Raw genomic sequence first — 142,720 nt, 5'->3', positions numbered from 1 at the left:
TGCCATTATCGTATCCAGCGTGGTCAGAAGGAGGTGTGCAACAATGTCAAATGTGGCCCAGAGGACAGGCAGTGCATCCCCATGTTCACCCAAAGAAGTTTCCAGCATGTGATCAACAATCCCAAAGTAGTCACCTATGACACCAGCTTCTTCTTCGGGTCTTCCGGCTCACCCGTGTTCAATGCAGATGGCCAGCTGGTGGCCATGCACGCTGCTGGTTATAAATATAAAAAGAATAAGCAGCTGCACAGCATCGTTGAGTTTGGCTTTTCCATGGAGGCCATCCTTGCATCAATTAAAAAGAAGTATAAAGCCTGGTATGAGTTTGAGCTCCCCGCCCTTTGGGAAGATGCTGGGTCTTGTCCTGGTGAGCATGAGGATTTCACCAGTGCCTACACCAATGACATAGACATGGAAACCTTGGAATAAAATCTCCATCTTCAAGAGCCTCCCCAACGCACGTAGTGCATTTCACCCTTCATGTTGATCTCCATGCTTTGAAGTCTCCATTGTTCCTGACATGAACTTTCTTTGGTTGGTGATTTCTTACCAACTGCAGTATAAAGAAAAGGAGTACTTGTGGCACCTTATAGACTAACAAATTTATTAGAGCATAAGCTTTCGTGAGCTACAGCTCACTTCATCGGATGCATTCGATGAAGTGAGCTGTAGTTCACGAAAGCGTATGCTCTAATAAATTTGTTAGTCTATAAGGTGCCACAAGTACTCCTTTTCTTTTTGCGAATACAGACTAACACGGCTGCTACTCTGAAAACTGCAGTATAGTTATACACCTCTCTGCTTTCATTATTCTTATTGAAATGCCTGGTGACAAACCTTGAAATAACTTTTTATTTTTAATGAAGGGTAGTTAGTATGATGGGGTCAGTACCTTGCGTGTGGGATTCTTTCATAAGAAATGCATAGTCTTTGGACTTTTAAAGGCTGAGCTAGAGGGAGGAGTGATTCTACAAATAATTAGCAACCATTCTTATAATATAATTATTAATTGTGTTTATGTTTATAACCAAGACAAATAATATAAATATGTAATAAAATATTATACAGTTTTTAAAAAATGCAAAAGCTACTTTAATGCCACATTAAATTAGCACTGTTTGAAAACGGTCAAAGGATTCCACAACATTAACTTGTCCCCCTGCCCCTTGTGCAATATGTGTATTTTATTATGCATTGAACATATAAAGATTACATTAAATAGTGGCCACAGAGGGCCTGCTTCGTTTTGAAGTTAATAGGAATGGGCCTTTGAAGAAAAGAGGAAAAGAAAATACTACATATATGCAGTATGGCAGAGATAACACTATTGTAGAAGCCTTCGTTTTTTGCCTTGTCTGACTGATTTTTAATTTCATTATTGCATTAATGTGGCCTTTTGCATTTATTTTCCTAGTTCTCTCTCTTTCATTAAAAAGTGGAGTTGGGTGGAAGCGAGAGAAACGCTTCTACTGAAACCATTGAGAGTTGTTGTAAGTTCTGCACAGTTGCCACTATTAATTGCACTCTGCTTGAAATATGCAAGTGATCTGGTACCCTTGAAATGTACAGAAAACCAGAAGATCCAGGTTCAATTCCCAGCAATGCCATATACTTCCAAAGTGGCCTTGGGCATGTCACTTCATCTCTCTATGCGTCAGTTCCTGTTGCTAAAACTGGATTCTTTGTCCCACCCTTTGTCTGTCTTGTCATTTTAGACTGTAAGCTCTTTGGGGCCTGCAGGGTCTGTCTTTTACTATGTGTATGTAGAAATTCTGGCCTGTGGGACCTCAGTCCTGGTTGGGGCCTCTAGGCACCACAGTAATAACTTAATAGAAGGATAGTCATAGTAATAGTTAAATTGTAACAACCGTAACTTAAAACTTCCATAGCTATGCATCACTTTGATTGTAACCTATAAAGCCCTAAATGGTATGGGACCAAGTTACCCAAGGGATTGCCACTGCCGCAGCTGAGGTTGATAGATTGACTCTAGCTTGAGCTCCTCTCCCTACTCAGTTTAAAAGGTTTCCATGAAGGTGCCTCGGTTTTGAGAATTCAGTTCTCCATTTGCTCCATCAGAGCTTGGACTTGTTAATTGTTTTGGTCTTGCTGCAAAGTCTGTCTCTTTATATGGGTGTTAGGGATAGAGGGTTCGTGGGTTAGAGATTCAGTGGGCTTGGATCTGGAGTGATGGATATACATTTTTATAAATATTTAGCTTCACCCTTTAAGTAAAGCCAACTACATGCATGGAAAATTAAAAGTACCTAGAATCTGAGAGAGATGCTGGGCAAAATGCATAATATTGACATGAATCCCTTGAAATTAAGTGAATCTTTCTACTGTGCCTGCTTCTCAGAGTTAACAGTCACATATTAGCATGCACTAAAGTTCACACTTGTGACATGTATGTACAACCCATCTCTAAATTTGCCAACTCTGAGTCAATAGCACTTCATGTTGTGCTTGCTGGAGTACAGTGTCCAATTCTGGATGCCACACTTTAATAAAAATGCGATAAATTGAGGTCCAGAGGAGAGCAACAGAAATGATAAAAGGTTTAGAAAACCTGACCTACGAGGAAAGGTTTAAAAAAAAAAAAGTAGGTGTGTTTAATCTTGAGAAAAGGACACTGCGAGGAGACCTGGTAAGTCTTCAAAGATGCTAAGGGCTGTTATAAAGAGGATGGTGACAAATTGTTCTCCATGTCCATTGAAGGTAATGGGCTTAATTTTCAGCAAGGGCAATTGAGGTTTGACATTAAGGAAAACTTTCCAACTATAAGGATAGTTAAGTTCTGGACTAGGTTACCAAGGGAGGTTGTGGAATCTTTCATTGCAGGTTTTTAAGAACAGGGACAAACACCTGTCAGGGATGGTCTAGGTTGACTTGTCCTACCTCGGCGCAGAGGACTGCGCTTAATGATCTCTCAAGAATCTTTCTAGCCTTACATTTCTATGATTCATAGATGTGAAGGCCACAAGGTATGAATGTTGCATATTGATCAGACATGGTACAAATGATCAGTACAGCACCAAACTAATACTCTGGCCTGTGCTATGCAGGAGATCTGACCAGATTATCATAATGGTCCCTTCTGCCTTAACATCTATGAGTCACTTAATTGTTTTTTTCAGATTTAGTCATGGATGTTCATTTCAACAAGGACTATTTATGTGCTAAGAATCAAGCCTATATGCTTTTTTGTGTAGTTAGTCTCGATATCTTTTTTTCCAGTGAGGGAAAGGACCCCTTTACCTTCATATGACTAAAAAACAAAGGTTTTTTCCTTAAACTTTCTCTCATCACTCTCTTTTGAGCAGAGGCAAAGAATGAGGAAATTTGAGACTTTTTGGTAACTTATGAGCAAGTAAAAACAGGGTTGTAATGTTACCTCCTTAACTATAACAAGTTGTGACTGGCAAATGCTAAATGGAATGGCTTGTTCATTTTAAGTGGTTGCAGATGTACCATCTTAGCATTTATCAGCTCTCAGATTCTAAAGAGAGCCAGTTTAGGCTGATACTTAAACATGATTATCCATGTGCAGCTGGTAGTAGGGTGGGTGAGTCTCTAACTTCTGAGCCCATTCACTGCCCTTGAGATAGGGGCTCTCTGCTGTCAGAGGTGCTGTTTTCTGGAAGAAATATGAAATCAAGACCCCAATCAGTTGCACGAGCCTTGGTAAATTGTTCCAATGGCTAATTACCCTCACTTTAAAATCAGTGACTTAGTTTCCATTTGAATTTGTCTAGCTTCAACTTCCAGCCAATGGATCTTCCTAAATGTTTGTCTATTAGATCAAAGAGCTCATTATCAAATACTTGTTCTTTGTGCAATGTACTTACAGATTGTGATCAAATCACCCCTTAACCTTCTCTGTGTTAAGCTAAATACATTGAGCTCCTTGAGTCTCAGTATAAGGCATGTTTCAGAGTAGCAGCCGTGTTAGTCTGTATTCGCAAAAAGAAAAGGAGTACTTATAGCACCTTAGAGATTAACAAATTTATTTGAGCATAAGCTTTCGTGAGCTACAGTTCACTTCATCGGATGCATTTGGTGGAAAATACAGAGGGGAGATTGATATACACACACACAGAGAACATGAAACAATGGATTTTATCATACACACTGTAAGGAGAGTGATCACTTAAGATGAGCCATCACCAGCAGCGGGGGGCGGGAGGGAGGAAAACCTTTCTTGGTGACAAGCAAGGTAGGCTATTTCCAGCAGTTAACAAGAACATCTGAGGAACAGATGGGTGGGGGGGAGAAATAACATGGGGAAATAGTTTTACTTTGTGTAATGACTCATCCATTCCCAGTCTCTATTCAAGCCTAAGTTAATTGTATCCAGTTTGCAAATTAATTCCAATTCCGCAGTTTCTCGTTGGAGTCTGTTTTTGAAATTTTTTTGTTGAAGAATAGCCACCCTCAGGTCTGTAATCGAGTGACCAGAGAGATTGAAGTGTTCTCCAATTGGTTTTTGAATGTTATAATTCTTGACGTCTGATTTGTGTCCATTTATTCTTTTACGTAGAGACTGTCCAGTTTGACCAATGTACATGGCAGAGGGGCATTGCTGGCACATGATGGCATATATCACATTGGTAGATGCGCAGGTGAACGAGCCTCTGATAGTGTGGCTGATGTGATTAGGCCCTATGATGGTGTCCCCTGAATAGATATGTGGGCAGAGTTGGCAACGGGCTTTGTTGCAAGGATAAGTATAAGGCATGTTTTCTAATCCTGATGACTCTTCTCTAAACCCTCTTGCATTAGAAATAGCTGCCTCAGTGGTGCACAAATGATTCCTATTGTGACAGAGCTCTGTCCTTGCCTCTGTGGGTCCTGCATTTCCTGGCAGATTTCGCTAGCCTCAGAGGCTCACTGTGACCCTCCACATAACTCTTCTTTCTCTAGAGACAAGGGTGACAGTCTACTGAGCCATTTTCATCATAAGCCAGCGAGGGAGGTGAGGAGAAGTTATCCTTCCTTGCACAGTCTCTGTTGTCTCCCAGTCTCAGTAATTAATCAGGGGACAAAGATGGGGGGGAGCCCGGGCCCACCCTCTACTCCGGGCTCCAACCCAGGGACCCTAATAGTATCAGCTATGGTAGCTGACCTTTTAGAAACAGGACATGTACAATTCCCTGGGCTACTTCCCCCACAGCAGCCCTCACTTCCTCAAGCTCCACTTCACCCTTACCTCAGGGCCTCCTTCCTTGTGCCTGATACGGTGTGTACTACTCAATCTCTCCAACAGCGCAACTTCCTCCCACATCTCCTGACATGCCCACCCACCTGACTAACTGGGAGGCTTTTAACTAGTTTCAGCCGGCCCCTGATTGGCTTCAGGCGTCCCAATCAACCTAGCCTTCTCCCTGCCTTCTGGAAAATTCTTAATTGGCCCCAGGTGTCTTAATTGACCTGGAGCACCTGCCATTTCACTTATCCTGGTACCAGGGATTTGTTTAGCCAATATATCTATGTCCCACTACTTTTCTATAGCCATCTGGCCTTGCCCCTTCACATATTCCCCCCCTCTGCTCAACACTATAGAGTTGGGCAACTTGGGATGCCAGGCAGTATACTCGTGACAGACCATCAGCGTTGCCCTGGTGGCATCCAACCCTGTGCCATATGCAGAACTGGAATGGCTGGAGGGATAAGAACCACCCGGTGACCCTTGCATTCTTTTCCTTTTTCCGCTGCATCCACTGGAGGGGTGCATGGTCCATCAGAAGGGTAAATCACCGGCCTAAGAGGTAATAATGCAATGTCTCCATAGCCCATTTGACAGCAAGGCATTCTCTCTCGACTACTGCGTATTTCTGTTGTCTTGGGAGAAGCTTTCTGCTTAGAAATTGGGGTAGAGGATTGGGTGTTCCTCTTCTCCCACCATTTGCGACAGAACTGCCCCCAACCCCACCTCGCAAGCGTCTGTTTGTAAAATAAATTCCCTGTTAAAGTCCGGGGCTATGAGTACGGGGTCATTACAGAGGGCCATCCGAAGGTCTGTAAATGCCCCCTCTGCTGCGTCGGTCCACTTTACCATGTCTGGACCTCGGGCCTTCACCAGGTCCATCAGGGGACTTGCCCTAGTGGTGAAGTGGGGAATAAACCGTCGGTACCACACCTAGGAACACACGGACCTGCTTCTTTCGGGTTGGCCGGGGCCAATTTTGAATTGCCTCTAGCTTATTCGTTTGGGGCTTCACTATGCCTCTTCCCACAATATATCCCAGGTACCTAGCCTCTGCTAGCCCTATGGTGCATTTAGCGGGATTAGCAGTGAGGCCAGCCCGCCTTAAGGTGCGCAGTACTGCCTCAACTTTCTCCAAGTGGGTTCCCCAGTCTGGTGTATGGATGATGACATCATCTAGGTATGCGGCTTCATAACCAGCATGGGGATGCAGCAGCTTATCCATGAGGCGCTGGAATGTGGCAGGGGCCTCATGTAGCCCAAAAGGGAGGACAGTGTACTGGAATAGCCCATCCGGGGTGGAGAATGCTGTCTTTTCTTTAGCTTCTTTTGGTCAGAGGAATCTGCCAGTACCCTTTTGTCAGATCCAGTGTAATCAAGAATCAGGCACTACCCAGTCGGTCAACCAGTTCGTTGATGCGTTGTATGGGGTATGCATCAAACTGGGATATTTCATTCAGTCGGCGAAAGTCATTACAGAATCTCATGGTACCGTCAGGTTTAGGCACTAGAACAATTGAACTGGACCACTGACTGTAAGATTCTTCAGTGACCCCTAATTCTAACATTTTCTTTACTTCAGCCTTGATTTCTTCTCTTTTGGCTGCTGGGATTCAATGGGGTCTCAATGTTACCTTGGCTCCAGGGATCGTGCGGATATGGTGATAGGTCTCAGTCGTCTGTCCTGGTTTTGTAGAGAACACATCTCGGTTGTGATTAATCATGTCGGCTGCCTCGATCTTTTGGATCGGAGTCAAATTGGATGATATCCTCACTTGCTCATGTAAGTTATCCTCCTGGGGAAGGGTCTCCTGCATAACTAAGCATGCCTCTCGATTGTGCCAAGGTTTTAGAAGATTGATGTAGTAAATTTGCTCCGATTTCTGGCAGCCTGGCTGCCACACCTTCTAGTTCACCTCTCCCACGGCTTCGATTATTTCGAAGGGTCCCTGCCACTGGGCCAACAGTTTACTTTCTGCTGTGGGCACCAGTACCATCACCCGCTCCCCTGGTTGGAACCGTCGAAGCTTAGCATGGTGGTTATAATGGGTTCGTTGGGTCTCCTGTGCTCTCTCCAAGTGTTCCCGTACAATGGGTGTAACTCGGGCTATCCGATCTCTCATCTGCAGTACATGCTCAACTATGTTCCTTCTGGGATTTGGCTCCTCTTCCCAGGCTTCTCTGGCTATATCCAATATGCCCCGGAGGTGGTGCCCTTATAGTAGTTCGAATGGAGAGAAACCCGTGGAGGCTTGCAGAACCTCCCGGATGGCAAACATGAGGTAAGGCAATAGGGTATCCCAATCTTTCCCATCCCGGCTCACTACTTTCCTGATCATGGCCTTGAGGGTCCTATTGAATCTTTCCACAAGGCCATCTGTTTGCGGGTGGTATACAGCGGTCCATAGGGCTTGTACATGGAGTAATGAACAGAGATCTTTCATCAACTTGGACGTGAAAGGTGTCCCTTGATCAGTCAATATCTCCTTGGGTAGCCCAACCCGGGCAAAGATCTGTACTATGTCCTTAGCTATTGTCTTGGAAGCTGAGTTTCACAGGGGAACAGCTTCCAGGTACCGGGTTGCATAGTCCAGTACAACATGTTGGTGGCTCCGAGCTGTCTTCTCTAGGGGCCCTACCAGATCCACGGCTATCCGTTCGAAAGGAACCTCTATTATTAGAAAAGGTATCAAAGGAGCCCACAAGTGCGGGCGAGGGCTATGTAACTGACACTCCGGACAAGAGGTGTAACTGACTATGTAACTTCGGACCTTCCCATCCACGGGTATCCCATCGATCTCGGCCACCTCTTTCCTGGCGTTATCATATCTGGGGTCCTCCGCCTGGTCCGCCCAAAAGTCTCTCTCCCGGGACTAACCTGCCCAAGCTCCCAGGGGCCGGCTTCTGCTTGTTCCAACAGCTCGCCGCCGTCATGGCTGGGGGCAGCTTCTGGCTCACCTTCTGAGATGGAAGTTTCTCTGTTGGCTGCTCGCGTCCATCTGCCTACTAGGGAGGTCTTCTGGTCCTGGGTCAGGATCCGGGTTCCCAAGGTCTTCGCGGCCTTCCTCTCTTTTTTTGTCTTCCGGGTCTTTCGGGGGGCTGAGAACAGATCCTGAGAAATCTCAGCGAACATCGGGGGTTGACATTCCCGCAATGACGAGTCGCTGTCCTCAGGGTCCCCACCTCCCTCCAGCCTCTCTGGGGGGAGTAAATTATCAAACCCTGGATAGTCCCTCCCAATGACTACAGGATATGGGAGTTTAGGAACTACGCCCACGGTCACCTCAATGGGGTTTCTCTGAACCTCTATCTCCACTGGGATGGTGGAGTAATGGGTCACAGCCCCATGCACGCACTTCACTGCTACGCATTTGGCTTGTAGCAGCTGACTACTTTTTACCAGCTTACCCGATATGAGGGTGATAGCACTCCCAGAGTCCACAAGCGCTGTAGTCTCTGCTCCATTTATCCTCACTGGCCTGGTGTAATTATGCGGGGCTAATGCGACCACCGCGAGGTAGATAAGGGAGCATGGGACCTCCCAATCCCCCAAATTACATTGCATAGGCTTCTCGGTGCTGGGACACTGTCTGCTATGTGTCCCCACTCCCCACATGCATAACATCTATAATTGCTTTTAATCACTCCCCTATCCCGGGGGTTAGGGGGTTTAGTCCCGGGGTTCCCCCCACTCAGGCCAATCCCTTCTTTCTGGGGTCTTTGCTGGTTTTCAGCCCCCCCTTTCTTCCACCTAGGACTCCCCAGGGGTTTGGCTGCCCAACCTTCCAGGGTTGGGGTCAGGTGCTTGCTTTGAAAGGGGCCTTCCTTGGGTAGTTGGGTCAGTTCCCTGGCTGTCATCCGTCTTTCTACCAGTGTGATCATCTCGTCGTACGTGGATGGATCGTTTTGGCCTACCCTTTTGCGGAGATCTGGCGGCAGTCCCCGCACGTAATGGTCTATGACCAGGGTCTCCAAAATCTCCTCCAGCCTGCACACCTCGGGCTGTAACCACTTTCGTGCGAGGTGTATGAGGTCGAATAGCTGGGAACTCGGGGGTTTGTTCTCCTGGTATTTCCACTCATGGAACCTCTGGGCCCTTACCACTGCCGTTACCCCGATCGTGCTAGGATCTCTGCCTTCAGACGGGTATAGTTAGTGGCATCCGTGGCAGGCAAGTCAAAGTAGGCCTTCTGGGCCTCTCCACACAAAAAAGGGGCGAGAATGCTGGCGCCCTGCTCCTGGGACCGCGCTTCATGCTGAACAGTCCTTTTGAATGAGAGGAGATATGCCTCTACGTCATCTCCTGACATCATCTTTGGCAGACAACCAGTGGCCCTCAGGGTTCACGTCCCTTCGGACCCCTGGGCCTGGGTGGTGAGGATCTTCAGTTGGTCCACCACCTCTCTCAAGAGGGCACGATCTTGGATCACCTGGCTCATCAATAATTGACTGGTTTCCTGCTGTAGCCGCATAGACTCCCTGTTGTGCCATTGCCTGAACCTGGGTGGCCTCCTGCTGGGCTGCTGTGGCTTGTACCAGAGCTCTGACCACCTCCTCCATTGTGATACAAAGCAAACAAACAAACCAAAACAAAAAAAAATGCAAAACCCCAGTGCACTTTAAAAAAAAAAAAAAAAAAAACCTCTTTCTTCCACCACGTTGTGAACCAAGTCCCACTCCTGACACCAGTTGTGACAGAGCTCTGTCCTTGCCTCCGTGAGTCCTGCGTTTCCTGGCAGATTTTGCTAGCCTCAGAGGCTCACTGTGACCCTCCACATAACCCTTCTTTCTCTAGAGACAAGGGTGACAGTCTACTGAGCCATTTTCATCATAAGCCAGCGAGAGAGGTGAGGAGAAGTTATCCTTCCTTGCAGTCTCTGTTGTCTCCCAGTCTCAGTGATTAATCATGGGACAAAGGTGGTGGGGGGAGCCTGGGCCCACCCTCTACTCCGGGCTCCAACCTAGGGACCCTAATAGTATCAGCTATGGTAGCTGACCTTTTAGAAACATGACATGTACAATTCCCTGGGCTACTTCCCCCACAGCAGCCCTCACTTCCTCAAGCTCCACTTCACCCTTACCTCAGGGCCTCCTTCCTTGTGCCTGATATGGTGTGTACTACTCAGCCTCTCCAACAGCACAACTTCTTCCCACAGCTCCCGACATGCACTCCCACCTGACTAACTGGGAGGCTTTTAACTAGTTTCAGCCGGCCCCTGATTGGCTTCAGGCGTCCCAATCAACTTATCCTTCTCCCTGCCTTCTGGAAAATTCTTAATTGGCCCCAGGTGTCTTAATTGACCTGGAGCACCTGCCATTTCACTTATCCTGGTACCAGAGATTTGTTTAGCCTGGAGTTAATATATCTATGTCCCACTACTTTTCTATAGCCATCTGGCCTTGCCCTGTCACACTATGTACATTACTTGTAAAGCACTTTGGGACCTTTTAGGAGGAAAGATGTCTATTAACACAGGCCATTATGATTTTATAGGCTAAATTCTGAACCCCTGCTCAGCGAATATCTTTAATAAGAATAATCTATAGTGTTCTGGATCTTCCACCTCCTTTTTTTGCTGTACTGCTCAGGGATCTTGGGAAGTAAAGAGTTTCCAAGTAAAAGGACTTGTTTTCTCTTTTGTTTCTTAGTGTATTATTTGGCTATTGGTTTTTAGCTTTCAGTTTTTATTGAAATATGCCATGTGCTGCTTGATCAGTTCTCAGAAGGGACTGTACTTTTGGTTAACTGTATTAGCACTAGTTCAGTCTGAGTCCGCTCAAGCATCTAGAAACCTCTATCAAGAGATAGCCATGTTAGTCTGTATCCAAAAAAACAACAAGGAGTCCAGTGCTGGACTCCTTGTTGTTTTTGTAGAAACCTCTAATTCCCCATGAGCATGCTCAGAGGCATAGCATAGGCACCAATATAATAGCAATAGTCACTTCTGTACTAGCATTACTTTATCATTAGCATAATTATCCCTATACAAGCAATTTGATACCCACAGGAACATTTAGTGACTGTATATAAAATCCTGTTGTATCCATCCATCTCTTTGCTTCAAGGCATAAGATGAGCATCAATGGCAAGACAGGAATGAATTTCCCCCATTTGTTGCACAATTGAGCAGGTGTATTATGGGAACTTTTCACCTTCCTTTGAAGCATGCAGGGTTGGCCATTGCTGAAGAGGGCATTTTGGACCAGATAGACCAGTGCTATGAGTTTGATATGGGGTCTGTTCCTTATTGCAGTTGTACTCCCATAACATTATGGATTATGTTATATGTAGGGCCCTTCATTTTCAGTTTTTATTTGATTTTATTTTCCCCAGGAATTTATCAGTGTTTATTATCACAACAACAAGAACAGGTGAAAATCAGTGCAAAAATTACTAATTTTTCTGGGTAAATAGCAGGTTTATTTTGGTGGATGGAAAGCCAGGGGGGAAAGTATGCAGTAGATTGATGAACAGAATTCAAAGCATTAATGTGATTTAATGCAGAACTAAAACTGAACTCAAAACACAAGGCCACCTCTGAGTTTAAGAAAACAATATTTCTGCAATCCCCAAATGAAACTTTTCATGTGAATAAACAGTTTATTGATGTAGACTTGGAACTATTAGCCTATAAATATTTACATTTATTATTTGGGCCACACCATTTGCAGCGTATACACTCAGTTTCATCCTTTTCTCCTGTTCTTGTTTTTTTAAAAATTTTTGAACACTTCCTTGTGTTCTGAAACATATTCTGATACAGATTTTTGTTTTCTTCCCATTTTAGTGTCAAATCTTAAACCATGATCTAACAGCTTGAAATGTATATGTGAGATTCATCAGTATGCTCAGATGCGCACGCACTTCACAGCTTTTGTACGTGCCTGTTTGTTGGTGTGTATCTTCCACACTAATACATAGCATTACTTCAACAGGCAGCTTTGTATATACACACAGAACTAATTTATTATCCTAATATGTATATCTCATGCTATGTATTGTATTTTCATAATAATAAAATAAGTTTTTATATATATTTGAATGATACAAAAGTAGGGTGAAAATCAGAAAAAAACCTGAATAATACTTTTTGTAAAACCTGGGACACTTTCGGTAAAAATAGTTTTAAACTGAAAGCGAAGGGGCTTAGTTATATGTAGATGGATTTCCTAAATAACTAACGGATCAGTATTTTGTGTGCCTAGTGAGTTGACTCTGGCTCTCAAACGAGGAGCTGTGTGAAGTGAGAACCAGGACATCAAGCTTTCTACAGAGGATGAAACACGTATGACTAAAATTAGCTTTAAATTGGGCTCAGAAATGACACATTTCTATTAAAGAGACAGTCAGGTTAAGCTTGTCTTAGAACTTGGGCTTGAAGTGAGGAAGGGTAGGGGAGTTTCACTCATTTTGTCTTTAATTTCAGTGTGTTCAGTGCTCTAAGGTGGTAGAATCCCCTTTCTTAGATACCTGGCTGGTGTGTCTTGCCCATGCTCAGGGTCTAACTGATCACCAGACTTGGGGTTGGGAAGGAATTTTTCCCCAGCTCAAATTGGCAGGAGCCTTGGAGGGAGGGGAGTGTTGCCTTCCTCTGCAGTGTGGGATGTGGGTCACCTGCTGGGATCATCTGGCAATATCTCAACTAATCAATTCCCTGTCATTGCAGGGGCCTGGGCATTGGTGGTACCTAGGTCTCTTCTGTTTTCTGCCTGTGGCACAAAACAGCTTTAGTCTCCCGAGTGACTGAAATACTTTGATCAGACTAAAGTCATTGTGCTTAATATAAGGGAATCTGGGTAAAATCTAATGGTCTGTGATATACAAGAGGTTAGACTAAATAATCTAATGACCTTCTGGCTTTGTACTCTGAAATCAGAGAAACTTTTAAAACAAACATTGTCCCCTTTGCAATCCAAACATCGCAGCCTTGGGCTGAGGTATGAGAATTAAATGAAATTGACTAAACTATTTTCATTTCTTAAATTGAGGCAAGCACTAACAATATATCAAGGTCAGAGGTGAATGCTAGCACAACCTTATAAAGCTTTAAAAATCAATCTGAGAAAGGAAAGTTGTGTTTTTAAATATTTTTGAACCTGACCATGTCCATCCAACTTGGGAGAAAATAAACTGGAAATTTTTTCTTGTTTTTTTTGTGTTGATGCCCATGTACTACATATATGTATATATACTGTTGTGTGTACCAAATACCAGCATTTGTACTTACATTTGTATCCTGCCAATTTAAATACATTTTTAAAAAAGTCATACTGATGTCTTTATTATATTGAATATTCTTTACATGAAGGGGAGAAAATAAACAATCCCGTTGTATTTTACAACGGTTTCTGGGTTGGAGAAGGAAGTGGGCAGGAGCAATCTTTAAAGTTGAGAGACAGTGGAGTCCAGTGGATAGGACACTGGGAGGCAGGAAACATGGGTTCTGTTCCTTGGCTTTGCTACTGGCCTAGCTATGAGGTGAGTCACTTCCCTCTCTTCAGAATAGCAGCCGTGTTAGTCTGTATTCGCAAAAAGAAAAGGAGTACTTGTGGCACCTTAGAGACTAACAAATTTATTAGAGCATAAGCTTTCGTGAGTTACAGCTCACGATGCATCCGATGAAGTAACTCATGAAAGCTTATGCTCTAATAAATTTGTTAGTCTCTAAGGTGCCACAAGTACTCCTTTTCTTTTTACTTCCCTCTCTGTGCCCCTTTCCCCTCCCACCTTCTGTCTTACCTATTTAGGGTGTAAGCTTTTTGGGTAGGCACTTTCTTTCATTATGTATGCCCTGGACCTTCCCCTCCATCTGTCAAGGCAAGCTCTGAAGTTAACAAGGGGCCTTTGATAGTACTTTTTACTAGAGAGGGTTCTCCTAGCCCACTGCATCCAAACAGAGCCATGGATGCAAGTGAAACCCACAACTTTTAGAATAGTGGTAAAAAAAAATCCAGGAGATGCAGAACAGCAGTAAAGGGCAATATTAAAGCAATGAGATGAGAGAGAAGTCTTGCAAAGTTTAATTCCCAAATTGGATAGGTCCATTCATTTTCTGCAGGGGGCTGCTCTTTTGCTCTCTAATGCTTACCTCATGTCCTAACTCAGTAACTAACTCTTCTGGTCATGGAACAACAAATTCATCAACGTTGTTAGAGATAACAAAGGGATACAGGAAAATTCCCCTCCCAGGTGAGTCCAAAGAGAGCTGCTTTTACCCTTTCCCCTGTGGTCTCTTCACCTTTATGTTATTCAGATTGCATGGAGCTCCAGCCACCTTTCAGTGGCCCTATCTTTCAGCATCATCATTCTCAGTAGGTGGCTGCGTGACTAGGTGATTTGCTTATCTCTAGAGCTGGCTGGAGATTGTAGCTGTCTTGTCATTGTTGGAGGCAGAGCTGGGCAAAATTTTTCAGATGAATAGTTTATTTGCCAAAATATATAGTTTCAACCTTAGTCCCTTTGGTGCTGTTCTGTAAAGATATCCAGCTGAACCCCCAGAATCTGATTGCATCTTTCCACCATTCCATCAGAAGGAGACCCCTTTGGACGCAGCAGCGCTGACTGCAGTGTTGGCTGTATCTCAGGATAACCCATTGCCAAGAAAGCTCCAGTTTTCATTCACATGGGAATGCTTAAAGACCTGATGTGAAAGGGGGAAAGGAAATTAAGTCACAGGACAATGCAACAAATTCAGTGAGTGTTAATGCCACTTACTGGTACAGATAGGGCAAGGCAAGTGGCTATTGCTAATTTTCATGCCCTTGTAACATTTGTCACCACTATGCTGTACATATGGAGCAAGAACAGAGTTCAGGGAGACAGTGGAGATAGAGCAATGCTCCTCATGCCCTAAAAACTGAGCTTACCCACTCACCTGGACTAAAGGAGAATCTCGAGCAGTACAGGGCATATGACAAGTACAGTACTTCTGATTCCCTCCGTTAAAGGACACTAATAACACATTCACACTGCCAAGTTCATTATAACACCATGGGAGAAAGTAGTAATTTTTCTAATTATTTCAAATCAAGAAGGTCATAAACATGTAATTTTAGGTGGGGCTTAGTGTTGCTTTAAAATTAGTCGCTGGGAAATTATTGGGAAGGGGCTGAGGTGGAGAGGAGCAGAAATTAATTCTCTGCTGCTTTAGAGTGGGGTCATACACATCTGCACAGAGTGAGTGTTAAAATGTCACCGAATTGGCATGGGAACATTATGTACTCACTGTAGAGCTCTAGGACAGAAGCCGTGTCTTCTGGCATGTGGCTTCTGATGGCACACTGATGGTTTTTCATATGTGTATATAGAGACTGCACATATTACATTGTATTAAGCATGGGACTAGTTTGTAACAGTAAGACTAAAATCTTTTATGTATGTGGAACCTTTATACAAGTTACATTGAAACTACTGTATTTCCTGTATGTGATAGCTATTCTACGTAGTCTGTCCTATTTTTGCACCGCTTTATTTATATGATTCTTTAAATGTAATTCTATTGCATTTTACTATGTTCTGTGTATTCTTTCTTGCTTTATTAAATACATTGTAACCACTTATTTCCTTTAAATAAACAGTTCTTTTGTTTTCAAAGAATTATTGCTTGTGTGTCCATCCTTGAGTGGGAGGTTGTCTCCGTGTCCTTTCAGAGGATTAGCAAGATTAGCTTGCTCTGGAGAGCCCTCTGAAGCAGACACAAGCCCCCTGGTAACACCCTGGCAATTCCTTTAAGGTGGACCACAACCTTGTTACCCTTTTGTTAAATTAGACACATTTGTAGGTAATATAAGTTGCATCTAAACTTTAGGGTAACAAAGTAGTCACTCTGTCATGGCAGCATCAACCAGAGATATCAAGTGCATCAAGCCACTATCAAGATGATTAAGTGGGCAGTCCATAACCAGCTGGCATACGGTATGTTCTTAAGCTCCAGGTAGGTAGGATGGCAAGCTTGTAGTATTTGGGAATGTCTGCTTATGAAGTGTGGCTCCTTTTAGAAACCCAGAAGAGGAAGGGGCCCTGTCCCAGTGGGGGTCATGTGGAAGAGAAGCCAAGAAGGGGTGCCAGTAAGTCCCTGTAAAATAAAATTTGTTCTTGTTTACATTGAAACCTGAGTGGTCTTCAAGTTATTGGGATATCACCAAGCTCAAGAAGCCCCCATAATAAAGATGTGCGTTAAACCATTGTGTCCACAATGTATCCTAGTGTAATGCAGAAGAATTTCAGGCCATGTGGTTCTGAGAGTGAGGGAATCGCCCTACAGATACTGGTAGTAGATCACGGGGCAGCTGAAGGGGAAGATATGTGAGTGGGGATCAAAGAGCACAGGGATGGTAAGAGAGTTAAAAAGAGTGAGAGCTGGAGTAAAATATAAAAAGTGACTCTAACTGGCCCATTTCCAGGCCGGCCTCTGCCAGCCCTCTCCTTAGGGCTTCAGCCCCAAGCAGGGCCGGCCCTAAGATTTTTGCTGCCCCAAGCAAAAAGATTTTTGGCAGCCCCCGCTTTTTTTTCGTGCCCCCCACCTCCCACCCCTTCCCTAAATCCCCAGCCCTGCATCCTCCCCGGGCGTGCCAGATTTCCCCCCGCCCCCACCATTGCTTCCTGCGGCTCCCCCCGCCACAACCCCCCCCGTTACTTCCTGCGCCCCCCCACCCTCGCTCACCTCCGCTCCGCCTGCTCCCCTGAACGCGCTGCCTCTCCCTCACTTAAAGAAAAGGAGGTCTTGTGGCACCTTAGAGACTAACAAATTTATTTGAGCATAAGCTTTCGTGAGCTACAGCTCACTTCGTCGGACACATTCGGTGGAAAATACAGTTGGGAGATTTATATACACACACAGAGAACATGAAACAATGGGTTTATCATACACACTGTAAGGAGAGTGATCACTTAAGATGAGCTATTACCAGAAGGATGGAGCGGGAGGAGGAAAACCTTTTATGGTGATAATCAAGGTGGGCCATTTCCGGCAGTTAACAAGAACGTCTGAGGAACAGTGGGGGGTGGGGAGGGAGAAATAACATGGGGAAATAGTTTTACTTTGTGTAATGACCCATCCACTCCCAGTCTCTATTCAAGCCTAAGTTAATTGTATCCAGTTTGCAAATTAATTCCAATTCAGCAGTCTCTCGCTGGAGTCTGTTTTTGAAGTTTTTTTGTGGAAGAATAGCCACCCTCAGGTCTGTAATCGAGTGACCGGAGAGATTGAAGTGTTCTTCGACTGGTTTTTGAATGTTATAATTCTTGACGTCTGATTTGTGTCCATTTATTCTTTTACATAGAGACTGTCCAGTTTGACCAATGTACATGGCAGAGGGGCATTGCTGGCACATGATGGCATATATCACATTGGTAGATGCGCAGGTGAACCAGCCTCTGATAGTGTGGCTGATGTGATTAGGCCCTATGATGGTGTCCCCTGAATAGATATGTGGACAGAGTTGGCAACGGGCTTTGTTGCAAGGATAGGTTCCTGGGTTAGTGGTTCTGTTGTGTGGTGTGTGGTTGCTGGTGAGTATTTGCTTCAGGTTGGGGGATGGTTTGTAGAAAGTTGTGTTGGAGAGCTGCCTAGTAGCCTCTTGTTCATACTCCAACCTATTCATGTTGACGACAGCTCCTCCTTTGTCAGCCTTTCTGATTCTGATGTCAGAGTTGTTTCTGAGGCTATGGATGGCATTGTGTTCTGCATGGCTGAGATTATGGGGCAAGTGATGCTGCTTTTCCACAATTTCAGCCCCTGCACGTCGGTGGAAGCACTCTATGTAGAAGTCCAGTCTGCTGTTTCGACCTTCAGGAGGAGTCCACCCAGAATCCTTCTTTTTGTAGTGTTGGTAGGAAGGTCTCTGTGGGTTAATATGTTGGTCAGAGGTGTGTTGGAAATATTCCTTCAGTCGGAGACATCGAAAATAGGATTCTAGGTCACCACAGAACTGTATCATGTTCGTGGGGGTGGAGGGGCAAAAGGAGAGGCCCCGAGATAGGACAGATTCTTCTGCTGGGCTAAGAGTATAGTTGGATAGATTAACAATATTGCTGGGTGGGGTATAGGAACCACTGTTGTGGCCCCTTGTGGCATGTAGTAGTTTAGATAATTTAGTGTCCTTTTTCTTTGGTAGAGAAGCAAAGTGTGTGTTGTAGATGGCTTATCTAGTTTTTGTAAAGTCCAGCCACGAGGAAGTTTGTGTGGAAGGTTGGTTCTTTATGAGAGTATCTCGTACATTTTGAGAGCTCATTCTTAATCTTTCCCTGTTTGCTGTAGAGGATGTTGATCAGGTGGTTCCGCAGTTTCTTTGAGAGTTTGTGGCACAAGCTGTCAGTGTAGTCTGTGTGGTATGTAGATTGTAATGGATTTTTTACCTTCAGTCCTTTTGGTATCATGTCCATCTGTTTGCATTTGTAGACTATGATGTCTGTCTGTATCTGTACGAGTTTTTTCATGAAGTTGATAGATTTCCACCCTATACGGCTAAATTCAGTGCCTTGCATAATGACAGGTTTCAGAGTAGCAGCCGTGTTAGTCTGTATTCGCAAAAAGAAAAGGAGTACTTGTGGCACCTTAGCGACTAACAAATTTATTTGAGCTACCGCTCACTTCATCGGATGCATTTGGTGGAAAATACAGTGGGGAGATTTATATACACACACAGAGAAGACTGGACTTCTACATAGAGTGCTTCTGCCGACGTGCACAGGCTGAAATTGTGAAAAAGCAGTATCACTTGCCCCATAACCTCAGCCATGCAGAATACAACACCATCCACAGCCTCAGAAACAACTCTGACATCATAATCAAAAAGGCTGACAAAGGAGGTGCTGTCGTCATCATGAATAGGTCGGAATATGAACAAGAGGCTGCTAGGCAGCTCTCCAACACCACTTTCTACAAGCCATTACCCTCTGATCCCACTGAGGGTTACCAAAAGAAACTACAACATTTGCTCAAGAAACTCCCAGAAAAATCACAAGAACAAATCCGCACAGACACCCCCCTGGAACCCCGACCTGGGGTATTCTATCTGCTACCCAAGGTCCATAAACCTGGAAATCCTGGACACCCCATCATCTCAGGCATTGGCACCCTGACAGCAGGACTGTCTGGCTATGAAGACTCCCTCCTCAGGCCCTACATTACCAGCACTCTCAGCTATCTTCAAGACACCACTGACTTCCTGAGGAAACGACAATCCATCAGTGATCTTCCTGAAAACACCATCCTGGCCACTATGGATGTAGAAGCCTCTACACCAACATTCCACACAAAGATGGACTACAAGCCGTCAGGAACAGTATCCCCGATAATGTCACGGCTAACCTGGTGGCTGAATTTTGTGACTTTGTCCTCACCCATAGCTATTTCACATTTGGGGACAATGTATACCTTCAGATCAGCAGCACTGCGATGGGTACCCGCATGGCCCCACAGGATGCCAACATTTTTATGGCTGACTTAGAACAACGCTTCCTCAGCTCTCGTCCCCTAATGCCCCTACTCTACTTGCGCTACATTGATGACATCTTCATCATCTGGACTCATGGAAAAGAAGCCCTTGAGGAATTCCACCATGATTTCAACAATTTCCATCCCACCATCAACCTCAACCTGGACCAGTCCACACAAGAGATCCACTTCCTGGACACTACGGTGCTAATAAGCGATGGTCACATAAACACCACCCTATACTGGAAACCTACTGACTGCTATTCCTTCCTACATGCCTCTAGCTTTCATCCAGATCACACCACATGATCCATTGTCTATAGCCAAGCTCTACGATATAACCACATTTGCTCCAACCCCTCAGACAGAGACAAACACCTACAAGATCTCTATCATGCATTCTTACAACTACAATACCCACCTGCTGAAGTGAAGAAACAGATTGACAGAGCCAGAAGAGTACCCAGAAGTCACCTACTACAGGACAGGCCCAACAAAGAAAATAACAGAACGCCACTAGCCATCACCTTCAGCCCCCAACTAAAACCTCTCCAACACATCATCAAGGATCTACAGCCTATCCTGAAGGACGACCCATCACTCTCACAGATCTTGGGAGACAGACCAGTCCTTGCTTACAGACAGCCCCCCAACCTGAAGCAAATACTCACCAGCAATCATACCCCACACAACAGAACCACTAACCCAGGAACCTATCCTTGCAACAAAGCCCGTTGCCAACTCTGTCCACGTATCTATTCAGGGGACACCATCATAGGGCCTAATCACATCAGCCACACTATCAGAGGCTCGTTCACCTGAGCATCTACCAATGTGATATATGCCATCATGTGCCAGCAATGCCCCTCTGCCATGTACATTGGTCAAGCTGGACAGTCTCTATGTAAAAGAATAAATGGACACAAATCAGATGTCAAGAATTATAACCTTCAAAAACCAGTCGAAGAACACTTCAGTCTCTCCGGTCACTCGATTACAGACCTGAGAGTGGCAATTCTTCAACAAAAAAACTTCAGAAACAGACTCCAATGAGATACTGCTGAATTGGAATTAATTTGCAAACTGGATACAATTAACTTAGGCTTGAATAGAGACTGGGAGTGGATGGGTCATTACACAAAGTAAAACTATTTCCCCATGTTATTTCTCCCCCCCCACCCCACCCCACCCCCCACTGTTCCTCAGACGTTCTTGTTAACTGCTGGAAATGGCCCACTTTGCTTGTCACCATGAAAGGTTTTCCTCCTCCCGCTCCATCCTGCTGGTAATGGCTCATCTTAAGTGATCACTCTCCTTACAGTGTGTATGATAAAACCCATTATTTCATGTTCTCTGTGTGTGTATATAAATCTCCCAACTGTATTTTCCACCGAATGTGTCCGACGAAGTGAGCTGTAGCTCACGAAAGCTTATGCTCAAATAAATTTGTTAGTCTCTAAGGTGCCACAAGACCTCCTTTTCTTTAAGTGAGGGAGAGGCAGCGTGTTCAGGGGAGCAGGCGGAGCGGAGGTGAGCGAGGGTGGGGGGGCGCAGAAAGTAACGGGGGGGGGTAGAGGAACCGCTCTCCGCCCCAGCTCCCTGCCCCACCTCAGCACGCCGCCCCTCGGCTTCTCCTCCCTCTCTCCCAGGCTTGCTGCGCCAAACAGCTGTTTCACGTGTGGCAAGCCTGGGAGGGACGCGGAGAAGCGCAGCGGCGGCTGCGCGCTCAGGGGAGCAGCCGGAGGCGAGCTGGGGCGGCGGGGGCACATTCCTAGGGGCGGCATAGCCAGCACCAGAAAGCCACCCCTGGAAATGTGCCACCCCAAGCACCTGCTTGTTTTGCTGGTGCCTAGAGCCGGGCCTGGCCCCGAGGCGTCGCCCTGCCTGCACCTGTGCAGAGCCTGGGGAAATCCCCAGCCACCTTCCCACCTCGTGGGGGCAGGGCCAGGCACATGAAGGGGTGGTCATGGTGATCGAGCCCCCCTTGGCTGCGCTCCTTGAAGGAAGCCGAACTACCTCCCTGCCCCGTGCTCTCCCCAGCGCAGCAACCGCCGCGAAGCCAGCAGCCAATCAGCTTTCGAGGACGGCCCAATGACGTGGTGGAGTCACCCCATCTTCTCCCCCCCGCACCACGTCCTAGCGGCCAAAGACGTGAATCCCGCCTCTCCCCCATGACGGGAACCGTGTGACTGTCCACCGGCCTCCCGACCTGCGCAGCCGAGACCCAGTGAGAGGCTCGAGCAGCCCCCGGGGGACTGGCCGGGAAGCGGGGTTGATGGGGAGAGGATCCCGTGGGGGCAGTTCCTAGATCAGTGGTTCCTAACTAGGGGCGCCGCTTGTTCAGGGAAATGGGGGCTGCGGGAAGCGGTGGCCAGCATGTCCCTCGGCCCGTGCCGCTTCCTGCAGCTCCCATTGGCCTGGAGCCGTGATCCTTGGCCACTGGGAGCCGCGATCAGCCGAACCTGAGGACGCGGCAGATAAACAAACCGGCCTGGCCCGCCAGGGGCTTTCCCTGAACAAGCGGCACCCCTAATTTGGGAACCACTGTCCTAGATGGAGGCTGTGAGGGGGATGGATCCTGTGGGGACCAGGAGAGAGGGCAGGACTCTGTGGGGGGATGGGAGGGCTGAGCAGGGGAGGGCTGTACGGGGATCAGGAGGGGGGAGGTTGGATCTCATGGGCAGCCAGGAGTCGGGGAGGACCTCTCAGGGAGGGTCAAGTGGGTAAATGAATCAAAAATCTCTTTTGCAGAGAAAACAAAGAATCCCTCCCAGCTAGTCAGCTCCTCCTTCCCTTTCCCCATGGTATCTGCCTGCCCCACCACATTGTTGTGTGGTCAGTACTGAATGTGACCTGTTGCCCCAGCCAGGTGGGACGATCCATGGGGATTTCCAAAGGGGACAGGTTTCAGAGCGGTAGCCGTGTTTCCAAAAACCTGTGTGCAATGGTGCACTGTTTCCATACTCATTCTGCTGAGTGTCACGGATGTAGGGGTGGTGATGAGGTGGGAGGATGAAGGACAAAGCAGATGGGACATGAATAGGGATTGTCCGTACTCTCTCTCAGCTGTCTCCTAACACTGAAATCTCTTGACTCCTTAGTTTATTATTCCCGCTCCTGAGCCAGCATGAGTGCCAGGAAACCCCGCTCTGCCAGGAAGCTACCCATCTGCAGGAGTGCAGCCAGTGCCCCCCAGAAACATACCATCCCATATTACTTTCTCGTAATTCACTCTAAGTCAGATTTCCTCATATGATGTATTATTATTTTATTAGCACTGTGGTAGCACATAGGAGCTCCAATCATGGTCCAGGACCTTACTGTGATAGGTGCTGTCTGCACACATAATGTAAGACAGTTCCTGTCCCAAACCCGTTACAGCAGTGGTTCTCAAACTTTTCCTGTCATGCCCCCATAATGGAATTTGTCTGTACCCCACTCCACCACTGCAGAGTTGGCTCAGCAGAGGAGCTTGGGCTGAAGCGGAGCTGGGGGCAGAACTGGGGAAGAGGGAGGAGCTGGCCTGCGGGGCAGAGAGGGCAGAGCTGGGCTAGGGGCGGAGTGGGGCTGGGTGGCCATACAGCAGGGACCTGGAGAGGAGAGACGTGGGGGGGGGGGAGTGGGAACTGGGGACTGAAGCAAGTTGAGGCTTGCAGGGCTGCTGTGTGCCTCTCCCCAGCCGGAGCTCCTGCTGCCAGCAGGGGGAAGAAAGGGCCTCTTCCCCCGGAGCTCCCGTGCCGCCTGCCGGCAGGGAGAGGGCCGGGGGGAGTCCTCTGGCCATGGGAACATTATGTACTCACTGTAGAGCTCGAGGATAGAGGCTGTTGTCTTCTGGCATATGGCCCCAGCCCCAGGGCAGCCTCCTGCACCTCAAACTTCTCATTCCCAGCCCCACCCCAGAGCCTGCACCCCTAGCCAGAGCCCTCATCCCCTCCTGCATCCCAGTCCTCTGCCCCAGCCCTGAGCCCTCTCCTGCATCCTGAACCCCTCATCCCCGGCCCCACCTGGCAGGCCTCACCCGTGCACCCCACCCTCTGCCCCATCCTGGGTCACCTCCCACACTCTGAACCCTTCAACCCCACCCCGTGTGGCTCTCACATTGAAGTTTTTTGCCAAAGTGGCCCCCACTTCAAAAATAGTGAAGAGCACTGACATAGGGCTACAAAAGGGAAACTGACAGGTTTCAGAGTAGCAGCCGTGTTAGTCTGTATTCGCAAAAAGAAAAGCAGTACTTGTGGCACCTTAGAGACTAACAAATTTATTAGAGCATAAGCTTTCGTGAGCTACAGCTCACAACTGCAGCTGTTGTTCATTCACATTGTTTTTTGTTGTTGTTGTTGCTGTTCAGCAAGAGAATGTGCAGGGTTCAAACCCCCTCTCGCCAAACAGGATGAGATCGAACACTGGTGCCAATGCTCTGAAGGACATTGGCAATTCGCCAACGTCTACTGAAAAACCTGGAACCCGAGACCCTGAATCCGATGACAGTGAGGATAGAAAATTCACTATTAACTTAGGTAAAAATGGAGTGGAGTATGTGGTGAAAGGCAAAGCCAATGACAGTATTTACACGGCCCTGATGGCTCTGAAATGTATCCGGACTCACATCGAGAAGCAGCAGGGCAAGGAGATGTATCTGCAGGGGAAGAGGCAGATTAAGGGGTTTGTGAACTTGGGAATGCCCCTCAAGTGCCTTCCTCAGAAATCCCACTTTGAAATGAAGTTTTATAAAGTGAAGAGAGACCAGAAAGGTGGTGAGAAGGATACCGCCAGCTCAACAGCACAAGGACTGAATGCGTTGTGTTTTATATCGCATCCACTGGAAAGAAAGGGCCTGATGGGGTGCAAATTCAAAAAATAATGTTGTGCCAGGAGCTTACAAAAAAGTGCTGCAAGATATGCGTCTTTGCCCCAAAAGGGGAGACCATCAAGACTGCTCTGTGCAAGGATGGATGGTTTCTGCCCCTCTTGGAGGAAGAGGAGTGGTATCTAGTGGAGAACAGCGAAACATTCCACTATAGTCACTATTTTGTCAATGACTTAGACAATCAGTCATTTGAGGTGCAGGTTATATCTGAGCGTGCCGTTAAGGCAAGGAATGAGCAGCATGGTGGGGCCACTCGGGAGCGACAGGGGGAAGCATTCTATCAATTTAACCTAGCTGTTCTGGTCCAGTATCCTGAATTCAAGAACCAAAGTGAATTGATCAAAGAGTTCTTTAAGGAGGAGGTTAGAGAGTCAGGCAAACACGTCAAAGCTCTGCTGGAACTGCATAGAAAAAATTTTAGTAAGGAGGCGAAGAACTCCACTCCAGTTCAGGTGCATAAACTCCTTGCTGGACTCAGCAACTCAGTAGGGTATGTAGAATGGGACTATAATGGAAACAGGGGCTGTGCCACTTGCTTTGTATTATGTGATGGGTACATCCTCCCCTGTCATCACGTGGTGAGCAGTATAGCAGGATCAGGAGTCAAGGAGCAGCACTGGACAGAAATTAGTCAGTCTGTCAAGGTTGCCTTCTCTTATGAAAATAAACACCCTAAGGAGGATGATTGGTTCTACACAGAGCCTTGCTTGGAAATCTCAGACCAGCCTCTTGATTACGCCATCTTGAAATTGAAGGAAAGGAGCTCTAAATTCCCAAATGGGTTGGCAAAATATATATCTTCACCACCATGTAGTGGCCTGATTTATATTATTGGCCACCCAGATGGAAAGGAGAAGTCCACAGATGGCTGTTCTATAGTAACCCCACTTGAGCGGGGGTGGAGATGCATTGAATGCCTCCAGAAAGGGCAGGTGGAAAGCCCCAGCAGCACCAGTTGTGGTACCATCCCTGAGAGCAGAACCAGCCAGTGCATCCACATGTTCACTCCAAGAAGCTTCCAGGAAGTGACTGCCAATCCTAATGTAGTCACCTATGACACCAGCTTCTTCTGTGGCTCCTCAGGCTCACCTGTGTTTGATGCGTCTGGATGCCTGATCGCCATGCTCACCGCTGGCTACTTGTATAATTACTGTAAACAGGAGCACAGCATTATTGAGTGGGGCCAGTTGATAAAAGCCATTTTGTCTGATATCAAAAAGAAGAATCCAGAGTGGTGTAAGTCTGTGCTCAAAGGCCATCTGAGAGATACTGAGGCTCCCTCTGGCGGCTCTGAGGGCACTGCAGAGGTTCTCCATAATAACCGCGAGGGAGCCCCCAGCGCTGAGACCAATGATATGGTAATAGAAAGTGACAGTGACTTGGAAAATGAGGCCTTAGTGGCAGATTGCATTCCATCTCCGAGACCCAGGGCCTGAATCCTTGCGATGCTTTTCCAATGCCATCTTCCAATGGCCTGTTTGTTGGAGCAATTTTATCGCTGCGTTCCATAACCTTTGTCATTCAACTTATTTTTGCTTGGCAGTTCCCATCAAAATTGACCTGTGCATTTACCCACCCATAAAATCCCCATTCAGCTGACTTGGCTTCACTTAATCTACATGAATGATCACTTACACCTTGGGAGGTGGTGGTGGTAAGAAGAGACACATACCTTCATGGGTCCTGTTCCATCATTTGGCTATGTAACATGCATCTTCACTGCCAAGAGGTGCAACTAATTAGAGGGCTCTTAAAAAGGATTCTGTAACTAAGCAATCTTTTAAAATACCATGTTCTGTCTCCTACAGGAAGAACCTCCATCTGAGGCCTTTGTTTCTGGTAATGAAGCAACAGGGTCAGAGTTTCAAATTAGGGAAATTTTAAACCAGAAGTCTAATCCAAAAATGTACGATTTCTTAAATTTTGTCCAAGTCTTATTTTTTAAACTAAGTCATGAAAATAAGTGTTATAAAATAAAATTTCTAAAGCCTTAACCCAATTACAGTCTATCAGGGAGGGATTGAACCGTACTGCAGGATTTTTTTGCATCATGCTGAGGTTTTGTCTACATGAAAAAGTTGCACCAGTTTAAAGGTGTGAAATTAAACTGATTAGTTCACACAGAGATCTGCGCTAGTTAAACTAAATCACTTTCATTTCACATCTTTATTTTAACTGATGCAACTTTCTCATGGCCTCAAAACCAGCTGAGTCATTACAGAACTGTTCCATCTGGCAAACAAGTTTTATGGAGAGTAGAAACTTTGTGGGGTGAGAGGAAGCAACTAATAAAACAGTTGCTTTACTTGATTAGAATGAAAAGACCCCAGGACAGCAGCATCAGAACTTTACCCTGACGTGGTTAATTTGACTCGCCAAGATTGAAAGGTGAACTGCAAACCACTTTTAAAACTGTGCTTATGCTGTCTAATACCTCCAAGAGGCAAAAAGGTTTGAAAGTTCTTACTTTGTGTGTCTTGATCTCTGCTATCTCTCCTGGAGATTCGTTGTGAGCTCTCAATCCTTGACTAAAAGGGTGAGGGTGTTGAATCTTCCTTTCTGCAAAGGCTTTCTTTATCCAAAATGTTAATCAGTCATTGAAGTTAAATAGGTGTAAAACAAAACCCAAAGCTTTAAGCAGTCTGCACTTTTACAGCACTTTTTTTGGAGCAAAAACAAGGATATTAGCCATGCTATTCTAATTAAAATCTGTCCTTGATAATTAGATTTTTGCAAAAAGAAAGGAAAAAAACTTGTAATTTCAATCAAAGTGCTTCATGTCTCTTCCTGTACATTGTGCTGTGCATTGTCCCTGTTAAATTATGTTTCTCCCTCGCGGTAAAGGTGTTTTAGTGATAGGCAAGTGATCTCTATATATACAATATATAAAGCAGTTTGGACAGGATGAAAGATGCATGTAAACTATAGGCTTTATAGCTCTGGCATTTTAACTCTTTCTCCTTCTGCCTGTAGTACTCACTGGTGATGGATCTCAGAAATAAGAGTGTATTTCTACATTGCTTTCTCTTGTAGTCTATCATTTGGCTAATCATTTTTCGCTTTCTGTCTCTACTGTGAATAAGCACTCAGGAATCAGGCTTGTCAGGAGAGAAGAATCACTGTGCTTTTTATTCGCTGCATTAGCACTTAACTGACTCTGAGTCTGCTCAGGATTCTGGAATCATCTAGTTCACCCTTAGTATGCTCAAAGGCATAACACACAGGTATTAGCAGCATCACTTCCACACTAACACTGCATTATCATCAGCATAACTAGTAATTTATCCCTAGCATTACAAGCTCACTGGCAATATATAAAATCCAGTTGTCCGAGTCCTTGTGCTTCAGGGCATGAAACAATCACTCATGGTGGGGTCTGAGAAGGAATTTCCCTCGTTTGACACTACGCAATTGGCCAGGTGCATTATGGGGGCTTTTTGCCTTCTGTTTAAGCATCTAGCATTGGCCACAGATGGACTAGGATTCTGAACTAGATGGACCAATGCTCTGAGTTTTTATAGGAAATCTGTTCCTCTTTGCTGTTTCTTTTTTCCAAAACCCCAAGTGATGGGTTATAGTTGGATTTAATTTTATATCTAAACAATCAGTGTTTTGTGTGTGTGGCTGAGGAAGAGATTTTTCTGCCTTGTAGACTGGGAGTTGCATGAAATTTGAATTGGTGCAGCAAACTCTACATACAAGGAACGACTTGCACACTTATAACTGAAATATTGTCTTTAAACTGGTCCACAGAATGACACATCCTTCTCAGTTTAACCTGTCAGATTCCTTTTTATCTTAATGCCTGGGGGAGCGGGAGAAGTTTCCTGCTCTTTTTTGTTCTTGTTCCTATGAATCGTTTTAAAGTAAACAGTGTCCTACACTGCTGGCAACCCAGAGGTTGCAGCCTTATGTTACCTCATATGAACCACAAAGTGAAACTGACTCATCAGTTTCATTGAGCAAGTTGAGACTTACACAAAGAGTACATCAAGGTCATAAGTAAATTAGATGAGTGATTTGTTTTTTTAAACTCTAAAATGAAGTTAGTCACTAGATAGAGGAAATAAAGGCTGTTGAATCTGAAAATGTCTCTTAAAAATTCTTAATGGGATAAAATGTGTTCATATCTGTGTATTGATGCTCATGTGCCGATTATAAAAATACTTACTGTGCCATGTATCTTTACTGTTAAGTGCTTATGTATCAAATAGTTATGCAACCCGTCAATCTTTAAATAAATTTAAAAAAAAATCTCTCATGTTGATGTGTTCATTGAGGTTTTTATTAAGCCAGTAAGAAACCTCTACCATTTAGTATGTGTATTGGTAGTGGTCAGGAGTGGAGTTCAGTGGGTTGTCAGAAGTTGCAGAATCCAAAAAGTCTCCAATGGTATCACCTTGTGCTGTGACCACTACAGTCATAAGCACCCAAGTCAGCTCAGCGCATGGATAAGAAGTCTCCAGATAAATTCACTGTGCTGTAGGAAGCAGTGTCATTTCAGTGGGTGGCGCACTTCTCCTCTGTACTCAGCCAGCCTTGAGAGCAACACAGCTGCAGGGAGATGTAAAACAGACCCTTGCTTATTAGAGCCTATGGCACTCTAACCCTGGTGCCCAGGCAAATCCCCCATTGGGTCATAGGTCTGCAAAGCTCTGGATGAAAAGGCTTTGCCAGTGAAAACATGCTTACCAGCGCTGACTCTTCCCTGTTCCTCGCTGGCTGAAGATCTCATGGCTGCACCAAACCCCTTCAGTGTCTGGAAATCATACACAGCGCTGTGCTGGGTGTTACTGTAATGGCCAATGCCAGGAGCTCCCTGGCACAAAGACCAGGACACTGATGGGTCTTCCTTATCCTTGCAATCCCTCCAAACATGGCTCTGCCTGAGTGTCACGGAGCTGAGTGCTGGTCGCTAACTTGCTGCCTTTGTAAATCCCAGCCCATATGCTCAGGACTGTATGAGTTTCATTTGAGGAGTCACTTTAATCTCCAAGCAAGAGCCCAATGATGCCATCTCCTGCTAGGTATCCAAGGAAGGGTCTTGTCTGCAAGCCAGGTCTCTGCTCTCAGCCTCAGGGGCAGCTGCCCTGTCCAGTTAGGGTGACCAGACAGCAAATGTGAAAAATTGGGACGGGGGTGGGGGGGAAATAGAAGCCTATATAAGAAAAGGACCCCAAAATTGGGACTGTCCCGATGGTCACCCTATGTCCAATCACTGTCGCTCCGGGCACCTTGCCGCTGCACCGAAGGTATTGGCTCAGCCCTGAGAGCAGTGCTGAGCCATTTGCCAGGAGTGCATGGAGAGACTGTGACCACAAGGGACAGATCCCAGCTTCGCTCCTGAAACTTCACAGCACTTGGGCATCGATCCCAGACTCATTTGTGTCCTCTTCAACTTGGGCACTGGACCGGATTCTTTGTGGCAAAACTGAAAATAGACCTGATGGCTCATCACAAGTGGTCCCCAGTGCTGTGCTAGGGTAGGGCTGCTAACCTTGTGGTTCTGGCCAAACTCCAGTGGGATTAAACTCCACCCCTGCAGTTTCAGATCACCATGGGATCCCTTCCTGATTCCTGTGCTAAACACCATGCGTTTGCCACACTCTTTCCCCAGAGGTGGCTGCATCTTGGCACTGCGGGAAGCAGCCCCTGCCTGTAGGTTGTATCAGTCTGGGTCATTCAGGGAATGTAAGATCTTTGCTCTGGGTATTAACCCTTGAACCCCAGCTGGTGTGACCCCTGGGAAAAGCCTGTCATCAAAAGGTTACCTTGCTCCTCCTGAGTCTGAGGTAGGTGCTAGTTCTCCTCTCCCTGCTCTGTCCTTGCTCCTGGCCCTGCCTCTGCCTCTTGACTGGTGTTCTGCGGCTTCCCCGCACACAGCTACAGTGTGCAAAACTGTGCTCAGCCGAGAGTGATGGGCCAGGCAGCAGGAGCTTCTTAGGCTCCCCCGGCTTCCGCTTATCTGTGGTGAGGTCTCTGGCCCTCTGCCACTTCACTCCACAGTGTCCCAACTACTCCCCAGCTGCCCTTACCTTGCTGATCTCTGCCAGTTGCTCTGCATTCACACCTCTGCCCAATTATTTTTAAATCAGGAACAGAAGAGAAATGAAGGGATTTTTTTTTTTTTTTAAAAAAGGTCTACCCTTTAATTACTTTTTGCCTGGGCCTGGAAAGCCCTAGCAGCGGCAGGCTAAGCACACGCTCCCTGACAGTTTGCTTGCTGGAAGGGCATAGAGGCACCCTTGCTGTCTCTGTAGGAAACTGCTTTCTAGTGCCTGGCCCAGCCAGAACAAACTGGGGTTTGACTGTATCCATTGGAAGCTCACAGGTTTGAGGAAGTGAAGGATCCTCAGGATCTCTGCTCGTTACCAACCATTTTCCTTTCCTTCCTCATTGCTGGTGCTCCAGGCACAGAGGAGTAAATCTAAGGTTGTTTCGTACTAGAACTTTTAACTGAGTTTGTAGCCAGCCAGTTGGCTCTGAGCGTAGTTTGTGCCCGCCCTTCTCTTGGTGAGCTCAATGGCATGGCACATGGTCAGCTTCTTGCAACCAGGGCCTAATACTGTCTTAGCTGCACAGAGGGGAGAGGAGTCTCCCAGCCGTGCCCCTGTCACCGAACCGGCTGAGCTGTCTGTGCAATAGTGTGTCCCAGAATGCTTTGCCTTGCCAGTGCTACTCCATGTGTACGTCCTGTGCAAACTATCCCCTGGCAAGGCAGGCTGGGAAAATGGCCTAGATTTTCCCCACAATTCAATGGTTCAAAACACAGTGTGGGTGATACCGGTGCACAAATGCGGTTGATGGCAGGGTGTGCCATGGGACAACCCTTGCTGTGCAAGTGCAGCCCGGTTGTGTTGGTAGCCAGGGCAAAGGAGTGCGTCCCAAACAGCTTATAAAAATGGGGGGGGGGCCTTATAAGACCAAAGTTTGAGTGACTAGTGATTTGGGCGGGGGGCCATAATCTTAGGGGTGCCTGGAAAGGGAGACTCCCCACAAAGGCCTGGCTTCCAGTGAGTTAGTATCTCCAGCTGACAAACCCACCTCCCTCCCCGCCCCCTGCCAGAAACTGAAGCCCTCAAAATTGCTAATCGCTTCTGAAAACCATGGCTGTAGTGTAGACGGAGGTGGAACCAGCCAGTGAGCCTATACAATGGTCACTGGCACAAAACCTCTAGGGTATCGCTTGTGCCGTGCGCTCCTTTTCAGCTACCCAAGCTGTTAGCACACACCATCATCTGTATGCATGTGCCTGCCCATTAATTACACACATACGCTGGGCCTGTAACCTTTGGCAGCAGAATGCAGTGCGGAAATATGACCTTGACCTCCAGCTTTCTCCTGGTGCTAACATAAATTCCCAGGTGCTCAGTTACTGCCACAGTAGTTTACTAGAGACACAAGGTGGGGGAGGTAATATCTTTTATTGGCCCAACTTCTGTAGGTGAAAGAGACTAGCTTTCCAGCTCCCCACAGCTCTGCTTCGGGTCTGGGAAGAGCTGTGCGTCGCTCGAACGATTATGCTACGGAGCAGAATAAAGTTGGGTGACAGCTGGGTGACTGTGGCAGCTCATGAAACTGTTCGTGGGCCCTCCAGCCCCGCAGAAACAATTCCACAAATGCATTGTCATGTGGAAACCAGCCACATCCATCCACAAGCCCTGGGCAGCTCAGGAGCTCCACAGCAGAGAGATGCAGCTGCTGGGAAGAGGTTCCCAAGCCATGCAGGGGTCCTGCTCCATCCCATACCTCCCCTGCTCCCTACAAATCAGCACTTCCCCACTAAAAATCCCCACTCTAGAAAGGTGCCCGCAATGGGCTTGTCCCTTATTAGCCATGCTAAGACCTTTGCTCCCTGTTAAGCCTTACTACTTCCCAGCTCCCTTAGCCAATCCCCGCCACACTCCACTGGCTAGCTCCCTCTGCACCTCAGCTCCCCTCCCACGGTCCCCCACCTGGCTTAGCCCATCCCCCAAAGCTTCCTTATCCAATCCTCCCCACCTGGCATGTCCCATCCCCCTTTAGCTCCCCTGCCCCTTTCCTCCTCTCCCCAGTGTCCTCCCTACGTGGCCTGTAGAATCATAGAATCATAGAATATCAGGGTTGGAAGAGACCTCGGGAGGTCATTTAGTCCAACCCCCTGCTCAAAGCAGGACCAAGACCAACTAAATCATCCCAGCCAGGGCTGTGTCAAGCCTGACCTTAAAAACCTTTAAGGATGGAGATTCCACCACCTCCCTAGGGAACCCATCCCAGTGCTTCACCATCCTCCTAGTGAAACAGTGTTTCCTAATATCCAATGCAGACCTCTCCCACTGCAACTTGAGACCATTGCTCCTTGTTCTGTCATCTGCCACCACTGAGAACAGCCGAGCTCCATCCTCTTTGGAACCCCCCTTCAGGTAGTTGAGGGCTGCTATCAAATCCCCCCTCACTCTTCTCTTCTGCAGACTAAATAACCCCAGTTTCCTCAGCTTCTCCTCGTAAGTCATGTGCCCCAGCCCCCTAATCATTTTTGTTGCCCTCCGCTGGACTCTCTCCAATTTGTCCACATCCCTTCTGTAGTGGGGGGGGGGGGCAAAACTGGACGCAATACTCCAGATGTGGCTCACCAGTGCCAAATAGAGGGGAATAATCACTTCCCTCGATCTGCTGGCAATACTCCTACTAATACAGCCCAATGCGCTGTTGGCCTTCTTGGCAACAAAGACACACTGCTGACTCATATCCATCTTCTCATTCACTGTAATCCCCAGGTCCTTTTCTGCAGAACTGCTGCTCAGCCAGTCGATCCCCAGCCTGTATTGATGCATGGGATTCTTCCTTCCTAAGTGCAGGACTCTGCATCGTCCTTGTTGAACCTCATCAGATTTCTTTTGGCCCAGTCCTCCAATTTGTCTAGGTCACTTTGGACCCTATCACTACCCTCCAGCGTATCGACCTCTCCCCGCAGTTTGGAGTCATCCGCGAACTTGCTGAGGGTGCATTTAATCCCATCATCCAGATCATTGATAAAGATGTTGAACAAAACCAGCCCCAGGACCAACCCCTGGGACACTCCGCTTGATACCGGCTGCCAACTAGACATTGAGCAGTTGATTACTACCTGTTGAGACCTGTTGACAATCTAGCTAACTTTCTATCGACGTTATAGTCCAGTCATCCAATCCATACTTCTTTAATTTACTGGCAAGAATACTGTGGGAGACCGTATCAAAAGCTTTGCTAAAGTCAAGATATATCACATCCACCGCTTTCCCCATATCCACAGAGTCCCAAGTCCCATCCCCCCTCAGCTCCCCTCCCAGGCTCACCCCAGGAGGCCTGCCCTCCTGTCCACTCCTCAAGGCAGATGAGTTGTGCATGGATTGCATGGGCTCTCCTCTCCTAACTATTGGACAGGGGTGCTCTTCACACCACATCTGGCCACAAAGGGCTCTTCTGAGCTCCCCCATACAGGGAAGAAGGCTGCCCGATGGGTAGGGTCTTAGCCTGGGACCTGGATTCCACTCCCTGGCTCTGCCACAAACTCCCCGTTTGCCCTTGAGCGAGTCACTCGGGGCCAGCTCTGCAAAGGTATGTGGGCACCTAAAGATGCAAAGGTGTCTAGCAGATTTTCAAAAGTGCCCAATCTGGCCCTTAACCTCTCTGTGCCTCGGTTTCCTGTCTGTAGCAAGGGGGTAGATAGCACTGGCGTATTTGTGGGATGCACAAGGGATTGGGGCATAGATGACCCTTAGCTATGTAGCAGTAGATTGTTTGGTCAGTGAAGAGACATGGGTAGGACTGTTGGTTTACATGGAGTGGATCATCTCATCTCAGCTAATAAAAATACGACATTGAACAGCTACAGCACCTTTTATAGCTGGATCTCAAAGCACTTTCCAAAAAAGGATCAGGTCATAGCTTCATGGCACAGAGATCCATAGATTCTAGGGCCAGAAGGGACCAGTGTGATCATCTAGTTTGACCTTCTGTCTAACTCAGGCCAGAGATCTGCCCCCAAATAATCCCTGTTTGAGCCAGAAAAACATCCCGTCTTGGTTGAAAAATTGTCAGTAATGGAGAATCCACCACAAGGCTTGGCTTGGTAAATTGGTCCAGTGGTTAATTGGCCTCGCTGTTAAAAATGTCCACCTTATTTCCAATGTGAATTTGTCTAGCTTCAACTTCCAGCAATTGGACTTTGTTACAGCTTTGTCTGCTAGACTGAAGAGCCCATTATCAAACATCTGTTCCCCAAGTAGGTACTTACAGGCTGGGATCAAGTCACCCCTTAATCTTCTGTTTGTTAAATTCAACAGATTGAGCCCCTTGTCTCTCTCACTCTATGGCGTGTTTTCCAATCCTTTAATCATCTCGGGAAGGAACTGAGGCCCAGAGAGACAGAGACAGCTCCCGGACAATGGGAGCTGCAGAGTCGGCACTCCGGGTAGAGGCAGTGCGCGGAGACCCCCTGTTCCCCCCTGGGCCGCAGGGATGGTGCTGGCTGCTTCCAGGTGTGGTGCAGAGTGAAAGAAGGTAAGGGGGCCTGCTTTCGCTATGTTGCCGTGCTGGACTGTTAGCGCCCAAAATCTCCTGGTTTGGCTGAGGTAACCTTCGGGAGATAGAGAGTGATTGCAGGAGACTCCCAATGAAAGAGGGAGGGTTGGGAACCCTAATCCTCGGAGAGGTGGATTAACTATACTGATGGAAAAATCCCTTCCGTTGCTGTAGGACACATCTATACTATGGGTTATACTGGCACAGCTGCAGTACTAGCTAGGCCACTGAACAGCTGTAGTGTAGACATGGCCTAAGAAGGCCCTACGCTAGAATGCCAAACTAGGCGGCACCATCTGTAACATCCCTTCCCTGAGCATATACCAGCCATACCTGGCAGTGTATTCATGTCCCTTAAAGGGAACACATCTCTGATAACGCTTTCTCTGATGGATGGTCTGCAGCCAGTCCATATCTGGTACAGGTGCCTGACCTGCTAGGAGCAGCCCTGCAACCGACTGTGCACAAGGTGTACATGACAGGCCCAGCACCTCAGAGGTATTTAGCTGCCTGAGTCACCCAAGGCCTTGGAAAGAGTCCAGAGCAGAGCTGGGAAGTGAACCCAGACACTAAACCCACTGGAAGGATGTTAGGCCTCAGTGCTGCAGCTGTGGCATTCACTCATGTCACATAGCGAGGTGTTTGGGGGCACCAGGGAGCGAGATGTTTTGGGGGCGCCTAGGAGGGTGGTGAAGCACTGGAATGGGTTACCTAGGGAGGTGGTGGAATCTCCATCCTTAGAGGTTTTTAAGGTCAGGCTTGACAAAGCCCTGGCTGGGATGATTTAGTTGGGGATTGGTCCTGCTTTGAGCAGGGGGTTGGACTAGATGACCTCCTGAGGTCTCTTCCCACCCTAATCTTCTATGATTCTATGATCTAGCTGGTTTGTGAAGGAAGGGGGAAGCTGAGATCTCAGCTGGCTCTGACCTACTTTTCAGGGCTCATCACTAGCTCCACAATAATGATTTCCCTTGTTAGGTGAATGATAATGAATCCAAGTAACTTACCAGGTGCCCCTGCTGCAGTTTGTGGAAATTTCCTAGGGATATGAGAGCAGCCCCAGCTGGTTGACTCAGAACATTCTGACTGGGCTGGGGCAGCTCCCGCTACTGCAAAATTATTGGACCCTTGGCTCCTGGCTTGGTGTCTCAGGACTGTGGGTGGCAGTTGTAGTGCTGCTGATTACTCCCATCCAGCTGGCATCTGCTCTCCCAGCTGCACCTACCGTGCTAGGGAGTTCCTGGGCTCCGTGCTTCTGGGGATGGGGGGACCCTGCTCATGCGTAGGAAAGTGGAGGTTCTTGGGCAGGTGAAGAAGAAACTGGGGATGGGTCTCCTCCCCATGGTTACAGGAGATCTTTCTCTGGGCAACCAGCCCTGTTGGTTGGAAGAGATTGGAGACTCGTTCAGCTAAATGGGGAGCAGAAGAGGAGGGGGAATCAGTTGTGGGGGCGGAGTGTAGCAGCCAGGAGTGAGCAGGGTCGCAGTTAGGAAAGGGCTGAGACAGTTAGGGGACAATTTTCCAGGCATGCTATAACCCTAGGATCCCCAGGGAACTGCCTACGTCTTGGGGAGGTATCTTCTTGACCAAGGCAATTCCCCTCTGAGGAGTGTGATTTTTACCTGTTTAACTCAAAAGCTAAGCGAACAGCTGGGAGAAACACTCACTGTGAAAGTGGCATCAAGGTTTCAGGGCAGTCTGGCTGCAGGTGCTGTTGGCAACCAGTCAGAAAAAGCTATTGCAATTCACAGACAAGTGGGGCAGTGAGCTGTATGCATAACCCAGGCTAGCGGCACTCTTTCTTCCTCTAATGGGGACATCACTTATAGAGATTTATGATTTCTACAGCCTCGGGGCTGCAGGAGCCCATCTTTTAGCTCAGGCAATCAAAGCCCCTGCTTCATAGCTGCCCAGAGTCATGGCGACTCACGGGTTCAAACCCTGCAGCGGAGCTATGTAGGGCAGGGGTTCTCAAACTAGGGGTCAGGACCCCTCAGAGGGTCATGAGGTTTATTACATGGGGGGTTCGCAAAAAGAAAAGGAGTACTTGTGGCACCTTAGAGACTAACAAATTTATAAGAGCATAGCTGTCAGCCTCCACCCCAAACTCTGCTTTGCCTCCAGCATTTATAATGGTGTTAAATATATTAAAAAGTGTTTTTAATTTATTAGGGGGGGTCACACTCAGAGGCTTGCTATGTGAAAGGGGTTACCAGTACAAAAGTTTGAGAACCACTGTTCTAGGATGTCACTGCAATGCATGCTATAGGTGAGACATGCTGGCTTTGTGGCTGTTACCAGGTAAGAAGGGCAATGGGAAGAGAAATGGGTGATCGTTGCTGGTGGGTTGAACCTTCCAGGTTCCAACCTCCAGTCACTAAGCAATGGTCACTGTTCCCTTTGGGCCTACGCCCAAGTTTCTAGGAAGCCAGCTCCAACGGAATGACTCAACAACACACAGGGTTGATACTCAGGTCACTTCTCAGTAAAAGCCAATCCAAATGGCTCTGGCTGGGGGATCCTGTTCCTTTGCAAGGATTTGCACCACTGGCATGCTCGGGTCATAAAGACCCAGACACCTGGCTAGGAGTTGCCTATTAATCAGGGTTTGCAGCTGTTCAAACTGGTTCTGGCTGCGCACAGCACTCTATCTGCAAACACCAAGCAGATTGTGTTGACAAATTCTAAGGATGATTAGGAAGGGGAGTGCTGGCTGGGAGGCGGCCAACGAGCCCTGAGAGCTCCTTAAGGGAGATTCTAAAAGGGATCCTGCCAGGCTAAAAAAGCCACAGGTTTGATTTCTGAATTGAGTTAGGCATAGAACTGCAGAGCCATGTGGGGAAGGCCCCGGGCTGGGTTAGCAGGGGGTTGTGAGTCAGGATCAAGGAGCACAAGCAGAGCCTGGGGTGCAGGTTGGGATTGCGGGATTCTGGGGGCAGGGTGGGGATATTTTGGGGGCTGCAGGTTGGGATTGAGGGGTTCTGGGGGTAGGGCTGGGATGGGGGGGCTGCAGGTTGGTGTTGAGGGGCACTGGCAGGCTTTGGGGGGCAGGGTTAAGATAGCAGGGGACTGTGGATTGGGATTGAGGGGCAGCAGCAGAGCCGGGGGCACAGGGCTGGTATAGCATATGCAGGGCTGCAGGTTGAGGGACACAAGGCTGGGATAGTCGGGGGGCTGCAAATTGGGACTGACAGGCAGGAGCAGAGTTGGGGGTGTAGGCCTGGGATAGCAGGGGGCTGTGGGTTGGGATGGGGGGGCACTGGCCCAGCCGTGTGGGGGGGAGTTTCACAGACACCCTCAGGCCCACCCAGGGCCTGGCGCTTCCCTTTCTGGGGGGGGGAATCCCCCCACCCCTCCTCTCTTTACACCAAAGTGCTGATAAATGGTTTAACCCCCAGGTGAAATCCCCCTCTTTTGGGGTGAGATGGTTCGACCCAACCCTGCAGCTGCAGTTCCAGCTACGTGGTCAGCAGGTGGCGCCCTGGCGCCGGGCCGGGCATGAGGTAACGTGGTGAGAGTGGGGAGGGGGCAGCGAGGGCCCTTGAGACGCTACGCTCCTGGAAGCTCGCGCTGCGGCTCACGCTCCCCGGCTCCAAAACCCAAGGAAGTTGTTTGGGGAGGATACAATAGGCAGGAGGGAAGGAAGCAACCGGGCCGTGCAATGGGGCGTCGCTTCCCGGCTTTGGAAAGGGGACGTCGCGCTGGGTGACGGCTTGCATTTCCCTGCCTGCGTCCGGGAAAGCCCGGCCACCCGGATTCCATTAAAACGAGGCAGGAGAGCAACAGGGAGGTGGAGCTGCTGCTCATCCCGTGCAAAGGAGGGAGGAAAAAAACTAGAGCATGAAATTTCGAGAAGGGCTTGTGGCAGAAAGAAGCCGCAGCAGCAGGAGGCGGAGGCGCTGCAACTAGTGTAACTAAACCCCCGCCCCCAAGAAACCCAGAGCGAGCTAATCCCCCTCCCCGGAGCCCCATTGCAGAGCAGCGCCCTGTAGCTGGGTCTTGGCGGATGAGTGCAATGTCTCGGCGCTGCAGGGAAGCTCCGGGGGGGCACGTTGCAGGGAGGGGGGAGTGAGAGCAGGGGGGAGTGAGAGCGAGCTGCATTCCCCCCCCCTCAACAAGCAGCCCGGAGCCGCTCCCCCCCCCCCCCGCCGCCCCGATTCGTTAAGGTCGCGGGCCGATGCGGCGCTGAACCCGGCCGGCGGAGCCATGCTGCTGGCCTCAGCCGTGGTGGTCTGGGAATGGCTGAACGAGCACGGCCGCTGGAGACCCTACAGCCCGGCTGTCAGCCACCACATCGAGGCGGTGATCCGGGCCGGGCCGCGGGCGGGCAGCGTGGTGCTGGGCCAGGCGGACCGGCGGCTGGCGCCCTACCTGCTGGACCTGCACTCGATGCACCAGTTCCGCCAGGATACCGGTGAGTGGGGGCGCCCTGCACTGCTGGGCCTGGCCTGACCCGGATCGCCCTGGGGAAGGGGAGCCCGACCTTACGTTGTCCCGTCCCTGTCTCGGGTCCTTCTGTTTTCTGCCCTGTCGCGCCCTGGTCCGGATTGAGGGGCACTGCCAGAGCCGGGGCGGGGGCGGGATTGAGGGGCACTGGCAGGGCGGGGGGGGGGTCCTGAAGCGTGGCAGTGCCCGTGGTTTTTTTTGTTTTGTTTTTGTTTTGTTTTTTTCCAGTCCCCGAGACTTGGAGGCTGGTGTTCCCAGCCCAGCTGCACCTGGGCTCCCTGCGGGGAGGCAGCCCCCGGTTCGCAATGGGAAGGATGTGGGTGTTTCCGAGAACGGGAATATACCCAGGAAAGGCGGCTTGCCTGGAAATCCCTGGGCGCCTGTGCGCTCACACCGAGCTGGGGAATCCCCAGTGCACCCTGAGAGGAGGGGGAAGAGTATTGCAGGTGGGGCAGCTCCCCCAGCATGTAGGGTGTGGAGTAGCGTGAGCCCAGCCTGGCACCGGGGGGCTGCGGGTGGCCAGTGCACCTGGGTGGGAAGGGGTGGAACTGGGCGGGGTGGGGGGAAGAGTTGGCAGCATGGAGAGTGCCAGGGGCACAGAGGGGTTTGGCGGGGGGAGCGTCGGAACTGGAGAGGACTCCAGCTGGGATGGGGAGACCTCTGACAGTACAGGGGCTCCCAGCTTTATGGTAGCCCCTCCCCGCTTTGTTATAAAGCAGGGAAGTACTGCCTCTTGGCTGAAGCTATACCGCTCGAAAGGGCAGAGCAGAATCTGGTTGTTGGCATGGGGAGGGGTGCTGGCTGGGGCTACTGTGGGGCCACAATGGTTGGTTCCTCGGCTAGCCTCTCTGGGACTCTCGGCTTAGTGCCCCGTGCAGCCCCGTAGCTGCAAGGGTATAAGTTGGCTGTAGGGGCAGAGCTGGAGACATCAGCGGCCCTGCCCAAAAACAAGGGTGCAGTGGTGGCCTGTGCGTGGCCGGACATGATGCTGGGGAAGATGGGCACCATGCCCCTCCCTTAGCCCTGGATGTTCCCAGGCAGGATGGATCATGGACTGGTGCCGCTCCTGCTGTGGATTCCTTTCCCTCATGGGGTGTGGCTCAGCTCCCTCTCCCCATCCTTCCTGCTGGCCCTGTGTCTGCTCAGTCCAGGCCCTCCAAAATCACCCCACTCAGTGGGCTAGTCACCATGGACAGAGAGGCAAGTTCTCTGTCCAGGTTCATTGGGGCCAGATTTGTCTCTAGAGACTATCCAGAATAACCCCTCCACACACATACCACTCCCAGTGATGGAAGGGCCAGGCAATCCATTGCTCAGTCTGCCCAGAAAGGGGACATGGTGAGCCAGCACAGAGGAATGGGAGGGAGATGGTGACCCCCAGGGGATGCCTGGGAGAGGGGCGGTGACCCAGGGTGCGGGCAGCCCTTCTGAATGGAGTGCTGGTTTTGCTCTCGGCGTGATGCCCCTCCAGAAGCTACAGGTGTCCGTGGCTTGGGGCTGTGGCTTAATGGTGATTGCACCCACCCTCGGATCCCTTTTCATTTTCCATGTGGGTGGGGAGGGCGCCACAACCTCCAGATGAACTGTCCCTTGGTGGGCTGGTGCTCCTGGCACAGAGAGTTAAGCCCACCGCACTTCCAGCTCTGAGGTCTCCCCTGGGGTTATAGGGGAGGGGGGTCTCTCCATTTTTGTACAGGCCTGAGATCTGCAGACATCAGGGCCCTCTATCCACTTTGGTGGGATGGGGAGTCAGTTTCCAGTGGGGGTGCACCTACATACATGGGGCTCCCAGTGGCAACCCTCTCTTTCCCCAGGTTCCAGCTGAGAAGAAGGCAGGGAGTAATAGTGAAACAGGGGCTCGATGGAGGGAGGGGGGTGGGGTGGTGGCGGCTAGAGTGGGCCCCCGCCCCACCCCCCCAGCCCTGCTGCTGGGCTGAATGGGGAATTGTTCTGCCTCTGGCTGGCTTGCGCTGAATGTTGTTGTTTTGGGTCATTAAGGGGTTCTGATGTGGGGGGTCACGACCCCAGCTGAGCCTTGAATAGCTATTGTCCCTTTTCTTCCCTTCTTGAATGGGAGGCTGGCCCGCATGTCCCTGGCTATGGGAGGGGAGGGGGGACTTTCCCACAGGATTGCTGCATGGCACTGAACCTGCCAGATGCTGAATGCCAGCACTGGCTCTTCCCCTTCTCATCTGGGATTATAATAAATTACAGATGCTGTTCGGAGCTTGGTTTCTCTCCCCACCCCTCCCCACACACAGCTCCCTTGGCAATTCCCCCTTTGTCCCCCACACATCTCATTCTGTGGCCTTTCTCGATGGGGGAGAGTTAAAATATTTTCTACTGAAAACTCAGGACTAATTGGCTGAGGAATTCTGAAAAGCTCGGAGTTTGAAAAATCATGTGGGAAGCGTTCGAACTCCCTTCCCCTGCCATGTTAATGTGCACAATTAAAAATCCTAGTGTGACCTCCCATGGAGATGTAATGAAGTGTTGGCGCTGACAAAGTATGGGGTTGTACCCCAAAATTTTAGCACTTTAACTATATACCGGTGCTTATGATGTGATAGCTTTTGCCATTTGGGAAGAGGCAGAAGCTATACCAGTATAAACCATGCTAGGGGTTGTACTGATTTAAATGTGAGGTAGAATCTCACCAGAATAATTACAGTGGTACCAAACTGTTGTGTAGACCAGCTCTGAGACTTCCTTGTGCTTTACGGCATGCTTACGTGCATGTTACGAAGCACCATATGTAATTACAGTTAAACTCCAGTTTATTCTTTTTGTTCACACGCTGAGCTGCAAAATTCAGTGTTTTCTATTCTACTTCCACCATTGCAGTGTCTGGATGCCTCACAATCTCTAATATTTATCCACGCACATCTGTGTGTGTGTCTGCTTTACTGATGCAGATCTGAGGCCCGTAGAATCTTAGAATATCAGGTTGGAAGGGACCTCAGGAGGTCATCTAGTCCAACCCCCTGCTCAAAGCAGGGCCAATCCCCAACTAAATCATCCCAGCCAGGGCTTTATCAAGCCTGACCTTAAAAACTTCAAAGGAAGGAGATTCCACCACCTCCCTAGGTAACACATTCCAGTGCTTCACCACCCTCTTAGTGAAAAAGTTTTTCCTAATATCCAACCTAAACCTCCCGCACTGCAACTTGAGACCATTACTCCTTGTTCTGTCATCTGCTACCACTGAGAACAGTCTAGATCCATCCTCTTTGGAATCCCCTTTCAGGTAGTTGAAAGCAGCTATCAAATCCCCCCTCACTCTTCTCTTCCGCAGACTAAACAATCCCAGTTTCCTCAGCCTCTCCTCATAAATCATGTGCTTCAGTCCCTTAATCATTTTTGTTGCCCTCCGCTGGACGTTTTCCAGTTTTTCCACATCCTTCTTGTAGTGTGGGACCCAAAACTGGACACAGTACTCCAGATAAGGCCTCACCAATGTCGAATAGAGGAGAACGATCACGTCCCTCGATCTGCTGGCAATGCCCCTACTTATACATCCCAAAATGCCATTGGCCTTCTTGGCAACAAGGGCACACTGTTGATTCATATCCAGCTTCTCGTGCACTGTAACCCCTAGGTCCTTTTCTGCAGAACTGCTGCCTAGCCATTTGGTCCCTAGTCTGTAGCAGTGCATGGGATTTTTCCGTCCTAAGTGCAGGACTCTGCACTTGTCCTTTTCAGAGTAGCAGCCGTGTTAGTCTGTATTCGCAAAAAGAAGAGGAGTACTTGTGGCACCTTAGAGACTAACAAATTTATTTAAGCATAAGCTTTCGTGAGCTACAGCTCACTTCATCGGATGCATTCAGTGGAAAATACAGTGGGGAGATTTATATACACAGAGAACATGAAACAATAGGTGTTGCCATACGCACTGTAACCAGAGTGATCACGTAAGGTGAGCTATTACCAGCAGGAGAGCGGGGGATGGGGAGAAGAACCTATTGTAGTGATAATCAAGATGGGCCATTTCCAGCAGTTGATGAGAGAGTCTAAGGAACGGGGGGGGGGGGGGGCGGGGGGGGGGAAGATAAACATGGGGAAATAATTTTACTTTGTGTATTGACCCATCCACTCCCAGTCTCTATTCAAGCCTAAGTTAATTGTATCCATTTTGCAAATTAATTCCAATTCAGCAGTCTCTCGTTGGAATCTGTTTTTGAAGTTTTTTTGTGGAAGAATAGCCACTCTCAGGTCTGTAATCGAGTGACCGGAGAGATTGAAGTGTTCTTCGACTGGTTTTTGAATGTTATAATTCTTGACGTCTGATTTGTGTCCGTTTATTCTTTTACATAGAGACTGTCCAGTTTGACCAATGTACATGGCAGAGGGGCATTGCTGGCACATGATGGCATATATCACATTGGTAGATGTGCAGGTGAACGAGCCTCTGATATTGTGTTCTTGTTGAACCTCATCAGATTTCTTTTGGCCCAATCCTCTAAGGGATCCTCTAAGAAACTAAGGGACTTGCCCAAGAACCTGCAAGAAATCTGTGCCAGAGCAGCGAATTGACCATGGGTGTCCTAAATCCCTGGTACCCTAACCTCTGGGCTGTCAATCCTCGATGGGATTTCTAATGGGAATCTGTCATTAGTATTGATTAGTGTGGTTCCATTGCTGTTTGTTTGTTTTTTTTTTTTTTTTTTTAAAGTCTCTAGAAACTTTTTGTTTTTGGGAACGCCCTACTCACAAAGGGCTGGGCCCAGCAGCTGCACGTTTGTTTAGTGCAATAGTGACTGGATGAGGTATAGCGTACAGAGCTAAAGGTTAGGTTTTTCTTGAGAACTTTGATCCTGCAGTGTCGAAGTCAGGGGAAATTGTGCTGCTGACCTTGGTGGTGGCAGGAACGGGCACAAGAGGGGAAACACAACAGAGCAGTTAATGTGCCACAGAAATGTCTCTCTCGGAGATCTCATATTATCAGAATAAGCCCAGTAGGGTTTTAAAACTTAACACTCAGAGTTTGCGAGATTCACCAACTGAGCTGCGCTGGGTCAGAAAGGGTCCAGGCGGAACCCGCGGAGTACTGGATCCGAGTGTTGTCGTCTTGAGTTCCATTGCCTAACATGGTTCGGCTTTGCAGGGACTGTAGTCCCACGTGTATTGCCTTGTGACAATTTTTTTGCATCAGTGTCGTAAAACATTTCCTTTAAAAACTAAGGAAACTCCCAAACGCACAATTGTGTGAAGGCTACAAATGGAGGTTGGTTCTTAAAATGGAAAGAGAAATTTTGTAGTAATTTTAACAACAGAACATCTGAATTTCAGCAATCTCCTGGTTTGTGGAACCTCATTTAACTGGACTCTGCACTTTTACCAATGCCTGTCCTCTACCCATTCCCCACTCCCTTCTACCCCTATCCTTCATCCGCATTCTCAGTATGCACCGCAAACCTTGAATTACCAAAAATACACAGAATGCCATTGCACCGTGCCAGGGATGAAATGAGTTGCTGGGGCTCAGCCCAATTCTGGGGTGCCCACACACAGAGAACTAGAGCTCAGTGGGACTCTCCCAGTACTGGAGTCCCATGAATTTTGGGTTCTGATTCGTGCTGGGAATACTATCAACTACCGTAATGTAGATACACTTCTACTCCTCCATTCTCACCTCTCCATGGAGCAGCAACTCACACACAGACTCTCCTTCCATTCAGCCACCTGTCAACAGAAAGACACATCTCTGCTCTTACCCCTCTGCCTACAGCCCAGAAATAATGCTGCCCTGGATACCTGTGGCTTGGCTCTGCTACAAAATGTAGCCACCTCTGAATATAGTCCTCTACGACTCGCATAGATGGGCTGGCGCTGAGTGCTATAGACAATGTCAAACTGCATTCAGGTCCAATTCAACTAATGTCATTGGTGCAAACAGCATTTGGAGGTGATTATGTTTGGGAGGAAATCAAAACCAAGGGGACAGAAAGCTCAGGCTATCCTTTCTACCCTGTTGATTGCAATACACCTTGTATCTGTAACCTCCACATGAGCAACAGACTCCAAAGAGAGGTGGGTAGGGAGGTGGGGTCTGAGTTAAGGCTGTTTGTGGAACCATGACTGTAAATTTTCTGTCTTTTACAGAGTTAAAACAAAAATCATTATTTGTAGCCCATAAAGGCCCTAGCTCCAATTGGGCTCTATGGTGGTGGGTGCTGCACAGACCCTCAGCTTGTCTTTGCTCCCAAGTTCCATTTGTCTAACTTAAATTGGTTTAGTCAAATGAGTGCAACTTTTGAGTGGACTTGTGTACCAGCTTAGTGCTGGTTATATCTGTTTGTTTAGTTTCTGCTTGTAAATCTACTGATGAGGGACAAACTACTATCAGCTGGATTAAGGCCTGGTCTACACTTAAAATATTTGCTGGCATAGTTATGTTGATTATGAGGGGGGAGGGAGAATCACGCCTCTAGTCAACATAACTGTGCTGGTAAAAGCTCCAGTGTAGACAAAGTTACTCTGGCAAAAAAGGTCCTTTTGCTGGCTTTGCTTGTTTTATTCAGAGAACAGGTATAAACTATACCAGCAGAGGAACACTTGCTGGCATCAGCTGTGTCTCCAGTAGGAGGGGTTGCCAGGTTCGCTATACCTGCAAATGCTTTCCTTTGTAACAGGGAGGCTAATTAACTGTTCGAATGATTTAGCAAGTCTCATGGTGGATATTCCATCACTGGTCATTTTTAAATCCAGATGGGATGATTTTATTAAAAGCTGTGCTCTGTGAATTGTTTTGGAGCAGGTCTCTTGGCTGTGTTAGACAGGAGGTCAGACAAGATGATCGCAATGGTCCCTTTCTGGTCTTGGAATCTATGAATCTAGTGGAGATGAGGCCGGATGGAAGAGAGTCCACACGCACAGTCGTGCTGATAAATAAACTGGTATAAAATCAGCCCTTCCCCTTAAGCTCATGCAACTTTGTTTGTAGTGCAAGAAACACTCTCTGCCCCTAAAAACTTAAGTCCAGATCCCTAAATGGTATTTAGGTGCTTAATTCCCATTGATTTCAATTACAGTCTAAGGCAATGGCTCTCAACCTTTCCAGACTACTTTACCCCTTTCAGGAGTCTGATTTGTCTTGCATATCCCCAAGCTACACCTCACTTAAAAACTACTTGCTTACAAAATCGGACATAAAAATACAAAAGTGTCAGAGCACACTAATTCTGAAAAATTGCTGACTTTCTCATTTTTACCACATAATTATTAAAAAAAAAATCAATTGGAATATAAATATCATACTTACATTTCAGTGTAGAGTATATAGAGCAGTATAAACACGTCATTGTCTGTATAAAAGTTTAGTGTGTACTGACTTTGCTAGTGCTTTTTATGTAGCCTGTTGTAAAACTAGGCAAATATCTAGATAAGCTGATGTACCCCCAGGGGTACACATACCTCTGGTTGAGAACCACTGGTCTAATGATCTAACATCTTGCTTTGGACTGGTTATGTCTTGTATCTCCCAGCTCAGGAGGCTGTGGGTCTCCTATCCCATGGAGGCTGTGGGTCCCCAGCTTGTAACCCTTGTCCCTTCCCAGGGATGCTCTTGGGGAATGGGGTATGGACAATGTATGTAGCCTGGCTACCACAGACTCTTCTCATCTCTCTGTTTCTCCCTGCTCTCCCTAGGCACCATCCGCCCAGTGCGGCGGAGTTACTATGACCCCTCCTCAGCGCCGGGCAAGGGCGTGGTGTGGGAGTGGGAGAACGACAGCGGGTCATGGACGCCCTACGACATGGAGGTGGGCATCACCATCCAGCATGCCTACGAGAAGCAGCACCCCTGGATCGACCTCACCTCCATTGGCTTCTGTTACGTCATTGACTTCAGCACCATGGGCCAGATCAACCGGCAGACCCAACGCAAGCGCCGCATCCGCCGACGCCTCGACCTGGTCTACCCGCTGGTCACCGGCACCCTGCCTAAGTCCCAGTCATGGCCGGCCAGCCCGGGCGTTTCCAGCTCACCCCCCACCCCACCCTGCACCTGCCCCCAGTGCCTTCTGGTCATGAGTGTCAAGGCGGCAGTTGCAGCTGGGGCCAATGGTGGGACTGGCGCCACGGTCCCTCAGCAGCAGCAGCGTAAAGCCTCTGCCCCGTCGGGTGGCCCCAAGCCTCCCATCCCAGCACCTGGGCTCAAGCCCCCGGATGGCACAGCCACCACACGCAGCTCACTGAAGACCCTGGCCTCCCAGGTGAGCCGGAGGCAGGCAGCCAGCACGCCAGCCCTGAGCTCGGCCAGCTCGGCCACCAGCCCGCCTGCCGCCAATGGGAAGACCACACGCGCCAGCCTCAACACCCTCAACCGCACCCACCTGCAGCGCCTGGCCATCGCTCAGTCCCGTGTGCTGATTGCCTCCGGGTGAGTGAGCGAGCAAGCGAGGTTCTCCCTGGGGTTCTTAATAATCAGCCTGGGTCCAGGGGACCCACATCACAGAATGCCAGCCCTCCAATAGCTGGTGCTAATCAGCTTCTTAGCCAAGGGTCAGTGAAGTGGGCTATGGAGGCCGAACTCCCTGGTGGCTGTTGGCAGGACCGTGCATGCGGAAGGGGGGAATTTGCCCTGGGATAACCTGTTCAGTATCCACTCTGGGAATGGGCTCCAAGGGCTGCCCCACTGGCCCTTTCAGCTGCGTTCGGTTAACATCCATTGAAAGGAGAGCCTGCATCAGGGGTCCCGCTGTTTGTTTCCGGTGCCCTGCACCCTCGGCCTTGTCCGTGGACATCTGTGCTGCCACTATAGCATGGGTCCGTCTGTCACGGTTACCCATCTGGGACCGTGCATGTGCTGTTTCAATCTCGCGCTGTGTCTATACTTTCATTTTGGTGCTGCTGCTGTTTTACTTTAAAGGCCTTCGGCAGTTAAGACACCAAGCTGTCATGGGATGGGAGGCCAAGTGTTGTCGTAGATCAAAATCTGGATAGGAGTCGGAAAGCAAAAAGTAGGGTCCAGTGGTCAGTTCTCATCCCGGCAGAAGGTGAACAGAGGGATATAATTTCCATACTAGACCGTGTGGTATTTTATATATTTATTAGTGGTCTGGAAAGGAGGGTGGACAGGAAAATGTGCAGAAGACACAAAGGTATTTAGGTTAGTTAGGACCAGAGAGGGCTCCGAGGAACTTCAGAGAGATCCAAACAAGTCTGGGGAATGGGCAACATGATGATAAATGAAGTTCAGTGTCAACAAATGCAGTGTAATGCATACTGGAGGGGAAAATTTAAACCACTCATGCACCGTACATTAATCGCATCAGCTCTGGAATAAGTTGTCATTGTAGATAGCTCAGTGGAGATCTCTGCTCAGTGTGTAGCTATGGTCAGAAAAGCAGCAAAGCTGTTAGGATGCTCAAGGAATGGGATGGAGAATAACACAGAGACTTGTAGTGCCAATACATCAGTCAGTGGGATGGCTTTGCCTGGATGTCATTGATGGCACAGGTCACCCTGTCTCCAGAAGGAAGTTGTAGAATTAGAGGGGTTCAGAGAAGGGCGGTGTGAATGGCTAGGGCCCTGAAAAAACTTCTGTGAAGAGATAGGTTTCAGAGTAGCAGCCGTGTTAGTCTGTATTCGCAAAAAGAAAAGGAGTACTTGTGGCACCTTAGAGACTAACAAATTTATTAGAGCATAAGCTTTCGTGAGCTACAGCTCACTTCATCGGATGCATTTGGTGGAAAAAACAGAGGAGAGATTTATATACACACACACAGAGTGTGTGTATATAAATCTCTCCTCTGTTTTTTCCACCAAATGCATCCGATGAAGTGAGCTGTAGCTCACGAAAGCTTATGCTCTAATAAATTTGTTAGTCTCTAAGGTGCCACAAGTACTCCTTTTCTTTCTGTGAAGAGAGATTGCAAAAGATTACCTTAAAGAGGAGCTGTGCAAGAGAGGACATGATGGAAATATGTAAAATACTTACTGGTCTAGAGAAGGGAGATCCCTGTCTCATAACATAAGAACAAGGGAGAGTCAACGGAGAGGGGAGGGAATTCAAAATTGATGAAAGGAAATACTTTTCCACACGTTTTGTCATTAGCCAGTGGAACTCACTGCCACAGGATGTCGTTGAGGTCAATGACCTAGTAAGGTTCAAAAAGGAACTGGACATTTTCACTGTTAAGAAGATTACCCAGAGTTATAACAGTTAGTGCTAACAAAAGTAGCAGGGATATTAAACCTCCTGCTGCAGGGGTTAAGCCGGTCTCTACTAGAGACCACAATGAGACCTAATATGGGGAGAGATTATAACATGTCTGCTCCTGTAAGACTCATGTAGCTTTTTCTGCAGCATATGGTGCCAACCACTGTCAGAGAAAGGAGATTGGGCTAGCTGGATCTGGGGTCTGATCCAGACTGGCAGTTTTCTTGCGAGTCCCAGCCCAAGTGTGCAGGGTGCGTTTACGCCAGGTGACTGGGGTCTGGACCACGTCCGCCAGTCCCAGGTTCCAGCCATTAAGACCTGGGAGTTTCATTAACAATTGGCCTGGGGATTCCATAGTGTCTGTGTGTTTTAGCTGCCGTAGGTGGAGGAAACCCCAAGGTCCAGATCCCAGCTGGTGTAAATCAGCTGTAGCTCCAGTGGAGTCAGTGGGCCATTGCTCCCCAGCTGGGCTCAATGGGCCATCGCTCCATTGACTTCATCTTCTGATTTACACCCGCTGAAGATCAGGCCCAGAATCTTTGTGGTGGCTATTTGTCACCTCCAGATCTATACGGCACAAACCTCCAGGGTGGTGGAAAGTCCCTAAGGAAGAAATAAAGCCCCTTGTAACTGTAGCCCACACCCCAGCCCCTCTCTATCTCCCTCGACAAATACCAGAGCCTCTTTAACGATAAAATGGGGGAGGCCCGCAATCCCCTTTTGAATCTTAATGAGGCTATGGGACATTCTTTCACTCGGCCCTGCAGGGGGAGGGGGGCGCTATCAAAAGGCCTATAGAAAGCTTTTCATGCTGCTGCCTGATGAGGAAAACATTTCGCCCCTCTCCCCAGAAATCCCTTTCTTGGCCGTTTAATTAGCGTGGTTCTCGCCCTTTGTCTGTCTCTTCCATCGGCCTTCTGTTGCCATTCGCCTGGGCCTGTGACCCCTCCGGGAAACTTTCCCATGATGGAGAGCAGGAGGAAAGGGCCACAGGAACAAAAGGAGCTGTGAATGGTTCAGAGACTCGGGCAGGGTTTCTAAAGACCGAGAGAAAAGGGACGTGGGGAGGAGGAGCGCGGAGGGGGGGGCATGTCTCTAGATTAGAGGATTCTCTGGCTAGGCCTTGGTCTGTCGCTACGGCAACTGTTGTCCGGCTAGGAAGGTGCCCGGTTCTAGCTCGCCCTCCTCTGTTGCAGTGGTGCCGCCCCCAGGAATGAAATAGATCCCCCTGCTTCCCCCCGCCCTAAGCCATGTCAAAAGTCCAGCCAGGAAATGGCACATTCTGACTCGGCCGGGCGCGCTGGCGCCCTGGCGTTGTGCCACCCGACCCCTGTGTCTCGCCGGGGAGCTGTCTCTCATTCCGCAGCCTCGCGTGGCCATTTGTCCCTTCCAAGACTGCAGAATGGTGCAAAATGTGGGGGCTGTTTTGCCATCATCGCCTCCTAGAAGCCCCACTTCTTCCCCTGACTCTCCAGCACCACTTAGCCCTTCAGGGGCATAAGCATTGATGGAGAAAGTGGGCAAAGTCGGCCTCACTGGGACACCAGCAAGAAGCGCAGGGCATGGAAGAGAGAGAGAAAGAGAGAGGGGCACCAGTTGTGGGCTCAGCTGACTTCACTGGCAATGAGCGCTACATGCCCAGCCAGCAGTCTGCGACGGTGCCTATGTCTGCAATTTCCTGGGCTCAGCATGGTTGGCAGCAAACACTGGACACGAGAGTGGGTGGTGGAGTGGGACCTCTGCCCCCTGGGTTCTGCCTTGTGCCCAGAGCCCTCCCTTGGTGGTGTATTTCCCCGAGTCTTGTTGCAGTGTCGTTTTTTCCTTTCCGTAATTCCATCTCGGGTGGTGCAGTCGTTAGGTTCGGCACCAGCCCAAGGCCTTGTGATACTCAGTCCCGGCGCCTTGTTCCAGGCCAGAACAGCACTGCCACCCCTAAAGCTTGGTTGTGCTTCCAGGTCTGATAGATTTTAGCCCCACCAGCCCTAGAAATGATCTGTTGAATGAGTAGGAGATGTGTGTATAAAAATCCCATTGCCCGGATTATTGTGATGCTCCTGCCGTGTCAGTCCTGGCAGAAGAGCTAGCCCTGGAAAACAGGGCTGTGTACCATCTGGGTATAACTGGAGCTTTCTGCTACTCTCAGGCTGCCACGGACATGTCTGAAGTGCGTGGGTGGGTGGAGCAGTGGCCCGAGGTGATTTTTAGGGCCAGGTACAGAGGTTAGAAATATGCTGGAGTGCAGTTGTCATCAGGACGAGGAAATTTTGTGGGCAAGGCCTTGTGGGGACTAGAGCTCTCTAGCCTCTGCCCCATACTCCCCTCAGCCTGTCATTGTCTCTGGTGGCTGTATTTCCAGATCAGATCATGAGTGTCTCCCCCATCCACGTTCTAGCCCTATGCTTCTACCCAGATTGGGTGCACACCCTGGCTCGGGTGTGCACATGCTGGCCCTTGCCAGACAGGGTTGGCCCACAAGGTGTGTGAACTGCAGGATGTTAGCCGGAGGTAAACCTGCTGGTCTTGTTGTGTCACATGAACAATAACAGCTCCCATGCCCTGCAAGGTGCAGCCTGGAGAGGAGAGGAGAGGAGAGGACAAGTGGCTGTGGGCTGTCTGGTGGGAGCTGGGTGCAAGGCATCCTGGGAAAGGGAATGTGCCACGTGCCCTTGCTTTGCCAGCCCTCTTCTCCAGTGGGGGGTGTCTTGTGAACTTCGGGCTGAGCCACATTCACTCCCTGGTTTGCTGAGCCCCTTGTCCTTGGATCACTCAGCCTGCCCCAGCCCCAGACCATGTCCCCTGCTTTTCGGGCTCTCCGTTGTCCATTGACGTTCCCGCTCCCTCTCTGTTCGGAGGGCTCCTGTTTGCTCCTCACTCGCCCCCCCCCACTCTCTAGCCAGGACTCCCATGGTGGGGGGCAGTGGCCTGAGACAGGGGAGCCTCTGGAAACCGGTGGGTCCATGCATTGCACCAATCAGTGGGCCAGGGGCTTTCTCCAAGGGGATGGACTCACAGTGGATTCTGACCCCCCAATTCCTTCCCCTCAGGGTTCCCACCGTCCCAGTGAAGAATCTCAACGGTTCGAGCCCTGTTAACCCCGCACTGGCAGGTGAGGGAGCCAACCGGTTGGGCCAGCCTAGTGTGACTGAGCAGTAAAGACTTGCGGGGGCAGGGGTGCAGATCCACACTTCTGGGGCTGGTGTGGGGAGTGGGCTTTGAGCAGCACCTATGTAGAAAGGGATGGGGGGTTCTGGGCAAGCTTGTACCCCAGAGGAATGGGGACAGACAGTGATATTGGTCCATTTGTTGTAAGGGGAGGGTCCCTGTTCTAGGAAGGGGCTGGAGAGCACCACTGGAGGGCAGGACAGGGGGGGTTCGTGTGGCAGCAGGACAGGGGGCTCATAGGCTGTGATTTAGGAGCAAGTAGGGTTGGGATGTCCGTTCTATGAGGGTGCGGGGGATTCACAGTGTGGGTCTGGGTCTGTTAGAGGCAGGGTGGGGCTTTGGGTCGCTGGCCCAAAGGGCTTGTAGGGTTGCCTGAGATTCCTTGGAGCTGGCTTCTCAGGGCCTTTCCTCATCTCTCTCCGGCAGGGATCACAGGGATCCTCATGAGCGCGGCAGGGCTGCCTGTCTGCCTCACCCGCCCCCCCAAGCTGGTGCTGCACCCCCCACCTGTCAGCAAGAGCGAGATCAAATCCATCCCGGGCGTGGCCAACACCTGCCGCAAGACCACCAAAAAGCAGGCCAAGAAAGGTGAGTGTGAGCCCTTACCCATAGCCTCTGGGCATCTGCACGCCCCTAGGGGAGCCCCTTTCTGTCCCCATGTCCTGCCAATCTCCCCACCAGGGTGCCATTCACCCCAGCCTTATTACACAGCTTCCCCTCCCCCCAGGGCTCTGTCCCCACTCAACCCTTCCTTCCCCATGGCACCCCTTTTCTAGGGTGCCTCATGTCTCCCCAGACACGTTCAGGGCAGTGTAACTCTTGCTCCCATGTGCCGGTTCTCTTCCTACCTGCCCCAGGTAAAACCCCGGAGGAGGTGCTGAAGAAATACCTGCAGAAGGTGCGTCATCCTCCGGACGAGGTGAGAGCATGGTGTGCCAGGTTGCAGTCTGTTGGGGTGTAAGATCAGTCGTCTGTCTTGGGCTAGGTCTTCACTGCCAAAATCTCTGTAGTTCTGCAGTGCATTAGCGCTCTGGCTGTACAATCCTGGAGAAGGCAAAGCACAGGTATATTTGACCTCAGTGTAGCTGGTCAAAGTCAATGCTCTACCCCCACATCCCTCAGGTGACCTCCGCCAGCTACAGTGAGATCAGAGCCACGTCTACACCAGGATCGTACAGCAAGCTGGAGCTCTCCCTGGTTGGTTATCTTGCCATGCAAACACACCCTTTTGGGTGAGTTGTGAGGAAAGATTGCTCATGCTGTATGTGAGGTGTAAGGGGTTGCATGCTGTGTGCACATTGGGTGGGTGTAAGCACGTGGCAGAGTTGCGCTTGGGGCATTTCATAGCTGCTTGCTTCTGGCTGTTGGTGTGTCCTCGGGAAGGGGATCCTCGCGCCGGCAAACAGGGCTAGACTGAAGCCACTGGAGCTCACATCTGCCTGTCCTTCCACAGAGCAAGGCCAACTCTGGCTTCCCCTGCCAGTGGGCCCTGACCCTACCCTGGTGACGGGGCTCTGATTCCTGGTTAGCCTCGCTGCCCCACTGAACCTGCGTGGCAGTAGTTCTTGGCCAGTGGGACCTGGGCTGAAAAATGCTCCTCTCTTCCCCCCCCACCCACCCCAACGTGGCTCATTCACATTGGCCTGCATGCTCAATCGCTGCGAGCCTGGGCTGGATTCAGACCAGGTCCACCTCTCTGTCTGACTCGACTTTCTCCTCTCACTGCCTCCTCCTCCTCCCCCCCCCGCCCCCCCCAGGACTGCACCATCTGTATGGAGCGCCTCTCCACCCCCTCTGGCTACAAGGGACCCCAGCCAGCTGTCAAGCCCGACCTAGTGGGAAAACTGTCCAAGTGTGGCCACATCTACCACCTCCACTGCCTGGTCGCCATGTACAACAACGGCAACAAGGTACGTGGGGGGGCTCGGCCAGCTGCCACTTGGGGGCCATGGCTAGGACTGGGTCCTAGCATAGAATGTTCCCTGGGGTTGGACACTGAGCCAATCAGATCGCTTGCCTGGGGCTGAATCCTCCCTCCTGATAGGCTGTAAGAGGCCAGTGTTCTCTCTGCCATTTTTCCTGGTGTCTTCCATTGGCTCTGTGGGACAGGAGGGCTTGGCTTAGTCACTTTGCGGTGAACGCCGATTGACCCTTCCTGAATGCTTGGCTGTCTCAGTAAACGTTAGGAAGTCGAGTAGAAACCATTCTCGGCATGGGTCTTCCTCATATCTGGCCATCCCTGCCCCACTCCATTCTCTTCCCTCTTCCATTCTCTTCCCTTAAACCATCAGTGAATTTTACACAGCTTTCCCACGGTTTTATCCTGTTTCGTTAGGACACCTGTCTGTGCTGCAAAGATTATCTGGTTTGCTGCTGGGCGTGAGGCAGTAGTTAGAGATACAGATGGGGAGTCATGAGACCTTCGCTGATGTGCAGATATGGTTGGAAAATGTCCTCTCACCTGCTTGAGAATTTTTGAGTTTTTTCGGCAAAAAAATGTAAAGCTAAAGTATCTTGGCTACAGTCCAAATATTTCCATTTGGAAAGTAAGCTGTGGTGCCTCCTGCGAGTTACTTTGTGGGTGCCTTATGATGTCATTCTCCTCTATTGGCCAGGCTACCTGCTTGGACTGTGTCTCCCCTGTTGCATCATGGCCTCCTTGTCTTGGGTGAGGGGAGGCGGTTGCATCAGGACTGATGTATAGCCACAATGCATCATGGGAGCTGAAGTCCAGCTGAGGAGCCCAGACCATAGAAGATAATGGGAGCATGAGACAGCTGAAACTCGACTCCAATAAGGTCCCTGCTCTATGCCTCATTTTCCCCATCTGTACTACACAAGGTATTGTGAGTAGAGCGGGGTGAATCATTGCATTTTTTTGGTTTGTTGACCATTCTGGAAAATTTAAAAAAAAAAAAAAAATGGTTTGGGTCAAGCTGAATTTGAAAATTTTGAAAAAGTTTGCCACATCGAAAAAGTTTTTGTTTTGGGTCGAATGAAATGTTTTAGCGACCCAAAACATTTTGTGTTAGGCATTTTTAAAGGCCTAGAGCAGTGGTGCTCAACCAGGGGTATGCATACCCCTGGGGGTTTGCAGAGGTACATCAACTCATCTAGATATTTGCCTAGTTTTACAACAGCCTACATAAAAAGCCCTAGCGAAGTCAGTGCAAACTAAAATTTCATACAATGACTTGTTTATACTGCTCCATATACTGTACATTGAATTGTGACTACACTATTTATATCCCAATTGATTTATTTTATAATTAATGGTAAAGATGAAAGTCAGCAATTTGTCAGTAATAGTGTGTTGTGACACTTTTTTGTATTCTTATGTCTGATTTTGTAAGCAAGTGGTTTTTAAGCAAGGTGAAACCTGGGGGTGGTGCACAAGACAAATCATCCTCCGGAAAGGGGTACAGTAGTCTGGAAAGATTGAGAACCACTGATCTAGAGTCACAAAATGGCCAGAGAAGGAAGCATTGGTGCCACCTCCCTTAAAAGCTTTTTCCCAGGAGTTAGGACACTCCCCTGGATTGTGGGAGATGTGAATTCAATGCCCCTCCCTCCCCACCACCTGATCGGAAGAAGAGATTTGAAGTTGGGTCTCTCACATTGCAGAAGAGTTTCCTGTGGGCACTGGGGCAGGTTTCTCTCTTTCTTCTTGAAAACGATTCACGCAGATGACCATTGATCCGTGCGTCTTGGGAAGAAGATGCATTCAATATATTCTAGGGAAGGTTGAAATTTTTCTGATGAAAAATGGCTTTTCAAACCAAACAAATTTTTGTTTGGTTTGAAATTTTCTGGGGAATCAAAAATGTTTTGCATCATTTTGATTTTCATTTTTGGGTTTTGTCCCCCCCGCCAAGAAAAGCAAGGGAAAGGCGTGAGGAAGAAACATTAAACTCAGAACAAAACTTCTCGATTTTAAATTAAATGGGGGAGAAAAGGAAATTGTTTACTCAAAAAACCTGAAAAAAATTCCATAAACGTTTTTGAAAGAAACAAATAATGTTTCATTCTCAATCATTTTATGGGAAAAACCATTTTTGATCATTCATATTATTTCCTAGACAAGGTGCGGGGGGAGTGTGCGTGGTTCAGTAGAGGGGTGTGTGGCGGGATTGGAGGAATGTCAGTCTGACAACAGTGAAAGCAGAGGTGGGGGAGCGCTCCTAATCTGATTTTTCTCTCCTTTCTTCCTTCCTTGCTCTTGTTCTCAGGATGGGAGTTTGCAGTGCCCAACCTGCAAAACCATATATGGGGTGAAGACTGGGACTCAGCCCCCCGGGAAGATGGAATATCACCTCATCCCTCACTCGCTGCCTGGGCACCCTGACTGTAAAACCATTCGGATCATCTACAGCATCGTGCCAGGGGTCCAGGTGAGACCCCAGCTCTACAGGAGGGAGAGGGCATGTGTGACGCTTCCCGAAGTTATCTGGGGTTGGGAGGCACTTCGCTACCACCTGCCCTTAGCGTGAGGAAACCTTGTCTGTGCCTACAGGGGGTCAGCTCCCTGCCTCCACAGGCAACACACACAATCCCCTCTAAGCCTCGCCAGCCCCCCATCACTCAATGGCATAGCAATAGGCACACTCCAACCCTCAAACCCTCTGAGCATCTCCCTGGAGCATCCAGTCCTCGCTCCACTGGACGCTCACAAAATTCACAGATTGGCTGCTCCCAGTTTACCAGTTCCACCTCCAGTCATGGCTCTGTGAAAAACACAGCACTGAGACAAGTGTGTCGTGAAAACAAGCCAAAGTTTATTTAACAAGGCATAAGAACGGCCATACTGGGTCAGACCAAAGGTCCATCTAGCCCCGTATCCTGTCTTCCAATAGTGGCCAATGCCAGGTTCCCCAAAGGGAATGAACAGAACAGCTAACCATCAAGTGATCCATCCCCTGTTGCCCATTCCCAGCTTCTGGCAAACAGAGGCTACAGACACAATCCCTACCAATTCTGGCTAATAGCCATTGATGGATCTATCCATGAATTTATCTAGTTCTTTTTTTAATCCTCTTATAGTCTTGGCCTTCAGAAGATACCCTAGCAAAGAGTTCCACAGGTTGACTCTGCATTGTGTGAAGAAATACTTTTTTGTTTGTTTTAAACCTGCTGCCTATTAATTTCATTGGGTGACCCCCTAGTTCTTGTGTTATGAGAAGGAGTAAATAACACTTCCTTATTTGCTTTCTCCACACCTATCATGATTTTATAGACCTCCATCATATCCTCCCCTTAGTTCTCTTTTCCAAGCTGAAAAGTCTGTCTTGTTAATCTCTCCTCATATGGAAGCTATTTCATGCTCCTAATCATTTTTCTTGCCCTTTTCTGTACCTTTTCCAATTCCAATATATGCACGGAGATTCAAATGAAAGCAAGTAGAAATTTTAGAAACAAAAGGTTACATCTAAAGTAAAATCATAATGTGTGTTCGATAACCTAGACTGAGTCGGCTAAAGCTCCCCCCAAAGCCCTGCCAGTGTTTTTCAGCCAGGCCTGGCTGTGATCCTTTTCCCATGAGGCAAGTCACGCTTGTGTCCTCAGTAAAGAATGCCGGGGGTACCACTGCCCCCCCAGATATCCCCTGACAATCTGTCATCGGTACTTGTAAACAGGATCCCTTGTGTATTTCCTTACTTGATTAGCAGCTTGGCTATGTATGTATTGTGGAGCAGACAACAGATAATGCTCAGACAGGGAGGTAAGCTCAGCCTGGAATGGTCTGAGGCATGTCACCTGTTTACCCGCTGTGATGAGTTCCCCCTGGGGTGCCACTTGAAAGTTTGGTAGCACTGAGCCCTCTGACCCACCAGCCTGGGCGCTCCTTCTCATGCTATTCTGCTGTGACTAGCAGTAGACCCGCTCCCGGTCCTGCACTTTCTCCAGCATTCACACAGGGACACACCAGCTGCAGTTACATGCAGGCTTTCTGACTAGCCACTGCATGAACCAACAATAGAGAGGCTACAGCCAAAATAACCGCCAGCTTCCCAGCCTAGAACCGCCCCCCCACTGGAGTATAAACCCAAAATTATACCATCTTGCACTGTAAGCTCATAGAGTTCACCCCTCCCTAAATGTGGAGAGGAAATGCAACAGCCCCCTGAGCTAAGATTCCCAAGCACTTCACTCCAAACTTACTGGTTTAGATTAAAACATAAAATAAGTTTAACTACAAAAGATAGCAGATCAAAGCAGATTACCTAGTAAATAAACAAAAACGCAAACTAAGCTCAACATACTAGAAAGATAGGATTTGAATTAACAGTCTCTCACCCTGATGGATGATACAAGGAGGCTGCAGATTCTTAAGGCACAAGCTACATTTGCTTTGCAGCTTGGAATCCCCATGTTTTCATACACAGGCTAGAAATCCCTTTAGCCTGGGTCCAGCACTTCCCCCAGTTCAGTCTTTGTTCCTCAGGTGTTTTCAGGAGTCCTCTTGTGTGTTGAGTGAAGAACAACATATGCTGTCACTCCCTGCCTTGTATAGCTTTAGCATATGGCATGAATCTTTTGTCCCAAACTCAGTATGTGGAAAAACACTGACATCCCCAAGATGGAGCCCAGAGTCATGGGGCCTGGTTAAATACCCTTGCATACCTTGCTGAGTTATGGCAGCCATTACTTACAGGCTGTCTGGAATGTTTACAGGGGAAGATTGTTTTTCCATGGTCCATTGTCTTTGCTGATGGGATATCAGCACTGTCTGGCTTCTTCATTGTTGTACCAGAAAGGCTAGTTGTGGGTGTCACCCAGAGTAAGCAGGATGGAAATACAGCTACATAGTCAATATTCCTAGATACTCCTTTAGATACAAAAATGATTCATGCATGCAAATAATCATATTCAGCAAATTATAACTTTTCCAATGATACCTCACATGACCCGTCTTGTATAAAATGCATCATAATTATGTCCTTAGCATGACGTCATATTACTGTGAAGAATATGGGATGCAATGTCACACCTACCTTAACTCACATACCTTGAGAACATAATTTTCAGTATAGATGCATAACCCCTTAAATATTATCTGTACATACATGTAACAGTGATCGTGATGACCAGTGGGCTGCTGGCGCTCTGTAGAGACCTCATGTGCCACCCTTTGGTGAATTATTATGCAGATATCCAACTCGGGGATCCCTATAAAACCCTATGTACCCCCTCTGCCCATTGGCCTCAGGAGATCCCTGGATCACAGCAGATGGGTGTGGAAGGCGCCTCTCGTGAGAGCAGTTGCTGTATTGATGCGTGCAGCCGCCTTGGTGCAGCCATGGAGAGAGATCTGTGATAACTTCATACCCCCAAGGGCTGTCTCTAGTTGTGACCCAGTTCCTGGAGGGAATGATCATGCTGGTACAGCAGCTGTCTTGTGCTTGGTGATGACGAGTACATTAGAAGCAGCCTTGTTTGGAAGTGCTGCCGGACAGGCAGGCTGCATGGGGAGCTCAGGGTAAAGTCTCTCTGCAGGGCCACAGGCCCCTGGCTGTGCACCCTCCTCCCTGGCGGGGGGCTTGTAGCGGATCCAGCAGTGGGTGACGGGGGTTGACCCTGCAGTTGTGTAGCCCTGCAGCTGGTGGTGCTGTGATGACTCGAGATTAAACAGCGCTTATACGCCCTCTCAAAATCCCAAAGGATGCAATTTCTCTCTCTCCCTCTGCACAGGGACCAGAACACCCAAACCCCGGGAAAGGCTTCACAGCCCGCGGATTCCCTCGACACTGTTACCTCCCGGACAGCGAGAAGGGCCGAAAGGTGAGGGGTTTCCTGCCAGTGTTCCCTCTGATTTTTCCCACGCATATGCAGAATGAATTTTGTTATGTGCACCAATATGGAGGCAACGTGTGATACATCACCTTCATGTTGTGCACATTACAAAATTCATGTGGTGGGCGTGGGGCCGAGGGGTTTGGAGTGTGGGAGGGGGCTCAGGGCTGGGGCAGAGGGTTGAGGTGCGGGCTCCGGCTGGGGATGAGGGGCTCAGGGCTGGGGCAGAGGGTTGAGGTGCGGGCTCCGGCTGGGGATGAGGGGCTCAGGACTGGGGCAGAGGGTTGGGGTGGGGAGAGGTGAGGGCTCTGGGGTGGGGCCGGGGATGAAGGGTTTGGGATGCAGGCTGCCCCAGGGCTACAGCGGGGAGAGAGGACTCCCCACCAGCTCTCTCTCTCCGCAATAGCACCTGGGCTGGGGGGGGTGACAGGGGAGAGGTGCCTCTCCCCACAACAAAAGCTCTAGGGCTTGGCTGGGTTGGGGCCAGGGGTGGGGCATCTCTTCCCGCCACAGCCCTGAGCACCTACATGGTGCTTAATAGGCTGCAGCGTGGCCGTGCAGCTTAGAGGGAACTTAGGTCTTGTCCTGTCTCCCAAACCCAGGACATTCTGACTGGGGGGGGATTCTGCCTTCAGTGAATGGTTCATTAGGGTAGGGTGGGGTGGGGTGAGGTGAGCTTTACCCAAGAGAGCAGCTGGTTTGGGGCGGGACAATAGCCAAAGGAAGAATCACACACCCCTAACATCCCAGATGGAAAGTGTTCTCCAGACCTGGAGAGGGGACAGAGCATCCCTGCAGAGTGGGGTTATTGTTCTGTGGAGCTGAGAGAAGGGGCTGTCATAGGACAGGCTGCCCCCTCCTTGCTGGAGAGCCGATGAGGGAGGGAAATCTGTAGGAGATATAGGGTTGCCAGACTAGCCCAGGGGTCTTTGGATGATGATGGGGATTCATACAGGATCATAGCCTGGCGCATGTGTCCCCAACACAAGCTCCTCTTAGGAAATGAGCTTCAGCTCTGGGACGTACCAGCTCCTTTCACTTGGTCTCCTGCAAAAGACCTAAGATGCCAGGAGCCCACCATTTCAGTGACATCTCTAATGGACAATCGAGGCCTTTTCAGAGACTGTGGGTTCATGCCAGAGAAAGCCCCCTTATACTCCACAGTGAGCCAGACCTAAGTCCAGCAGCACTCTGTGCACAAGAGACCAGATACGACGTCAGTTGCAGACCATTTAAAAACCAAAAAACAAACCCCCAAATTGAACCCTGGAGTTTTTTATTGAATTTTGATATGAAAATAAACTCATGTTTGTTTTGTGCTGTTTCTGAATGTGCTGGTCGTAACATGTTGCAGCATTTTGTATGGAAAACTCAGTGCCTTGCTTGTCATGGGAGGCAGCTGGAGATTTTGGTTGGTGGTGGTGGGGAGAAGCACATCAGCTGGATGAACAGCTGTCAAATTAAGTTATCATGTTATCAGTCATCATTATGTTTCAGAGTTAACGACACAATGGGATGAACCGCGCCACTCAAGCTTGGGAGAGGCCGTGTGCAGACTCCAGCCTGTCTTGGGGTGGGCTCTCAGCTGCTTGTGTATTAACCTTTCCCTCCTGCACTCCCCCAGGTGCTGAAGCTGCTGCTGGTGGCCTGGGACCGCCGCCTGATCTTTGCCATCGGTACCTCCAGCACCACCGGTGAGTCGGACACGGTGATCTGGAATGAAATCCACCACAAGACGGAGTTTGGTTCTAACCTCACGGGCCACGGCTACCCAGACGCCAACTACCTGGACAATGTGCTGGCCGAGCTGGCGGTGCAGGGCATCACGGAGGAGAGCACGGCCCAGGAGAAGGACTGAGAACAGGGGGAGGGGAGGAGATGGCATTTCTTTGTGGCGGGAGCAGCGCTTTGCCACATGCCGGTGCCCCACACTCGCCACCGCCTCCTCCCTGCCCCAGTGCCTGGACCCTCCCCCACCTCCTCCCGCTGCTGTGACGCTCAGAGGGCACCAGTCACACCATTGAGACGTGTGGCTTGGGGTTGGAGTGGAGGAGGAGGCCCACGGTGCCCCATCAATGGGCATATCTATGGGGCCGGTCTCCCAACATGGGCGCCGCCCCCACCCAAGGTTACATTAATCTTGTTGCACTTGGCTGGGAAGGGAGGGGGGATTGAACCGCTAAACCCTGTGAAAATAAACTGCCTCTTAGGGCACTACCCTGCGGGAAGTGCTCCTGTCCCATAAGGCAGCTCCGGCACCGCATGGGAGCCGCTGCAAAAGCCTGTGGGAATGCCAAGGATTCAAACCGGTCCTAGTCTTGCCCGGTTAGGAGACTGGTTGCGTGTTGTCATGTCACTGCTGCTTTCATGTTGTGAACTCAGTGTGAGTTGGAAATGTGCTGTTTGCAGGTCTGGTACCCCCATCCCAACCCACCTCACCCTCCCAGGCCTGCCTGCCTGCCTCCCCGAGCCCACCGCACATTGGGTCAGAACCAGGTCTGCTGCCTGCTTGGATCTGAGCCTTGGGGAAATGAGATGGAAATCCCATCTCCTTGATATGTTCCACACTAGGTCAGGACCAGAACTAGCTGGGTACGAGTCTCCTGGTGCCGGTCCATAGTGGGTGGGAGCAGAACTAGTTCCTTAATGATTCATTCCAGCCGCTATGTGAACAGTACTAGAGCAGGGGATGGGAATCTGTGATGGATGGATCAGAACCAGACCCGGTCTTCTCTGGGTCCCTCTTCCCCTCCATTCTCACCTGGGTCAAAACTAGTCCAGATGGCTCAGCTTTGTGCAGTGGAGTGTGCGGAAGAGAAATCCCTCACTCCCTGATCCTTTCTGTACAGCTCAGAACCAGGTCTGGTTCTCCCTATCTCAGTAAGTGTAGATTACTCCAGCCCCATCCAGAACTGTGTGAGCTGATCTCCTTGTACCTGTGAAGGAGCCATACCCCCGGGGTGGCTCTGTCTGGTCAGACCTGGTGGGGGTGAGTTGTTATGTGGGGAGGGGAGGGGAGGTCTGATTTTCCCCCTCACCCCCCCATAAGAGGGGTTCTTTGAACTGTTTGTATGGGGGAGTCCCCCTGGATACTGATCTGAATTTATATACCTCATGTTTTGGGGGTTTGTCGTATATATGTACATATATCTATCACGTCATGCTTGAAGATGACGTTGGCGCTAGAACGCTTAAAGGAAACGGTACTTAAGTTAGACCTGGAGGCCAAGTCCGCTGGCGCTGGCCGTTCACCACGGCATGGGGGCGAGGCAAGCTGGGCGGCTATCTTGAAAGAGAGGCGCCCAGTCAGGCTTGGCCAAATTGCAAAATGGCCACCGCACGCCCCTTAGGAAGGTGGGAAAAGGGCACAAATACACTCCTATTAGTGTGACTCTGTGCTGTTTTGGGGGGGGGGGAATGGGGGCTGATTGGAAACATGCCTGACCTGGGGTTAGTCCCCATGTTGGGGAAACGGGAGCCCAGTAAAATCTATAGTTCAACCATAACCCTGCTCGGCCTCTGTGGTGCTGTGACCTAGTGGCCTCTTTGCAGCTAGTGAGTGAGGTGGGTCCCATGGGCTATGCCCCCGGGTCCCATCCCTGTAGTGAGATGGGGAAGGGGTAGGTGAGGTGGCTCCCTGCTGGGATCCTGACCCTCTCCTGTCTGGTTGCTTAGTTCTTTGGCTTCTTGGGCTTCCCTGGCTTGGGGATTTTCCCCTTGCAGCCCTTGTGAAGTCCCTGTGGGGCAGAGGAGAGGGGGGGCAGGACTGGGGAGGGATAGGAGTTGCGATTGGCTGCAGAGGGGGTTTGCTGGAGTGGTGGCAGGAGCAGGCAGAGGAGGAGGGGAAACCCAGAGGTGCTTCACAAGGCCTGTTCACCCTGCCCTGGAGAGATCACAGCAGCCCCTAAACTGAGATGCCTGAGCAACTGATCCTGTCCCAAACTGCCTGGAAACCACCTTCATTGCCACAACAACCCCTATTAGTGAGGGGCTGAGATCATCCTGTCCTGAGCACCCCTTTTCTCCCCCAGGGGTGTCAGTGCCCCAAGACCCACCCTTTTCTGTATTTCCCACGTACTTGCTAATGATGGGGGAATAATCCTACCCCCAAACAAGAACAGGGGGAAAAAGGAAAAAAAAGAAACACTAAAAAATGGAAATGTTTTGATTTTTTTACAAGGCAAATGATGCTTTTTTGCTTCGAAATTGCTTTCCATTTTTTTTTTTAAATCTTTAAAATGCTCTAAACTTGAAACTCTTTTTTTTTTTTTTTGAGTTGCCAGAATTTTTTGAACTATCAGCAAACTGAAAATGCTGTTAATCACACAGATCTCCCTCCACCCTTGAGATTCCCCACTGTGTATATCTGAGCTCCCTGCCCTAGCCTCCCCCACATCCTCTATCCCCCCCCAAGTATATCTCAGCTCCCTCCCCAGTCCCATCTTCCCCCTCCTAGCCAGTAAGATTGTCACACGTTACCCACCCCCTACTCGTGCACTTCTACCCCTCCCATGCTAGCAAGGAGTGGCCTCCAGTCTGACTTGGTTTCTAGGGTAGGGGAAGAGGCTTGGAAGGGGTCTCCTACAGGCCCCTGTGATTGTTCCTCCCAGGGAGGGGTGGGGTGTTGATTGTCTCTTCCTCCCTCCCCCTGCAGCTGTGCTTTTGTTTAATTTCTAACTGTGATTTTATACTTTCTCTAGAAGGACCTGGGTGGGGCAGGGTGGCTGGGCTGTGGAAAGGGTCATCCCTCCCCTCTCTTTGTGTGTCCTCGTGGTGTTGGATGCGGGGTGTGCAGCTGGGGTGGGGCAGTGTCCTGCTGTATATTGTGTTCTGTTTGTGAACGGTGCGCTGTGCCCATCTCTCTGGTGTGTTGCCACGCAATGGCACTGCCCCCTCATGTGGGGTAGATGTGCCAATTTAATAAACGGAGAGCTCTCCCACCAGGTGGTGGGGGCGTTTGCTGTCTGCGTCACCCGGGCCTGTCCGTGTATCTTTTGTTACCCGTTTGTGGCAAGTGGTCATGTGAGAGCCTCTTCCTTCCAGGGGCATGGTCAACCCAAGGCCAAGAGGGAGTTACAGAGTCTGATTCTCATTCACCAGCAGAAGTTGGTTCCCTTGTCCACCTGCTCTCGCTGGTAATCTGGGACCAGCATGGCTGCCATAACGCTGCCAACAATCGTTTCGTATCAGTGAGTTGAGTTGAAACAGTTCTCTGCTTTGGTCTGTCCGAGCAGGCACTGCCCCCTCACCCTCCAGAGGTGATACCCCCCTCATGAGCTGTGAGTGTTTAATTCCCTCTACCCCAAGGTAAAGGGCTGAGTTCACAAGTGGTAGAACAAGGTGGGTTATACTAGAAGTCACCCCTAAAAACCTGGGACTGTTTCCCTAGGGAAGAGCAAGGCCAGTCTATGAAAAATCCCTCTTGATCTAGGAATCTGTCCATCCAAACACATGCTGGATTTCATAGACTACAACACAGTATATACATATATATATATTTTTTACAATTTTTTTTAAGGCATTGTCCCCTGTGTAACTAACTGCTGGCTGAAATAAAAGAGAAAAGCTGCATCTTTCTAATCTATTCTGGTAACCTGCCAGAGGTTACAGAGAGAAGGTAGTGGCTGACTCAGGATACTGGGATCCTTTTCTATATCCCATTCCTAGGGGCCTGTCTGTCCTTAATGGCATGTGTGCTGACTGTGAGTGCTCAGAAAAGGGTAAGGGGGGGAAGGAATAGGGGTGAGAGGGGGTATTTTCAATAGAACACAACCTAGAACCATTTTAGTTCTTGCTTTTATGGATGACCCCTGGGAGCATGCTGGAAAAACTTCCTATGGATGGACAAAGGCCACGCCGTTCGTTGTGTCTCATGATTGTTGTCCAAAGCAGGGTCTTTGGCTTTCATTGGGGTTTGCTCTGCCTCCCTGGGTGCTAAGGAGGTCTTTCCATCAGTTACCACCCCCCCTCTCCTACAGGGTGAACATCATCCTGCCTTTCCAGCTGGGGAATCTAACATGGGGCAGGGGTGGGGACGCAGAGCTGTGCTCTGCCAATCTGCTGCAATAGCCCAGCAGCCCTGTGGCAGCTATCTCCATGCAGAAGAGGGCTAACAGAGGTCTGGGGCCTGTAGCATGAGAGAAAGGGGAAGGAGAGGTGTGGGTGGGGGAGGTTTCCCTTGTTCAAGGATGACCCTAAAGACACCCCAAACTACACAGCACCCCTGGTGGTGTCATGTAGGCATAGGTGAGACAAGGGGTATTAAGCTGGTGTGGCTGGGCAGGGGGTATCAGGGGTTAGAGAGAGGCAGGCTGCAGACTGAGGGTTCCTGGGAGGGGATGGGGGCTCTGAAATACAGAGTCCATGTATTTCCCCCTCCCTTGGTGTTGGCTCCCTAGCATTGCTGCAGGGGAGGACAGGTGTCTACATGGCTATAGACTGAGATGGCTCTGAACTTCCCCACACCTCGCAGGAGATCGATGACATCCCCTATTCATCGGAATGCATTCGATGAAGTGAGCTGTAGCTCACGAAAGCTTATGCTCTAATAAATTTGTTCGTCTCTAAGGTGCCACAAGTACTCCTTTTCTTTTTGCGAATACAGACTAACACGGCTGCTACTCTGATCCCCTATTCAGACACCTCAGCATTGCAACCCTGCCCTCCGGCTCCTGGCTCCTACCCTGGCTGGTTTTGCTTTTCCCCTCTACACCTGGGCATTGGGAAGGGGCTCATGACTTGCGGGGGCCCAAAAAGTGACACTCCAAAAGAGCTAGGTGCCAGGACAATGAGTCAGGGGCTTCAGGTTGGGCCCTGTGGAAATTGAGGCCCACATCTCATTGGGGAGAATTGGCAAAGGGGATTCAGGGGGGTGGGGTGGAGGTGAAAGGAGCAAAGACGCTCTGGGCTGGCCCCTGAGGGGGGCATTTAGAGTGATCCCTGCATGGTGTAGTGCCTGGATCCCAGACTGTCCCCCCACCCACAACTTGACCTCAACTGTGGCTCATTCCCTACCCCCTGCTGGGTTAATTCCACCCCCACAAGTCAGCCCGGTGGGAAGGCTAAGGAGTTGCCCTTGCTGTCTCTGCATCGAATCACTGGACGGTTCAGAGCCCAGCCACTCCACCATCTCCCTCAGGTGGGCTTAAGCATTACCCCTGCCCTGTGCACTGGTATCTCTAGCTCCAGGGGGCTGGGACACAGCCACAGCCTGGGAGGCGAGGGATTTCGTGTCTTTGCCCAGCAGAGGAGCAGCTTGTGGCCCTGCCATGCAGCATGGCGAGGGAAGGGAAAGAGGCGTTCGGGTTCTGCCCAGCGGGAGCTCACAGCTCTGTGCAGCAGGAAGCTTCTTGCTGTGCCTGGGGCCGGAGGGGGCTTTTCCCCATAGGAGCTAGTGGGAATTAACCTGTCTGGCTCTCCAGGTCTGGCTAGCATCTCTCCCCCAGCTCAGCAGCGGTGCTGTACACAGAGCTGTCTGGGACCAGGCTCTGTACCTCTTCCACCGTGCGGTAACCCCTGGCCTTGTGCCTCCAGGAGCTGTACACAGCCAGGGCGATGAGGATGGCCAGGCCAGTGGCCTTGCCAGACAGGCCCCCTCCACCACCCAGTCCTGCAGCAGGGCACGGCTCAGTGGGATCCCTGAGCCACCACAGCTGGGTCTGGGTGTCTGTGACCCAGCAGCGCTCTCCATTGGCATTGGTCACCAGGACTGTGTCCGTGCCCACCAGGGTCATGGCAAATATAGGGAGGGAGCTGCGCCGGGGGCAGGGCCCCTCCGGTGAAGATCCCAGACTGGACGCAGTACTCCACTTGGCAGCTGTTGCTGATCAGAGCCAGGTGCTGGCTGAATCCCACAAGGCAGCGTTTCAGGTAGGGGTCATCCATGGTCCCCTGGTGGGCCCCCACAAGGGGGTTCCCTGTCTTGCAGTTGAAGAGCCCCCCAAAGGGCACAGAATACCTGTGCCCCATCTTATAGTCCCTGCTGACACACAGCTGGTGCACTCATGCCAATGGGGGGGGCAGGGTGCAGCCCCAGCTTGGGGGGCAGGTGAGGCAGATGGGTAACCATGCTACATTCATGAGGATCCCTGGTGGACTTGCTAGGGAATCCAGAGTGCCAGTAGCCACAGGGTGGCAGTACAGGCCAGGGATCCCAATAGCATATTGACCATCAGCAGATCTCAAAGCGCTTCCCGGAGCAGGTCAGCATCATTCTCCCTGTGCTACACATGAGGAAACCGACACACTAAAGAAGCGAAGTGACGTACCCCAGGCCAGAAAGCCAATGACATAGAACCAGGTCTCTCCAGCCACAATCTAGTGCCCTAGGCCACACAGTAACCCTTTGCAATTCACTGGGAAAGAGCTTCTGGGAAGCAAGATGGCTGAGAAGAGGGGTAGGCACTAACATAGGCTCCCCACAGTGACATAAAATCAGCCCAGAAACTTGCATTGGCTTTTACACTTTGGCACCAGAAAAGGAGTACTTGTGGCACCTTAGAGACTAACAAATTTATTAGAGCATATGCTCTAATAAATTTGTTAGTCTCTAAGGTGCCACAAGTCCTCCTTTTCTTTTTGCGAATACAGACTAACACGGCTGCTACTCTGAAACTTTGGCACCAGGGCTCAGCTAGTTCCATAGTGAGGCTTGAACCCAGGCCCGTCTGTAGGTAAAAAACAGCTGCAACCGGGATTACACTGCAGAGTCAAATACCACAAAAAAAACTCCATTGATCTCCTAAGCAAAGGACACAGCAGCTTCTAGGCCTAGGGATGGATGATATTCTAAGGCCTAGATCTTCAAAGGTATTTTTAGGTACTTAACTCACATTAAAAACAATGGGAATTGGGCACTGAAGTATCTGTGAAGATGTGGGCCTAAGTACCTTGCTACATAGCAATTCAGCTATTAGAGCCTGTAGGTTCCTTGCAGTCCTTGGAGGCATTTTCCAGCCTGATCTTGCATGTAAAGGGCATAGATCCATCTCCACGATTGGCTGTGGAGAGCTGCAGCAGCTGTATTGTGCTTAAACTGGAAGAGAGTGAGAGAGGACATGGACTGGCAAGACAAAGGCAGCAGGAATCACGCCTTGGTTTTTAATCCCCATCCAGAAATGAGGGCACCGACTAAGCTCGCCTCACGAGCCCAGCTGCAGCTTCTTTCTCAGGTCTCCCAAAGTGGAAGACCAGTGCAGGGATGTGTCATTGGTAGCACAAAGCAGGACTATGCTAAATTAGTACAATAGCTCCTTCTAGAGGTGGTTGTGATCCATGGCCTTCTAACTATTCATAAACAGAAAAAACTGCCACAACTCGTGCCAAACAAATTGGCTTCCACCTGCTGTGAATTCCGGTTTTGTTACTGTTGTTTACTAGGACCCACACCCCATTTGGAACTCTATAAAGTGCATATAGACATCTAATGTCCAAATACCACCCTACAGGTACAGATCATTACACTGGTAACAATACAGCTTTACTTATGATTAAGGTCTACTGACATTGTGGAGAAATCACATTTTTCACAAGTTGATTACAGCATAAATAGTAAATTTTGTGGATGTGTTCCTACAGTAGATATGCAAGTATTGTACTGTACAACTGTAGTGTTTGTAAGTCGCCCTGGATAAGGATGTCTGCTAAAATTCAGGTTTCAGAGTAGCAGCCGTGTTAGTCTGTATTCGCAAAAAGAAAAGGAGTACTTGTGGCACCTTAGAGACTAACAAATTTTTAGAGCATAAGCTTTCATGAGCTACAGCTCACTTCATCGGATTTGTTAGTCTCTAAGGTGCCACAAGTACTCCTTTTCTTTTTGCTAAAATTCAGAGTTAGAACCCCAATACCCTACCATGTTACCCTTACTTCAGTGCTGCCTTCAGAGCTGGATGCCTGGCCAGCAGCTGTTGCTCTCCGACCACCCAGCTGAAGGCAGCACAGAAGTAAGGGTGGCAATATCATGACACCCCCCCCCCTCCCTCGCCAATAGCCAGATTTCACAGGGAGACCAGATTTCACAATCTGTGACATGTTTTTCATGGCTGTGAATTTGGTAGGACTCAATTTATGATGTTCTATAATTGTGGAGTCACAAACAATTGAACAATATTAGAAATAGGATAAGGGCAGGGTGTGTAGATAAAGGCACTGAGACCTCTCTTCATTTTTCTGACTGTGGCTGTCACAGCTCAACCCGTGTTGGAAATTAAGGCTGCGAAGCGTGAAGAAATATACAAAGGGAGCCTTGTCTGATCTGGATGACAAGGACAGACCAGAAACAGAACAATATCTGATGAAATCCAAAGCTTTCAGGATACAAGCACCATTTGTTTTACTCATTTCTTGCATCTCCCTAATCCCCAGGGAGCATTCCACAGGATTGGCCTAATGGGGAAATGTATTTTATTTATTCCATTAAAAAAATACTGCATTAAGATTGAGGGCTGACAAGGCAGCAGATGACAAAGCTAATAGACTCTGCACAATTTTAACTCTGATTCCTTGGGTATTTGCATGATTGCATCACAGCCTGTAATTCCACAGTCATCTACAACATCACCTTACCACCTGAGAGCTGGGACCGAGCTCTGTAGTTAAGGCTATAGACCAGATTAGTCATCCCTAGTGTTTCCAGTGCACTTTTCATCAGGAGACTTCAAAGCATTTCACAAACTAATTAGCATCCCCCTTTCACAGATGGGAAACTGAGGCTCAGAGAGGGGATATGAACTGCCCAAGATGTTGCAGCAGAGCCAGGAAGAGAAGCCATATCTCCTGAATGCCAGTCCACAGCACCATCCACTAGGCCACATAATAGAACAGCCCCTTTTTTCTCTTGGCCTTCTTAAAAATACTTATATTTTCCCCACACTTCCGTGTGCTCTTCACTGTGCACAACAGTGGTCAGCTGGAGGCAATTGGTGGGAATGATTCTGAGTAGCCTGACAGCTGGAGGAAGTGCAGAAACTGAAATCAGGTTTGGCTGGAAAATGCTACACCCTCAATGCCCAGAGTTCAGTATTGTTGCTCCTCTCGCTCTCTGGCAGCTCTCCCCTGCTGCTCCTGGGCCTCTCCTTTCCTCCTCAGGCAGCTTCCAGTGGACTGGCCTAGGGCCCAGGTGCCCTCTCAAACCCAATCAGGAGGCAGCTGATCAGTCCCTGTGACAAGGGGGTTTCCCCAGTTGCAAACACAAGGGCTGGGTAATTGGTTTAGAAGACTGTGTGTGCTGGAGACAGAGGAAGCCAGAAGAAGCAGATGTGAGCATGGTCCCGAGAGGAAGGGCCTGCTGGGCTTCTTGGGCAGAGAGCCCGTTGGAGAGGCAGGCATGGGGATTTCTAGCAATGAAGCTGCCTGCTGCTGTCAGGCCTGTGTCCCCATTCTTTGGAGATGCACAAGATGCCACCAAAGAATAAACTTGTTTCTTTCTCCATGGGCAGTCCAGGAGACGAGTCAAGGCCCTAGACATCAGCTAATGGCTCAGGCCAAAGGGCCAACCCTGGTAAAATGAACATCCACAACTGTGGTGCAATTTCTTCCTCCAAAGAGTTTGTGGCCACAGCCTTTAGTGGGGCATTGCCCCTGGCCTGTCACTCTGGGCTGATGCTTTGTGGTGAGTGCCACAGCCCCCGGGGGAATCACTGCCATTCGTTTCCCAGCACCGAGCCAGCCCTGCAAACACTGGGCCACCCAATCCTGCACGGCCAGGAAGGGCCCAAGTCCCAGGTGAGGCTGGCTGGCAGCCTGTCTGAGGCAAACACAGCAGGAGCTAGGCACCCAGAACAGGACAGCAAAGCACAAGGCTACGGGTGTCCAGCACAGCTACCGACACACTAGGGTAGAAGGATGCAAAGCGACAAGCCCTTGGAGGGATGCTGTCTCTGGGATGGGGTGTCACAGGGTGCATCACCAGACTGGCGCCTCCTCCTGGTCATGCTAGGGAGGAGCTCAAAGCCAACCCCCCCCCCCCCATCTGCAGCTTGCACACTGTCACTGCATCTGCCTGCAACCCCCCTCACCACCTCAGGTACCACAGCACCCTCTTTGCAACTCAGCCCTCCAGCCATGTCACCAGCCGTGTTCCCCCTTCTAATGAAGGGGGTTAGTATTCCCACCTAACAGGCCAGTCACTTCCCCAGTGGCAGGGAGGGGAGACCCAGGCCCACCCACCCACTACTCCTGGTCCCAGCCCAGGGACCCTGTAGATAGCAGCCACACACTGCATCCCAACCAACTGCTCAGCACATTTTCCAGAGCCACTTCCCCACAACCCCAGCACCTTCTTCCCCCTAACCTCAGGGCCACAGCACCTCAGTCCTAGCAGCCAGCTGAGAGTCCCCCGGTCCCTGCCAGCACTGCTCTGTCCATGGTGCCAGAGAGCTCTCCACCTGCTAGAGACACACTCCTTACTCCTCAAGCTCCCAGCAGCCACTGACCACCTCTGGCCCAGGGGCTTCTTTTATGTGAGCCTGCTGGACCCTGATTGGTCACTCCCTGCAGCCCTTCCCAGGGTTGCCTGCACCCAATGCAGCCTCTCTAGGCTGATTGGAGGACTCACATCCACTGCTCGCATGCAGGATTAACCCCTTTTACAGTGTGTGTGGTAGACACCCATCACAAACCATCCCCCTCAAGACTGCATCCCTCAGGGGGTTGGGTGTCTCCTACCCTGTAGCTGCCTAAGCTGCATCCATAGCTCATCCCTTTCTCTTTCTGCCTCCCTCAACAGGGGACACATGTCTTCCTGGTCCTGCACATCATCGCTAAACTTTCCCCTCTGGTATGCTAGGTCTCCCTCTGCCCTTTGCATTGGCTAGTTTATCTTTCACTTGCCCCACTGGGTCCCCCAGCAACTTTACATTCAGGGTCTGAGTCCCCCCACTCACCACTGGGGAAGTGACTGAACAGCTGACTGCCGGGCCCTGAGAAGGGGGGAGCACAGATCATGACTCAGAGGATACCCCGGTCCTTCTGCCATGAGATGGACCCGAGAGCAGATGTGATGGCAGGCAAAGCACCATTGGGAGAAGGTGCACCAACCTGCCAGCAAGAGGTGCCACTGTGGTGAGTCACACCTTGTCACAGGGGGCACAAATCACCCCCCACTGGCTTCCTGGAGACTGCTCCAGAGACCGCACTGATTTTCCTGAGGTGCCCCTTGTGGGGTAGATGTTGGTTGAGGTGTCCCTCTGCTGGCTGTCAGGGGCCTGGAGAAGAGCCATAGGAGCCTAAGATCCAGCACAGACCTACCTGGCGAGCCTGAGTGTGCAGTGCCTTGCAGAGACTCATGGAGTTTAAGGCCTAAAGGGACCATTAGATCATGAAGTCTGAACTCCTGTATATCACAGCCCTCAAAGTTCACCCATTTCCCCCTGCCTTGTGCCCAGTAACAAGTGTCTGGCTGAAGCGTTTTCCCCCAAGGCCTCCCGACTGAGTTTGAAGCCCCCGCTCCCTTGGCAGGCTGTGCCCAGGGTTACTGACCCAGCCTGGCAAACATCCATGCCTTGTTTCTAACTCAGGTGTGTCTGGCTTTAACCTTCCAGCTGTTGTTCTTGTGCTGCCTTTCTCCACCAGGTTAGAGACCCCGTCGGTACCTGGGCTGTTCTCCCCTGGGCAGAAGGTAAAGGCTGCCATCAAGTCAGCCTCAGTCTTCCAATGGCCTGATGCAGGTGGGGATCCAGGTGGGCTGAGGGGGATGAACCCCTCATTTTTCTGCCATGGAGTAAACGCTGCCTCCCCGCAGAAGAAGAATCTCCATACGAGGCACCTTGTAACATGAGGCTGTAAGGTTGGGCCTGCAGATTTCACACATCCCTTAGCCAGGCAAATGCCCCAGTGTCACCGGCTGGATAAGGGCCCTGGGGTTCAGTCCATTGTGGTTATGGTCAAGAGTGGACACAGCCCAACGCTTGCCAGAGCAATTCCACCTTGGGGATTCAGCAGAGCCCCGTTGGGTCGTGTTGGTGACTTGAGATGGGAAATTCAGCTGGGGGAGAGGGTAGAAATCGCCCTGTCCCTTGAAATCTCAGAGTCAAGAGGAAATCTGGAAGCCTGGCTTATCCCCAAGCAACGCTGCGAGCAAGTGTTCCACCTGGCAAAGCTGCTGTGGTTTTATAAATCTTTCCCCACTGGTCACTGCCCTTTCCTCCCCGCCACACCACCTCACTTTGGGGGTTAAAAACATCAACCATTCAGGAGCAGAACTGAGCCTTACAGGCTCTACATTGTCACAGGCATTATTATTTATTAGGTGTATTATGGTAGCACCCAAGCGCCCCAGTCATGGACCAGGACCCCATTGTGCCAGGCATTGCACATTATTAGGTGTATTACAGTAGTACCTGGGAGCCCCAGTCAGGGACAGGACCCATTGTGCCAGGTGTGGTACATTATTAGGTGTATGACGAGAGATCACCTGGGAGATCCAGTCCTGGACAGGACCCACTGTGCAGGCGCTGCACATTATTAGATGTATTACGGTAGCATCTGGGCGCCCCACCCATGGACAGGACCTCACTGTGGCAGGCACTATACAATGACTACTACATTCGTTCTCTGGGCGCGCAGCTTTTTTATTGATCATTTTGTTTTGGCCCAGAACGTTTCTATGAATGACCAGGTACATGCATAAAGCAGGAGGAAGGGGAGGGAGAAAGACAAGCAGGGATGGGAGCAGGGAGCTCGCTAAGCTTGTATCGGCAGAATCGCCGAATGATGCCATGCCAGTGAGAGCGCAGTGTACAGCTGGGTGGCTCTGGAGTCCAAAGAGACTGTGACTCTTGTTCCCCCTGCCTCAGGCCTGCTGCGGGTTCCCATTGGAAAGTGGTTCCCAGCAGGAGCCCGCCAGCTGGGACCGAAGGGGAATCCAGTTGGGTGACATTTTTCAGACCAGCCCCTTTTCCGGTGAAAAATGCAGGTTTGGTGAAACCGAACCATTTGGTGAATTGTTTTGACTTCACTAAAGTGTATCTGTCAAAACTAAAAACCAACCCAGAACAAATCTAAACATTTGCATGTTTGGTCTGAAACTACTTTTCCTTTTGAAATGGCCTTTAGTTTGATTACAGACAAACAAACAAACAAAGTTTTTAAATGGTCACAATCAAAACAAAATTTTCATCTGGTGCTAAATGATTCCCCCACTTCTCCATTTGCAGAATATTTTTTTAAACATTTACCCCCCCCCAATTTTTCAGAATTCCCAGCAAACCCCAAAACCTGTTATTTGCCCAGTTCTACCAAGGACACAAAAGACGGGATAAGGACACAGCGGTAATTGGTTCCAGATGTGAAGCTACAGCATAGGAAGGTGATGCAGCCTCCACTGCAGGATACAGGCCGCGTCTTCCACCACGTCCTGTTACCAGGAGAGGTCCTTGAAGCTGTGGGAACAGGCATTGCCCATGCAAAAGAGGAAGAGAAAAAGCTGTTGGTTGTGGTGCTCAGATGTGAATGGGACCTTTCCTCTCTAGGGACGCCAGTTCTGATCTGGCCCCAGGGTGCTGGCTCAGGGGATGGGAAATGGGACATGGGGCCTTTGACCTGTAGGGGGTGCTAGCTCCAACATGGCCCCAGGGCAGTGGTCCTGGCGGGTTTAGGGGGGTCAGGGAAGGGGATACGGGGCCTTTCTCATTTGAGGCTCTAATGCCAGTATGGCCAGTTTCAGGTCAGCAGTAACTAAAGATGCTCCTGTTTGAAGGCTGTTTAGTGGCTCCTGCCTCAGCTGGAGGATCTCAGCCTGGGAGGTTGGTGCCTGTCTCACAGGAGTCACCCACCCATGGGCCAGAGGAGCCCTGGAGACTAAGCTCCCTAGGGATGTCTCTTCCCGAGCAGGCGGTATACAAGCAGGACACTGCCATCACTGTATGTGGAGCTCACTGGGACAGACTGTGTCTTCCTACGTGTTTGTACAGTGGCTGGCACAGTCTGAGCACAACTGCAGTATAAATAACAGGGCCCCGTGGGTGCCCGAACAGTCACCGGGACACCTTCAGCCACTGCTAGAGTTTGCCTGTCTGGAGAATAGCCCGCTCTGATGGGAGCAAAGCTGGATGGTACCTGTTCCGCAGGGTGTATTTGCAAACCAACGGGAAGGACCAGCGGGCGCTATAGTCGTTCAGGTCAGGTGACGAAGCCTGAAAGAGATGAAATCAGAAGGAATAAAACCAGGAACAAACCGCCCGCTGGAAAGTCGTCTGCATGTAAGCGCTAATGTAACCACTCTACCTGTGCAGGCATCTGTTGGGTCATGACTGGGGTGATTAGATATATAGATAGATAGAGGAACTTAGATGAGGCATGAAAAGAAAAGCTGAGAACAACTTTGCCCTGATCCATTGATGCCTTGCATCTTGGGTCGTCAATTTCTCCAGTGCAAATTGGGTGTAAAGCTCTCTTTGCACCCATGTAGCTCTGGTATACCTGTCGGCACATGGGGCAGGCCGGAGCTGATCCCAGCCCGAGGTGATCACACACTGTTCCATTTGTGGAGTTCACTTTGAAAGTGGGTCACAATGCACTGGAGTTGTCAGTCCTCAGGCTTATGTGCATGTGCTGATCACTGGTCGGGGTGTATTGGGGAGGGCTCTCCCCAGGAAACTGGCCAGGCACTAAGGAGGGCTTTTGTTTGGATTGGGGTGGTCTTGGGAGTGGAGAGGCAGGGGTTGTCTTCCTCCCAAGCATTTGGCGTAAGCCCTAGTCAGAGGCAGAGGTCAGTGGACTGAACTGCTCGGGCAGGAGCAGGGGACCAAACCAGACAGCTCAATGATTTGATCGGGTGGTCCAGCCAACCAGCAGGAACTGAATCTGGGCGATGATCTTCTGGTGAGAGTCAGGGGGTTGAGATAATGAGCCAGCCCTGACCAAACAGAGCCACCAAGTATCTGCCCCCGCTTCCCCCCCCCCACCCCACACACACCACCCCAGGACAAAGCTCCCACCATTTTCCAGGATATAGGAGCCCAGGTAGTTTTCTCCCGGGAGGCCATCAGGCTGGTCTGCAGGAAATGTCTTGAAATTGTATTTGGAACCATCCGTCCACATGAAAGACCCCTCCTAGAGAAAGGATGATGGTGTTAGTGACTGAACCGGGAGCCAGGAGTGGAGCAATAGCCACTCAAGAATCAGCATTGTCTCTAGCACCTCAGCTGTCCCTAATATCCCAGCTGTGGAGGTCCCTTCTCTAGGTGTCTCCATGTCTTTCCTCACTGCAGCCCTCTCCAGCACAGCCAGAGTCAGCCTCACACCACCCCGGGGAGTGGGGAAGGGTCCTCCCCATGTTACGGATAGGGGAACTCAGCACAGGGTAGATTAAGTGACTGCACCAAGATCACACAGGGAGACAGTGGCAGACCGAGGAACTGAACCCAGGACTCTCAAGTCCCCTTGCGCTGCCCTAAGCGCTGGGCCATCCTTCTGCCTGTCGGGCTGGCAGAGCGAGCAGCGCCAACCTGGCTTGGAATCAGCTCTGTTATAACCCTCACCAGCAGCCCTAAGCTGGCACTGCGTCCACCATTGCATGCCAGTGTCACCTCCACTTTGGGATCGCACCAGCCTCCACCAGATCCCAACACATCTTCCCCACATGCAGCAGCCATGCCATGCCCAGCCCCAGCTCTCCTGCAAGCTCAGATGGCAGGGTCTGGTTCTTAGAGAGTGAACATCAGCCGGAGTGCGGTGGAGACAAAACAGCTGTAGTGTCCATTGCACCTTTTCTACACCCTGTATCCCAGCATGCTTTGCAACTCAGGAACAGTAACACCTACCTCTTCTCTAGCACTTTTCATTAGCAGAGCTCAAAACACTTTACAGAGCCGGTCAGTAGTGTTATCCTAATTTTACAGATGGGGAAACTGAGGCACAAGGCGAGGCTGTGACTTGCCTAAATCCACCCCAGCGGCAGAGCCAGGAATAGAACTGAGGACTCCTGGGACTTAATCCAGGAAAACCCTCATTGCTCTACTTCAGATTGAAATAACAAGCCCACAACTTTAGACACAGAAAGCCAAATTTTGCCCTCAACCCCACTGATGTCCCCTGGTATAAGTGGAAAGGCCAGTCTGACCCTCCGCCCCTGGCAATTGCTCTGATCGTGGGTTGTGCCAGACGGGTGAGGCAGGAGCTACCTTGAAAGTGTCGTGTGCGCCGATCCAGTAGGCCTGCCCTTTAGTGTAATCCAGCAGCTTGCCCATCAGGTGAAAGTTGAAGTCATTTTCCTCTGCGCTGTGGATGGAGGCCAGATGGGAGTTCCTGCCAAGGCTTTGACACGCCACCTGAAAAGGCACCGCAAGGACAAATCACACAAGGCTGCAACCTGCACACCTGACCCAAAACGCTGAGAAATCAATGAAAAAACGCTCACTGACATCAGTGCGTCAGGGCCCTAGAGAAGGGGGGTGGTCCGGTCATTGAGGCAGTGGGCTAGCCATGAAGAGAGATGGGCTGAATTCCCAGTTCTGCCACAGACTCACCAGGTGGCCTTGGGCAAGTCTCGTAGCTTCTCAGACCTTGGTTTCCGCCACAGGGAGGGGACTTGTCCATATGCTACAGGGACAAAAGCACCCCTCCCGTGGCTGTAGTAAGTGTCTATGCTACAGCAGTACAGCTGAAGTTGTGCCATTATAGCATTTTGAGTGTAGCCTGGGGTGCCAGAATGGGGGGGGGGCAACAGGCCATAGCTCCCCATTTTTAAAAGTGGGGGGAAGAGGCAATGTGGGAGCTGGGCTTTGAGGGAAGAGGCGGCATGTGGACATGACCTGGGGGGAAGGGGCAGGGCCTCTGGGGAAGGGGCAGTCTGGGGGTGGGGCCATGGTTCAGGCGCCTGTGGCCCTCCCAGCATATGCCCTCGAGAGCATTTTGTGTCCCCTACCTCTCTCCCCGCTCAGCAAATAAACCCGGCTGTTAATACTCCCTAGCTCTTGTAAAGTGCTTCTCATCAGCCGATCTGGGCCAGAGTGCTGGGCGACAGCAGCTGCACCAGCCCTCTGACCACGGGAGCACCAATTAACTAGCCCCAGAGTAAACCAGAGGGGCGAAGCTGTGCCTAATTGACAGATCAGAGACGGGCTGCGGACAGACAGGGCTAATGAGTCCATTTGCCCAGGAAGGAAGTGCCAAGGGAGAGTGTCTGCGCTGCAGTCAAAGACCTGCAGTATGGCCCATGGCTGGCCCAGCTCAGCTGACTTAGACTCCTGGGGCTTGGGCTACGGGGCTATAAATTGCAGTATAGACATTCAGGTTCCCAAGGGGGGAAGGTTTCAGAGCTCGGACTCCATTCCAAGTCCCGACAGCTACAAAGCTATTTTTTGTCTTGCGAGCCCGAGTCAGCTGACCTTGGCTCAGACACTGCAGTGGGGTTTTTAATGGTAGTGTAGATGTACCCTTAGCATTAGTCCCAGGTAAGGTCTCTGTGGGAGAGCACTCCTCCCTCTCCAGTCCTTGCTCTAAGGGGCTGAGGATTATGTGCTATTGCAGCTAAGGTGCTGCACTCTGCTGAAAAGGTGAGGAGGGAACACTGTAAATCAGTGGTCTCCAAGCTTTTTACACACAAGATCCCTTTTTGAATTTAAGATCAACCCCGGATTAACTCCACCCCTTCCCCGAGGCTCCATCCTGCTCACTCCATCCCCTCCTCACTTCGTTGCTTGCTCTCCCCAACCCTCACTCACTTTCATCAGGCTGGGGCAGGGGGTTGGGGTGCAGTGCAGGAGGGGGTGCAGACTCTGGACTGCGGCGGAGGGGTTCCGAGTGTGGGAGGGGGCTCTAGGCTGAGCGTGGGGCAGGGGGTTGGGGTGCAGGAATGAGGGGTGCAAGCTCTGGGAGGGAGTTTGGGTGCAGGGGTCATATGGTCACACTACACCTAATCTCATAGAATCCACTGGACATGTTTTACTTTTTATTAGTGTCATTTGTGGTTTATGGATCCAAAATCCTTCAGGGATTGACACAATTCTGTGTAACATTCTCAACTGTGGGGTGTGCATTGGTTGAGCCTGGGGCAGGGGGTTGGGTGCAGGAGTGAGGGGTGCAATCTCTGGGCACGAGATTGAGTGCAGGAGTGGGCTCCAGGCTGGGGCAGAGTGTTGGGGTGAATGAGGGGGTGAGGGGTGCGGGTGGTGGGAGGAAGTTTGGTGCAGGAGGGGGCTCTGGGCTGGTGCAGGGGATTGGGGTGCAGGAGGCAATGAGGGGTGTGGGTTCGGGGAGGGAAGTTGGGTGCAGGAGGTGGCTCCAGCCTGAGCAGTGTGTTGGGGTGTGGGAGACGCTGAGGGGTGCGGGCTCTGGGAGGGAGTTTGGGTGCAGGAGGGGCTCCTGTCTGGGGCAAAGGTTTCGGGTGCAGGAGGGGGTATAGGGTGCAGGCACCATCCAGGAGGCACTTACCACAGGTGGCTCCTGGTAGGTGGCGCAGCAGGGCTGAGGCAGGCTGCCTGCCTGCCATGGCACCACACCACTCCCGGAAGCGGGTGGCTGCTGGCACATCTCTGTGTGCCCCTTGGGGGGAGGAGGGCCGCGGATCTCTGTGCATTGCTGCTGACCACAAGCACCACCCCCGCAGCCACATTGGCCAGTTCTCGGAGCTGCTTTCCCCCACTCCCAGGGGCCATGGACATGTGCCAGCAGCTACTGGAAGCAGTGTGGGGTCACAGAAGACAGGCAGCCTGCCTGAGCCCTGCTGTACCATGGGACTTTTAGCGGCCCAGAGATTGCGATTGACTGGCAGAGGCTCCAGGATCGACCAGTCGATCATAATCGATGGGTTGGTGATCACTGCTGTAAATCAACTACACGTAGTGTTCCCAAGCAAAGCATCTCCAAGTGCTTTGTGCGCTCAGAAAAAGATAGGAGCAGAGGCCGTGCACTGTTAAAAGATCTCAAAGCACTTTACAAAGGAAGTCAGTATCTTTACATTTTATAGATTGGGAAACTGAGGCACAGAGAGGAGAGTGACTTGCCCTAGATCACCCAGTAAATCAGTGCTGGGAATAGAATTCAGCTCTCCTATGTCCCAGGCTGGGGCTCTTTCCACTAGGCCTTGCTGCCTCCCTGCATTCAGACTTGCCTCAGCTTCAGGCCACTTCGTCGGTTCCATCACAGCCTTAAAGCAGGAGTCTTGATACTGCACCCAGCCTTCAGCACAAAAGCCGCGGGCACAGAGACATTTCTCCTGGGAGCAGGCACCTAGTGTCAAGATCAGGAACCACAAGTGCAATAAGCATGCAAGAGAGAATAAAACAGTGCAGCATATTTCACGCATTGGTCCCAAAGGCAGGTAAATACTACACCAATTGCTCATTGCAGGAGAAATCAGTGATACAGAGTCTGAGTAGTTTCTTAGTGCACCTTGTTTATTTACATTTTATGCACCAGCAGTCGTGGAACAGAGGTGGTCACAAACAGCACACATCCAAGCCCCTCTCTCAGGGATCTCAGCCCATCCATCAGTGCCAGATTCCCAGGGAGCAACAAATTCCCTCCTGCCCTTTGCAACAGTTGCCCACCAAAAATAAACTGCATTACAAAACTAAAAAGACTATGTCTGCCAAGATTGTACTCTGGCTCACATGCTAAGATTGTGTGTAACAGCACCATTTGGTGGCACCACTGTAGCAGTATCAATACCCTCAAGCAGGGAGAAGAGTGAGCTAGGGGTTGCTATAATTGTTAATGATTTTCACTGATTGCTTCATTTATCAATAGTAGTTTTTCATACACAATAATTATTAATACAGCAGCAGCATTTTGCTTGGTGCTTTACAGTGAATGAAAAAGAAGGGGTCCCTTACTTAAAAACTACATGGAGCAAACATAAAAGGTGGTGACAGACAAGATTCATAGCTGCCAAGGCCAGAAGAGACCATGGTGATATCTAGTGTTACTGCCTGGATAACACAAGCCAGAGAATTGCCCTGAAATAATTCCTACAGCAGATCTCTCGGGAAGCATCCAATCTTGATTTTGAAATGGCCAGTGTTGGAGAATCCATCATGATGCGAGGAAGAAGGGAACGGAGAAGAGTTTTGGGTGGAAGGAAATTAAAATAATATGAACCACATTATTTAGAGCTAACTTGTGGCAGTGAAGAGCTGGGCTGCTCAGCGAGCAGAGTGGGATCCTGAATCAGTCGGCACACTGCTTCCCCCTTTTGCTCCAGAAGGGGGCGCTGAACCTGTGCCAGCCCTGACTATGTGGCAGATTAATCCCGCTGATGCTTTTATTATTATGATTAATTATATTATATTGATATTATATTACGGGAGGGGCTCGGAACCCACTTCATGGACCAAGACCCCGTTGCACTAGGCACTGTACAAAGAACAAGCAGACAGCCTGCCCCAAAAGCTTACAACCTAGGCCAAGAGCTGGTTGCGGCTATACAGAGGAGGGCAAGGAAATAATGCGACCATATTGGTCAGCAGGTTGGGCAGGGGTCTTAGCATGCCAGGGGCATGACTGATGCCAAGCTTTTGTAGCTGTCATGGCAGGGGAAAATTTTGAAGGAGGACAAGGAGGCAGTTTTGTGGATGTTTAGAGGGAGTTACTCCCAAGCAAGGAGTTAGGATGACTTTGTGGGACAGGGGAAACTCTGGGTGCACAAGAAGAGGGAGGTCATTCCAGGCAGAGGTGCATGGAAAAGGGCACAAGTGGGATGGGGAGACAAACGAAGCTTCAAGGTTAGGGTGAGAGGTGGGAGGAAGAGGAGAAGACAGGGAACCAGATGCCCTCTGCTTTACCTTCCAGCTCTCAAGGCTGGGGTGAGTGAAGTGTTCAGACCCCGTGGACCTCTCAGTCCTTAGACTCTTTGTCAAAATCCAGCAAGGGGAAGCAATTGGTGCTGAGCCGGCAGAAGGGGTGTGTAGTGAAGACATCTCTCTACCAGGACCGGGGCTCCCCATTGACTCCATCAGGCTGTCTCTGTCAGGTAGTGGTGCCTAAAGAACACTGTGATTGGGCTGGGGGTTAGCAGCAGGGAAGGATAACCCAACTCACCCCAGGCAATGAAGATGAGCACGAGGTAGAGGGATGTCCTGGGCTCCATCTCTGCTGAGGATGGGGGTCAGCAGGCAAAACCCAGCAGCCCCGCTGGCTAGCTGAGACTCCCCTCAGGTTGGGCTGTCTCGCTTTGCTCACGGTGGAATAATGAGGACACACATACATGGACGCAGGAACTTTTGAGTCAGTCCCCTACAGAGCAGTGACTCATCACAGGAAATCCCGCTCTTCTGACCTTTCTCTGTGTCCCTGCTGTGTCTCTTCTGGCTCCAGAAGCCTGGTTTAACCCTCTCTCCACATGGAGGCCAGTGGAGTAAGCCCTACAGCTGCTCACTTTATTGTGGTGGGCAAATGTACTAGTTGTCTTCAGGCAGGAAACTGGACAACATGGGAGAGAGAAGGCGCAAGGAAATCTCCCTGGGACCTGAGCAATAGCCTGCCCACATCCCGCAATTCCGTTCTTTGCCACTAGGGGAGGGCAGAGTGGCTGCACCGGTGGAAAGGCGAGAAAGCAGAAGCCCGGCAGTGGGAAATTCAGGTCTTAAAGGGAAGTGTGCAAATGGATCATGCCCACTGGGATGAATTCCCCCTCAGCCTACTTGTAACTAGGGAGAGCAATTTGGATGGGGAGGACAGAAATTGGGTAGACACACTGGTTAAAAAACGCAAAAAGAAAAGGAGTACCCGTGGCACCTTAGAGACTAACAAATTTATTAGAGCATAAGCTTTCGTGAGCTACAGCTCACTTCATCGGATGCATTTGGTGGAAAAAGCAGAGGAGAGATTTATATACACACACACAGAGAACATGAAACAATGGGTTTATCATACACACTGTAAGGAGAGTGATCACTTAAGATAAGCCATCACCAGCAGCAGGGGGGGGAAAGGAGGAAAACCTTTCATGGTGACAAGCAAGGTAGGCTAATTCCAGCAGTTAACAAGAATATCAGAGGAACGCTGGGGGGTGGAGTGGGGGGGAGATATACCATGGGGAAATAAGAAAAGGAGTACCCGTGGCACCTTAGAGACTAACACATTTATTAGAGCATAAGCTTTCGTGAACTACAGCTCACTTCATCGGATGCATTTGATGAAGTGAGCTGTAGCTCACGAAAGCTCACGAAAGCTTATGCTCTAATAAATTTGTTAGTCTCTAAGGTGCCACGGGTACTTCTTTTCTTTTTGCGAATACAGACTAACACGGCTGCTACTCTGAAACATGGGGAAATAGTTTTACTTTGTGTAATGACTCATCCATTCCCAGTCTCTATTCAAGCCTAAGTTAATTGTATCCAGTTTGCAAATTAATTCCAATTCAGCAGTCTCTCGTTGGAGTCTGTTTTTGAAGCTTTTTTGTTGAAGTATAGCCACTCTTAGGTCTGTGATCGAGTGACCAGAGAGATTGAAGTGTTCTCCAACTGGTTTTTGAATGTTATAATTCTTGACATCTGATTTGTGTCCATTCATTCTTTTACGTAGAGACTGTCCAGTTTGGCCAATGTACATGGCAGAGGGGCATTGCTGGCACATGATGGCATATATCACATTGGTAGATGCGCAGGTGAACGAGCCTCTGATAGTGTGGCTGATGTGATTAGGCCCTATGATGGTATCCCCTGAATAGATATGTGGACAGAGTTGGCAACGGGCTTTGTTGCAAGGATAGGTTCCTGGGTTAATGGTTCTGTTGTGTGGTGTGTGGTTGCTGGTGAGTATTTGCTTCAGATACTCATGGTGGAATGATTTTACCTCGTCCCCTAATGCCCCTACTCTATTTGCGCTACATTGATGACATCTTCATCATCTGGACCCATGGAAAAGAAGCTCTTGAGGAATTCCACCATGATTTCAACAATTTCCATCCCACCATCAACCTCAGCCTGGACCAGTCCACACAAGAGATCCACTTCCTGGACACTACGGTGCTAATAAGCGATAGTCACATAAACACCACCCTATATCGGAAACCTACTGACCGCTATTCCTACCTACATGCCTCTAGCTTTCATCCAGATCATACCACTCGATCCATTGTCTACAGCCAAGCGCTACAATATAACCGCATTTGCTCCAACCCCTCAGACAGAGACAAACACCTACAAGATCTCTATCATGCATTCCTACAACTACAATACCCACCTGCTGAAGTGAAGAAACAGATTGACAGAGCCAGAAGAGTACCCAGAAGTCACCTACTACAGGACAGGCCCAACAAAGAAAACAACAGAACGCCACTAGCCATCACCTTCAGCCCCCAACTAAAACCTCTCCAACGCATCATCAAGGATCTACAACCTATCCTGAAGGACGACCCATCACTCTCACAGATCTTGGGAGACAGGCCAGTCCTTGCTTACAGACAGCCCCCCAATCTGAAGCAAATACTCACCAGTAACCACACACCACACAACAGAACCACTAACCCAGGAACCTATCCTTGCAACAAAGCCCGTTGCCAACTCTGTCCACATATCTATTCAGGGGATACCATCATAGGGCCTAATCACATCAGCCACACTATCAGAGGCTCGTTCACCTGCGCATCTACCAATGTGATATATGCCATCATGTGCCAGCAATGCCCCTCTGCCATGTACATTGGCCAAACTGGACAGTCTCTACGTAAAAGAATGAATGGACACAAATCAGACGTCAAGAATTATAACATTCAAAAACCAGTTGGAGAACACTTCAATCTCTCTGGTCACTCGATCACAGACCTAAGAGTGGCTATACCTCAACAAAAAAGCTTCAAAAACAGACTCCAACGAGAGACTGCTGAATTGGAATTAATTTGCAAACTGGATACAATTAACTTAGGCTTGAATAGAGACTGGGAATGGATGAGTCATTACACAAAGTAAAACTATTTCCCCATGGTATTTCTCCCTCCCACCCACCCCCCCCCCCACTGTTCCTCTGATATTCTTGTTAACTGCTGGAATTAGCCTACCTTGCTTGTCACCATGAAAGGTTTTCCTCCTTCCCCCCCCCCCCCCCCCCGCTGCTGGTGATGGCTTATCTTAAGTGATCACTCTCCTTACAGTGTGTATGATAAACCCATTGTTTCATGTTCTCTGTGTGTGTGTATATAAATCTCTCCTCTGCTTTTTCCACCAAATGCATCCGATGAAGTGAGCTGTAGCTCACGAAAGCTTATGCTCTAATAAATTTGTTAGTCTCTAAGGTGCCACGGGTACTCCTTTTCTTTTTGCGAATACAGACTAACACGGCTGCTACTCTGAAACCTGGTTAAAAAACAACACACAACAGCATCTTCAGGTAAAATGTGTTACCTTTTGACCTTAAAATTGTCCCACGTTATTTGCATAGAGCTAAATTGTGATTGGTAAAATCCTGGAGACTGTAGCCATGGCGGGTAGAGGTGGCGAAGGGGAGATTGTTTGGAAGAGAAGCAGTGACATTTGTCTTCCTGCTGCCCCCAAGCAGGTTAAGGAATCCTGTGAAGGCCCAAAGAAAGGCCATTTCTGATGCAACTACATTCAACTGTCCAGGGAAAAGCCATCAAGGTGCTGTACATAAAATCTGCATTAAAAAAATAATCAAGGAGGGGATTGTGGTTTACAATCACAGTGGTGAGTCACTGCAGAGTGAGAGGGAGAATAACTGTGCTGCTAATGCTCCTTTCTGTCTGCAACCCTGAGACTCTGCCTGCACAAATCAGAGAAGTAGCACTTAGCCAACCAATACCTCCTTGCAACAAATACCAACCTCTGCTCTCCAACACAGAGAGCTTTGCTACCATTGTCCTCTCATTCAGTATATTCTAAAGAGCAGTTGAAGATCCAGACTATCTGGCAGAACGGGTTAAATGAGTCAATCACAGCCAGCTGGAAAAGTTCAGCAGAGTTCTCTCTTTCTGGGATTATGTTGAAAAACAAAATAAATTTATCTCAAAGGATATCCTGAAACATTGAAGGGAAACATTGATTTAAAACAATCTGCAGGCCCTTGCGGTCACATGGGTTTGATTTATAAAGAAGTGGAGTACTTGTGGCACCTTAGAGACTAACAAATTTATTTGAGCATAAGTTTTCGTGAGCTACAGCTCACTTCATCAGATGCATCGTCTGAATGCATCCGATGAAATGAGCTGTAGCTCATGAAAGCTTATGCTCAAATAAATTTGTTAGTCTCTAAGGTGCCACAAGTACTCCTTTTCTTTTTGCGAATACAAACTAACACAGCTACTACTCTGAAACTTGTCATAAAGAAGTGGGTAAAAAAAGCTGACAATGTCTGAGAACTTAAAAACTGGATAACAGCTGCAAATCCCAGTGATTATTGAACTTATAAACAAAAGGAGAACTCGCAACCATGTTTATAACTGTTTCCATTGCTTCACACGAACTCCGGCAGTCTAGGCTTCCAAGTGACACGCAGACCGAATGACAATCCTGGGATCTTATTATAGAGATGTTCCTTTGGGCCAAAGTGTTTGTCGGTATTTAGTGGAGTCATGGACTAGAAAGTAACTAAATGTAACAGTGTGTCAGTGTTAGGTTTGGGATATTCAGGGCAGGTCTAATGCTGCATTGGTGCAGATAGCACTTCAGCGAAGATGCTCCTACACTTATGGGAGGGTTTCTCCCATCAGCATAGTTAATCCACCTGCCATGTTGATGGGTAGAGCTCTGCGCGGATACAAATTTATATCCACAGAGGCAGATATCTGCAGATATAATTGGTATCCATGGAACCGCAGGGATCTCCCAAGAACCGCAGCAGTGAAAAGAGCAGAATGTAGAGCCACTGCTCCAGGAGCCAGTGCCCTGCACTGGCAGCTCCTCCTGCGTGGCTGTACTGCCTCCAGTCCCGCCCTCAACCCTGCCCCGTCCCTTCCACGCAGCTATCTGCATCTCCTGTCTGGGAGCATGCATGCTGCTTGAACACAGGAGCACAATGGGTGATAGCTACCTTCTGGGAGTGGTGGCTACATGATCTGCTGATTTCACCACTGCAGTTCCTGGGAGAGCCCTGAGGTCCACAGAGACCAATTTATATCCGCGAATATCTGCGTCCATGGATATAAATTTTTATCCATGCAGGGCTTTCTTGATGGGAGAAGCTCTCCTGCTACCATAGCGTTGTCTACATGGGGGGTTAGGTCGGTATAACTGCATTACCCAGGGGAGTGAAATCAGGGGGGTGAGTGATGTAGTTCATAGAGTCATAGAATCATAGAATATCAGGGTTGGAAGGGGCCCCAGGCGGTCGTCTAGTCCAGCCCCCTGTTCAAAGCAGGACTAATCCCCAACTAAATCAGTTATACCAATATAGGTCTGTAGTGTAGACCTGGACTCAGTTAACCCCTTATCGATCTGCACAAAATGAAAGCTGAGAAGGAGGGAGAAGAAGAGAGACTTGAAGAAGGTGGTGAGATGCAGGAAAGTAAGAAAGCAGATTGAGGGGGAAACAGCTGAGGCCTTACTATTCTGTGAAACACAGACCTGCAATAATGCGATGAGTCAGGTTAAAACCTCATTGAAACTGATGGATGTGAAAGCACCATTCATTTAAGATGGCTGTAAGAGACAGTTATGGAGCCCCACATAAAACAAGGCACAGTGGAGTCCGCCCAGAAACTAGTGCTGTGTGGTCAGGGGTTCCACAGGCTGTTGTTTGAGCTGGGTGTGTGTGGGAGGGTGAGACAAGCTTAGGTGCCTTCAGCATAATAAAGTCCCCAGGCATGGGTGCGGGGAGATGGGAGTTGGCAGGAAAAATTGCCGAAGCAGTGTCCCAAAGTCTTTAAACACTAAGAAAACTATCACTAATGCTAAAAACTGCCACAAAACCAAGTAGATGCTGTCATAAACATACAGCTAAGGGTAGCATAACATCCCTCCTTTAACTGTAAGGGGTTAAGAAGCTCAAATAACCTGGTTGGCACCTGACCAAAAGGACCAATAAGGGAAGAAGATCCTTTCAAATCTGTAGGGGGAGGTTTGTTTGTACGGTCTTTTGTTGTTCTTTCTGGGACAGAGAGGGACCAGGGCAGGAAAAACCATCTCCTAAAACCCTACCTGGAATAAGCATCTAGATTACAAAAATTGTAAGTAAAGCAAGGAAATGCGTTAGATTATCTTTTGTTTTAGCTTGTGAATTTCCCCTATGCTATGAGGGAGGTTTATTCTTGTTTTTTATAACTTTAAAGTTTTGCCTAGAGGGGAATCCTCTGTGTTTTAAATCTTATTACCCTGTAAAATTATCTTCCATCCTGATTTTACTGAGGTGCTTCTTTTACTTTTTCTTTATAATAAAGTTCTGGTTTTAAAAACCTGATTGGTTTTTAGTGTCCTAAAAACCCAAGGGTCCAGACTGTGCTGACCTTGTTTACCTATTTGGTTGGTATATGATTCTCAAGCCTCCCCAGGAAAGGGGGTGAAGGGGCTTGGGGGGATATTTTAGGGAAACAGGAACTCCAAGTGCTCCTTTTCCTGAATCTTTGTCTAACTCACTTGGTGGTGGCAGCAAACTTGTCCAAGGACAAGGAAGAATTTGTGCCTTGGGAAAGTTTTTAACCTAAGCTGGTAGAAATAAGCTTAGGGGGTCTTTCTTGCAGGTCCCCACATCTGTACCCTAGAGTTCAGAGTGGGGAGGAAACCCTGACAGATGCTAACTAGGAGCAAGAATAAAACTGTCTTTTTTGCTATGTTTGGAAAGTGCATCACAAAGGACGAGAGAACGGCAGAAGCTCCGACTTGGACCATGTGGCAGTGAGAAGGAACTGAAGGCGCGGCCAGTTGGCCCCACCTCTCAGTCCAAACCATGAGGCGGTACAAGGGCGAATGCGCAGACCAACGGACACGACTACTTTGAACAGCTCCAGCTTCAGCTCTGGGCACGTGGCGCATACCCCTCCAGTGGACTACAATAGGGACCATCACTCGAAGAAGAAGCAGAGAAAGGAAGCGAAACAGCAGCAGCAAGAACGGGGAGGCCCTGTGTCAGAGACCAGGACATGGGCGGATGTGCCTAGTGGCTGGAGCAGGAGTCAATGGGCAGGAAGAGGAGCCCAAGGTCAGAACTGGAGTCAGAGGCCAGATGTCAGAGCTGGAGTCAGAAATTGGAGCCAACGGTCAGGACCAGGTTACCTGCAAAGCAGAGCTGGGTGTGAGGCAGGGGCGGGGCTGGGAGCAAACAGGCACAGGAGCTAGCACCAGCAGTGGGCAAACGCTAGCGTGAGCAGCTGCTGGGTTTAAGAGCACAGCCTGCTAGCTTCCTCCGCCAGTCAGATGGGGCCCGCTGTCAGGCGGTCTAGCGGATGCAGCTCATTAGGCTGTCAGGAGACTGAGCCATCCCAGCTGCGGGGCCTTATTCCTGACATCCTGGGAGGAGCCCAGAGAGAAGTCCTGGCTCAGGGTCGCTGGCTGAAAGTAGCTTGGGCCTGTGAATAAGAACCCTGTCTTCAGTCACTATGGTTCCTTCTGTGGGCAGGGTCTGTGGCTTGTAAATTAACCCGTTTGCTGGCTGTTCAGGTCACAAGGGGTCACACCCAAATGTGCTCCTGAAAGGGCTCCGAGAGGGTGAAACTGTGGGCGCAGCAGCGTGTCTGGCTAGCAGAAGTCGGGCGGCCTGTGGGCCAGGTCTACACGGACAAGGTGAGCGGCACAGCTGTACCGATGCCCTGCACTGCTGTAAGCTCACTCCTGTAGCTGCTCCACACCGAGGGCAGAGAGATCTTCTGTCAACAGCATCAAACCGGCTGGACGCGCAGCAGCAGCATTGTCGGTGGGAGAGTATCTCCCACCCACATAGCACTGTGTGCACGAGCGATTGTCAGAAACACTTATGTTGCTTGGGGCGGGGTGGGAGGGGTGTTTTATTCACATCCTTGAGCAACAAAAGTTTTGCCGACATAAGTGCTGGTGTAGACATGGTCCTAGAGAAGAAGATTCATTTCATCGTGGGGGTAGGCATGAAACCCCAGTTCCACCCTGAGATCATAGAATCATAGAATCATAGAATATCAGGGTTGGAAGGGACCCCAGAAGGTCATCTAGTCCAACCCCCTGCTCAAAGCAGGACCAAGTCCCAGTTAAATCATCCTAGCCAGGGCTTTGTCAAGCCTGACCTTAAAAACCTCTAAGGAAGGAGATTCTACCACCTCCCTAGGTAACGCATTCCAGTGTTTCACCACCCTCTTAGTGAAAAAGTTTTTCCTAATATCCAATCTAAACCTCCCCCATTGCAACTTGAGACCATTACTCCTCGTTCTGTCATCTGCTACCATTGAGAACAGTCTAGAGCCATCCTCTTTGAAACCCCCTTTCAGGTAGTTGAAAGCAGCTATCAAATCCCCCCTCATTCTTCTCTTCTGCAGACTAAACAATCCCAGCTCCCTCAGCCTCTCCTCATAAGTCATGTGCTCTAGACCCCTAATCATTTTTGTTGCCCTTCGCTGTACTCTTTCCAATTTATCCACATCCTTCTTGTAGTGTGGGGCCCAAAACTGGACACAGTACTCCAGATGAGGCCTCACCAGTGTCGAATAGAGGGGAACGATCACGTCCCTCGATCTGCTCGCTATGCCCCTACTTATACATCCCAAAATGCCATTGGCCTTCTTGGCAACAAGGGCACACTGCTGACTCATATCCAGCTTCTCGTCCACTGTCACCCCTAGGTCCTTTTCCGCAGAACTGCTGCCGAGCCATTCGGTCCCTAGTCTGTAGCGGTGCATTGGATTCTTCCATCCTAAGTGCAGGACCCTGCACTTATCCTTATTGAACCTCATTAGATTTCTTTTGGCCCAATCTTCCAATTTGTCTAGGTCCTTCTGTATCCTATCCCTCCCCTCCAGCGTATCTACCACTCCTCCCAGTTTAGTATCATCCGCAAATTTGCTGAGAGTGCAATCCACACCATCCTCCAGATCATTTATGAAGATATTGAACAAAACGGGCCCCAGGACCGACCCCTGGGGCACTCCACTTGACACCGGCTGCCAACTAGACATGGAGCCATTGATCACTACCCGTTGAGCCCGACAATCTAGCCAGCTTTCTACCCACCTTATAGTGCATTCATCCAGCCCATACTTCCTTAACTTGCTGACAAGAATGCTGTGGGAGACCGTGTCAAAAGCTTTGCTAAAGTCAAGAAACAATACATCCACTGCTTTCCCTTCATCCACAGAACCAGTAATCTCATCATAAAAGGCGATTAGATTAGTCAGGCATGACCTTCCCTTGGTGAATCCATGCTGACTGTTCCTGATCACTTTCCTCTCCTCTAAGTGCTTCAGGATTGATTCTTGAGGACCTGCTCCATGATTTTTCCAGGGACTGAGGTGAGGCTGACCGGCCTGTAGTTCCCAGGATCCTCCTTCTTCCCTTTTTTAAAGATGGGCACTACATTAGCCTTTTTCCAGTCATCCGGGACTTCCCCCGTTCGCCACGAGTTTTCAAAGATAATGGCCAAGGGCTCTGCAATCACAGCCGCCAATTCCCTCAGCACTCTCGGATGCAATTCGTCCGGCCCCATGGACTTGTGCACGTCCAGCTTTTCTAAATAGTCCCTAACCACCTCTATCTCTACAGAGGGCTGGCCATCTCTTCCCCATTTTGTGATGCCCAGCACAGCAGTCTGGGAGCTGACCTTGTTAGTGAAAACAGAGGCAAAAAAAGCATTGAGTACATTAGCTTTTTCCACATCCTCTGTCACTAGCTTGCCTCCCTCATTCAGTAAGGGGCCCACACTTTCCTTGGCTTTCTTCTTGTTGCCAACATACCTGTAGAAACCCTTCTTGTTACTCTTGACATCTCTTGCTAGCTGCAGCTCCAGGTGCGATTTGGCCCTCCTGATATCTTTCCTACATGCCCGAGCAATATTTTTATACTCTTCCCTGGTCATATGTCCAACCTTCCACTTGGGGTTGGGGTCCAAACTTCCAGATTGGGGTGTGGATCTCTCCAATGCCCCAGTAAAACTCTGGGTCTGTGGTAGAGCTGTGAGGCTGGGCTCTCTTCACCTGAGGGGCCATTCTTGTCTAAGCCAGCCAAGGGAGGGTAATGTTTTTGTGGAAGCCCATGTTAACGTTGTGGCAGCATTTCTTGGGATCCCTAAAGTCATAGAATATCAGGGTTGGAAGGGACATCAGGAGGTCATCTAGTCCAACCCCCTGCTCAAAGCAGGACCAGTCCCCAACTAAATCATCCCAGCCAGGGCTTCGTCAAGCCTGACCTTAAAAACCTCAAATGAAGAAGATTCCACCACCTCCCTAGGTAACGCATTCCAGTGCTTCACCACCCTCCTAGTGAAAAAGTTTTTCCTCATATCCAACCCAGACCTCCCCCACTGCTACTTGAGACCATTATTCCTTGTTCTGTCATCTGCTACCTCTGAAAACCATCTAGATCCAGCCTCTTTGGAACCCCCTTTCAGGTAGTTGAAAGCAGCTATCAAATCCCCCCTCATTCTTCTCTTCTGCAGATAAACAATCCCAGTTCCCTCAGCCTCTCCTCATAAGTCATGTGTTCCAGTCCCCTAATCATTTTTGTTGCCCTCCGCTGGACTCTTTCAATTTTTCCACATCCTTCTTGTAGTGTGGAGTTCTGTTGGAGAAGAAGGTATTTGTACTTGGTTTTGTATCTTTAGTATTTGTGTGTGTGTGTAGAGGCTTGTAGGGGCTTTGTGCTGGGAGAGAAGCTGAGCCCTGATTAGGGGGTGGGGCTTTTCTGACTAGGGTCCTATAAAGGTAACCAGCCAGTCAGGCAGCAGCTCAGGAGCTAGCAAACAGAGCTGTAAACAGGGGAGTTTGTGTTGTGGTGCTTGTTTGGGGTTTGTTTTTGCTGTGGGGGGTGGTCTTTTGGTGTGGTTTGTGTTTCCCAGATTAACAGGATTTAGGTGATAGGGCTATGACAGATATGGAGGCAGCTGTGGGAGTGACTCCTGCAGTGAAAGACACATTGAGGATGACTGGATGTGGAAGCTGTGATATGTACATGATCCTGGAGGGGGGACCTGGTAAGAGTTTTTTCTGCATGAAATGCCGTCTGATAGAACTGATGGAGGGAAAGATTTGAGGCTTGGAGATGCAGGTGGAAAGTCTCTTGAGTTTAGGAAGGGGTTTGAGCAGATGATGGAGCAAAGACATGAGGTATCTGAAGGGAAAAGCTCAGACTCACGGATGGAAGCAGGGCTGGGGAATTTTGAGGGGAGACTGGGTGAGGAAAGTGGTCAGTGGAAGCATGTGACTAAAAGAACCAGGCAGAGGAAAAGACGGGCTAGTGAAGGAGAAATAGAGCTTAGGAACAGGTTTGCAGAGTTGGAAAATGAAGAAGGGGCTCAGCAGGTAGTTGCTGAAGGTGGAAGGGCAAGGAAGAAGAGAAGAGAGGCTAGTCCTATAGGAAAAGGGGAAGAGTCAAGGGAGACTACACCAAATATGAGCCCCAGGAGGATACAGGATGGGTTGAAGAGGATTATAAGGGAAAATAGGAATGGAAAGAACTTGCAGCCAGAGGGAACAGGGGAGAGACTGGAGAATAGCACTGTCACCAGGAAAAGGCAGGTCTATGTGATAGGGGACTCTTTATTGAGAAGAATAAACAGGCCTGTAACTAGAGCTGATCAAGAGAATAGAAGGGTGTGCTGTCTTCCGGGTGCGAAGATATGGGATGTAGACCTGAGGTTGAAAAGGATCCTAAAGGGAGCGGGAAAGAATCCCCTAATTATCCTTCATGTGGGAACAAATGATATGGCTAGATTCTCGCTGGAAAGTATTAAGGGAGACTATGCTAGGCTGGGGAAGACGCTTAAGGAAATTGAGGCTCAGGTGATCTTTAGTGGGATCCTGCCTGTTCCTAGAGAAGGGCAACAAAGGTGTGACAAGATTATGACTGTCAACAGATGGCTTAGGCAGTGGTGCTATAAGGAGGGCTTTGGGATGTATGGCCACTGGGAGGCATTCATGAACAGAGGACAGTTCTCTTGGGATGGACTTCATCTGAGTAGGGAAGGAAATAGACTTCTAGGATGGAGGCTGGCACAACTGATAAAGAGAGCTTTAAACTAGGAATTAGGGGGAGATGGTTGGGAGATGTCCAGGTAATCTCCACGCCAGATTTTAGCATTGAGAGGGAAGAAGATGAAGTAAGAAAGGTTACAGCCGTGGGTAGGAGAATGTATATAAGGAGCGAGGGCGGTGTGGATACTAGTCTAATAGGTTATACTGGCTGTAGAATGACTGTGCCTAATAGGGTACAAAATGTGAGCGAGGCCAAACAGCCAAAATTAAGATGTTTGTACACCAATGTGAGGAGCCTAGGTAACAAAATGGAGGAACTAGAGCTACTGGTGCAGGAAGTGAAACCAGATATTATAGGGATAATAGAAACATGGTGGAATAGTAGTCATGACTGGACTACAGGTATTGAAGGGTACGTGCTGTTTAGGAAAGACAGAAATAAAGGTAAAGATGGTGGAGTAGCATTGTATATTAATGATGAGGTAGAATGTAACGAAATAAGAAGCGATGCAATGGATAAGACAGAGTCCATCTGGACAAAAATTACATTGGGGAAGATAACTAGTAAAGCTTCTCCTACAATAGTGCTTGGGGTGTGCTATAGACCTCCGGGGGTCTAATTTGGATATGGATAGAGCCCTTTTTAATGTTTTTAATAAAGTAAATACTAATGGAAACTGCGTGATCATGGGAGACTTTAACTTCCCAGATATAGACTGGAGGACCAGTGCTAGTAATAATAATAGGGCTCAGATTTTCCTAGATGCGATAGCTGATGGATTCCTTCATCAAGTAGTTGCTGAACCGACTAGAGGGGATGCCATTTTAGATTTAATTTTGGTGAGTAGCGAGGACCTCATAGACGAAATGGTTGTAGGGGATAATCTTGCTCAAGTGATCATGAGCTAATTCAGTTCAAACTGAACGGAAGGATTAACAAAAATAAATCTGCAACTAGAGTTTTTGATTTCAAAAGGGCTGACTTTCAAAAATTAAGGAAATTAGTTAGGGAAGTGGATTGGACTGAAGAATTTATGGATCTAAAGGTAGAGGAGGCCTGGGATTACTTTAAATCAAAGCTGCAGATGCTATCGGAAGCCTGTATCCCAAGAAAGGGGAAAAAATTCATAGGCAGGAGTTGTAGACCAAGCTGGATGAGCAAGCATCTTAGAGAGGTGATTAAGAAGAAGCAGAAAGTATACAGGGAGTGGAAGATGGGAGGGATCAGCAAGGAAAGCTACCTAATTGAGGTCAGAACATGTAGGGATAAAGTGAGACAGGCTAAAAGTCGAGTAGAGTTGGACCTTGCAAAGGGAATTAAAACCAATAGTAAAAGATTCTATAGCTATATAAATAAGAAGAAAACTAAGAAAGAAGTGGGGCCACTAAACACTGAGGATGGAGTGGAGGTTAAAGATAATCTAGGCATGGCCCAATATCTAAACAAATACTTTGCCTCAGTCTTTAATAAGGCTAAAGAGGATCTTGGGGATAATGGTAGCATGACAAATGGGAATGAAGATATGGAGGTAGATATTACCATATCTGAGGTAGAAGCGAAACTCAAACAGCCTAATGGGACTAAATCGGGGGGCCCAGATAATCTTAATCCAAGAATATTAAAGGAATTGTCACCTGAAATTGCAAGCCCATTAGCAAGAATTTTTAATGAATCTGTAAACTCAGGAGTAGTACCAAATGATTGGAGAATTGCTAATATAGTTCCTATTTTTAAGAAAGGAAAAAAAGTGATCCGGGTAACTACAGGCCAGTGAGTTTGACATCTGTAGTATGCAAGGTCCTGGAAAAAATTTTGAAGGAGAAATTAGTTAAGGACATTGAAGTCAATGGTAAATGGCACAAAATACAACATGGTTTTACAAAAGGTAGATCGTGCCAAACCAACCTGATCTCCTTTTTTGAAAAAGTAACAGATTTTTTAGATAAAGGAAATGAAGTGGATCTAATTTACCTAGATTTCAGTAAGGCGTTTGATACCGTGCCACATGGGGAATTATTAGTTAAATTGGAGAAGATGGGGATCAATATGAACATCAAAAGGTGGATAAGGAATTGGTTAAAGGGGAGACTGCAACGGGTCCTACTGAAAGGCGAACTGTCAGGTTGGAGAGAGGTTACCAGTGGAGTTCCTCAGGGATTGGTTTTGGGACCAATCTTATTTAATCTTTTTATTACTGACCTTGGCACAAAAAGTGGGAGTGTGCTAATAAAATTTGCAGATGATACAAAGCTGGGAGGTATTGCCAATTCAGAGAAGGATCGGGATATTATACAGGAGGATCTGGATGACCTTGTAAACTGGAGTAATAGCAATAGGATGAACCTTAATAGTGAGAAGTGTAAGGTTATGCATTTAGGGATTAATAACAAGAATTTTAGTTTTAAATTGGGGACGCATCAATTAGAAGTAATGGAGGAGGAGAAGGACCTTGGAGTATTGGTTGATCATAGGATGACTATGAGCTGCCAATGTGATATGGCCATGAAAAAAGCTAATGCAGTCTTGGGATACATCAGGAGAGGCATTTCCAGTAGGGATAAGGAGGTTTTAGTATCATTATACAAGGCACTGGTGAGACCTCACCTGGAATACTGTGTGCAGTTCTGGTCTCCCATGTTTAAAAAAGGTGAATTCAAACTGGAGCAGGTACAGAGAAGGGCTACTAGGATGATCCGAGGAATGGAAAACTTGTCTTATGAAAGGAGACTCAAGGAGCTTGGCTTGTTTAGCCTAACTAAAAGAAGGTTGAGGGGAGATATGATTGCTCTCTATAAATATATCAGAGGGATAAATACTGGAGAGGGAGAGGAATTATTTAAGTTCAGCACCAATGTGGACCCAAGAACAAATGGGTATAAACTGGCCACCAGGAAGTTTAGACTTGAAATTAGACTAAGGTTTCTAACCATCAGAGGAGTGAAGTTTTGGAATAGCCTTCCAAGGGAAGCAGTGGGGGCAAAAGACCTATCTGGCTTTAAGATTCTACTTGATAAGTTTTATAGAGGAGATGGTATGATGGGATAATGGGATTTTTGGTAAGTAATTGATCTTTAAATATTCATGGTAAATAGGCCTAATCCCCTGAGATGGGATATTGGATGGATGGGATCTGAGTTACCCAGGAAAGAATTTTCTGTAGTATCTGGTTGGTGAATCTTGCCCATATGCTCAGGTTTTAGCTGATCGCCATATTTGGGGTTGGGAAGGAATTTTCCTCCAGGGCAGATTGGAGAGGCCCTGGAGGTTTTTTTGCCTTCCTCTGTAGCACGGGTCACTTGAGGGAGGATTCTCTGCTCCTTGAAGTCTTTAAACCATGATTTAAGGACTTCAATAGCTCAGACATAGGTGAGATTTTTCGTAGGAGTGGGTGGGTGAGATTCTGTGGCCTGCATTGTGCAGGGGGTCGGACTAGATGATCAGAATGGTCCCTTCTGACCTTAGTATCTATGAATCTAAAACTGGACACAATATTCCAGATGAGGCCTCACCAATGTCAAATAGAGGCGAACGATCACATCCCTCGATCTGCTGGCAATGGCCCTACTTATACAGCCCAAAATGCCATTAGCTTTCTTGGCAACAAGGGCACATTGTTGACTCATATCCAGCTTCTCGTCCACTGTAACCCGTAGGTCCTTTTCTGCAGAACTGCTGCCTGCTGCCTTTTCTGCCTTCTGCGGTCCTTTTCTGCAGAACTGTTGCCTAACCATTCGGTCCCAAGTCTCTAGCAGTGCATGAGATTCTTTCATCCTAAGTTCAGGACTCTCCAATGTTGGGTCACATTCACAGGGCTCACCAGCACAGCATCGGCTGCTTTGAACATCTGTTTTCACAAGGCCTAATGCAAGGTCAGGCATCGAGGCATAGGTCGGACGGAGACAACGGCTAGACTGACTCATGGAAAGCAGCGGCACTGAAAAGGGCTTCAGGTTCATGGCAGATAATCAGCTGAACATGAGCTGCCAGGGCAATGCTGTAGGCAAGAAGGCAAATGCAAACCTTGGCTGTGTAAGCGGGAATATCAACTTTGAGTAAGGAGGTGGTGTTACCTTTGTGCATTAGCGAGACCATGACTGGCTACTGCATCCACTTCTGGCGTCCCCAAGTAGGATGTTGAAAAATTGGAAAGAGTTCAGAAAAGAGCTACAAGAGTGATCTGAGGTCTGTAAAATCTTATAGGGTATGTCTGCACAGCCAGGATTCAGGAGCCTCCGAGCCCAGCTCAACAGACTTGGGCTCGCACAATGGTGCTAAAAAAAGCTGTGTAGACAGTGGTGTTCAGTTGCAGCTCGGGCTCTGAAGCCCACCCCAATCCCTAAGCTTCTGAGCCCACAAAGTGACAACATCTGCACAGCTGTTTTTAGTGCTATAGCAAGAGTCCTGCGAACCCAAGTCTGCCAACTCGGAGGCTTGCTGTCATGGGCTGTGTAGACCTACCTGTAGTGATATATAGGTTGCGCAATCCATCTTGTTTATCCCCAAGAAGGTTAAGAGGTGACTTGATCATGATCTATAGATACCTACATGCTACATGGGTACCTACATATTTCTTTTATGTGATCGGAGGGCTCTGTGAGGGCAGAGAGCCCTTGTAGCTGATCTTCCATCAGTGATATTATCTCTTCTGCTTCATTCACCATCTCTGTCAGTGCTTGAGAGGAGTTAACTGAGGTAACAGACAGTGCTCACTGTACCACTGAGGCCTTGACATCTACTGTGTCTGCAGCAATTTTCTCCAGCAGGGCCATCAACCTCTTGTTCAGGAGGTGGAGGTGGGAGCTCCGTTTTTCATGTTTTTGGGCTATTTGTAGAGTAGTCTATTTGTCAGTAGACAAATCATTGCCTAGTGACTTTCTGGAGATTTTGGGGCACTTGTTCCTTTATTGGGGGAGGCGGGGGTCGGTCGGGGCCCTGGACTCTGGCTGGAAATGAATGTTAGCAGACAGCTCTGGAACTCATGGGATCTGTTCCTCCATGCCGCACAGCATCCCCTGGAGTTTTTTTTTTTTTTTCATAGATATTAAGGTCAAAAGGGACCATTATGATCATCTAGTCTGACCTCCTGCACAATGCGGGCCACAGAATCTCACCCACCCACTCCTGCGATAAACCTCTCATCTATGTCTGAGTTATTGAAGTCCTCAAATCATGGTTTAAAGACTTCAAGGTGCAGAGAATCCACCAGCAAGTGACCTGTGCCCCATGCTACAGAGGAAGGCGAAAAACCTCCAGGGCCTCTTCCAATCTGCCCAGGAGGAAATTCCTTCCCGACCCCCAAATATGGCAATTGGCTAAACCCTGAGCATATGGGCAAGATTCACCAGCCAAATATCCAGAAAAGAATTCTCTGTAGTAACTCAGATTCCATCCCATCTAACATCCCATCACAGACCATTGGGCCTATTTACCATGAATAGTTAAAGATCAATTAATTGCCAAAATCATATTATCCCATCATACCATCTCCTTCATAAACTTATCAAGTTTAATCTTAAAGCCAGATAGGTCTTTTGCCCCCACTGCTTCCCTTGGAAGGCTATTCCAAAACTTCACTCCTCTGATGGTTAGAAACCTTCGTCTGATTTCAAGTCTAAACTTCCTGGTGGCCAGTTTATACCCATTTGTTCTTGTGTCCACATTGGTGCTGAGCTGAAATAATTCCTCTCCCTCTCCTGTATTTATCCCTCTGATATATTTATAGAGAGCAATCATATCTCCCCTCAACCTTCTTTTAGTTAGGCTAAACAAGCCAAGCTCCTTGAGTCTCCTTTCATAAGACAGGTTTTCCATTCCTCGGATCATCCTAGTAGCCCTTCTCTGTACCTGTTCCAGTTTGAATTCATCCTTCTTAAACATGGGAGACCAGAACTGCACGCAGTATTCCAGGTGAGGTCTCACCAGTGCCTTGTATAATGGTACTAAAACCTCCTTATCTCTACTGAAAATACCTCACCTAATGCATCCCAAGACCGCATTAGCTTTTTTCATGGCCATATCACATTGGCAGCTCATAGTCGTCCTATGATCAACCAATACTCCAAGGTCCTTCTCCTCCTCCGTTACTTCTAATTGATGCGTCCCCAATTTAAAACTAAAATTCTTGTTATTAATCCCTAAATGCATAACCTTACACTTCTCACTATTAAGGTTCATCCTATTGCTATTACTCCAGTTTACAAGGTCATCCAAATCTCCTGTATGATATCCCGGTCCTTCTCTAAACTGGCAATACCTTCCAGTTTTGTATCATCCGCAAACTGTATTAGCACACTCCCACTTTTTGTGCTGAGGTCAGTAATAAAAAGATTAAATAAGATTGGTCCCAAAACCGATCCCTGAGGAACTCCACTGGTAACCTCCCTCCAGCCTGACAGTTCATCTTTCAGTAGGACCCACTGTAGTGTCCTTGTTAACCAAGAAGGTTTATGACAAGAGAAGGCTTTTTAATTTAGCAGACAGAATGAGACACACTAGTTTTAAGCAGAAGCTAGAGCAATTCAAACTGGGAATAATATGCAAATATTTACTAATGAGAGTAATTAACCACTGGGACAACTTAACTAGGGACATGGTAGTTTCTCAATTTCAGTCTTTAAGTGTAGGCTTTTATGGATCACAAAACTGAACATGTATCAACAATGTGAGGCCATTGTGAACAGGCTGATATTCTGGAGTGTATTAACAGCAGTGTTGTATGCAAGACACGATAGGTAATTGTCCTACTCTACTCAGCACAAGTAAGGCCTCAGCTGTAGTCCTGTGTCCAATTCTGGGCATCACAGCTTAGGAAGCATGTGAACAAATTGGAGAGAGTCCAGAGGAGAGCAACAAAACTAATAAACAGTTTAGAAAGTCTGACCTCTGGAGAAAGATTTAAAAAACTGGACATGTTTAGTCTTGAGAAAAGAAGACTGAGCAGGGACCTAATAACAACTATTTTCAGGGCTGTTATAAAGGGGATGGTGATCAGGTGTTCTCCAGGTCCTCTGAAAGTAGGACAAAGTAATGGGTTTAATCTGCAGCAAGGGAGATTTAAGTCAGATATTAAGAAAAACTTTCTAACTATAAGGTTGAGCTCTGGAACAGGTTTCCAAGGGAGGTTGAATTCCTCTCACTGGAGGTGTTGGACAAACACCAGACGAGACCATCCCTGGCTGGATTACTTGGTCCCACCTCAGCAAAGGGGACTGGACTTGATGACATCTCAAGTTCCTTTCCAGCCCTTCATTTCTCAATACTGTCACTATTAGCTTAAAAGTAGGGTGACAATATGTCACGTTTTGCCGGGACAGTCCGTTTTTAAGCTCTGTCCTGGCTATCTGATTTTTTTTTTTTAACAAAGTGTGCATTTGTCCCATTTGCTCTTGCAGATGATCAGTTGGCAAGAGCAAACAAACAATCCCCAATTTACAAAAAAGTCAGGTGCGCACCCTTTTGGGGGGCATGGAGGAATTTTGGGAGGGGGGCAATGCGAGGTGCTGGGCAGCAGGGCTCTGGGTCAGCCCCAGCCCCAGGTGGCGTGGGTGCTTGGGGAGAGGGGTGCAGCCCCAGCCATGCTGGATAAGGCATGGAGCTCAGGAGGAGGCTCGGGGTCAGCCCAGGCAGTGGGTGGGAGCAACTGCTCCCCGGCACGATTCCCTCAGACGCATGAGTGGTGCCGCTCAGGCAGCAAATTGCATAACACTCCCTTGACCTCAGTGTTGTTATTTATCACTATTATATTGTGGTTTTACCTTCCTGGCCCCCTACAAACTCCATCCTGCAACAGATTCTCTCCTCCTGCCCTGCACACGCACACACAGTGAGCCAGGTGGTGGGAGGCACCTGTGAGCAGGGGGTCCCAGGGAAGGAGCTTCTTTGGTTCTTAGCAGCTAAGCCCTGCACCAGCCAATCCTTCAGTACAGCCCAGCCCAGCCTGAATTTGCTGTAGAGTTGCCAGGTGTCCGGTTTTCGACTGGAACACCAGGTCAAAAAGGGACCTTGGTGACTCCAGTCAGTGCCGGTTCCACAGCTCCCATTGGTCAGGAACCGCAGCCAATGGGAGCTGCGGGAGGCAACACGCAGAGCCGCCTGGCTGCACTTCCGTGTAGAAGCCCGAGGGGGGAAATGCTGCAGCTTCCAGGAGCGGCTTGAGGTAAATGTGGCCCAGAGCCTGCACCTCTGACCCCCACCTGCGCCCCAACCCCCTGTCCCAGCCCTGATCCCTCTCCCACCGTCCACACCCCCAGCCAGAGCCCTTCCCCCATTGCCCAACCCCCAGCTCCAGCTCTTATACCCTTCCCACCCTCTGAACCTCTCAATCCCAATCTGGAGAACCCTTCTGCACTCCAAACCCCTCATCCCCAGCCCCACCCCAGAGCCCACACCTCCTCATACTCCCACAACACCCTACCCCAGCCCTGATCCCTCTCCCGCCCTCCAAACTGCTTGGTTCCAGCCCAGAGCACCCTCCTATACCCCAAACCCCTCATCCCCCACTGGGGGATATGGGTGGCCGGGGGTTGTTTAATAGGAAACAGGGGCAGGGCAGCTTCCCCCCCCAGTTCCCCGAAGCTGCAGCCTCTCACCCCCATCAACAGCCCCCCGTGCCCCTCCCGGCTGCCTTGAGCTCACCCACCTCCCCTCAACAACCCCCATGCTCCCTGCCCCTCGCTCTCTCCGATCCTCTGGTGCCACAGCCTTCTCCAGGCTCCCAGTCACCTCAGACCCTCTCCATCCTGGCTCTGCTCCAGCCACAAGCCCCTGCCTTCCCAGCCTGCTCTTCCTGTGGCTCCTCATGCCCACTACAGACCATGGCACTGTGATGACGGGGGAGGGCAGAGGTGGCAGGGGCTGGTCTAAAGCCATGCTCCACGCCAGACATGGGAGCCCATGTGCTCTACAGCCTCGAAAACCTACCAACTCCCCAGATGAGAACACATACACACACAGTATAGATAGATATAGGTGTGATGTTGCACTCCATATGCTTTATGAAAATATGCTTATGAATGTGAATATGATGTAACTGAAATATGCTTTATGCAAAAAGTCTCTTGTAAGGTATCATTACAAAGCTTATAAAGGATGGAGTGTGGTCATCCTATTTGTATGCATGTATCATTCTTCTATCTGAAGTTAGAAATACAAAGTGTAACTCTGAGGTCCTATTGTAATTATGCAAAGTGCATGCCATTAATGGTGGTTTAGAATCTTGATGACTCCCATCGACTAGGGCAATTGGTTGTAAATGGTTTATTTACCTGCAAGCCTTCCTGTGTTCGTGTGGGCTAGCCCATCGGTAGTGAAGAATGAGGTCTCACAGGGATGTATGACCATGTCACCTGATGATGAAATCCATCTTAAATCTGGGACTTTTCCATTTAGAAGGAGAGATGGGGACCCAGAGAGACAAAAGATTCCTGCCTTGTGCCAAAGCTATAAAAGTGGGGGGAGCAGGACAGAGGGGGCTGCCAGTCATGAGAAAACCCCGAGTTTCCACCTAAGATGTCGGCTGGAACTAACCAGGACTGTACCAGGGGAAAGGATTGGGCCCAGACTAGGAAGGAGTCTAGTCTGTGAAAGAAGCTTATTTGAACATCTCTGAGGTTGAGATTTACCTGTAATCAGTATCTTAATGTATTAGGCTTAGACTTGCCTGTTTTGCTTTATTTTGCTTGGTGACTTACTTTGTTGTGTCTGTTATTACTTAAAGCCACTTAAATCCTACTTTTTATACTTCATAAAATCACTTGTTTATTAACTAACCCAGAGTAAGTGATTAATACCTGGGGGGAGGAAACAGCTGTGCATATCTCTCTATCAGTGTTATAATGGGTGGACAATTTATGAGTTTACCCTGTATAAGCTTTACACAGAGTAAAACAGATTTATTTGGGGTTTGGATCCCATTGGGACCTGGGTGTCTGGGTGCTGGAAGCAAGTAACTTGCTGAGCTGTTTTCACTTAAAGTCTGCAGCTTTGGGGGCGTGGACCAGCCCTGGGTCTGTGTTGCAGCAGGCTAGCATGTCTGGCTCAACAAGGCAGGGTTCTGGAGTCCCAAGCTGGCAAGAAAAACAGGCTCAGAGGTAACTTCAGCACATCAGGTGACTGTCCCAAGGGCGTCTCTGTGACCGAACCAGTCACAATAGGTATAGACACACACACACACAGGTATAGACACACATAGTAAGATAGATATAGACACACACCCACACCAAGGGATGCTGGTTATAGCAACTTCTCAGCTCACAGCAAAACCTTGATAGTAGCCGAAAGTTGCCAACAAACAAAAGGCCCACGCTGAAGACAGTGATGTGAGGCGGCCCCACTGCCAGGACCCTGCTACCCACACAGGGACCCTAGTGCTGTGTAGTAGGAGGTGGGGCTGTGGGCAGTAGGGAAGGGGGTGGCAGCCTGGATGCCAGGACTTTCCAAAGGGAGCGGGGGCGCTGGGGCCTGCAGAGCTACATGGTACCTTGCCCTGCGCTTTCAGGGGCCATGTGCTGCCCTGACATCAGGGCACTTCTGTCCCTGGTTGCAGCCCAGCAAACCTGCCTGTGAGCAGGGCTGTCCATGGGGAGTGGGGGCGCTAGGACATGCCAGGCCCAGGCCCCTGGTCTCTGCAGGGCACAGCCTGGAGCGTGCAGAGAGAAGGACCATGCAGTCACCCAGCACTCCTCCCACCCATGGAAAGCCTCTGCCTCGTCTTGGGCAGCCGGGCTCAGCATGTCCCAATGCTCCCTTCCCTGGCTGCAGCCTCACCAACCTGCCTACAGCCAGGGCTCTCCATGGGAAGCAGGGCCGCTGGGGGCCACAGGGCTGCAGGACAACAAATAAATAAATAAAGTTGTTCCCTAGCATCCTGCCAATGCTAACATCTGACTCCCATTAACACTGAAGTTAATGGGACGGGACCAGTTCCCACAATGTTGCTAAATGCTAATAACCAAAAGTTGTCAATAGCAGGATTGCTAAGAGGTGGTGTCTACAAAACACCCCCACCCCCACATCCATCCCCTTTAGAAACCTAACCCACTCTCTTCTTCTGCTGAAACTGTCCTGCCAGGGGAAGTGATGGGCTGGGTAAGAGGAAGTAACATGGGCAGTTCAGGGAAGATTTATTCCTGTTTAGACATGCTCTGGAGCAGCGAGATTCAGCGTTAACCTTTTGTGGGCCAGATAAGGGCATGTGCGCTGCTCTGCATACCCAGGGCCTCCTGTCACTACAGGTGGGGATTGGGGGAGCCCTAAGGAAGAGAGACATGTCAGGCTTGGGTACTTCAAAGCCGCCCCCTTAATGCAGCATCTGAGCACTTCAGAGTCTCTGCTGCATGTACCCTCATACCCCTGGCAAGGCAGGTCAGTGCTGTTATCCCCATGGGAGGATACAGCCAGGAACGGAGATACTTGGGGATCTGCTGCAGGTCTGTGGCAGCGTGGGGAACTGAACCCTGGGTCACTGGGGGTGCCACCTTCAGTTAGACCCACTGGGTGGCTAATTCCACATGTTATTACGCTTGTGTATTTCCCATAGTATCATGCCTGCTGCTCCCTCTGCCCCAGCATCGTGACTAATCTCTGCCCGGGGCAGGGCTGGAGAGAAAGTCTGCCCTGCCCTCATCTAGCCCAAGGGGTAGGGCCCTACCAAATTCACTGCTGTGAAAAACTCATCTCAGACCTTGAAATCTGGTCTCCCCCATGAAAACTGGTCTTTTGTGTACTTTTACTTTATATTGTAGGGTACTATGGAGTAAAAGTATGCAAAAGTACATAGCATTTCTCAAACTGGGGGTCTCGACCCAAAAGGGGATCGCTAGCATATTGTGTGGGGTGGGGCGGTCACACTATTGCCACTCTTACTTCTGCTCTGCCTTCAGAGCTGGGTGGCCATAGAGCAGCGGCTGCTGGGCAGGCGCCCATCTCCGAAGGCAGCGCTGCCACCAGCATAAGAGCAGAAATAAGGGTGGTGATAGTGCATCCCCTTACAATATCCTTGCAACCCCCCTTTTCGGTGGGGACCCCCAGTGTGAGAGAGGCTGACTTAAGGACTTTACATGTTTATATTTTGCCATTTTTAAATACATATTTCTGCTGTGTTACAACACCATGAAAATCAAGATTTAAATATCTGAAACCATGAAATTCAAGATTTTTAAAATGCCATGACCGTGAAATTTATCAAAATGGACCGTGAATTTGGTAGGGCCCTACCCATGAGGTTGGGACTAGGGCCTCACTCTGGGCGTTGCAACCTAGGACACAGGGTTGCAGTACTATACAGGGTTGTCCCAGCTGCCTTTCTGTCACGGTAGAGTGGTAAGCAGGCCAAATTTGAGTGACTGGCATTGTGACATAGCACAAAGGGTCACAGCACCATGCAGCACTGTGCATCACATTGCAACACCCAGCGCGAGGAGCCAGACCCCGCCCAGGGGACAGGAGCCACTGCTGCCAGCTGAGTGCGGGGTGAGCACGGTCTCCAGTCTGGCACGAAAATTCGTGTTGTACCCCTATGTACATCCATTGCATAATATGCTTTAAAAGGTGCCACGCCTGCACCAAACAGCCACGACCTGCCCACATTAACTCCGTCACTGCTCAATCCTCGGGGCCTGCATCTGACTGGGTGCTAACTCAGCGCCTGGTAACGAGTCAGCAGGTTTGTTACACTACAGAGTCCCAATCCCGACCACAGCCTCTGAGCGCTACTGCAATACAATTAGCAGGGCCTGATTGGCTGATGGTGCCAAGCACCCACTGCTCCAGTTGGAGGCCATAGCATTTGCTCAACATCTCTTGTGGGGGTGGGGGAAACCCAGGCCCTGGCTGGCTAAATAGTTGGGCAATCAGAATTTGGACTTAGGCACTTACTGGGCAGAGATCACAGCCATCTGTCAAGGAGAGAACGCAACTTCCCCTCCCTCGCGTGCTCCATAGCTCTTCCTTGAAGTGAAATTGCAGCTCAGCAGCGTGACTCATTGGAAGAGAAAAACCTTTTGTTCCATGGCTGCATTGACTTGCTGACCGCAGGTTCAGTTCCACCTTTGTACAGAAAAGCAGCAATACAGCTCGGGTCAGGAGTGAAGCACAACCGTGGGGCTACGCCTGATTCCCGGCCCAGGGGTGCTGTGTAGCAATACTAAGGGGGAGCAGTGGAGATGGATGAATGTATTAAGAGTGGAATAGCAGGGCGGGATTAAGGGGCATCGGCAGAGCTGGGTGTGGGAAGCCCAGGGCTGGGATAGCAGGGGGCTGAAGATCAGGATTGAGGAGCACCTGAGAAGCTGGGACTGGAATAGAGGAAGCCACTGTAGCTCAGTATAGAGGTCCACTGGCAAAGACGCTGGCACTGCGAAGGGACTGGCCCCTAATCAGCACTCACAGCCCCTTCATTGCACTCCAGAGCTCCAAAGAGCAAGCCTGGTCCTGGGATGATGGCACAGCAGCAAGAGTGAAAGTGCACCCACAGCCCTTTCCCCCAAGGGTTCTGCAAAGAAGTGAACTGTCTCCTACATCATTCCCTGTCTGAATGATACCTGATCCCTCGTTCCTTCCCTCCTCCCACCCCCGTAACTTTGTCTATGCCTCCCCTGGGGCAAAGCACCCCGCCCCGCCCCCACACACAGTTCACTTTTGCCAAACCACCTCTCTTCCCCGTCACATCTGCCTCTTGCACTTAGTTAAACTCAGCACAGTATAGGCAAGTGCAGGTGCAGAAACTGGATAACACCAGAGTCCCTCCCCCACAGCCCTTGTGTCAGCAAGTCCCACCCACAATTGGACTGTGGAGGTGGGGTAGGGCAGGGACCTTGTCCCTTTACCCTGTTACAGCAGGCATCACCAGAGAACGCTGTAATAGTCTTCCCCATTCTGACTGTGTGAGCAAGTTTTTAGTGTCAGAAGACATGCGTGGGGTGGTAGCTTTTGGGTGATGCTATGTTCTTAGAACAGAGACCTGTGCAAGCAACAGAAGAGTTTGCTGACTGACTTGGGCTCCCATTGGAGTCAATTGCTGAGGTGGAGTTTCTCCCTGGGACCCTAGCACTTATGCTAGGCTGAGGTTCCTGGGAGAAGAAGTTGCTCTACATGGTGTTTATGACCACCCCACTTCCAGGCCTGTATGTAAATATAGCAAATGATGCTCACTGCTGCAGAGTCTGGGTGGATTCTGATTTCTCCTGCTCTGGGAAGGCCTCAGCAGCTGCTCCCACTCAGCAGCTGGGCAACACTGGTGTCAGACTGTAAGACGGGTGGGAGAAGATGGGGCAATAATCCATTGCTGTACAGCCCCTAGCACACTTTGGGCATTGTAACAATCAGGAAATAGCAATCTCCTGCCACCATGATGAGCAAGGCAGAGGGCCCTGACATACCTGCTGGCTCTCCCTCTGTCAGCTCCACCTATATCCTCCGGCCATCTGATTCTGACGGGGATCCACTCTCACTTCTCTCTTTTTAAACATTAACTGGAGCATGGAAAGGAGGAACTCTCAGACAGCTGGGCTCAGAGCTGCTAAGCCACCAGCACGTATTGACAGCTCCCTCCTCTTTGCTCGGACAGCTGCATCTTCTGAGCGCTGCCCCAGCCATGAACAAGTTGCTGGGGGCTCTCCTCTCTTGGAGCCTGGTGGCCTGGGTGCAAGGAGCAGAGAAGCTTCCAGGGCCGCCAGCTGCTGCAGGGTTTCAGGAGTGTAAGAAAGCCCTAAAGCTCCCTGGGCTGGAGGTACTGCCGGGCGGGGGCTGGGACAACCTCAGGAACCTGGATATGGGGAGAGTGATCAGTCTGGGCTACTCGCTGTGCAAAACCACAGAGGACGGATCCTACATCATCCCAGATGAGGTCTTCACCATCCCCCGCAAGCAGAGCAACCTGGAGATCAACTCAGAGATCATAGAATCTTGGATGGACTACCAGAGCGCCACCGCCGCCTCGGTCAACACAGAGGTCTCCCTCTTCTCCTCTCTCAACGGCAAGTTCTCCAGTGACTTCCGCAAGATGAAGACCCACCAGGTGAAGGACCAAGCCATGACCACCCGGGTTCAGGTCGGAACCTGATCTACACTGCCAAGTTTGACCCCGGGGCAGCCCTGGACAAGGGCTTCCGCCAGCAGCTGGTGACCATCGCTGGGCACCTGGAGAACAACCAGAGCCGGATGGCAGACTACTTGGCGGAGGTGCTGGTGCTGAACTATGGTACCCATGTCATTACCTCACTGGACGCTGGCGCCAGCCTGGTGCAAGAGGATCAGATCAAATCCACCTTCGTCCAGGATAACATGTCTACACGGAGTGCCATCACCTCCTCGGCTGGGGCCTCCTTCCACAGCATCATCAACTTTAGCACTAGTGGGTCACTGAGCATGGAGAACTCCTTCACCAAGCAGTACCTGTCCAACCGCAACCAACTCCAGGGTGGAGAGCATTGGTGGCATGCCCTTCTACCCAGGGATTCACCCTCAAAGCCTGGCAAGAGGGCACCACCACCAGCTGGTGGCTATTGACCGCTCTGGCTTGCCCTTGCATTTCTTCATCACGCCCAGTAGCTTGCCGGAGCTACCCAGCCCCACAGTGAAGAAGCTCTCCCGGAGGGTGGAGTTGGCCGCCCGCCGCTACTACACCTTCAACACCTACCCTGGCTGCACTGACACCACCTCGCCAAACTTCAACTTCCATGCCAACGCCGACGATGGCTCCTGCAAAGCACCTGAGACCAACTTTACTTTCGGAGGTGCCTATCAGGAGTGCGTCCCACTAGGGGGCCCAGATGCACCAGTCCTCTGCCAGGGGCTAGAACACAGGAACCCGCTCACTGGAGCGTTCTCCTGCCCTGTAGGCTACACCCCAGTGCGGCTGAGCACCCAGGAGCGGGAAGAAGGCTACAGCCACCTGGAGTGCTATCGCTCCTGTATGCTGGGGCTGTTCTGCAAGAGAGTGTGCAAGGATGTATTCTGGCTGTCCAAGGTCCAGTTCAGTGCCTTCTGGTGCATGGCAAGAAGCCAGGTCCCTGAGAACTCGGGGTACCTCTTTGGGGGTCTCTTCAGCTCTCGGAGCGCCAATCCCTTGACCAATGCCCAGTCTTGCCCCTCCAGCTTCTTTCAGCTGAGGCTCTTTGACCAGCTCCAGCTGTGTGTCAGCAGAGACTACGAGATGGGGCACAGATACTCTGTGCCCTTTGGGGGGTTCTTCAGCTGTGAGACAGGGAACCCCCTGGTGGGGGCCCACCAGGGGACTGTGGATGACCCCTACGTGAAGCGCTGCCCGGCGGGATTCAGCCAGCACCTGGCTCTGATCAGCGATGGCTGCCAAGTGGAGTATTGCGTCCAGTCCGGGATCTTCACTGGAGGGGCCCTGCCCCCGGCACGGCTCCCTCCCTACACCCGTCCACCCGCCATGACCCTGGTAGGTACTGACACCATCCTGGTGACCAATGCCAATGGAGAGCGCTCCTGGGTCAAAGACGCCAAGACCCAGATGTGGCGGCTCGGGGATCCCGCTGAGACGCGCCGCGCCGCAGGGCTGGGTGGTGGAGGGGGCCTGTCGGGCAAGGAGACAGCTGGCGTCACAGTGGCTGTCACCACTGGGCTAGCCATCCTCATTGCCCTGGCTATCTATGGCTCCCGGAGGTACAAGGCCAGGGGTTACCGCACGGTGGAGGAGGGGCAGAGCCTGGTCCCAGACAGCTCTGCATATGGCACTGCTGCTGAGCTGGGGGAGAGATGCCAGCCAGACCCTGAGAGCCAGACAGGTTAACTCCCACTGGCTCCTCCTGGGAAAAGCCCCCTCCGGCCCCAGGCAGAGCAACAAGCTTCCTGCTGCGCAGAACCGTGAGCTCCCCCACTCCCAGGCTGTAGCTGTGCCCCCACTGCATTATTAGCTTGAGCTGCAACCCACCCCCTACCAGCCAGCCCCCTGGAGCTAGAGATGTGTGTGCACAGGAGTCGGGCCAGCGGTAACCCTTGATCCCATCTCAGGGTGACACTGGAGTGGAGTGGTCCTGTCTGTGCTCTGAGACACCCAAGCAATTAGATGCAGAGACAGTGAGGGCAACTCCCTGGCCTTCCCCAAGGGCCGACCTGTTGGGGTGGAATTAACCCGGCAGGGTGGTGGGGAACAAGCAGCCCATGGACGTGGGTCAGCTGTGATCAGGCTGGGGCTGTCTTGCAGTGATGTGGGAGAGGACCGGAAGGGGGGCAGCCTGTGACCCAGGCACTACACAATGCGGGGATCACTCTAAATACCCCCTGTGACACTGCACCCCTTATTCATCATAGAAATATTATGATATGATTATGGCATAATTATGATGCATTCTGTACAAGATAAATCATGTGAAGTGTCATTGGAAAAGTGATGATTTGCTGAATATGATTATCCTAGTTGTATGCATGTATCATTTTTGTATCTGAAGTTATGAATATTGACTAGGAATCTGTACTTCAGTCCTGCTTACTCTGGGTGAGACCCACAATTAGCCTTTCTGGTACAACAATGAAGAAGCCAGACAGTGCCGGTGGCCCATCAGCAAAGACAATGGACCCTGGAAGAACTTAACCTTCCTGTGAATGTTCCAGACAGCCTGTAAGTAATGGCTGCTATGACTCAGCAAAGTATGCAAGGGCCTGTGACCAGGCCACATGTCTCTAGACTCCATCTTGGGATGTCAGTGTTTTTCCACAAACTGAGGTTTGGGACAAAGGGTTCCCAACGTATGCTAAAGCTATATTAGGTAGGGAGTGACATCATCATCTGGGGTTCTTTAACTCCTCTAATTAACTTCTTTAATTAAACTCCCCACACAAGAAGACTCCTGGAAACACCAAAGGAACAAAGACTGAACTGGGGGAAGTGCTGGACCCAGGTTAAAGGAATTTCTAGCCTGTGTATGAAAGACCTGGCCATTCCAATCTGTAAAGCAAGTGCAGCTTGCCTCTTAAGAGTCTGCAGCCTGCTTGTACCATCTCTTAGGGTGAGAAACTGCTAATGCATATTCAATCTAGCTAGTGTGTTAAACTTAGTTTGCAGTTTTGTTTATTTGCTAGGTAATCTGCTTTGATCTGTTTGCTATTACTTATAATCACTTAAAATCTTTTGTAGTTAATAAACATGTTTTATCTAAACCAGTGAATTTTGACCAAAGTGTTTGGGGGAAAAAATCTCAACTCAGTTAATAGAAATCTGTGCATGGTTCTCTTCACATTGAAGGAGAAGTGGACCGGGTATTAAACTGGTCAGATTTGATCAGGGCAGGATGGTACAGCTCTGGGGTCCCAGGCTGGGCAGCTGGGGGTGTTTTGGGCTGCATACTTGCTATTGTTGGTTCATGAAGAGGGCTGGTCAAAGCCTGCATGTAACTGCAACTGGGTGTGTCCCTGCCTGTGTGAATGCTGGTGGAAGTGCAAGTGTGGAGGGCTTGGTAGCTTGCACAGCAGCACAGTGTAAGAGGGAGCCCAGGCTGGACAGGGAGAGGGCTTAGTGTTACCCCAGTTCCAGGTTGCACCCCGGGGGACCCGTCACACTGCCCTCATGGGCCAGCCCAGAGCATCTCTGCCCCTTTCACCTCCAGCTCCCTCCCCCACAAAACCCCTTCTGCCAATTCTCCCAAGTGATTCAGGGGCCTCAATTTCCACAGGGCCCAACCTGAGGCCCTTTAAAGGGACCTGACTCAGATTGGCCTGGCACCTAGCCCTTTTGGGGTGTCACTTTGGGCCCCCCAAGTCCTGAGCCCTTTCCCAATGCCCAGGTGTAGAGGGAAAAGCAAAATCAGCCAGGGTAGGTGCCAGGACCCTGTCTCCAGGAGCAGCTCAAGCAGCGCAGGGTTGCAACACTCAGAGGTATCTGAATAGGAGATGTCATGGATCTACTGGGAGGTGGTGCGGGAGTTCAGAGCCATCTCAGCCCATAGCCATGTAGAGCCAGGGAGCCAACACCAAGGGAGGGGGAAATACATGCACTCTGTATTTCAGAGCCCCCATCCCCACCCAGGAACCCTCAGTCTGCAGCCTGCCTCTCTCTAACCCCTGGCACCCCCTGCCCAGCCACACCAGCTTAATGGCTCTCACCTACCTATGTCTACATGATCCCCACTCGGGGTGCTGTGTAGTTTGGGGTGTCTTTAGAGTCATCGTTGAACAAGGGGAACCTCCCTCCCGCCCCCGCACACCAGCTCTCCTCCCCCTTCTCCTTTCTCTCATGCTACAGGCCCCAGACCTCTCTTAGCCCTCCTATGCATGGAGATCTCTGCCATGGTGCCCAGCTGGGCTACAGCAGCAGATCGACAGAGCACAGAGCTCTGTTCACAGCTCTGCGGCCCTACCACTGCCCCGCGTTACATTCTCCAGCTGGAAAGCCAGGATGATGTTCACCCTGCGCCGGGGGGGAAGGGGGAGGAGAAGATGCTAGTAGATGGACAGACCTCCTTATCACCCAGGGAGGCAGAGCAAACCCCAATGAAAGCCAAAGACCCTGCTTTGGACAACAATCATGAGACACAACGAGTGGTGTGGCCTTTGTCCATTCATAGGAAGTTTTTCCAGCATGCTCCCAGGGGTCATCCATAAAAGCAAGAACTAAAATGGTTCTAGGTTGTGTTCTATTGAAAATACCCCCTCTTTCACCCCCATTCCTTCCCCCCCTTACCCTTTTTTGAGCACTCACGGTCAGCTCACATGCCATTAAGGACAGACAGGCCCCTAGGAATGGGATATAGAAAAGGATCCCAGTATCCTGAGTCAGCCACTACCTTCTCTCTGTAACCTCTGGCAGGTTACCACAATAGATTACAAAGATGCAGCTTTTCTCTTATTTCAGCCAGCAGTTATTTGCACAGGGGACAATGCATTAAAAAAAGACTGTAAAAAAAAAATATATATATATGTATATACTGTGTGTAGTCTATGAAATCCAGCATGTGTTTGGGTGGACAGATTCCTAGATCAAGAGGGTTTTTTCATAGATTGGCTCTGCTCTTCCCTAGGGAAACAGTCCCAGGTTCTTAGGGGTGACTCCTAGTATAACCCACCTAGTTCTACCACTTGCTGAGCTCAGCCCTGCATTTAAACAGCTGTCAGGGGGCATTAAATGGGCTTTGAGGCAGATGAGAGAGGGGAGAAAACCTGAGCACCCTTGGGGTAGAGGGAATTAAACACTCACAGCTCAGAGGGGACATCGTCTCTGGCAGGTGGGGGAGGGGGGCAGTGCCTGCTCGGACAGACCAATGCAGAGAACTGTTTCAACTCAACTCACTGATACATAAAGATTGTTGGAAGCGTTGTGGCAGCCATGCTGGTCCCAGATTACCAGCGAGATCAGATGGACGAGGGAATCTCTCTTATGGGACCAACTTCTGCTGAAGGAGAATCAGACTGTAACTCCCTCTCAACCCTGGGTCAACCATCTCCCTGGAAAGAAGGGGCTCTCAGGTATCCATCTGCCACATATGGGTAACAAAAGACACATGGACAGGCCCAGGTGACATAGGAAGCAAACGACCCCCTGGCCTGGTGGGAGAGTTCTCTGTTTATTAAATCAACACTGTGACACTGCACCCCATATTCTTTGCAGTGATTTTATTAAGATATGATTATGGCATAATTATGATGCATTTTATGCAAGACAGGTTGTGTAAGATGTCATTGGGAAGGTTATGATTTGCTGAATATGATTATCCTAGTTGTATGCATGTATCATTTTTGTACCTGAAGTTATAAATACTGACTATGTATCTATATTTCAAATGTAGTTACACCTGGGTAACGCCCACTAGACAAGATGCTTTCAGTCTAGATAGTGGGTGGGGAAGGTCCTATTCAGGGCAATAAGCCATTAGGAAGAAACAATAGGCCTTAGAAGAAGCTTATTCCCCACCTGGGGAGCCTTCCTGAGAACACTACAGATGACAGCTAAGTAATGGCTGCTATGACTCTACAAGGACATGTGATGAGAACATACGTCTCTGGACTCCATCTTGAGATGTCAGTACTTTTCCACAGATTGGTCTGGGAACCAAGCTTTGGGAACAAAGGGTTCCCACCATATGCAAAAACTATTTAAGGCAGGAGAGTAACATCATCTAGGGTTCTTCATCCCCCCACACAAGAAAACTCCTGAAAACACCTGAGGAAAAAAGATGAACTGGGAGAAGTGCTAGACCCAGGTTAAAGGGATTTCTAGTGTGTGAATGAAACACCTGGGGATTCCAAGCTGTAAAGCAAGCGTAGCTTGCCCCTTAAAAATCTGCAGCCTGCTTGTATCATCTCTTAGGGTGAGAATCTATTATTCATATCCAATCTATTTAGTATATTTTTTTTAATAAAGGATAAAGGAGGAGATACCCAGTGAAATGAGGGATGCCCTTATTGTTACCCTCTTCAAGAAAGGGGATAAAGTGGATGGTGGAAATTATCATAGTATCTCCTTTCTAGCCATTGCAGGCAAAGTTCTGGCACAGATCCTTGCAAACCGCCTTCTGCCCCTTTCAGAATAAATTTTACTGGAGTCACAGCATGGTTTCCGACCATGTCGTGGGACTGCAGATATGATCTTCACAGCACAGCAGCTGCAAGAAAAGTGTCGGGAGCAAAACCTACCACTGTGCATGGCTTTTATTGATCTAATTAAAGCCTTTGACTCAGTGAATCGCTGTGCACTCTGGACTATACTTTCTAAGATTGGATGTCCTGATAAATACATCAATGTCCTAAAATTGCTTCACAATAACATGAAAGCAACTGTTCTGAGCAGCACTGGCTCCCAGAGTGAACCTTTCAAAGTACAATCAGGAGTCAAACAGGGTCATATCATCATGTTTGCGGTTTTTATTGCCGTCATTCTTTACCTAATTGCTGGGAAGTTTACAGCTGACATTGAAATCATTTACTTAATGGACGGAAAACTGTTCAGGCTTAGCAGGCTGAAAGCCAAGAGTAAGATTTCCACAACATCTATTGTGGAACTTCAATATGCTGATGACAACGCAATCTTTGCCCACTCTGAGAAAGATCTTCAAACTATCTTGAATGTGTTTGCCAGTGCTTACGCATGTCTTGGTCTCACTCTTAATATCTTAATATCTTAACATCAAGAAGACTAAAGTGCTCTATCAGCCCTCTCCAAATGAGGTCTGACATGCCCCATCTATCAAAGTCAATAGAGTGGCACTGGAGAATGTCGATCATTTCCTCTACCTTGGGAGTCATCTTTCATCCAAGGCAGATATTGATACAGAAATTCAACATCGTCTGAGCTGTGCCAGTGTAGGTTTTTCTCGTTTACAACACAGGGTTATTGAAGATCATGACATTCGAACAGACACCAAGCTTCTTGTTTGTCAAGCCGTTATTCTCCCAACACTGTTGTATGGATCTGAAACTGGGACAACCTATAGACACCACTTGAAAGCCCTTGAGAGGCACCATCAATGCTGCCTTTGTAAGATTCTGAAGATCAAATGGGAAGACAGGCACACCAATATTAGTGTTCTGGAAGAGGCAAAACCTACCAGTATCGAGGCCATGATCATCCATCAGCAATTCCGCTGGACTGGTCACGTTGTCCGGATGCCAGACCATCGCCTCCCAAAACAGATCCTGTTCTCTCAGCTGAAAGAAGGGTACCATAACGTGAGTGGACAACGAAAGCATTATAAGGGCTTGCTGAAGGACAACCTAAAAAAGTGTAAAATTGACTTTGAGACTTGGGAGACATTGCCCAGGATCGCTGAAAATGGAGTGAAGTCCTACGTGATGGTCCCCTGCATTTTGAACTTGCTCACCAACAAGCTGAAGAGGACAAGAGGTGCAGGAAGAAGGAGAGACTGGCTCCCAGCAATGGTCAACAGCCTCCTGATGAACCTGAAAACATCTGTCCTCATTGTAATAGAACTTGTGGTTCAAGGATTGGCCTTATTAGCCACCTGAGAACTCCCATGGAAGATGATCATACGCGGTAATGAGTGATCACCCATCATCATCATCATCATTTAGTATATTAAGCTTAGTTTGTGTTTATTTTGTTTATTGCTAGGTAATCTGCTGTGATCTGTATGCTATCACTTATAATTAGGGCCCTACCAAATTTATGGTCCATTTTGGTCAATTTCACGGTGATAGGATTTTAAACATCATAAATTTCATGATTTCAGATATTTAAATCAGAAATTTCACGGTATTGTAACTGCAGGAATCCTGAACAAAAAAGGTGGGGGGGTGGAGGGGGAGCAAGGTTATTATAGTGGGGGTTGTGGTACTGCTGCCCTGACCCCGCGCCGCTCCTGGAAGCGGCTGGCACCACATCCTTGTGGCCCCTGAGGGAGAGGGGGGAAGAGCGCTCCGTGCGCTTCCCCACCCCACCCCCCGCAGGAATGGGAAACCACGGCCAATGGGAGCTTCAGGGGTGGTACTCGCACGTGAGGGCAGCAGACCTGGTTCTGCCCCAATGTGCGGTGGGCTCGGGGAGGCAGGCAGGCAGGCCTGGGAGGGTGAGGTGGGTTGGGATGGGGGTACCAGACCTCCAAACAGCACATTTCCAACTCACAATGAGTCCACAACATGAAAGCAGTGACATGACAACATGCAACCAGTCTCCTAACCGAGCAAGACTAGGACCAGTTTGAATCCTTGGCATTCCCACAGGCCTTTGCAACAGCTCCCATGAGGTAGCGGAGCTGCCTTATGGGACAGGAGCACTTCCCACAGGGTAGTGCCCTAAGAGGCAGTTCATTTTCACAGGGTTTAGCGGTTCAATCCTCCCTCCCTTCCCAGCCAAGTGCAACAAGATTAACATAACCTTGGGTGGGGGCGGCGCCCATGTTGGGAGACTGGCCCCACAGATATTGACAGGGCACCATGGGCCTCCATTGACAGGGCACCGTGCGACTCCTTCTCCTCTCCAACCCCAAGCCACACGTCTCAATGGTGCGACTGGTGCCCTCTGAGTGTCACAGCAGCGGGAGGAGGAGGTGGGGGAGGGTCCAGGCACCGGGGCAGGGAGGAGGCAGTGGCAAGTGCGGGGCACTGCCACGTGGCAAAGCGCTGCTCCCGCCACAAAGAAATGCCATCTCCTCCCCTCCCCGTATTCTCAGTCCTTCTCCTGGGCCATGCTCTCCTCCGTGATGCCTTGCACTGCCAGCTCGGCAGCACATTGTCCAGGTAGTTGGCATCTGGGTAGCTGTGGCCTGTGTGGTTAGAACCAAACTCCGTCTTGTGGTAGATTTCGTTCCAGATCACTGTGTCCAACTTGCCGGTGGTGCTGGAGGTACCGATGGCAAAGATCAGGCGGCGGTCCCAGGCCACCAGCAGCAGCTTCAGCACCTGGGGGAGTGCAGGAGGGAAAGGTTAATACACAAGCAGCTGAGAGCCCACCCCAAGACAGGCTGGAGTCTGCACACAGCCTCTCCCAAGCTTGAGTGGTGCGGTTCATCCCATTGTGTCGTTAACTCTGAAACATAATGATGACTGATAACATGATAATTGTTAATTATTTCACAGCTGTTCATCCAGCTGATGTGCTTCTCCCCACCACCATCAACCAAAATCTCCAGCTGCCTCCCATGACAGGCAAGGCACTGAGTTTTCCATACAAAATGCTGTAACATGTTATTACCAGCCCATTCAGAAACAGCACAAAACAAACATGAGTTTATTTTCATATCAAAATTCAATAAAAACTCCAGGGTTCGATTTGGGAGTTTGTTTTTTGGTTTTTAAATGGTCTGCAACTGACGTTGTATCTGGTGTCTTGTGCACAGACAGCTGCTGGACTTAGGTCTGGCTCGCTGTGGAGTATATGGGGGCTTTCTCTGGTATGAACCCACAGCCTCTGAAAAGGCCTCGATTGTCCATTAGAGATGTCACTGAAATGGTGGGCTCCTGGCATCTTAGGTCTTTTGCAGGAAACCAAGTGAAAAGAGCTGGTACGTCCCAGAGCTGAAGCTCATTTCCTAAGAGGAGCTTGTGTCGGGGACGCATGTGCCAGGCTATGATCCTGTATGAATCCCCATCATCATCCCTGGGCTACTCTGGCAACCCTATATCTCCTACAGATTTCCCTCCCTCATCGGCTCTCCAGCAAGGAGGGGGCAGCCTGTCCTATGACAGCCCCTTCTCTCAGTTCCACAGGACAATAACCCCACTCTGCAGGGATGCTCTGTCCCCTCTCCGGGTCTGGAGAACACTTTCCATCTGGGATGTTAGGGGTGTCTGGCTCTTCCTTTGCCTATTATCCCTCCCCAGACCAGCTGCTCCCTCGGGTAAAACCCACCCCACCCACCCCACCCTAATGAACCATCGACGGACGCAGAGTCCCCCCCCAGCCCGAATGTTCTGGGTTTCGGAGACACAAGCCAGGATGCCCCTCACCTTTTGGCCCTTCTCACTGTCCAGGAGATAACAGTGTCAAGGGAAGCCAGGAACTGTGAAGCTTTTCCTGGGGTTTGGGTGTTCTGGTCTCTGTGCAGAGGGAGAGAGAGAAATGGCATCCTTTGGCATAGGTGCCGACTTCTACTAGCGCCATGTGTGCCCTGTCCCAACTCCACCCCTCCCTCGCCCCCATTCCAACCCCTTCCCCAAAGTCCCTGCCTCAACTCCACCCCCTCCCTGCTCCTATTCCAACTCCTTCCCCAAATCCCCGCCCCAGCCTTACCTCTTCCCCGCCTCCTCCCCTGAGCGTGCCACATTCCCGCTCCACCCCCCTCCCTCCTGGAGCTTGCTTGGCAGCAGCAAGCGCTGGGAGGCAGAGGTGAGGCGGGGCGGGGCAGGGCAGGGAGCTTGGCTGGTGGTGAGTGCAGAGCGCCCACGAATTTTTCCCATGGGTGCTCCAGCCCCGGAGCACCCTTGGAGTCTGTGCCTATGTCCTTTGGGAACTTGAGAAGGTGCTTAAACTCTGCCTAATCTTGAGTCATCGCAGCACCCCCAGCTGCAGGGCTAGACAACTACAGGGCCCTCCAGTGCCCCCAGCTCCCACTGCTGGATCTGCTACAAGCCCCCCACTGGGAGAGGAGGGTGCCCAGCAACGGGTCCGGGGCCCTGCAGAGAGACATTACCCCGAGCTTCCCACTCAGCCTTCCTGTCCAGCAGCACTTCCAAACAAGGCTGGTTCTAATGCACATGCCATCACCAAGCAGAAGACAGCTGCTGCACCAGAACGATCGTTCCCTCCAGAAACCGGGTCACAACCAGAGACAGCCCTTGGGGGTATGGAGTTATTGCAGAGATCTCTCCATGGCTGCACCAGGGCAGCTGTACGCATCAACACAGCAACTGCTCTCACGAGAGGCACCCTCCACACCCATCTGCTGTGATCCAGGGCCAATGGGTGGGGGGCACAGGGGGTGCATTCGGTCGGATCAAAGGGTGGCACATGAGGTCTCTACAGAGCGCCAGCAGCTCATTGGTCATCACGATTGCCGTGTCATGTATTTACAGATAATATTTAAGGAGTTATGCATCTATACTGAAAATTATGTTCTCAAGGTATGTGAGTAAGGCAGGTAAACAGGAGGTGACGTGCCTCAGGCCATTCCAGGCTGAGCTTACCTCCCTGTCTGAGCACTGTCTGTTGACTGCTTCACAATACAGATCTATTTGCATACATAGCCAAGACGCTAATCAAGTGAGGAAATATACAAGGGATCCTGTTTACAAGTACCGATAACAAATTGTCGGGGTATATCTGGGGGGGCAAAGGTACCCCCAGCATTCTTTACTGAGGACACAAATGTGACTTGCCTTATGGGAAAAGGCTCACAGCCAGGCCTGGCTGGAAAACACTGGCAGGGCTTTGGGGCGAGCTTTAGCTGACTCAGTCGAAGTTTTTGAACACATGTTATGATTTTACTTTAGATGTAACCTTTTGTTTCCATAATTTCTACTTGCTTTCATTTGAATCTCCATCCCTGGTTAAATAAACTTTGGCTTGTTTTCACGACACACTTGTCTCACGGAGTCGTGACTGGAGGTGAAAATGGTAAGCTGGGGCGTACTGCTCCTCTGGGAGCAGCCAATCTGTGAATTTTGTGAGCATCCAGTGGAGCAGGGGCTGGATGCTCCAGGAAGATGCTCAGAGGGTTTGAGGGTTGGAGTGTGCCTATCGCTACGCCATTGAGTGATGGGGGGCTGGCGAGGCCTAGAGAGGATTGCGTGTGTTGCCTGTGGAGGCAGGGAGCTGACCCCCTGTAGGCACAGACAAGGTTTCCTCACGCTAAGGGCAGGTGGTAGCGAAGTGCCTCCCAACCCCAGATAACTTCAGGAAGCGTCACACACGCCCCCTCCCTCCTGTAGAGCTGTGGTCTCACCTGGACCCCTGGCGCGATGCTGTAGATGATCCGAATGGTTTTACAGTCAGGGTGCCAGGCAGCGAGTGAGGATGAGGTGATATTCCATCTTCCCGGGGGGCTGAGTCCCAGTCTTCACCCCATATATGGTTTTGCAGGTTGGGCACTGCAAGCTCCCATCCTGAGAACAAGAGCAAGGAAGGAAGAAAGGAGAGAAAGAAATCAGATCAGGAGCGCTCCCCCACCTCTGCTTTCACTGTTGTCAGAATGATATCACCCCCAGCATACACCCCATAACTGAACCACACAGACTCCCCCAGCCCACACCTTGACTGGGAAATAATACAAATGACCAAAAAAATGGATTTCCCACCACCATAAAATGATTGAGAATGAAATGTTCTTTGTTTCTCTCCAAAACATTTATGGAATTTTTTTAGGTTTTTTTGAGTAAACAATTTCCTTTTCTCCCCCATTTAATTTAAAACCAAAAAGTTTTGTTCTGAGTTTCATGTTTCTCCCTCACGCCCTTCTCTTCCTTTTCTCAGTGGGGACAAAACCCAAAAACAAAAATCAAAATGAAGCAAAAAATTTTTAAAAAAAAAAGGAGTACTTGTGGCACCTTAGAGACTAACAAATTTATTAGAGCATAAGCTTTCGTGAGCTACAGCTCACTTCATCGGATGAAGCTCACGAAAGCTTATGCTCTAATAAATTTGTTAGTCTCTAAGGTGCCACAAGTACTCCTTTTCTTTTTGCAAATACAGACTAACACGGCTGCTACTCTGAAACCAAAAAATTTTTGAATCCCCAGAAAATTTTAAATGAAACAAAAATTTGTGTTTGGTTTGAAAAGCCATTTTCATCAGAAAAACGTCAGCCTTCCCTAGAATATATTAAACGCATCATCTTCCCAACACGCATTGACCAATGGTCATCTGTGTGAATTGTTTTCAGAAAGAAAAACTGAGAGAGACCTGTCCCAGTGCCCATAGGACACTCTTTTGCAATGTGAGAGACCCAACTTCAAATCTCTTCTTCATATCACAACGGCGGAGGGATTGAATCCATGTCTCCCACAATCCAGGGGAGTGTCCTAACCCCTGAAAAGCTTTTAAGGATGGTGGCACCAATGCTTACTTCTCTGGCCATTTTGTGATTCTAGACTAGTGGTTCTCAACCTTTTCAGACTACTGCACCACTTTCAGGAGTCTGATTTGTCTTGTGTACCCACAAGTTTCACCTCACTTAAAAACTACTGCTTACAAAATCAAATAAAAATACAAAATTATCACAGCACTCTATTACTGACAAATTGCTGACTTTTTCATTTTTACCATATAATTATGAATCAATTGGAATATAAATATTGTGCTTACACGTCAGTGTATAGAATATAGAGCAGTATGAACAAGTCATTGTCTGTATGAAATTTCAGTTTGTACTGACTTTGCTACTGCTTTTTATGTAGCCTGTTGTAAAACTAAGCCAATATCTAGATGAGTTGATGTAGCCCTGGAAAGCTTTTGCGTATTCTCAGGGGTATGCATTCTCCAGGTTAAGAACCACTACTTTACAGCACTGCAACCCCATGCACTAGGTTGCAATGCCCAGAGTGAGGCCCCAGGCCCAACCCCATGGGACCAGGTGAGGGCAAGGCAGGCTTTCTCTCCAGCCCCGCCCCACTCAGGGCCTTCCCTGTGCCCTGGGCTGAGATTAGAATCACGATGCCAGGGCAGAGGGGGGCAGCAGGCATGATACCGTGGAAAATACACACACGTAATAACATGTGGAATTAGCCACCCATTGGGTCTAACTGAAGGTGGCACCCCCAGTGACCCAGGGTTCAGTTCCCCACGCTGCCACAGACCTGCAGCAGATCCCCAAGTCTCTCCGTTCCCGGCTGTACCATGGGGATAACAGCACTGACCTGCCTCGCCAGGGGTATGAGGGTACATGCAGCAGAGACTCTGAAGTGCTCAAATGCTGCTTTAAGTTGGGGGGCTTGAAGTACCCAAGCCTGACATGTCTCTCTTCCTTAGGGCTCCCCCAATCTCCACCTGGAGGGACAGGAGACCTTGGGTATGCAGAGCTGTACATGTGCCTTTATCTGGCCCACAAAAGGTTAATGCTGAATCTCACTGCTCCAGAGTGTGTATAAACAGGAATAAGAAAAGGAGTACTTGTGGCACCTTAGAAACTAACAAATTTGTGTCACAAGTACTCCTTTTCTTTTTGCGAATACAGACTAACATGGCTGCTACTCATAAACAGGAATAAATCTTCCCTGAACTGCCCATGTTACTTCCTCTTTCCCAGCCAATCACTTCCTCTTGCAGGACAATTAGGTTTCTTTCTTCTTGCCTGGGTTAGGTTTCTAAAGGGGATGGATGCAGGGGTGTGAGGTGTTCTGTGGATACCACCTCTTAGCAATCCTGCTATTGACAACTTTTGGTTATTAGCATTTAGCAACATTGTGGGAACCGGTCCTATCTCATTGACTTCACTGTTAATGGGAGTCCGATGTAAGAACTGGCAGGCTGCTAGGGAACAACTTTATTTTTTATTTTCTATTTTTTTTTGTCTTTCAGCTCTGTGGCCCCCAGTGGCCCTGCTTCCCATGGAAAGTCCTGGCTGCAGGCAGGTTGGTGAGGCTGCAGCCAGGAAAGACAGCATTGGGATATGCTGAGCCCGGCTGTCCAAGATGTGGCGGGGGCTTTCCATGGGTGGGTGGGGGATGCGGGGAGAGTGCTGCGTGCCTGCATGGTCCTTCTTCCTGCATTCTCCGGGCTGTGCCCTGCTGGGACTAGGGGCCTGGGCCCTGTGGTGACCAGGGACCTGAGTCTGGCATGCCCCAGCACCCCCATTTCCAGTGGACAGCATTGTTGAGCCAGACACGCAAGTCTGCTGCAACCCTGACCCAGTGTCTATTCCACACCCCCAAAGCTGCAGACTTAACTGAAAACAGCTCAGCAAGTTACCTCTCCAGCAGCCAGAGACCCACCTCCCAATGGGATCCAAACCCCAAATAAATCTGTTTTACTCTGTATAAAGCTTATATAGAGCAAACTCATAAATTGTCCATCCTCTATAACACTTATAGAGAGATATGCACAGCTGTTTGTTCTCCCAGGTATCAATCACTTACTCTGGGTTAATTAATAAACAAAACTGATTTTATAAAGGATAAAAAGTAGGATTTAAGTGGTTTCAAGTAATAAGAGATAGAACAAAGTAAGTCACCAAGTAATATAAAGAAAAAACACACAAGTCTAAGCCTAATAAATTAAGAAACTGATTACAGGTAAATCTCACCCTTAGAGATGTTACAATAAGCTTATTTCACAGACTAGACTCCTTCCTAGTCTGGTCCCAATCCTTTCCCCTGATACAGTCCTTGTTAGTTCTAGCAGACAGCTTAGATGGAAAGCAGGGGTGTTCTCATGACTGGCCCCTTAGGTGGTAAGCAGGGGTGTTCTCATGACTGACCTTCTTTGTCCTGTTCCACCCCCTTTTATAGCTTTGTCACAAGACGGGAATCGTTTGTCTCTCTGGGTCCCCACCCCTCCTTCTAAATGGAAAAGTCCCAGATTTAAGATGGATTCCAGTGTCATGTGACATGGTCACATATCCTGTGAGACCACTACTCTCTATTCTTCCTGGGTTGGCCGACATGTACAAAGGAAGGCTTGCAGGTAAATAAACCATTTACAACCAATTGTCCTAGTCAATGGGAGCCATTAAGATTCTAAACCACCATTAATGGCCCACACTTTGCATAATTACAATAGGACCTCAGAGTAACACTTTGAATTTCTAGCTTCAAATACAAGAATGATACATACATACAAATAGGATGGCCATACTCCGTCGTTTATAAGCTTTATAATGATACCTTACAAGAGACTTTTTGCATAAAGCATATTTCAGTTACATCATATTAACATTCATAAGCATATTTTCATAAAGCATATGGAGTGCAACGTCACATCACCCCCTTCCCTACTGCCCACAGCCCACCCCCCGCTCATCTCCCCCCACTTCACAGCACCAGGGCTCCTATGTGAGCGGCAGGGTCCTGGCAATGGGATCGCCCCATACCACTGTCTTCAGCATGGGCCTTTTGTTTGTTGGCAACTTTCAACTACTAGCACATTTTGCTGTGAACTGAGAAGTTGCTAATAACCAGCATCCACTGGGTGTGTGTCTATATCTGTATCTATCTATACTATGTGTATGTGTCTGTATCTGTGTGTGTGTGTCTGTATCTACCTATACTATGTGTGTTTGTGTCTATATCTATCTATACTGTGTGTGTGTGTATATATCTGCATGTGTGTCTGTATCTATCTACACTATGTGCGTATGTCTATATCTGTATGTTTGTCTATGTGTATCTATACTGTGTGGCTATATCTATACTATATGTGTGTGTGTGTGTGTCTATATATTTATCTATCTATACTGTGTGTGTATGTCTCTATATCTATCTATACTGTATGTATGTGGGTCTATATTGGTATCTATGTTGTGTTTGTATGCGTGTCTATATCTTTATCTATACTGTGTATATGTGTCTACATATCTATCACAGGTTTCAGAGTAGCAGCCGTGTTAGTCTGTATTCGCAAAAAGAAAAGGAGTACTTGTGGCACCTTAGAGACTAACAAATTTATTAGAGCATAAGCTTTCGTGAGCTACAGCTCACTTCATCGGATGCATTTCATCCGATGAAGTGAGCTGTAGCTCACGAAAGCTTATGCTCTAATAAATTTGTTAGTCTCTAAGGTGCCACAAGTACTCCTTTTCTTTTTACATATCTATCGATACTCTGTGTGTTTGTGTATCTATACTGTGTGGGTGTATATATATATATATATATATATATATATATATATAAATTTGGGCAAAACCATGAGTCCTGAAGATTTTATAGGCACAGCTGCCAATGTGGAATGTGGTAGCAGCCCAGAACACTGGATGGGGCACTGGATGGGGACCCTCAAAAATCTAGGTTCAAATCCTAGTTCAGCCACAGACTGCCCACGTGAGCCAGGCCAAGATGCGAATCTAGCTAGTGCGGCTGTGCAATGGGGTTGCCAGGGTGGGTGTGAGGCTACACTCCATTAATGCTTGTGAAGTGTTCACGTACCCCACTGGTGAGTGTGTGCCACAGGGTCCCCTCTGTGCCTGATCCACAAAGGCCATGAGTTTATCACAGCTCCAGGTGAGGAGATTTACCTCAAGCTGTAGCAGCTCTTGTGTTTAGCTCTGTAGATCCCTGGTGCAATCCCTGGTATGGCGGCAGTAAAGCAATGGGGGAGGGCAAGGGGAAGCAAAGGCAGGGTATTGATTTTGGGGAGGCCAGGGACCAGCTGCGCTGCAGGGTCTCAGTCACAACCAAGTGGAGGAGCCGTGAAAAGAGCAGAGAAGCTCCCAGCAAGGCAGGACCAGCAACGTCACAGACACAGCCCCGTGCTTGCTCCTTTGAAGCACTGGCTGGAAGTGGCCTGGAGAGACTGCCTTAAAAATAGAGAACGCAGGTAGCAGCAGGTTTCCCCACTGGCAGCATCTGTTTCCTGTGGCTGGGCAGAGAGATGGGCTTGGTGTGCGACAGCTCCGCCAGGATGGGGTGGCTGGGACAGGAGGCGCTAGACTGAGGCGGTCAGAAAACAGAGAAATGTGAACTTAACGTGCCCTAGGCGTGAAACCGCCCAGCCATGTGGCCCCTCGGCGCTCACTTGGGTTTCATTTTCCAGCCCACATCCCCATGCGCTCAGCCAGGACAACACAGTGGGCAGGGCACAAAATGGCGGCTGGGCTCCACCGCTGGGGAGCTTGCCCACGCTGGTCTGCAGGCAGCGAGGCCTCACCTGGGGAGTTGGCAGGTTTTCGAGGCTGTAGAGCACATGGCCTCCCACGCCTGGCGCGGAGCATGGCTTTAGACCAGCCCCTGCCACCTCTGCCCTCCCCCATCACCACAGTGCCATGGTCTGTGGTGGGCATGAGGAGCCACGGGAAGAGCGGGCAGGGAAGGCAGGGATGGCTGGAGCAGAGCCAGGACGGAGGGTGTCTGAGGTGACTGGGAGCCTGGAGAAGGCCGTGGCGCCAGAGGATCGGAGAGAGCGAGGGGCAGGGAGCATGGGGGTTGTTGGGGGGAGGTGGGTGAGCTCGAGGCAGCCGGGAGGGGCGCGGGGGGCTGTTGATGGGGGTGAGAGGCTGCAGCTTTGGGGAGTTGGGGGGGAAGCTGCTCTGCCCCTGCTTCCTATTAAACAACCCCCCCGCCCATATTCCCCAGCTCTCCCGCCCCTGCCCCAACCTCCTGTTCTACACCAACCCCACTGTGAGTCACTAGAGCAGCAGGCTGCTTCCTCCACCCCAGGCTCCTTGCTCTCAGTACTGGTGCTGGAGGACTGATTGCAGGGAAAGCACCACTCGGCTCCACAAGGAATGCGGGAGATCCAGGCAGGGCTGCAGAGCTGTGTGTCGGAAAGGGGCACATGCAGGGCTTAAATAAATGGGACCTGGTGGGTTGGGGTGACGTTTCCCCCGACTCCCCCACTGCTCCTCCTCCTCGCCTTCTGTGGTAAGCGCCCCTCCAGCTCCTTGATGGTTCAATCTGCTTTAACCACTGGGCAAATCTGGGTGCATCCTGCCCAGAGCGTGGCACTCAGCAGCTGTCCTAGCAGGTGGAGTGAGTGCAACCTGGATCAAAGCCCCGGCAGCTCCAGACTGATCCTCCCCACACAATGGCACTGGCTCCTCTAGCCTTCCCCATGGGGAGGGGTGAGGAGAAGCCCTGGGGCGGTGAGAATCGCTGCTGCTCCTATTCCCCTATGAAGAGAGCAACCCCTGGGTACCCTTGAATATAGGAACAGAGCCCTGGGCCCTGGCCCCCTCTCATTTTCCTGTGGTTGGCGGATGAAGAACAGAAACTCTTGCTGCAAACTCAGACTGGGCTGGGCTGAAGGATTGGCGGGTGCAGGGTTTAGCTGCTAGAGGAAAGACCCAAAGAAGTTCCTACCACTGGGATGACCTGCCAGCAGGTACCTAGTCCTCCTCCCTCCACCTGGCTCACTGTTTGTGGGGGGGGGGGGGGGATTCTGTTGCAGGATGGAGTTTGGAGGGGATCAAGAAGGTGACATCACTATACAAGTGATAAATAATAACACTGAGGTCAAGGAGTGTTTTGCAATTTGCTGCCTTGGCAGCTAATGTGTCTGAGAGTCTCGTGACAGTCAGTCAGTGAGATCTTCTGGCTTTGGGTGCAGAATTAAACGTCATTAGCAGAGCTTCATGGGACTTGGTTACCCTGGCCCATGGACATTTTTGAGATATGAACAAAAAAAATTCTCTTCCCAAACTGCAATGAAAGTTGCCATCTCGAACACTTTTGCCAGTGCTGGTGCTAGCGCATTTGCCCCCTGCAACACAATAAAAAGCAAATGGGGGGAGGACCTTTGAGCTGCTTCAAGCCTTAAGCAATTGTTTAGTCTGCTTATGCCTAGCTCTGACTTTAGCAAACCGAAAACCAATTTGTTCTGGGTCAATTGAAACATTGTGTTTCAATGTCGACATTTTTCAGTCTAAAGTTACTAAAAATCTTGAAGCAAACAGTCATTTTGACTCAACCCCTCCTCCCACCTTTCCCCCCAAAATTTTCCAGTTAGAAAAAGAGGAAATGTCCCATTTTGACTATTTACAACTTATTTCCTCCCAATTTTTTTGAGTTGGGAAACTTATCAAAACCAACCCATTCACAATCAGGTTTGGAGTTACTGAAAAAGCTAGGTGGTATCATTCTGTATTAAGCTCATGCTCAAAGTCTCTTTATCAAAAGGTTCCATCACAAAGATTCAACAAACAAGTAATAGATGTTTTAATAAAGAGTTAATCAATAGTTACAAAAAGTCCAACAGGTCAATCGGTGATGTATAACCATGGCTTATAACCATTGTATGACACCTTATACTGATGTGCTTGTAACCATCTATAACACATGCTACTTAGGTCCGTAGCATGCTTATAACATCTATTATGCCTTTATAAACCCTTTGAAACCATTTATAAATGTAACTCACTATAAAGTGTGACCCTCAAATGTAAGTGTGTGCTTATAAGCTTATTTGCTTTGCTGAATAGTGGCAGGCTGTTGACTCGGAACCGTCAAATAATTTTAAGCTACTAATGACAGTCTTGTAGAAATGGAGGGCTGGAAAGGATCTCAAGAAGTCATCAAGTCCAGTTCCCTGCACTGAGGTAGGACTGATTGTCGTATTTCTCTGATTTACTGTAAACAAAAAAATAATGCAACTAGCTCATGGGGGGCGTGGAAGAACTGTTTTTGGGGCTGCTCAAATGTTTTATAAGGTTTCAAGCTCAGTTGCATGTTGAAGTTGATGAGAAAGCACATCTGTTCCAAAAGTCACAAGAAGCAGAAGGAACGGAGTACCTTCTCTGCCATGTTTTATGTCAAGCTTACTTCCCCATCATTATATCTGCCCTATATGCACTTACAAACTTAATCAGTTACTGGGACTAACTTACTGATTCAACAAATCTCTTTTGCTCTAAGATGATATGTAATATCATTGATGTTTGCATTGTCTGGTCTTGCAGTTTCAACAAGCTGTAAAATTGAGTAATAGCATAATGTTGATTGGATATCCTGTGAAATGTTGGGTATTTGATAGCATATGTGAGCTGGCACCCTGACAGTAGGATTGTATGGCTATGTAGACTCCCTCCTCAGGCCCTAAGCTGCCAGCACTCCCAGCTATCTTCGAGACACCACTGACTTCCTGAGGAAACGACAATCCATCGGTGATCTTCCTGAAAACACCATCCTGGCCACTATGGATGTAGAAGCCTCTACACCAACATTCCACACAAAGATGGACTACAAGCCGTCAGGAACAGTATCCCCGATACTGTCACGGCTAACCTGGTGGCTGAACTTTGTAACTTTGTCCTCACCCATAACTATTTCACATTTGGGGACAATGTATACCTTCAAATCAGCGGCACTGCGATGGGTACCCGCATGGCCCCACAGTATGCCAACATTTTTATGGCTGACTTAGAACAACGCTTCCTCAGCTCTCGTCTCCTAATGCCCCTACTCTACTTGCGCTACATTGATGACATCTTCATCATCTGGACCCATGGAAAAGAAGCCCTTGGGGAATTCCACCATGATTTCAACAATTTCTATCCCACCATCAACCTCAGCCTGGACCCGTCCACACAAGAGATCCACTTCCTGGACACTACGGTGCTAATAAGTGATGGTCACATAAACACCACCCTATATCTGAAACCTACAGACTGCAGTGCCTACCTACATACCTCCAGCTTTCATCCAGACCACACCACACGATCCATTGTCTACAGCCAAGCTCTATGATACAACCGCATTTGCTCCAACCCCTCAGACAGAGACAAACACCTACAAGATCTCTATCAAGCATTCTTACAACTACAATACCCACCTGCTGAAGTGAAGAAACAGAGCCAGAGCCAGACAGAGTACCCAGAAGTTACCTACTTACTGCAGGACAGGCCCAACAAAAAAAATAGCCATCACCTTCAGCCCCAACTAAAACCTCTCCAATGCATCATCAAGGATCTACAACCTATCCTGAAGGACGACCCATCACTTTCACAGATCTTGGGAGACAGGCCAGTCCTTGCTTACAGACAGCCCCCAAACCTGAAGCAAATACTCACCAGCAACCACACACACCACACACCAAAAACACTAACCTAGGAACCTATCCTTGCAACAAAGCCTGTTGCCAACTCTGTCCACATATCTATTCAGGGGACACCATCACAGGGCCTAATCACATCAGCCACACTATCAGAGGCTCATTCACCTACACATCTACCAATGTGATATATGCCATCATGTGCCAGCAATGCCCCTCTTCCATGTACATTGGCCAAACTGGACAGTCTTTACCTAAAAGAATAAATGGACACAAATCAGACGTCAAGAATTATAACATTCAAAAACCAGTCGGAGAACACTTCAATCTCTTTGGTCACTCGATTACAGATCTAAAAGTGGCAATTCTTCAACAAAAAAACTTCAAAAACAGACTCCAACAAGAGACTGCTGAATTGGAATTAATTTGCAAACTGGATACAATTAACTTAGGCTTGAATAAAGACTGGGAGTGGATGGGTCATTACACAAAGTAAAACTATTTCCCCAAGTTTATTCCCCTACCCCCCCCCCACTGTTCCTCAGGCTTTCTTGTCAACTGCTGGAAATGGCCCACCTTGATTATCACTACAAAAGGTTTCCCCCCGTCCCCCCTCCTGCTGGTAATAGCTCACCTTACCTGATTACTCTTTTCAGAGTAGCAGCCGTGTTAGTCTGTATTCGCAAAAAGAAAAGGAGTACTTGTGGCACCTTAGAGACTAACAAATTTATTAGAGCATAAGCTTTCGTGAGCTACAGCTCACTTCATCGGATGCATTTGGCGAAGTGAGCTGTAGCTCACGAAAGCTTATGCTCTAATAAATTTGTTAGTCTCTAAAGTGCCACAAGTACTCCTTTTCTTTTTCTGATTACTCTTGTTACAGTGTGTATGGTAACATCCATTGTTTCACGTTCTCTGTGTATATAAATCTCCCCACTGTATTTTCCACCAAATGCATCCAATGACGTGAGCTGTAGCTCACGAAAGCTTATGCTCAAATAAATTTGTTAGTCTCTAAGGTGCCACAAGTCCTCCTTTTCTTTTTGAGGATATAGACTAACACGGCTGCTGTTGGATCATATTAAAGAAGTTTTGTATTAAAATCACAAATGAGTTTGATTCCCCATAGTTTAAATTCCAGGGTATTACTAATTAAGAGGTCTCTTGGTTTTTGGTACTGTTTCTCTCCCTCTATGTGTGAAACTTGCAAGCTGCTAATTGTGTTAGTACATTCTAAGACAGCATCTGTTCTCAAAGCAATTCTTTGTAACAACAACTACTCACACAGAGAGAGACTCAAAGCAATACTCTGAAACAACAGAAACAGCACCCAGAGACTCCCCGCACTTTTGTTGTATTCATCTCGCTTTGTTAACAATTGTGATTAAAATAGAGATAGACGATGTATGTGGATGGATGCTTGGTGTAGATAATAACTGAATGATCAGGGAGGTGCCAGCCTAAGAATCCAGTGTCCATCGGCTGAAGAAGGCGTCAAGCGGAAATAACCAGAGGACCCCCAGCGGGCAGACTGGAATCCACCCAACAGCCAAGAACAAGATAACATCTGGCAGCACGGAGCCGTCAGGAATGTGCCATCTGCTGATTGATTCAGCAACAGCATGATAAAGCAATTCCCACAGACTGGCATAGGAAGAAATTCCTATAAAAATGGACTCTAGAAAGTAAGAACTTTGAGGTCTGATTCTGCAAACCAACTTCCAGGAGCATCAGATGAGCATCTCACAAGGCCCTGCTCCCTCCTCATGCCCAGGCCACCCTGCCAGTGGCTTGGCATGAGCAACTCTAAGGCTGGTAACTATGATAACAACCTTGCAGAACCTGTGTGTGTGTGTGTTTGAATGAATGTGTGAATAAATATGAAATTGAATGGAATGTTATAGCTATAACTAACTGCTTACTAAGATTCTTTCTGTATTCACAATAAATGTGGCATTTTGCCTTTTTCCCTTTAATAAGATCCTGCTGGTTTTTATTTTATTGGTATAACACTGCTACTCTGAAACCTGTCATTTATCTTTCTGTATTTCTCGGGATTTGTTTCTTTATGAAAAAAATTAAAAAATAATCACATAAAAGTAATCATCTTCCCATGGAGGTACCTATAGACCATGATCAAGTCACCTCTTAACCTTCTCAGGGATAAACAAGATAGATTGCACTACTTGCATGTCTATGCAGCCCATGACAGCGAGCCTCTGAGTTGGCAGACTTGGGTTCGCAGGGCTCTTGCTATGGCACTAAAAACAGCTGTGCAGATGTTGTCACTTTGTGGGCTCAGAAGCTTAGGGATTGGGGTGGGCTTCAGAGCCCGAGCCGCAACTGAACACCACTGTCTACACAGCTTTTTTTAGCACCATTGTGCGAGCCCAAGTCTGTTGAGCTGGGCTCGGAGGCTCCTGGATCCTGGCTGTGCAGACATACCCTATAAGATTTTACAGACCTCAGATCACTCTTGTAGCTCTTTTCTAAACCCTTTCCAATTTTTCAACATCCTTCTTGGACATGCCAAAAGTGGATGCAGTAGCCAGTCACGGTCTCGCTAATGCACAAAGGTAACACCACCTCCTTACTCCAAGTTGATATTCCCACTTACACAGCCAAGGTTTGCGTTTGCCTTCTTGCCTACAGCATTGCCCTGGCAGCTCATGTTCAGCTGATTATCTGCCATGAACCTGAAGCCCTTTTCAGTGCCGCTGCTTTCCATGAGCCAGTCCAGCCGTTGTCTCCGTCCGACCTGTGCCTAGATGCCCGAACTTGCATTAGGCCACGTGAAAACAGATGTTCAAAGCAGCCAACGCTGTGCTGGTGAGCCCTGTGAATATGACCCAACGTTGGATCCCAAGAAATACTGCCACAACGTTAACATGGACTTCCACAAAAACGTTACCCTCCCTTGGCTGGCTTAGACAAGAATGGCCCCTCAGGTGAAGAGAGCCCAGCCTCACAGCTCTACCACAGACCCAGAGTTTTACTGGGGCATTGGAGAGATCCACACCCCAATCTCAGCGTAGAGCTGGGGTTTCACGCCTACCCCCACGATGAAATGAATCTTCTTCTCTAGGGCCATGTCTACGCCAGCACTTACGTTGTGTTGCTCACAGGTGTGAAAAGGGCGCTGAGAATGGTGCTGCCGCGTGTCCAGCCGGTTTGATGCTGTTGACAGAAGAGCTCTCTGCCCCCGGTGTGGAGCAGCTACACGTGTGAGCTTACAGCAGCACAGGGGCAATGGTACAGCTGTGCCGCTCCTACAGACGACTGGTGCCTCCCCATACTGGGAGGGCACAAGCTAAAGGGGAGGACCCAGAACTGCCCATGTGTCTCCCCTGCCCAGCGGCCCCTCCTGTCCTGCACCCAGCCCAGGGCCACAGCGCTCCCCCCACCTGATGTTACCTGTGGGGTGCGGGGGGAAGGAAGGCTCTGTCCTTCTCTCCCTGCACCCCCCCACCCCTGCACATGTTTGGCCACTATCTTGGCAGCAGGGCGAGAGCAGGAGGGAGCCGATTCTGCCTGAGAGAGCCTGGCTGGGAGGCAGCAGCGTCAGCTCACTCCCTGCCCGGGCTCGGCTGCTGGGGACAGGGCCCGAGCATGCCGGAGCCCCCTCTCCCCCCCTCTCCCGGCATATTTACAGCTCGCTTGGCCCCTGTCCGGGGCAGCTGAGCCCAGGCAGGAAGCAGGTCCCACTGCCTCCCAGCCAGGCTCTCTCAGGCAGAAGTGGCTCTGGCCCATTCCCCGCCCAGCTGCCAGGGAGAGCAGAGGACACGCTCCGGAGAGGCACAGGGAGAGAAGGACAGAACCCTTCTCCCTCCCCGCTCCCAGCAGGCCACTCCACTGGGCCAATCTGGGGGGGCACGACCCCCTATTCCTCCCCCTACACATCACCTCTGGCTGTAAGCTTGTCCGTGTAGACCTGGCCCACAGGCCGCCCGACTTCTGCTAGCCAGACACGCTGCTGCGCCCACAGTTTCACCCTCTCGGAGCCCTTTCAGGAGCACATTTGGGTGTGACCCCTTGTGACCTGAACAGCCAGCAAACGGGTTAATTTACAAGCCACAGACCCTGCCCACAGAAGGAACCAAAGTGACTGAAGACAGGGTTCTTGTTCACAGGCCCAAGCTACTTTCAGCCAGCGACCCTGAGCCAGGACTTCTCTCTGGGCTCCTCCCAGGATGTCAGGAATAAGGCCCCGCAGCTGGGATGGCTCAGTCTCCTGACAGCCTAATGAGCTGCATCCGCTAGACCGCCTGACAGCGGGCCCCATCTGACTGGCGGAGGAAGCTAGCAGGCTGTGCTCTTAAACCCAGCAGCTGCTCACGCTAGCGTTTGCCCACTGCTGGTGCTAGCTCCTGTGCCTGTTTGCTCCCAGCCCCGCCCCTGCCTCACACCCAGCTCTGCTTTGCAGGTAACCTGGTCCTGACCGTCGGCTCCAATTTCTTTTCCAGCTCTGACATCTGGCCTCTGACTCCAGTTCTGACCTTGGGCTCCTCTTCCTGCCCATTGACTCCTGCTCCAGCCACTAGGCACATCCGCCCATGTCCTGGTCTCTGACACAGGGCCTCCCCGTTCTTGCTGCTGCTGTTTCGCTTCCTTTCTCTGCTTCTTCTTCGAGTGATGGTCCCTATTGTAGTCCACTGGAGGGGTATGCGCCACGTGCCCAGAGCTGGAGCTGGAGCTGTTCAAAGTAGTCGTGTCCGTTGGTCTGCGCATGCGCCCTGGTACCGCCTCATGGTTTGGACTGAGAGGTGGGGCAACTGGCCGCACCTTCAGTTCCTTCTCACTGCCACATGGTCCAAGTTGGAGCTTCTGCCGTTCTCTCGTCCCTTGTGACGCACTTTCCAAACATATTCTTGCTCCTAGTTAGCATGTACCTGGCTTTGTGGTAGTTTAGCATTAGTGATAGTTTTCTTAGTGTTTAAGGACTTTGCGATGCCACTTTGGCGATTTTTCCCACCAACTCCTCCCCCCTCGCACTCACACCTGGGGACTGTCTTATGCCAAAGACACCTCAGCTTGTCTCACCCTCACACACACACACACACACACACACGGTCAAACAACAGCCTGTGGAATGCCCCTGCCCACACAGCACTAGTTACTGGGCAGACTCCACTGTGCCTTGTTTTAGGTGGGGCTCCGTAACTGTCTCTTACAGCTGTCTTAAATAACGGTGCATTCACACCCATTGATTTCAATGAGGTTTTAACCCGATCCATTGCATTATTGCAGGTCTGTGTTTCACAGAATAGCAAGGCCTCAGCTGATTTCCCCTCAATCCACTTTCTTGTTTTTCAGTGTGTTACCACCTTCTCCATGTCTCTCTTCTTAGCTTTCTTTTTGTACAGATCGATAAAGGGTTTACTGAGGCCAGGTCTACACTACAGACCTATAGTGGCATAACTTCATCACTCACACCCCTGATTTCACTCTCCTGGGTGATGCAGTTATGCCGAACCAATCACCCGTGTAGACAGCACTATGGTGGCAGGAGAGCTTCTCCCGTCAACATAGCTACAGCCTTTTGGGAATAGAAGCATCTTCACTTAAGTGCTACAGCAGTGCAGCTGCACCAACGCAACATTTCAAGCATAGACCTGCCCTGAATATCCTGAACCTGACACTGACACACTGTTACGTTTAGTTACTTTCTAGTCCATGACTCCACTAAACACAGACAAGCACTTTGGCCCAAAGGGACATCTCTATAATAAGATCCCAGGATTGTCATTCGGTCTGCGTGTCACTTGGAAGCCTAGACTGCCGGAGTGCGTGTGAAGCAATGGAAAGAGCTACAAACATGGCTGCGAGTTCTCCTTTTGTTTATAAGTTCAATAATCACTGGGATTTGCAGCTGTTATCCAGTTTTTAAATTCTCAGACATTTTTAGCTTTTTTTACCCCCTTCTTTATAAATCAAGCCCATGTGACTGCACGGGCCTGCAGCTAGTTTTAAATCAATAAAAAGAACAGGAGTACTTGTGGCACCTTAGAGAATAACAAATTTATTTGAGCATAAGCTTTTGTGAGCTACAGCTCACTTCATCGGATGCAGACTACACAGCTGCTACTCTGAAACCTTTTAAATCAATGTTTCCCTTCAGTGTTTCAGGATATCCTTTGAGAGACATTTATTTTGTTTTTCAACTTAATCCCAGAGAGAGAATACGGCTGAACTCTTCCAGCTACTGCAGCTACTTCTGTGAGTGACTTGTTTAACTAGTGCTGCCAGATGGTCTGGATCAGACTTCATTATCTGCTCAGACTCTGCAAACGTGCCAGGTCTAAAAAATACTTTGGTGAACCTCAATTTGTAATCATTTTCACTCAAGAGCTAGGCTTTGTAAATAGTGCCTTGCAAAAAAGTCTAGGGTCCAGTCACGCTAGTTGGACAAGCACGTACTTCTTATACATAGAGTAAAGCTTGTGAAAGGAAACTTATGGTGGGACACCACCTTGTGGCAAATCCAAAACTGACACCATACTTGAAACACTGAAGCTGAGAGAAAAACTGTCCCTCGCTCTTGGCTCATGGCTAACCTGCTCTTTCTGTACAGCTGTTGGAGTCTGCTGTCCACACATCAGAAGGGACGGTCAGAAGGGTGGAGAAGATCTACAAGAATGATTCGAGGTTTGGAAAACCTGCCTAAACAAACAACTATCAAAGGGCAGGTGGGATATGACGTGACTTGCCCAACTCCCCAGCAGGTCACTAGCTGAGCCAGAAATGGAATCCAAACTTCAGACTTCACAAAGGCCTTTGACAAAGTCCTGCAAAAGAGGTCACTACAGATGCTGTTGAAAAATGCAAAGTAATGCATGCCGGAGGGGGAAAGTTAAACCACTTCTGCACCATACTGGGGTCTAAATTAGCTGTGTCAGCTCAGGAAAGGGACCTGGACGTCAATATAGACAGCACAGTGAAACCCTGCTCAGCACGCAGCTGCAGTCAAACAAGCAAAAAACATGTTGGAATGCATAAGAAATGGGATAGAGAATACTCCAAGGACTATGATAGTGCCTTCCTACCAGTCAGTGGTGTGGCCTCATCTGGATACCATGTGCAGCAGAGAAGGGCAATGAGAAAAATCCAGAGGTTGGAAAAAATCTCCTATGAAGAGAGTTTTAAAAGATGGGGGATTGTTACCTTAGAGAGGGGATGGGAAGGAAGGGACAGGGTGGAAGCTTATAAAATACTGAGTGGTCTACAGAAGGGAGGTCAGTAGCTGCTGTTCTCCCTGTCTCCTAGGAAGGAAAAGGGAACAGTCAGTGAAACTGGGAGGTGGGAAATTCAAAACTCATAACAGGAAATACTTTTTTTACACAATTCAGAATTAACCTTTGGAACTCACTCTCATATTGTTGAGACCAAGAAGATAGCAAGATTGAAAAGGTGACTAGCTGTTTCAGCAGATAACAAGAATATTCAGAATTATAATTAACAACAACAAAAATTGTGGCAGAGATATTATTTCTCCTGCTTCAGGGCTTAAGGCGATCTCTAACTACTAGAGACCAGAATGAGAGCTCAGATTACCCCACATCTCCTCCTGAGAGGTGCTTACAGCTTCTTCTTCAGCATCTGATACTGGCCACTGCTGTTGACAGGAGACTGAGCCAGTCCGGCAATTCCTGTGCTCCTATATTCCTAACCCAGGTTTCCTGAATTTCAGTCTAGTGCCATAGCCACTGGGCAACACTGCCTTTCTGAAAGAAGAATTTTTAAAAACCCCAATCTTATGTGTAATAAGTATTAGGAATGTATTGAAATTAATAGAGTGGGCAAATCCATCAAACTCATGTGACTTCTTGAGGAGAGAACATAGAAGGCCCTTTAATCTTTCCGATAATTTAGGAGCATCAGAAGCTGTTGGTGGCTTCTTGAGCTCCCACACCTAGATAGTTGCACAGACAAATTCTGCCCTCTTCTTTTAAGTTTCTAGATGCCCGTGTAGAACAGTGGCCTGTTCTTCACCTGCTCTTTACAATATACTGAGTGGGAGGACAATGGTAGCAAAGCTCTGTGTTGGGGGCTGAGGTTGGGATCTGGATCTCTGTGTGTTGTGGGGGGCAGTTAAATTTGGCTAAGTGATACTTCTCCTCTGAGCTTTTCAGGCAGTCTCAGGGTCACAGGCACAGAAAGGAGCATTAGCAGCACAGTTATTCTCCCTCTCACTCCGCAGTGACTCACCACTGTGATTGTAAACCACAATCCCCTCCTTGATTATTTTTTTAGTGCAGATTTTATGTACAGCACCTTGATGGCTTTTCCCTGGACAGTTGAATGTAGTTGCATCAGAAATGGCCTTTCTTTGGGCCTTCACAGGATTCCTTAACCTGCTTGCGGGCAGCAGGAAGACAAATGTCACTGCTTCTCTTCCAAACAATCTCCCCTTCGCCACCTCTACCCGCCATGGCTACAGTCTCCAGGATTTTACCAATCACAATTTAGCTCTCTGCAAATAACGTGGGACAATTTTAAGGTCAAAAGGTAACACATTTTACCTGAAGATGCTATTGTGTGTTGTTTTTTAACCAGTGTGTCTACCCAATTTCTGTCCTCCCCATCCAAATTGCTCTCCCAAGTTACAAGTAGGCTGGGGGGGAATTCATCCCAGTGGGCATGATCCATTTGCACACTTCCCTTTAAGAGCTGAATTTTCCACCACTGGGCTTCTGCTTTCTCTCCTTTCCACCGGTGCAGCCACTCTGCCCTCCCCTACTGACTAAGAAAGGAATTACAGGGTGTGGTATGGCTATTCCTCACGTCCCAGAGAGATTTTCTTATGCATTCTCTCCCCCATGTTGGCCAGTTCCCTGCCTGAAGACAACTAGTACGTTTGTCCAAGCACAATAAAGTGAGCAGCTGCAGGGCACGGAGAAAGGGTTAAACCAGGCTGCTGGAACCAGAAGGGACCCAGCAGGAATCAGCAGGGAGTCCTGGTCCTGGTGGAGAGGTGTCTTCACTGCATGCCCTCACTGCTGGATCAGCACTCATTGCTCCCCATTGCTGGGTTTGGCAAAGAGCCCAAGGACTAAGGCCCATGGAGTCTGAACCCTCCGCTCACCCCAGTCTTGAGAGAAGGTGCTTTCTCACTGGATCTCCCCTTTCCCCCATGCCCGGACGCTTGGGAGGAAGTCCCTGTACACATCCACAAAACCACCTCCTTGTCCTCCTTCAAAACTTTCCTCTGCCTTGATGGCTACACGAACTTGGCACCAGCCAGCCCACTGGCATGCTGAGACCCCTACCCAACCTGCTGACAATAGGTTTGAATGATTTCCTTGCACTCCCCCATCCAGCTGCATCCAGCTCTTGGCCTAGGCACCAACTTTCACCTTTCCCCAGGGGTGCTGCCATAAGTTAACTCTAAATAATGTGATTCGCAGTATTTTAATTTCCTTTCACCCTCATCTCTTTTCCCTCCCCCTCTTCCTTGGGTCATGGTGGATTCTCCATCACTGGCCATTTCAAAATCAAGATGGGATGTTTTCCAAAAGATCTGCTGTAGGGATTATTTGGGGGCAATTCTCTGGCCTGTGTTATCTAGGCAGTAACACTAGATATCACGATGGTCCCTTCTGGCCTTGGCAGCTATGAATCTTGTCTGTCACCACCTTTTATGTTTGTCTCGTGTAGTTTTTAAGCAAGGGATTCCTTCTTTTCCATTTGTTGTAAAGCACCAGACAAAATGCTGCTGCTGTGTTAATAATTATCAAGTATGAAAAACTACTATTGGTAAATGAAGCAATCAGTGAAAATTATTAACAATAATAGCAACCTCTAGTTCACTCTTCTCCCTGCATGAGGATATTGATACTGCTATGGTTGTGCTGTTATGCACAACCTTAAAGGGTCTATCTGTAGTATGCAAGGTCCTGGAAAAAATTTTGAAGGAGAAATTAGTTAAGGACATTGAAGTCAATGGTAAATGGCACAAAATACAACATGGTTTTACAAAATGTAGATCATGCCAAACCAACCTAATCTCCTTTTTTGAAAAAGTAACAGATTTTTTAGATAAAGGAAATGCAGTGGATCTAATTTACCTAGATTTCAGTAAGGCGTTTGATACCGTGCCACATGGGGAATTATTAGTTAAATTGGAGAAAATGGGGATCAATATGAACATCAAAAGG

General features: G+C 49.3%; 4 protein-coding genes and 1 long non-coding RNA gene across 10 annotated transcripts; 3 read left to right on the top strand and 2 right to left on the bottom strand.

Annotated features, from left to right (window-relative positions):
* The first annotated feature begins 24,034 nt into the window (after window positions 1–24,034).
* On the top strand, window positions 24,035–25,947 carry FAM111A (FAM111 trypsin like peptidase A). The gene is given in 2 exon segments (XM_038404990.1): window positions 24,035–24,400; window positions 24,403–25,947. Coding segments are annotated over 2 exon segments (1,911 nt in total).
* Window positions 25,948–37,731: 11,784 nt separating this feature from the next.
* On the top strand, window positions 37,732–65,588 carry DTX4 (deltex E3 ubiquitin ligase 4). 6 transcript variants are annotated; one of them, XM_043516648.1, is made up of 11 exons: window positions 37,733–37,845; window positions 38,452–38,556; window positions 39,728–39,945; window positions 47,147–47,879; window positions 52,706–52,767; window positions 53,250–53,411; window positions 53,681–53,721; window positions 54,581–54,733; window positions 57,053–57,214; window positions 60,513–60,602; window positions 62,239–65,588. In XM_043516648.1, the coding sequence occupies exons 2-11, from the start codon at window positions 38,552–38,554 to the stop codon at window positions 62,470–62,472; spliced, it is 1,860 nt and encodes a 619-aa protein (XP_043372583.1). In that variant the 5' UTR covers window positions 37,733–37,845; window positions 38,452–38,551; the 3' UTR covers window positions 62,473–65,588. The 6 variants fall into 6 exon arrangements, with proteins under 6 accessions (XP_038263049.1, XP_043372583.1, XP_038263047.1 ...); XM_038407119.2 differs by having other exon boundaries at window positions 37,735–37,845; window positions 53,681–53,742; XM_038407121.2 differs by lacking the exon at window positions 39,728–39,945 and having other exon boundaries at window positions 37,732–37,845; window positions 38,452–39,467; window positions 53,681–53,742.
* A 3,742-nt stretch (window positions 65,589–69,330) lies between these two features.
* On the bottom strand, window positions 69,331–73,027 carry LOC122460540. The gene is made up of 3 exons (XR_006281910.1): window positions 72,904–73,027; window positions 71,485–71,561; window positions 69,331–69,895 (listed from the first exon to the last, which is right to left on the bottom strand). It is a non-coding gene; the product is annotated as an uncharacterized LOC122460540 (long non-coding RNA).
* A 2,133-nt stretch (window positions 73,028–75,160) lies between these two features.
* On the bottom strand, window positions 75,161–83,778 carry LOC119857772 (galactose-specific lectin nattectin-like). The gene is made up of 6 exons (XM_038407146.2): window positions 83,592–83,778; window positions 81,664–81,782; window positions 78,734–78,880; window positions 77,549–77,663; window positions 76,668–76,744; window positions 75,161–75,991 (listed from the first exon to the last, which is right to left on the bottom strand). Exons 1-5 carry the CDS (start codon window positions 83,638–83,640, stop codon window positions 76,731–76,733), a joined length of 444 nt encoding a protein of 147 aa, XP_038263074.1. The 5' UTR covers window positions 83,641–83,778; the 3' UTR covers window positions 75,161–75,991; window positions 76,668–76,730.
* Window positions 83,779–110,063: 26,285 nt separating this feature from the next.
* Window positions 110,064–113,715, top strand: MPEG1 (macrophage expressed 1). The gene is given in 3 exon segments (XM_038405859.2): window positions 110,064–110,631; window positions 110,634–110,989; window positions 110,991–113,715. Coding segments are annotated over 3 exon segments (2,160 nt in total). The 5' UTR covers window positions 110,064–110,177; the 3' UTR covers window positions 112,341–113,715.
* Window positions 113,716–142,720: the final 29,005 nt, after the last annotated feature.

Source organism: Dermochelys coriacea, chromosome 6, assembly GCF_009764565.3.
Source record: "Dermochelys coriacea isolate rDerCor1 chromosome 6, rDerCor1.pri.v4, whole genome shotgun sequence".
Classification (NCBI taxonomy): Eukaryota; Metazoa; Chordata; order Testudines; family Dermochelyidae; genus Dermochelys; species Dermochelys coriacea.
The sequence above is the reverse complement of the archived record's forward strand: the minus strand, read 5'-3'. Positions and strand labels throughout refer to the sequence as shown.

Bases quoted from the DNA above. Each gene is read 5' to 3' on its own strand.
- DTX4 (XM_038407119.2), top strand. The intron at 39,946-47,146 runs GTGGGGCAGCTC...TGCTCTCCCTAG, and splicing joins GAGGGGGAAGAGTATTGCAG to GCACCATCCGCCCAGTGCGG. The intron at 52,768-53,249 runs GTGAGGGAGCCA...TCTCTCCGGCAG, and splicing joins TGTTAACCCCGCACTGGCAG to GGATCACAGGGATCCTCATG.
- LOC119857772 (XM_038407146.2), bottom strand. From the start codon at position 83,640: ATGGAGCCCAGGACATCCCTCTACCTCGTGCTCATCTTCATTGCCTGG. The intron at 81,783-83,591 runs GTGAGTTGGGTT...TCTTGACACTAG, and splicing joins GCTCATCTTCATTGCCTGGG to GTGCCTGCTCCCAGGAGAAA. The intron at 78,881-81,663 runs GCAAGTCTGAAT...GTGCCTTTTCAG, and splicing joins CGAAGTGGCCTGAAGCTGAG to GTGGCGTGTCAAAGCCTTGG.